This window comes from Mus caroli, unplaced genomic scaffold (genome assembly GCF_978045245.1).
Source record: "Mus caroli unplaced genomic scaffold, Mus_caroli_1 scaffold_16, whole genome shotgun sequence".
Taxonomy (NCBI): Eukaryota; Metazoa; Chordata; class Mammalia; order Rodentia; family Muridae; genus Mus; species Mus caroli.
The window spans coordinates 99,282,928-99,394,038 of NW_028227271.1; the positions used below are offsets into that span (position 1 = coordinate 99,282,928).

The following is a 111,111-nucleotide window of genomic DNA, read 5'->3' on the forward strand; positions in this document are numbered from 1 at the left end:
TAGGCAAAGATATACTGGAGGTAGTATGACTGAAGATGCAACTTTCAACTTTTACTTCCGAAGACTCATTTTAAGTTTTAAGAATGGTGAACCAGAGTAGAAGAGATGGCTCAGTGGCCAAAAGCACTTGCTGTTCTTGTAGAGGATTCGGCTTTGATTCCCAGCATCCACAGAAAAGCCTTCAGCCTTCTTTCTGTGACACCAGGTCCAGGAGATCCAGTGACCTCTTCTAGTCTCTACAGGCAGCAGACACACGTGTGGTGCACAGGCATCCATGCAAGCAAAAGACCCAAATGCACTGAAAATAAATAAATCTTAAGGAGAAAGAGGAGACAACTCCTTACAGTTGCAGTACATAAGAAGGAACATTGTGTTTTTTAAAAATGGTAGACCAAGTGCTGGGTGTGGTGGCGCATGCCTTTAATCCCAGCACTCGGGAGGCAGAGGCAGGCAGATTTCTGAGTTCGAGGTCAGCTTGGTCTACAAAGTGAGTTCCAGGACAGCCAGGGCTATACAGAGAAACCCTGTCTCGCAAAAACCAAAAACCAAAAACCAAAAAAAAAAAAAAAAAAAAAAAAAGCAAAGTGGGCCAAAAGAAGGTATAGATGAGCTTCACTGCATTCTGTTTTAGCTTCGTAAACTGGATTCTTATTTTCTGTCAGCTTAAAGCTATTGTGAAGAAAGTTTAAAAGCTTAGCAAGCAAATGTCTCAGTCGATAACACATCCAATAATAGACACTGATTTTTCTCAATAGTATACTTTAAGACACTTAATAATCGTGTTTTTTAGGTATGTTTTAAATAAGGTCTCATAATACAGCCTAGACTAGCCTTGAACTCAGTCTTCCTATCTCAGGCTTTCAAATGTTGTGAATACAGGTCTGTACTGCTATTCCCACCTTAATATATTCTCTGTCATGAAAAATTAATACCAACAATTTTTAATTAGAAATTTCTCTGAAATGTCATAACTGTTCACAATTCATTCTTACTCTCTTTCCAAACCCTCTCTTACCTCCAAGATCTCTGTTTGTCTCCCTCTCCCTCCTTTCTTCCCTCCCAACCAATCCCTTTCCAAATTTTGTGAGCCTGGGCTTGCTTTATATATAGTTTATCCAAGGCCATCTGTGTAGACTGAAACTATTTCCTGTAGCCTGAACTACACCAGTATTACCTTTTTTCATTTCAGGAACTTAACGAGGAAAGAAACTGGGAAGGAGTTTGTTAGCAGGCTATGAGGAATGTCGTCTCATGGTTTTCTGACAACCAGCTAACGTGAGAACCAATCACACAGTGTGGCCGGTGAGGAATGGGGTGCAGGGTAGTTTCCATCCTTATTTTTCTGGTGTTGATTTGTGTTCTGTGCTGACACCATTCTAGAGATTACTCTCCAAAGGACATGCAGACACCAAAACGACATCAGTGGTAACAGCAGACTCAAAAACTGAACAATCACCACCGATTTTTTTTTATCAGCTAAGAATGCTTTCCCTTCTGATGTTCCTGATGAAAAGGTTGCACACGAAATGTATGTCGATACCCACATGTTCCCGTATACAAGTAAACGCAATTCTGAGTAGTTCTCTAGGCTGAAGTTAGTTGAAATCGTAAACGCTCTTGGTTCTCTCACTACTCGTTTGTTTGTTTCTGAGGCTTGCTGAAGAATCAGATAAATTCTTGGCAGATTTTTTAAAAAAGATTTATTTATATGAGTACACTGTAGCTATCTTCAGACACACCAGAAGAGGGCATCAGATCTTATTACAGATGGTTGTGAGCCACCATGTGGTTGCTGAGAATTGAACTCAGGACCTCTGGAAGAGCAGTCAGTGCTCTTACCTGCTGAGCCATCTCTCCAGCCCCCGTAAGTAACAGTAGAGGCATACCTACTTGTTTCACACAAGATTCAAGCCACCTAGTTACCTGGTTAGATGCTAAGCATGGAGTGAGGTTTTTGTAGGAAGTTGAATTGTTCGGAAAACCATACTACAGTCTCATTGTGTAGTTTTTAAAGGATCTAGTGACAGGGGGTTAATTGCCCCCTGGTGTTTTCCGATCTTAAATTCTGTTTTTTAGGAGAATAGTTGATAATTAAGAAATGAAATTTCCTCATCAAAGAAGAAGCCGAACAAACTATAAACTAAAGAATAGGGAAAGGCAAATAGACCTTTTCCGAGTTAACAAAGAGGCAACGCCTGGAAATTCGTTAATTTGCTTGAGTTTCAAACCCCTTCTCATCCTGCAGGTGAAGACGGCTAGCAGAAACTGAACAGGAAAGCAGAAGCCGCAGTCCACACTTGTTTCAGCCTTCCTGAGGAAGAAAGCTCTCTCTCTACAGTTAAACAGTCCCCCTCAACTAAATCTCAGGTGTGCCACGGGTCTCCAAAGAAAGCCCTAAGACTCTGCCACCTAAGTGAGGAGAAGTTGCAGTTCCGTGTTGCTCGCCTTCCTCCCCGCCTCCGCTTTGGTGCCCTATTGAGCGCAGCTAGGGCACTGCCAAGTAACTCCTTTTATGGTGAGAGGATGGATTCTTAATCGCCTCCCCGCCCAAGCCTGGTACCTACTCACCCGTCCACCCATGCCTCTGCCAAGTCCCACCCGGAGCTCTCGGGCGTACACACCCACGGACAACCACACACCCACTTTTCCTCTCCGCTCTGTGGCTCCCAGGTAGAGCCCTAAAGCAATTGTCCCGACATCTCAAGACCCACATGCTTGATCTGTGGGTGGAAGATGTGAGAATTTAACCACTCTAACCCGCAGAGCAACGTAGACCAGAGACACAGGTCCCAGCATCATTCCCGCTAAATGCCCAGTTTGGGAGTGGCGAAGCTCGAGCTGGCGTTTCCTGGGGACTCGATCTGGGGGATCTCGGTACCTTCGAGGGAGAGAAGGCACTGAAGCTGCACCCGCAGCCCGGTGGCACCCCCGCAGGTCCCTCCAGCCCTCCGCCCTGCCCTCCATCACCGGGCTCCCGGGCGGTGCTAGAGGAGGTCTCGCCCCGCCCCTTTCCAGATCAGCCAATGGAAGCCCGGGCCGCGCTCTGACTGCCTCCGCCCACTCCAGGGAAACTTGCGGGAGAAGAAAAGTTTGTTCAGAGGCTGGAGAAGCCGAAAGCGAAGCTCGAAACCCGACAGCGGGAGAGGAAGATGAACGGCCTCAGGTCAGAGCCCCAGGCCCAGTGGACCCCGTGCCGCCCCCAGAGCCCAAGGAGCGGCCTCAGCGGCAACCGCCTTCTCCGGTAGCTGTCCGTTCAGCCCGCTGCTGGGGAGGAGGGAGCCCGGACCTACGCGCTGTTCCACCTGCACGCGTGGCAGCGACACACCTGGACGCTGACCTCCCGCACTAGACCTGCGCGGGCCCTGCAAAGCTGAGACTCGCCTTTGAAAGGAGGAGGGGTTAGTAAATCAAACAAGAAACCCCAGACTGGTCTTCACCGACCCATCCCTGCTAGCCTCTCTGGCTTTCCAAGCTTTTTTGAAAGCAAGATACTCTGACCTCAGTTCCGGAAAGTTGGCAGCCACCGAGCCCCGGTTCCGAGACGGCAAAACTTGACAAGTTCCGCACTGCGTGGGAAGAGACTGATGGCTGAGGTTGGAGGTAGGTCCTGAACATCTGAGGCCTGAGCCTTGGGGCACACCGGGCTCCTAACCCCACCCTACAGGTAAGTCGGGATGGAGGTCTTTGCGTGGTCAGGCGCTCTTCCGGGAAACCAAAGAACAGAATGTCCCATAGTGTCCCAAAATGTCCATAACTTCTTTCAAAGAGCATTTTATCTATTCTGTGGGGAATATCACTAGGGAGTCACTTTTCCCTTGAGAAGGGTCTTGCTCATCTCGGTGAGGGAATGAGCTGATTATGGAGCGGTGGGGGTGGAGATAGGCGGGAAATGCAGTTACCAGCTTATAAATATATTAATGTCAGCAGAGCGGTGCTCTTGACAGAACGGATCCAGAGCTTGGGAATTTAAGTAGCCACAGTTAATGAGTAGCTACCGATGAGGAAGTTGGATCTGGGTGCTCTCCTTATCTAGGCGACACAGCATTTTGGCCATGGGTCGAACACCTTGCAAGTGGTAAATGGCTTGTTTCTCTTTCTCTCTAGGTACCATTCCTAGATCGAACCGTGAGCTCCAACGCTGTGTATTACTAACCACCACCATCATGTCCATCCCCGGAGTCAACGCGTCCTTCTCCTCCACTCCGGAGAGGCTGAACAGCCCGGTGACCATTCCCGCAGTGATGTTCATCTTCGGGGTGGTGGGCAATCTGGTGGCCATCGTAGTATTGTGCAAGTCGCGCAAGGAGCAGAAAGAGACGACCTTTTACACTCTAGTATGTGGGCTGGCTGTCACTGACCTCCTGGGCACCTTGTTGGTAAGCCCGGTGACCATCGCCACATACATGAAGGGCCAGTGGCCCGGAGACCAGGCACTGTGTGACTATAGCACCTTCATCCTACTTTTCTTCGGTCTGTCGGGTCTCAGCATCATTTGTGCCATGAGCATCGAGCGCTACCTGGCCATCAACCACGCCTACTTCTACAGCCACTACGTGGACAAGCGGCTGGCCGGCCTCACACTCTTCGCCATCTATGCATCTAACGTGCTGTTCTGCGCGCTGCCCAACATGGGCCTGGGCAGATCCAAGCGGCAGTACCCGGGCACCTGGTGCTTCATCGACTGGACCACCAACGTAACGGCCTACGCCGCCTTCTCTTACATGTACGCCGGCTTCAGCTCCTTCCTCATCCTTGCCACCGTGCTCTGCAACGTGCTGGTGTGTGGCGCGCTGCTCCGCATGCACCGCCAGTTCATGCGCCGCACCTCGTTGGGCACGGAGCAGCACCATGCGACTGCCGCCGCCGCGGTAGCTTCGGTGGCCTGTCGGGGCCACGCTGGGGCCTCCCCAGCCCTGCAGCGCCTCAGCGACTTTCGCCGCCGCAGGAGTTTCCGGCGCATCGCCGGTGCGGAGATCCAGATGGTCATCTTACTAATCGCCACCTCTCTGGTGGTGCTCATCTGCTCCATTCCGCTCGTGGTAAGTGTTTGGGGCCTGAGACCCATTGGGCCTCTCTCCTGCCTCCATTCGCCTCCACGCTCCCCTCCTTTTCCCTGATTCCTTGGGGGGCGGGGGGAGAGAGTTTTCTCCAGTTCTGGGCTGGGACCGCTTCAAGGCTTCTCTGAGCAAACCCAGGTTTTCCTTCTAAGTCCAGACCTTAAAAAGACTGAGGAGGTGATCCCCCCCCCAGGTCCCCTGAGGTTCTTTCCCCGAAAGCAAGAGTTCTGAGGTCCCCTGGACAACCCCCTGTGCCCCCTCCCCCGCCAGGTTCCCCTTATTGCCCTGTTTTGCTTTGCATCTTCCCTGAACCTTCAGGCGGGTTCAGTTAGATGGGGGGAGGGGGACAACTCACTAGCGTTACTTACTCTAGCGCTCCACTCTGTGGCCCAGAGTTGGCCAACCCAGGGCGATAAGCTCTGTTGAATTCATTTCTTTGGGGAGAGAGAGTGCAGGTTCAGCCGTTTTGATTTCTTCAGGCCTTGACTTTTTTCTAAATTACGCAGCATTTTAAGGTTAGAATAGTTGAGATGCTTTTCCGCTTAAAAGCCTAAGGACTCGCTTCACGGAGGAGTAAGAGTGCCTTGCTTAGAATAATCTCGCAGACACAGTCACACTGCTCCCTGCCCTCCCCGAAGCCTCCCTTAGCCCCTCCACCGCCTACCACCCAAAACCTTGAACAGACTCCTGAACTGGGTATGGTTCAAATTCAAGTTCCTTATTCTTTTGCAAGCTAAGAAAGCATGACGGACTAGTTGGTGTGCACTGCCCTTTGATTTTTAACGAGCAGGAGCAATGCAGTTTCTCCTTGAGAGAGACTCTAGTCCTCACCACTGTAGTATTAGTCTCTTGCTGGAACACTTCTAATTTGCTCCTTTGCGGAACATCTGTCGATGTCATGATGCACTTCATCTCTGAGGACCAGAGTCTTTAAAGCTGCCATCAGTAATGTCAAAAATATTAAAAGCAGAAAGGGGCAAATGCCTCTTCTGATCTCTGCTTTTACATGTGACACTGACAGAACGCACCAGAAACAAATCATTGGTCCAGCAGAATTCTTCAGCTAGAATGTATCTTGTTTTGAGCTCTATCTCTCAAAAGACTGCATTCCTAGAAATTCTAAACTACCTATTCAAAGACAGATTGCCATCTATGTCCACTGGAGCAAGTAGAAGTGCATGTAACGGGCTACTATTCTTTTCTAGCTCTTACGAATACTACCAGCTATCTTTGATTTGGACATATTTCTATCTCTTACAAAAGTGACTGTAAATGGAAGAAAACTTAGCAGTGTCTGAGAGCCAGCATACAGTAGCTCCTTACCAATGTGTGTAAACAGACATAAATATGACTGGCCGGAAGGGCCTTTAAGCCATCTCAGAACCTAATGCAATTTACAGGGTTAAGTTACACTCAAACCGCATAAATATATTTTACTGTCTGTAATGGCAACTCAAAATAAAGGGAGATCTGGAAGGGAAGAGCTGAGGCCTCTAGTCTCTGCCTTCTATTTTATGGGACAGTAAATGACAAAGTAAGTAGCTGTTATTTACAGGACATCCACTTCACAGAACTGAGGAATCGGAGCTAGGCCATTAGTAACGGTGCACAGGCTTCCTAGATGTTATGGTTAGAAGTGAACATGTGACTCTACAATTCATATGAAGCTACCAATAAAGTAGTCTCCGTTGTCATCTGGAGAGGCACACGAAACCAATACTATGGACTAACCTGGCCCTCGGGTTCAGAGCCGTTTATGACAAAGCCTGCAGTGTGAGAGGATCCAGAACTGTATTCAGAGCTGGCATGTGGGTCACATTTTAGCTAATGAAAACTGCTGTGGAAAGTCAGTCCTGGGTAGAGGATGTTAAGTCATAATCTCTCTCTGAGAGCTGAAATGAACTCAGCTAGGGGGGGAGCATGCTGGTCAGAACGCTCCTTGCTTTCGTGAGAAATAAGTAATCAAATAAAAGAGTAGCTTCTGGTTTACCCTTGAGTTTGGGCTACAAAAATCTACTCTCTCAGAGGCAGTTTAACTAAAGACCAATTGTGACAAGTGATAAGGCGCTATGGAACCCAGTATGGTCACCCACAATGCAATGCTTGCTAAAAGGACCAAAAGAAACTGTCAGAGTTACAGTCTTTTCTTGGCTGTTTTTTACAGCCCCGCCCCCATATTCTGGGAATACTCGAGATTAAAGCTTTGCAAGCTCTCTGACAGTTAAAGCAGTTGGGCGTACATGCTTTCAGTTCAGAGGGAACTGGCAAAGCATCTGCTTTAACATTATGGAATAAAACTGAGTTCTCATACCATTGGACAGGAAGGAAAGTGTCCAGGTCGTTTCCAATGCTTTAGGAAGGCTACTTGGCAGAGCAACTATAGCTGACTTGGACTTTCAGAGAGCTACATACAAGGCAGAGGGAGGACAGGCGGCCACTGAAAAACACACCAGTGTCTGTCTTTTGGACCTGTGGGAAGAAGAGGCTAGATGAGGTCTTACAGAGAGGTTGATAATTTAGTCTGGAAGGTGAACTTTAATTTGTTCTGCAAAACAGAGCCCAGCTTGAAAGCTATAACTGAGAAAGACTGAGAACTGCACTGTGGATATGATGAATGGGACGAATCTGCAAAATTCTCCAAGTGGGTAATAACCAAGGACTAGAGAAAATGGAAGCAGACACGATCACACAAGCAATACTGGGTGGGGGCGTGTTGCTTGTCTTTGTGTCTTTTCTGCTGTTGATAACTGCTCTCGGGGTTGGGTGGCTGCTGTTGTTGAATGCAGGAGATGCTGAAGAAGTGAAAGCTCATGCTTAAGATAAATATTTTGCATTCTTTAGAAATATATGATCAATGGAAACTCCTAAGGTCACCATATTAAATACAGTAGCTAGATCAATTCCTGGTACTTATTTTTGCGGTTATAATACTAATGTTGAGACAACAGTTATAATCAGATCTTTTGCCTCGGGGCTAAAGAACTAGACTGTCAGATTTGGAAAGGTATTTTCTTCCACCTGCAGGGAGCCAGGGACATATTTATTGCTTGTTTATTTTTTATTTTTTATTTTTCTTCTTACTTGGAGCTACCAGTAGTATGGCAAATTAATTAATCTTCCACCTCAGTCAGGAAAAACTTTCATCCTTAGGGAAAGAGTTTCCTGCGTTTCTCTGGTTGCTTACTGGAAAGTCGATCAAGGCATCCCCAGCAGCTTATAAAAGCAGATGAAAACTGTAAACAGGGACACTTTTTGTAGGAGGCAAACTGGAAGTGGGCTCATTAAATGATCGCATGAGCCAAATGCACAGGTAAAAGGGAGGTGATTGATTTAGATGCCACTGTAACAAAACCAATGAGATTGATTGCTTTTCTAAAAAAAAAAAAAAAAAAAGCAACCAAGTTTTAAAAGAACTGCGCTTCCTAGAAGCAATGTTTGAGTCATAATGTGAAACGGAAGGCCTTTAGAAGCCCTGGGAGGACTGCAGAGCAGTACAGAAAAACAGGGTTTTGCCAAACCCAGCAGCTTATTGGAATCAGCTCAGTGGCTCATGTCCCTACCCACTCCACGCCTCGGTTTCCCCAGCTACAGATGAAGAACGGTGTCTAATTGGATGGCTGGGAATGAATCTTTCTTCAGTTCTTCTCATCACCTTTACTGACATCTCAAGCTTTGCTTTTACTGAACATCTATAACAGGACTTTGTCTCCCTTAGAGCTGAAATGTGGAAGCTGTGAATTAGGAATGCAAAACAACTTTTCAAATAGATTCGCAATGTAGATATTAACCAGTAGGGATTAAGCGGCTGGCATGCAATGAATGACCAGCTAGTGGCCTAGAAGTAACAAGAAACACAGGCTCATACCACCACTCAGTTAAGGGCATTTTCCTTGGCCATTTGTTTTCCAGGGGTGTGGTGAGGACTTCTAGTAACAGCTGTGTCAATCCTAGGCTCTTCACAAGGCAACGAGATAACAGAGCACACAGAGATAATTCCTTTCCTGTGCTTGGAACAGAACAAATCCAGTGCTCAAATGCTCAAATCCAGTGACAGAGCCTGCCATAAGTATGTTTTGAACGCCCGCCATCAGCTGTACCCTGAAGCTGTGTTTTACCTGCAGTTATCCGTGTAGTCTGCAGGGGCCAGGTTTCCACACGTGGGTTAATAAGAAAATAGTAAGGTGATGAAATACACGCTGGTCCTAGGTGTTGTTCCAAGCACTATAAGAATGTATGCACAACTCAGAGTGGTGGCTCACACCTTTAAGCCCAGCACTCCTGAGAGAGAGGCAGGGAGTGTTCTGTGGGTTCCAGGCCAGCCAGGGGTACACAGCGAAGCCCTGTCTCGAAACAATAACAACAAAAAGATCCAAACCACTTAAGTATAAATGGTAAACACCTACACATCACAGCCTAACGATGGAGAGGCTTGTCCAGTAACCCGTCTCAGGCCTCTCAACCACACTACCATACACCCTCCCCTCAACTTCCTGCAGCCATGCCTTCTCCCTTTATTGGAGCCCCTCCAAGTGCTATTTCAGTGCTCCTGGGCTTACTGTCTGATCAGTCTTAAGACGTTCGGAACTGTAGAATCGCTGCCAATATGAGGCACAAGTGACAGTCACAAGGCCTGCAGCTGCTCGTGGTCTGAAGTGGAAGGAAGCAGCCTCGTTTGTATCCAGCAAGGTTTTTAGACGTTTCCTCCTTTCCCCCGCCTCCCCGCCCTGACTCAAAGGTTCTGTTTGATCAGCAACACGTGCTTCCACAACTGGGCTTTTGAGAATTTTTTATATGAACTTAGAATTTGGAAGTATTTATTGAATTTATTCTGCACTTTTGGGAATTAAGCTTCAGGATTCGTGCATGCTAGGCCACTGAATCGTATCCTAGCCCAGAATGCTATACTTTATACCCATCCATATGCTACCCCTATGAGCTCTCATTTACTGAAAGACACTACAATATATATATATATATATATATATATATATATATACACATACATATGTGTGTGTGTCTGTGTGTGTGTATGCCTTGTTTTCATTCCCTTTTATAGCCGTCAAATTTAATTATGGCTGAAGATAAAATGAAACAATAAATCATTCATTCATTTTTTTTACAACATTGACTTAATTTGAAAACAAAATGTGAATTCTTCATGCGTTCCTTTAAGTAGCTACAGCTTTTTGTTTTAACCGTTCAGAATTTTCCTCTTTTCAGAGGTAAACCATGTTTCCTTTGAGGTTTTGGTGGAGAAGCAACCAGTATAAAAACATGTTAAGATATATCATTCAAAGTCTAAACTTAACCAAAACTCTGTTTTAAAAGCTTCTTTCAAAAAAACAAAAAACAAAACAAAACAAAAACCATTCCAGGAGATACAGCACTAGCCGCTCCAGAGTAAGGCAACACTGCCCTCTAGAGGCTTATTAGCGTGTCCGTTTCACACAAACCCTGCCTGTACAGACAGGGCTACCAGCCCGTTCCTACCCAACACTTCTTTCATCTTTAGAAACATCCCCTGCTGTTTAATTTCCATCATTTTTACTGATCTGTCCTCAAGAGAACAAGATGAATTTCATCTGAAGTCCACTTGACTCTTTTATTCTACAAGACTTGTAGTTGATAATCCTTTCTCCAAAATCTTTAGATTTCACAATTGCGTGGCTCCTAGAAGAGTAGCTGTTAACATATCGGAACAGATAGAAATTTAGGTTAGGTTTTTACAAGTTTTACAACCAAATATATTTCCAAAGCCAGTGAGGAAAAACAGTGACTACTAAGAACACTGGGGACGTGCGTTTGCCTAACTGGGATCAATGAAGAAACAGAAATAGGCTTGTATCATTGGCTCAGATCATCAAGAAATAAGTTGCATATAAATTGAATTTTACAAATTAATTAAAAAATATACCTTTAAGTTTTTTAAAGCTTTTACCCAATTTGCTATTTTTCTTAACATATCCATGCCTTTTTCTGGTAAGCAATATAGCATGAATCATTAGTTATTACACCAAACACCATGACAGTGAAAGCATCAAGTCTTGTTACAAACGTTTGTTTCTAATGGCTACAGGCTCTTTGTGGGTGTTCATTCGCCCTTTAAAACTGTTATTCCTCTTTCCTGACTACGAGAATAACTTTTTATTTCTTCCTCACCTAAAATAATTCCCACAAGCAGGGCAGTGATTATGATCTCAGAGCTTCATTTTACCTGGGTTACAAGCAAGTTTTACCACAATACATTGGGAGTACACTTGAGAGTAAGGAATGCTAACATTGCCTAGGCTTACGGTGACCTGGCTCATCCCAGTGAAGCATCCGGCTTTCCTAGAGGATGACATAGCATTTCACTCTTCCACGACTCTGCACAGGGAACTTTCTCTCTGCCTGCCGAATCTTATTTCCTTCCGTGGGAAGCTGGCAGACTGCCCCTCCTCCATCAAAGCCCAATGCTACTGCTTCTCCGGAAGGGCTCTTCCCGAGCCTGCCCATGTGCAGTAGCTGAGAGACAGTAACACCATGTAATTATTAGGGAGAGCAGGGAGAGCTAGGACTGACCCAAGCAGACACCATCTCGCTGAAACATAATTCTCCAGTGATTCTGGGTGACAGGAGAGGTTGTCGGTGGGTCAAAACAACAAAGCATTTTCTCTGGTGTAAAGCATAGACAACTCAGCTTTTTGTAACGATTACACCGTTAATTGGCTTACAAAATGAGTCTCCTTTAAAATACAGTGACTAGCTTGTTGTGTCACCTGCTGTAGCAGAGCAGGCATTCCCACATGAGAGCAGCTTACATCACGTCACGTTGCAAAGATAAATGGAGCACTTAAGTATTTTGCCAAATTGCGTACTTATAAAAATTTCAACGTGGGCCTCTCGTTTACACAGGTGCGAGTGTTCATCAACCAGTTATATCAGCCAAACGTGGTGAAAGACATCAGCAGAAACCCAGATTTGCAGGCCATCAGGATTGCTTCTGTGAACCCCATCCTGGACCCCTGGATTTACATCCTTCTTCGGAAGACTGTACTCAGTAAAGCCATAGAGAAGATCAAGTGCCTCTTCTGCCGCATTGGCGGTTCTGGCAGAGACAGCTCGGCCCAGCACTGCTCAGAGAGTCGGAGGACATCTTCCGCCATGTCCGGCCACTCTCGCTCCTTCCTCTCCCGGGAGTTAAAGGAGATCAGCAGCACGTCCCAGACCCTCCTGTACCTGCCAGACCTGACTGAAAGCAGCCTCGGAGGCAGGAATTTGCTTCCAGGTCCTCATGGCATGGGCCTGACCAAAGCAGACACCACCTCGCTGAGAACTTTGCGAATTTCAGAGACCTCAGACTCCTCCCAGGGCCAGGACTCTGAGAGTGTCCTGTTGGTGGGTGAGGTTAGTGGGAGCCACAGAGAGGAGCCTGCCTCTAAAGGAAACTCTCTGCAAGTCACATTCCCCAGTGAAACTCTGAAATTATCTGAAAAATGTATATAGTAGCTAAAGGGGGAGAGAAAGCCCTGTTTTTGGAATCTTATAAAATCCTGTGCAATAGACATACATAGCTGTACTCGGAAGGGCTGTCTTCATCTGGACTCCTACTAGAGAACAGGCGAGCTCCTGAGGGCTCTCCAAGGCTGCAGATCGAGGTCCTTGAGTGCCCAGGCTTGAAGCACACTGGCTGTCATTCTGATGTGACTCAAGATTGCAGTTGCAACTTGGCAGCTTTTTTCTACTGGACAGGAAGATGGCAGAAGCTACGCTATTGTCATAGCAAAAGAGCTCTCTATTTGGCACATACCAGGGGTCCAGCTACTGGAAGGGCTCTACCCCAAACTCTGAGGACAGCTTACTTACAGCTGACTTAAGTGTCTCACTAAAGCATGAAATGTGAATTTTTATTGTTGGAAATATAATTTAAGGTATTTATGTTCTTCTCTGTGAGAAGGTTTATTGTTAATACAAGGTATGAAAATCACATGATATGCCCTCTCCTGCCAATATAACCAGCTAATATTGTCGATGTTATTTTTTTTCCATAAACAATTTCAGGCCAAGGTGTTGAAAACAGAGTGATACTAATATCTATAAAATAGATATAAATTTTTAAAATAGTTTAGTATCATCAAAGAAAAAATAAGTAGTATTTAAGATGTGAAAAATAAACAACCTAAAATATATTTTCCAAGCTATATATAATAATGAAAAATAAAAACATAATATTACATTTATTTATCCAGAAAACTGTGATTTCAGGAGTACCTAACATTGCTGGTAAATATTTTCAGCCTTTGTCCCCACAAATTGGTATTTTTAAAGATGTAACATACTTTTTTTTTTTTAGGTCTCTAGCTACCCACAAGGGAAGTGTATAGCATAAAAAGTCTAAGTAGCATATTCTGTCCTGAAAGTGTGTGTAGTTTTACTTGTTCAACAGAATGTCCGACAGCATCCTTTAAAACTTAAAGAGAAAGACAACTTTGCAGAAAGAGATGCAGTGGTGTCCTCTCTGTTGCGTGTGTCGAGAGACACTGACAGTTTCGCGTAACTCCCAGGAATACTGTACCTGTGTTTGGAGGAGCTTTCTCAGAGGAAAGCAAGCATGTCCTGTTGCTTAACGTGTCCTTGTGAATTGCTTGGTTTTGATTAAAGTCTGAGCCTGATACTGATATGATTTTAAAGAGTAGCTGAACCGACTGAAATTATTATGGAGATTACAATAAATAATTGCATTCAATCTGAGTTCCATAGTCTCAATTTTGGAAAACATGAACAGATTTTTTTTTCTTGCTGTTTTGTTTTGGGACACCTACGTCACTCTAAACTTAAAGGGTTTGTTGGCTGGTTGGTTGGTTTGGTTTGGTTTGAAGCTTGAAGACCCTTTTATTTGATTTTAAAGAAAAAACTCCAAGGCAGCAAGTTGTAAATCTCACCAGCTGACCAGAGAAGGACAGAGGAGAGAGTAAAGGCTGTGCCATTCAGTTAAGAGACATGGAGGTCAGCCACGTGGCAGACAAGCAGCCACATGGTCGGAAGAGGCTTTTTAGAGAATAAGAAAGCCCAGAGTACCAAAAAGAGCACATATAGGCTTTAGCCAGCATCTGAAAAGAATAAAAAGGGAAAAGTCATGCTTTTCTGGGTGAGGACGCCACCAGGTGGGTGGACCCAAAAAAAGTTCATGGCAGCCATGAAGCGACAGCATTAGGGGGCGTGGGGATTGGGAAAATTATCTCTAGGTGGAGAGTGGAGATCCGGTTAATCCTGTTGGCCCAATCAATCACCTGACCAAGGACCATACCCTCAGGAAGTAGGGTCCACCTTAAGCTATGCTAAAGAGATAGGAGGCATTAATTTTCCCCTTAATGAGGTAAATTAGAATTTTTAAACATAATTTTAAAATAATGTTATTATTAAGTTGTCAAGCGTAGTCTAAAGCCTTCGGTCTATTTACTTAGGAACCATGATGTAAGTGACAGACAAACTAGTACTCGATTTCACCAGTTTATGCCACTGGTGGGAGAACCAGTTAGGCTTAACTAGATGCATGTTCAATACCCAAATAATCATCACTAACTATTGGCATTAATACTTCCTACTTGCTTCCTCAGGACCAGTGTTTCTAAGACGTTAGCCTGCATAAGTCATCTATAAAACCTTTTTTTTTTTCTTCCCTTCCTACTCTTCTCTCCTCCCTTCCCCTCCTCTCCATCTCTCCACTCTCCTCTCCTCCCCTCCCCACCCCACCCCTCCATCTCTCCAGACTCCTGCTGTATGGTTCAGGCTGGCCTGTAATTCCGGTGGCGTGCTGAGATTACGGCATTGTACCTGCACCCCCAGCAAGGCTCCGATTCAGTAGTGTGGGTATCTACAGTAGGTGTGGTATCAGTAGTGTGGGTATCCACAATGTTAAAATGTTCTGAGGTGACACTGATGGGGACAAACTTTAGCAACAACCTCTAGGCTTAAACTCACTATTTACTCTTTGCAAATGTTGAATGATATTTTTAGAGAGTGGCAAAAGAACAAGTCACTATCTTTGCAGGCCTCCATGAATATGACCCATAGAGATTATCCATCCCTAGATTTATACATAAATTAATGTGTATATAACTTCATCTATGTCCATGGAGCAAGCAAAAACCTCATTCATGAATTGGTATTACTAATAAGCAAGACATACCTCATTCATGTTTACCTCAGGTTCACTATCCAAAACACTGACGGCTTAATCATGTTTGCTGAAATAGTCACATGACATTTGTTCTTTAAGGTATACATCCTTTGAAATGTTTTAGTATGTTCAACTAAAAAAATGCATCTATCACTGATGTCCAATTCCCAAACATTTTCATCATCCCAAGATGGAATCCTATGCCAGCTGCAATCAATGGCCATTGTTCTCAGCCCCAGCCCTTGAAAAACAGGATATTCCTGTGGATTTCTCTATTGTGAACATCTTATACAAAGAAAGTAATGTAGTAACTGGCATTTTTGTTGTACATCTTTATGGTAGAATACCATTTTCAGGAGTCGCTAATACGACATTAGTCAGTACTTTAGCCCTTTCATGTCTGAAGAACAGCCCATGAAATAGATATACCAATTTTCTAATTAATCAGTCTCCACTGATCTCACTCTTCAGCTACTGTAATTAATGCTGAGAACTTTCTTGTGCATAAATGTTTTTAATCCTTTGGGCTCATAACTGGGAATGAAACTGCTGGTACATACAGTAGTTCTAGGTTCAGTGTTTTGAGGCAATGTTGACCTGTTTTCTACATGACTGTACCATTTTATACTCCCATCAACAACATAAAGACCTTGATTTCTCAATAACCTTGTCAATATTACAAGGTTGTATATATTATAGCCATCTAATGGGTGTGTAATAGCTTAATTTCATGTCCCTATCGACTGATGATTGTTGCAGTCTCCGCAGTCTCCGACCCGCGGCAACACAAATGACACAGACACCAAGTCGGGTTCTAGCAACAACTTTACTCGGGCTTTTTCTTTTACAGCTCTCTTCCCCAGCAGCTTCTTCTTAGGGCAAGGGCTAAACTACTCCTATTCTACTACTGGCTTCTACCTAGGGCAAGGGCTAAAATAAACTCTTACTACTCCCGTCTACTCACCTCCTTCTAGCTCCACCCCACCTCATCCAATCAGAATTCACACACGTTCCAGGCACGCGCTCAGGTCGTTCACAGATAGGCTGACAGGTCCTGATCACCAGGAACAGTCCACCCTGGCAGGCAGCCCACCCATGCAGCCTCACTGCACATGCTTGGGCAAGGCAGTAAACAAGTGGGTTTCACAGGGCTTACGGCCTGCTGCAGATGATGTTTTGAAAGCATACACATATAGAAATTGCTAGTTTTATATTTTAGAGAAATGTCCATTGAAGAAATTTTTTAAAAATTTTAGTGGTTCATTTGAGTACAATATTTGGCCAAGGCTGCCATAATAAATACCCTAGAGTATAGCTTAACCAACGGGAATCTATTTTCTCAGAGTTCTATTCACTGGAAGATGAAGATCAAGGTGTTGGCAGGGTTGGTTTCTCTTGAGGCTTCTCTTGTTGGCTTGACAACTTTCCCAATACATTCCCACATGGCCTTTGTGTGTCTCCGCTAACCCAACCCTACCCCATTCTAAAACACCAGGCATCCTGAAAAGGCCCTCACGTTGATACCCTTCCTGTGAATGCTTTATCTACAAATACTGTCATTAAGGAATTTGAGAGTCAACAAATGAACTTGACAGATACACAATTTCATTTATTGTTGAATCTAGTATATAGTTTAAGGACAGCCAAGGAAAAGAAAGCTACCATTGCTCCATCTTCCGGCCCATGGTGGGTTGTAAGATTTAACATTTCCATGGTAAAGGCTGTTGTGTTGTTCAGTTCCTGGCTGTAGAATACTTGCTCACATCACTTGGTCTCAGATTTTCTATGTAAGAAAATTCTAACTGGCTGGTACAGAGTCCTGTCTTGTCTAGTATGACATGGTGAACAAGCAGGTAAATGCAACCACATGGGTCAAGTTCAAGAAAGAAATGTGACTGCTAAAACTGTTGAAATGCAGTGGATCAGGAGTCGTGCAATCATTGGTATTTTCCCAAATGGCAAATGTTTCTCTCCATGGGTTTCCTCGTGGAGACACCACAAAGGGCCATGGTAAAATCCAGGCACAATAATACTGTTAGCTATGATTTTTAGCCTTGAATATTACATTAGAAAAATTCATGCAATATTAAACACTTATTTTCCATAACCTACTAGAACTAGTTTTAGAACAAAAAATAATGATATGGTCTCTACCATCCCCCTGCCTCATGCCTTCTGACTACCACGTCCAAACCTAAGCCTGACTCTGAAGGTTTGATCACATGATTGCTTTCCACGTCCATGAGAACAGGAACTAGACAACAAAACTTTACAGCAAAAGAGACCATTTAGTCACACTGTACATGAAGCTGCCGTGGGCCACAGTCAGTGCTTTAGAGTCAAGCAAGTATGGCATGGGGTAAAGGAAGAGAGGAAGAGAGCTTGACCTCTAGTTCTCAAATCAGCATCAACATCTCTGCCATTCATTCACCAATTCATTAATTCACTCACTCACTCATTCATTCACTCAATTCCTTGCTGTGGCACTCTCTCCACTTCCACCACGGAAGAAGGGGGCAGAAGAGAATACAGAACTGACCTGTGTCTTAAACAACACATGCTCACAATCTCAATAGTCACGTGAGTTCTTCACTTTCTCGAGAAGCATCAAACAGACTCTAATTCAAATGAGAACAGAATTCCACACATGGTGAGAGCAGTCAGTATCCACTGTGCAGCAGCTCGAGAACAAAGTGAAGCCATACAGAGGGAAGGAACACTAAGCCATTCCAAAATTTCTGTTTTTAAAATAGGTTGCAGCCAGGCGTGGTGGTGCACGCCATTAATCCCAGCACTCGGGAGGCAGAGGCAGGCGGATTTCTGAGTTCGAGGCCAGCCTGGTCTACAAAGTGAGTGCCAGGACAGCCAGGGCTACACAGAGAAACCCTGTCTTGAAAAAAAAAAAAAAAGATTGTTTGCATTACAAAAAGGAGAATTATAAATTCATTAAAGTTGGGGAGGTTTTGTAATATATACACAGAAATCAAAAAGTGCTTACTAACTCCAGGAAAAACAAGAAGTTCTGGAACAAAAGTATAAGTATGCCATACCTCAGTCAACTACATGCAGCAATTATACACACCATCACTAAATAATAGTGAATACAGACGAGCAAATCATAATGAATTCCATGGAGACAGTAGGAAAGAAACATACCACAAGCTAGATGTACAACAGGGCCAATTAATAATGTCTTAACTCAGAAGAAGTGGTGGAAAGACAGTAAAACCACATGAGAACAGCATGTACACTCCAGAAAATTTTCTACACTGTTGGTAGAAGTGCAAAATTAATGCAACCACCTTGAAAATTAACTTGCATGGTAATTTTGGGAACGGAAATATACCAAAATATGTCTTGATGCAGGGCATTATAAGATACAACAAAACTAAACAGTTCGTTGGTCTTCACCGGAGAATGCTAGGAAAGCAACATACTGTTTGTCAAATGTTAAATCACAGCAAGACTTGTTTGTGGGAACATGGACAGAACCAAAGATCACTGCATTAAGTGAGGAAGCCAGACTCAGAAAGACAAATCCTGTTCTTATTTCCTTTAATATGTAGAATCGAGAAAGCAAGCAAACAAGAGAGAGAGAGACAGAGAGAGAGAGAGAGAGAGAGAGAGAGCGAGCAATCTGTGTTGGAGGTATCTGTGTGCAGAAGGTGTGAAATATAAGACTAGCGGACCATGAGAAGGAAGGAGGAGACCTGAGGGAGGCCATGCGTGGCACAACAGATAATGGATTGTATATGACAAGAAAACAGAAGGGGGACTACCTGGGCAGAGGGACAGGGGAAGCAAGGAGGCCCGTGAGGAGGGATGAAGAACAAGAACAAAGTACATCCATATAACAGTGTCATAATTCTACCCATCATTTTGTGTGTTGACTTCACACTGAAAATGAGGCAAAAACAAAAACAAAAAAAAAAAGCAGCAGCAGCAGAAGCAGCAGCAGCAGGAGGTCTTTACTCCTAATGGCTTCAGTATATAAACTGTTCCCCACAGAAAGAAAATACAGTTGTTTTAGAAAGTTTCTCCTCAATTTGGGGGGGGGGGGAACAAAAGACAAACAGAATTATTCGTGTTGTTATGACTTCTAGTGAAATGATGACCTAGATTGGATGGTTACTCTCATCAGCTTGCTATCTGGAGTCACCAAGGACACGGACCTCTGGGAATGTCTACGAGGTGTTTCAAGAAGCAGCATCCACTCTGAATGTAGGTGGCACTGTCTCCTAGGCTGGGGTCCTGGGCTGAATAAAAAGGAGAAAGAGAGCTGAGTGCCAACATCCCGACATTTCTGCTTCCCCACAGCAGATGCAGTGTGGCCTTAAGCTCCTGTCACCGTGCATTCCACTCCTTGGTGGACTGCATCTTCAAACCAGAAGCCAAAGCTAGCCCTGCCTTCAGGTTTCTTTGTGAGGTGTTCCATCTCTGCAACCAGGAAAGTACACCAGAAAAGGGCAATCGGTGCATGCTGGTATGATATTTCACTTCTAGTAGAAGTCCTCCAGCCTGCCACCCTCCTCCCTGACACCTGCTCCCACCAAGAAAATGAATCTGAACAAGCCTCTAAATCTAACAATCACTTTATAAGCAGTATGAACACAGAAGAACATTAATAGTATAAGGTAGAATACAATAAGCAAAATATATAAATATGAAAATACTAAAGAAAAAACCGACTAGTTCCTTTTTAAAGTAATGGGGGTGGCAGGGAGAAGGTAAGTGGTCCCTACTGCTGAAGACACCATGTACCCCAGAAACAATGCCTAGAGGCCCCTGAGGTGGAACGACCTGAGTGCCCCCTCCCTGGCACCAGAAGGCACCATGCAAGCTTCCAAAGGAGGGAGGCAAGAAACAGTCCTAGCCAGCTAGATGACTGTGAACCACATCGATGACCAGCAGGGCATGATAACCCTGAGCATGCAGCCGCGGCACACAGAGCTTGGCAGTAACCAGCAGCTCTCTAATTAAACTTAAGATCCACTCAACAAAAGAGAAATCAGGCCCCGCCCTGGAAACACAGCCAACCACTCAGGAGTCGGGAAGACGTAGCTCTTAAAAGAGAACCACGTACAATCACCACCCTACTCAAGCAGCATGGTCCCTAACTACACTCTAAAGAGCTGTGCTTATACCCAAAGATGAGTGAAGTGTTCACCCCGCCTCCAAGAAACATCTCTCTGCTACAGATGGAGACCACTACAGAAAAGCACAGCCAATTAAAATGCAGAGCTGCGGAGCCCAGTCCCAGTGGCTACGCCTACAAAGCACTACTGCAGCTAAAGCTCAGGGGACACCGCAGACGAGGGGCAGACAGACTGTAAGAATCAGAAGATCATGCTGCAGAGGTGGCTCAGCGGTTAAGAGGACCTGGGTTCAATTCCCAGCATCCATATGGCAGCTCACAACTGCCTATAATTTCATTTCCAGGGGATTGACACCCTCACGGACATTCATGCAAGCAAAACACCAATGCACATAAAATTAAAAGGAAAAAAAAAAAAGCAAAAGATCAAGGGATTAGCTGCAAGATTGTGTCTCAGAAGCTACATCCAAAAAGCCCCACCAACATGACTGACCAAACATAGAACAAACACTGGACAGAGGAAAGCCCACGGGCCTCATGCTACACAAGCAACTACAGGCAACTGAGGAAAGCTCGGAGCAGAAGTGTTCCTCCTCAGGGAAGAACACACAAACTGATTGTCCAGAGCCAACTGGACTAAAAACACACAAGTAATACATAGAAGTAATACTATACAGACGGGACAGATTAAAGAATTTGTGTTTGTGTGTGTGTGTGTGTGTTGTGTGTGTGTGTGTGTTGTGTGTGTGTGTGTGTGTGTGCTTACATACATATACATATACATATACATATACATACATATACATATACATATACATATACATATACATATACATATACATATACATATACATATACATATACATATACAATTAGTGAAAAGAGGCCATGGGTTTGAAGGAGAATGGGGAGGGGTATATGAGAGGGTTTGGAGAGAGGAAGAGAAGGGGAGAAATGATGTTGTATATGATAATCTCAAAATTTAAAGAACAATATCAACTAACCGCCCCCCCCCCCCCCCGGAGCTCTGAGGAACTAAAGCACCAACCAAAGAGTACACATGGAGGGACCCATGGCTCCAGATACATATGTAGCAGAAGATGGCCTTATCTGACTTCAGTGAGAGGAGAGGCCCTTAGTCCTGTGGAGGCTTGATGTCCCAGCTAGAGCCACAGTGAGGTGGGAGTGGGTGAGTGGAGGAGCACCCTCATAGAGGTAAAGGGGAGGGGGGAGAGGGGGTGGAGTGGGTGTGGAGGGGTAACTGGGAAGGGGGATATCATTTGAAATGTAAATGAATAAAATTATTTTTAAAAATTAAGTAAGTAAGAGTTAAAAAAAATATTGGTGGGGGACAGGAAGGAGACGTTCAAGTACTAACAGACTGTAAGACCTATCAACATGGCCGTGAAGCTCTTTCAGAGCTTTCATAGTATCATTTGATGCCGCATAAAACCTGCACTATAGCTATTTTTAAAACAAAATTTGTAATTAAACATCCCCCAAAGAAAAATCTTGGCCTAAGTGACATCATGTGAAATTTCTATTAAGTCTATAGAAAGAACAGTAACACCTATAAAGTGTTCTGAGAAGAGTACACGGGGCTACTTCTCATTTTGGGGTGCTCAGCATAACTGAACACAGACATTCAGTAAAAGACTACAAGCCAATATCCTGTTATGAACAGACACAGAAATCCTTAATATACTATTACCAAATTGAATTGAGCAGTACTTAAAATGGATAATCCATCATGACTCAGAAAAATTTATCCTAGAAATGTAATTGACTTAACATTTGTATAGTAACTGTGTACCTTATCACAAAAAGACATAATTTACTTTTATTTATTTATATATTTATATATGCACTTGCTTATTTTCTGAGGCAGGTCTTGCTCCAGCTGTCTTGGATACCACAATGGCACCTCTGCTCCCAAGCACTAAGACGACAGGCCTAAGCCAGGTAGGAAAGAACTGTTTTACTATGAACGGTGCTAGACATCAAAAACAGAACCTCGGATTTTACTATTATCACATATAAAATGAACTTAGCAAACAACAAAACTAGTCACAAAAAGCTAAAGCAGAAAATATATAGTAGAAAATACAGAAATCCCTTGTGACTTAGGAGTTAAGAATTGATCTCTCAGCACGTAAGTACAACGGAAGAAGAGAAAAAACCCTATATACCGGCCTTCACCAAAGTCTAACATGTCTACTTTCTGAATAGTGTTTGAAGAAAACTACGGTAGAGAAAATATTCACAACAGTAACTCATAAAGAATTCTTATCCAGTGTTAGTTGTAAAATGGAGTAAGGAAATCAAAATTTAAAATGGGGAAATTTGAATCTATACTTCTCCCCAAAAGATAATGTTAGGTACATCCATGAAAAACAGCACCGGGCACTGGGATGCAGGCCAACCAGAAGTGCTTACCTCTCCTGGGCCTCAATCTCCAGCACCATATAAACCCGGTGTGATGGTCCACACCACCTCTGCTGTCACAACTGGAAAGGAAGAGAAAGGCAGATCAGTAGCTCAAGTTCGTCACACCTGGCTGAGCCAGAACACATGACACTGTGTCAGAAAAGAGGAGAAAAAAGGAAGAAATGCAGCCCCACATCACCAGGGAAATATAGACTTAAAATATAACATCCACTAGCCTGTCTAAAATAATAAAGATGAACAATACCAAGATTGACAAAGGTATGAGAAAATGAACACCTCTTCAGCAGCTGCTAGTAAATACAGAATAAGGCAAACTTTGGGAAATAATTTGGGAGATCTTTAAAAGTTTCATGTAAGTTATACAGACAACAGGAGTCGTAACCATTTAAGATAAAGAAAGTAATACATATGTCCATAAACAGAATGAACAATTTGTACATAGCAGCTTTACTCATAATAAAGCAAAACAACCAAAACGTTCATGGTGACCAATAGTAACCTGTTGTACATTCCTACAAGAGAATACTCAGGAACAGAACAGAAGACATTACTGACATGTGCACTAACACGGATCAGTCTGAGCATGGAAGAACTTCACATACACTGTGCTCAGCAAACTATGCCAGGCATAAGAGTGCAACTGTACAGTCTATCTGTTTATAATCCTATAAAAGTAAAGTCTAACTGACAGCACAGAAAGCAGACAGGGTCCTGGGGTGCAGGCGAACTAGAATGCATAAAATGTCGGAGACTTTCTGGGTGGATGGAGAACTACTCGTGATGGCAGTGACGGCAGAGATGCACCATCAGCAAACTTAAAGTGCTTGCTGTTCCCTATATTTAAATTATAGTCACTTAAGAAAAGACAAAGATGGGCACGGGATATTATCACTCACTCCACAGTCCCCCCTTCAGCTTTATGCTTTACTACTATTCCAAGCAGTAGACCTTTTAGTAATGTAAGCAAATCTTTGTGTTGTCTTGTAACAAACATCATTCATTTTCAATAAAACCTCCACAACTTTAAAAAAAAAAAAAAAAAAAGCAGAAATTAGGATTTTTACATTTTGTTTTTACTAAATTTCATGCTTGCTTTGAAATACACTCAATCTTTATTAGTATGTAAGGGGGTCTTAAATGATCCTATGTGAGCCCAAAGTCAACCCTAGTATTTAAAGGAGTCCTCTTGGCCTCTGACCTACCTAAGGGGACAGCTAGGGACATGGAGGTTATGCCAGATGACCTCACAGATGTACTGGCAGTTCTGAAGTGCGGGTGCGGTTCCCCCACTCCCCACCTCCATCCCCGCCCACCCCCTCCTTTTCATTGCTCCCCATCACAATGCAGCTGGAAGGAGCCGTGACCAACCCAGAGAAAACAGGAGAACCGGACCAGTACATCCGGTCCTCCGTCTCCCTGGGAGGTGGGAGGCAGAGCAGGATCCTTTGGTCACTGGCTGGTCTAAGAAGCAAGATGAAAGGAATTCATTCCTACCTAACCTGCTTACCTGCTTGCCCAACGGAGTTGGTTCACATTGGTTAGCTTTCCCACCACCCTCCAAGTACAACATAGGCAGTTCACACATTGATACTCACTAAGGAACTGAATACTAGCCAAAGGGACACCATGGCTCTTGCATTCATTCAACGTAGCCCTAGTCAATTTTGCACGTGGTTAAGGGACACAACTTCAGATAAAAATCTTCATTTCATTTAAACTTACTTCTGTAAAGGGGTAATTTACAAACTGGCGTGCTTTAATACTGGTTTTAGAAGTGAGTTTCTCTAACCTACAATGCCAGCAATCATAAACTCATCTCAGAAAATCCCATTTTAGCACACACGCTGAAGATGATGATTGCGGTTCTTGTGTTAGCTCCTAAATCATTCAGACATACGCTATGCCATGAAACCCCAGCCTAGAATGTTTGTTACAAAGTGGGGTTTGAAGGGTTTCTGACTGAAGGAAATTTAAGAGCTGATTAATAATTAATTCTCTTACTGCTGGGAAAGAGGAGCCAGCCTGTGAGTCACCGTGCAAAGCATAATCTGCAAGCGGACAGGGCTGAGCTGTCCTGATACAATCATGAAAATACCAGTTTTCTAAAACAACTCCTTCACTGGTTTGAGCTAAGAGCAACTTAAAATCGTTGCATGCTTATGCCATCACATCCTGCTTTGTCCAAAGGCTCCGTGCAGTACACATGAGCTCTGACAGGCCTCCTTATAACTTCCCGAGACTGTGAGGTAGTTATGATAGAATGCTTGTACCCTAGGCACTGCATCCTAGCAGGTAACACGAGTCTCAAGTTTACAGGTATGGTCTCGATGTGTAACACTTGAGTAAATATCTAGAGCATATAAATTTTGAAACCAGAACAACACAAATCCATATTCAATATAATTTTAATCACTAACACTGTTGTTTATGATCATTCATTAAATATAATTATATCATTATGAGTATCATCTTCTCCAGATTCATAAAATTCGAGTGTTATTAGAATTAACACCTTTAGTAAACTTTTATATACTGTTGCTCACACCCCAGCAAAATAGTGGATGTATGTTTAGCTTCCTACGCGGAATGATAGCTAAAGTATCTTTTGGGGTCTGGAGAAATGAACCTTTCTTTTTTTTTTTTTTTTCCGTTTTTCGAGACAAGGTTTCTCTGTATAGTCCTGGCTGTCCTGGAACTCACTCTGTAGACCAGGCTAGCCTCGAACTCAGAAATCTGCCTGCCTATGCCTCCTGAGTGCTGGGATTAAAGGCATGCGCCACCACACCCGGCAAAATGAACCTTTCTTTTTTCTTTGTAACTCATTCTCCCCTTCCCCACATCTTACATCTATTTTGTAACTTATACTGGGGTAATAGAAAGACCAGCATGACCCACCAATACCAGGACAGTTGAAACAACAGGTTCAGCAGCAGCAAAGCAGCATGCAGGCCATGTGTGGGCTTGCGTCTTTGGAGGTAGAGGCACAGATTCTACGCCAAGAACAATCTCTAACTGACAACCATCTTTCAGTTTCACAAGCAGTAACTTCATTCAGATAAAAGACTATAAAAGAGAGAGAAGTGAGATGTATTTCCGAACTAAGACAAGTTCTTCCTAGAACTAGCTAGCTAGCATGTGTAAGGGGTCATACCAAGTGACTCACATATACTTCTACACAGGAAAAAAAAGATATACAAATCTAATTGTCAAAATCTAAGAGGAAAATCTCCAAAACACAGAGGGAAAACTATTCACAAATTATATAATAAACAGGTATTTGTATGTAACATATCAAATGTGACATATCAATTCTCTTGGTATCTAGGTACTCTCTGAGAATATCCCTTGTTATTTAACAAAATAATTTTTTTAGTCATTCTAAAACTCTCTTCTATCCAGGGGCTAATTATCTGAAGATATAATTGGGGAGGGCGGTATATAATACTTCTTAAGGAAAGTGCTGATTCTCTAACTCTGAAAAAAAAAAAAAAAACCTAGTGAACATTCCTCTAAAATACTTCAAAAATATCATCCTCATAAAAATACAGACCACATTTATATGTGCCAACAGTTTTTGCTAAGACTACATAATACAACTGAGATAATTTATATCTCTTAAAGAAAAAAGTTTCATCATTAATAGCATCAGAATGAACAGCACCTAACAACTGCATATACTTGCACTATAATACATGCAACAAAAACAGTAACTCAGCAATAATAGTAGTGGTTTGTGACTGTGACTGAGAGTCTCTAATAAACTTCTTCTTGTGTTGTTTTATTTTTCGACCGATTTTGCTTTTTTCTGAGGCAAGGGCTTGCTACGTTGCCCAGGCTGGCCGTGAACTTACAACTCTCCTGCCTTAGCCTCCTGAGTGCTGGGATTACAGCCTTTGCTACCACTCCTGACTCTGATCTGCTTCCTTACCATACCCACCTCGTACTTGTGGGTTACACTATTCATCACATCCCAGCTCCCTGTCAGTCACACACTGACACACTAAGAACTCTGTCTTTTTACTTTTAGAGAGATTTTATACTTAATCGAAATTGTAACTATTTTTTTCATTTCACTGAACAGTTCCCAAAAAAGCTATTTAGAAAGATGTTTGTAAATTGTTCACTGCAAAGTTATAAGCAAGACGTGTTAGTCAGCTATGGTAGATCATACCTGTATTCCCAGCAGTCTAGATGCTGAGGCAGGAAGATAACCCTGAGGCTAGCATGGGCTAAAGACAAGAAATGCTTTCAAGGTTCTTCACACTTTCAAAAATAAGAAAAAGAGGTCTGAGGATGCAGCTCGGGCAGGGAGCTAATCCAGCGCTCTAGGGTAGTTAGCCTCTCCCCTAAAAGAATAAAAGGAAAGAAACTTTTTTGACCAGGATAATGCAGGAATAGACTTTACTGACAATCTGCAAATGCCATTCATCTTGACAAAGGACTGACTTGTGGTAAAGATGACTCAATCTTGACAGTAAAATGAATCCATCTCTGACACACCGGTATCCAGTTATCAAGTACTGAAGAAGACACTTAACACTTTTTAACTTTAAAGTCAAAACAGAAGCACAAATTAGAACATTAGAACAACAACAAGAACAACGAAACCTTCAAAGAAATGTTCAGGACACATACATCTGCATGCATTTTTAGGCAAACTTGAAATATTTCAAATATTCACATATAACAAAGCAATAACTTTGAATCCAAAAGAATGTCAGCAATATTCAATCTTGATGAAAACTTACACTGGTGAAGCAAGAAAAATGGGAGAATGACAACAGCAGATTTACAGGAGGGAAAGAAACCGCACACTTCTTCCTTTATCACAAAGCAAAGTCTCCGTGTCAGCACTGTAGTAACACGCCTGTCAAGACACACTATTCAAGAACACACTTTCCAAACTGTGCCTTTAAGGGTACTTTCCCATACAGTCAAATTAAATGCTTATCAATCAAAACACATTTCACATAAGATGCTAACCTTAAGTATATATATTGAAGTTACAGAAGCACAGTCCACTCACTAAAGAATAATTCCACAACTTGATTTTTGTATGTTTCACCTAAAAAAAATCGTTTTAAAACAGGATTTCTTTTTTCCCCTCTTCCTCCACAGTGCATATCCCTATGTCATCAAAACATTAAGTAGCAAACAAACAAAAAGGAAAAGATTCAAACACCTCTCCATTGTGTATGGCTTCACCGGGCTTTGATAAAGATGGAGCCATCTGGGGTGGAAGAGCCCTCTTCCTTCTCGTTTACGATCTCTACAGTCCCAGACGCCGACACAATAACCATTGTTTTATTTGCAGACACCGACTTCTGTTTTTCTGCCACGGCTGCACAAACAGCAACAATCTCATCGCTTTCAAAGTCATAGTCTGGGATGGACCCTGGAGAGAGGTCTGGGCCTTCCGGGGGCATTTCTTTGTTTTCAATCCTCTGGGCTACTTTCTGCTGTTCTTGGAGCTTTCTGGCCCAAGAAAGGTCTTCCTTCCAGAGTTCAGGGTTCATCGGATATATGTGCAGGGCTACTTGAAAGCTTCGAATTGCCTGGGAGGAAAGATGGTTTTATCTGGGTTATTTCTAAAAGTCTCCAAGTTAGGTACAATTACATACCTACAAGTAAGTATGGGTACATATGTTGGCACACACACACATTTATATAAATATAATTTTTACAATTAATTTTTTAAAAAGACAGGATTCTGCCATAATAATTAGATAATTATGGTAGAGACAAAACACAAGTGTGATGGGGAAGACTGACAAAATTCTGGTTTTAGTTTAAAAGCTACTAAATCAGGGGCACTGCTATGAGGGTTTAAGCATCTTAAAAGAATCATGCTATTCACATATTTCAACATGGGACAACTAGTATACCACATAATAAAAGAAAAAAATCATAGGATTTGTCCCAATAGATGAAGATATATCATTTGACAAATTCTGTATCTCTATGATTAAACACTTAAACACTTAAAGAAAGAGTCAAAGTCCTTAGTCATCAGGGAAATGCAAATAAAAACAAATCTGAAATTCCATCTTATACCTATCAGAATGGCTAAGATCACAAACTCGAGTGATAGCACAAGCTGGTGAGGATGTGGAGCAAGGGGAACATTACTCCACTTCTGGTAGGAGTTCAAAATTGTATAGCCACTTGGGAAATCAATCTGGCAGGTTCTCCGAAAACTGGGACAAGTTCTATCGCAAGACCCAGCTATACTACACCTGGACATATACCCAAAAGATGCCCCACTATACCACAGGGACACTTGTTCAACTATGCTCACAGCAGCTTAATTCATGATAGCCAGAAACTGGAAACAACCTAGATATCCGCCAACTGAAGAATGGATAAAGAAAATGTCCTACATCTACACAATGGAATACACTATTCAGCTATCAAAAATAAACACATCATCAATTTTACAGGCAAATGCATGGAACTTGAGAATATCATCCTGAGAGAGGTAACCTACACCCAAAAGGACATGCATAGTTTGTGCTCACAAATAAGTGGATGTTAGCCATAAAATACAAGATACCCATGCTACACTCCACAGACCCAAATAAGCTGAACAAGAAGGCCCAAGTGAGGAGCTTGAATCTCATTTAGAAGGGGGAATAAAATAGTCATAGGAGGCAGGTGGAGGGAGGGAGCTGGGTAGGAGATGTGACATCGATGTGACATCGAAATGGGGTGTGAGGGGCAGGAGGTGATGCTCAGGACCAGGTGTAGTGTACTGGCTAGTTTTGTGTCAACTTGACACAGCTGGAATTATCACAGAGAAAGGAGCTTCAGTAGAGGAAATGCCTCCATGAGATCCAACTGTAAGGCATTTTCTCAATTGGTGATCAAGGGGGAAAGGCCCCTTGTGGATAGGACCATCTCTGGGCTGGTAGTCTTGGGTTCTATAAGAGAGCAGGCTGAGCAAGCCAGGGGAAGCAAGCCAGTAAAGAACATCCCTCCATGGCCTCTGCATCAGCTCCTGCTTCCTGACCTGCTTGAGTTCCAGTCCTGACTTCTTTCAGTGATGAACAGCAATGTGGAAATGTAAGCTAAATAAACCCTTTCCTCCCCAAGTGCTTCTTGGTCATGATGTTTGTGCAGGAATAGAAACCCTGACTAAGACAAGTAGAGAGGGAGAGACAGGGGAGATGGCCAGGTGGCCATGAGAATGAATGGAAATCTGCATGGCAGTGGGGAGTTGAGGGAAGTATATTAAGGACATAGGAAAGACCTGGGATAGGGGAGGTGCCCAAGAATCAATAGGGGTGACCTTAGCTGTGACTCTCTACATTGGAAATATAGAACCTTAAGAGGCCATCTCCTGTAGCCAGCCAGGAACCCAGGTGGAGCAATAGGGACAGCAACCCATCCACAAAACTTTCGACCCAAAATTTATTCTGTCTACAAGAAATGCAGGCACAGGAGATGGAGCAGAGACCGAGGAAAATAGCTAACCAATAACCGGCCCAACATGAGACCCATCCCATGGGCAAGTACCAACACCTGACACCTGGACCCTTGGGGGCTCTCAGAGACTGAACCATCAACCAAAGAACATATGCAGGCTGGACCTAGGCTCCCCTACACATATGCAGCAGATATACAGCTTGGTCTTCATGTAAGCCATGAACAACTAGAGCGGGGGGCTGGTCCCTGAAGCTGTGGCACATGTGTGAAATCTGTTCCCTTAACTTGGCTGTCCTATTTGTCTTCAGTGGGAGCAGAGCCTAGCCCTACAGAGCCGATGTGGCAGAGTGAGGAAATAGCCAGGGAGGGCCTCCACTCTCTCACATGAGGGAGGGACTGTGGCAGGAGGGAACCAGAAGGGGGGAATGGAGTTAAAGATATAAAATGAACAAAAATAAAATAATAAAAATGAAGAGTTATTGTTCACAAAACAGTAGTACAGTGATGCAAAGAAATACCCAATTATGCAATTGAAACATGTAGCATAAGAATTGTCACTGGGTAAAATGAGACTGGGGAAAGGAGGGAAAACATCAAGGAATGAAGACTTTTAGGCAGTGTGTATCACAAACAGCCACCAAGGAAAACAAAAGGTGATAATGACCTATGCCCAGCTGACAAGGCGGACCCAGCGAATTTCAGCACTGGAGGCTAAGGGCTTCGTAGGGAACAGAACCAGTGTTCACTCCCTACTAGTTTGCCTGCTCTCCTCTCCCTTCCAGCTTCTCCCGGAAATCGTAAATATTCTTCAGCAATCCTCTTCTCTCGTCGCCGTCACTGGTGTTGCTGCTGCTGTTGTTGTTGTCTGCCCTCTTTCTTCCATGTTCTTACTCTCTCAGTCCCTATCACCTAAACTAGAATTCTCCTAACACGCCTCTCCTGCTCTGCACTGCTCTTGCCCTGCTTTCTCAGTCTCCAGCCCACTGGGTGGATGTATTTCCTCTAAGTATTCTCTAGAGAACAAGATACACTGATAGGAAGGGGAATAGGGTTAGGAGGGAGGGGAGAAGGAGGCAGGGAAGACTGCACTAAGGATATTTGAAGGAATGTTCTTGAGGAGTCATTTGATTTTTTTATGTACCTAACATTATAGACAATGCATATTTCTGTATCTGTGTACATGCACATACATGGTTTAAGTGACGCTATGCCACTTGGACGAGTAATGCTCCACTCAAGAGCCATAGACGAGGAAAAACTCTAGTACCAGGCATGAGAAACTCACTTTCAAGGTGTTGATCAGGGTAGTCCAAGAGACTCCAAAACATTTTAGGGTATTGCTACTGCTTTTGGTTGACTCTGAGGTGGAGCGTTAAATCCCTATTGCTGAAGAAATCATACATTTGAGATACAAGACTCAGAAAATCTGAGCAGGATCTGACCGGAGAGCCCCCTCCCTGGGATGAATGCTCATACACTGGAAGATATATATAAACTACCTCAGAGGGGAAGCCACCAAAGGTCCTACTCAGCTGTGACGCCTCTGAAGCACTACAACACTCAGCATGGCAAACTATCCCTAAGGTTGCAATAAGGAGATCTGTATCTTGGTGGGAACCAATGGCTATCTAACGGGATTTAATGCCAGCTCAATGATGCTTGGTACTGGAAACCTAGCCAACCTGCTGAGGCTCCTGAGGTCTCGGACCTCAGAGGAGAACCTTCTACTGCCACTTTGATAAACCAGCACTATATATAACTGCACTGTAAATACTATCCTTACAGCCACGAGTAAGTGTAGCTCTCACCACTCATCAAAGAAACCCCTCTTGGCAACAGATGGAAACCATTACAGAAAAGCACAACTGCCCAAAACATATAAACAACTGATTCAAATCCACAACACAGCTTCTGGACCTAAGGCCAGGGGCCATCAAGGACGACTAAGAAGCAGAGGCCTAGGAAATCTGCTGGGAGACTGTATTTCCCAGAAAAGCCTCACCCATTATACCGCAAGAATCTGCGCGCCTAAACAAGGCCACCTACACCTCCATCAGACATTGTAATGAAGAAGGGGTAAAGCACGCAGGACCCTACCACGAGAAAAAGAACTGCAGACACATAAGGAACCCTGAGAGGAGAGACGGGCATTGCAGGGATGGGCACCCTGACTGTCATCCAACACCATGTGCTCAATCCTGAAACCACACCAATTAACACCAAACTGACCACACAGGTTATACTTATACAGTTGTAGATTTACATATACTATATATGTATGTTATATACAGCTACAATAACAGAAAAGAGACCATGAACTTGAGAAGGAACAAGAAGGAGGACACAGGAAGGGTTGGTGGCAAGAAAGAAAAGGGGGTGACGATAAAACTACATTTTAACTTTTAAAAATGTCAAAATAGAAAAGGATGAAATACAAATGGCCAATAAACATGAAGGAACGTTTATCCTCATTAGCTATTAGAGAACATAAATCAAAACTCAGTAAGATTTCATCATGAAAAGCATGAAGGGCTTTTTAGGAAAAACTGATGTAACACTGACCTAGCTTTGATCCAGCTACAGCACTCCTGGGTATTTACTCAAAGGACTCCAAGGAGACACGACACGGAGGTACTTACACATCGATAGTTAAGCAACAACTACTCACAACAGCTAAGTAAGAAACAACCCAGGTGTCGACATCAGAGCAAGGGATAAGAAAACGGTGGTATGTGTATATATATATATATACAATGCATTTTTTAAGCTATAAAGAAGAATGAACTTATATTGTTCTCAGGAAAATGGATGCAATCATATTAAGTGTATCAAGCCAATCTCAGAAAGACAAACATCATATATTTTCTCTCATCTAATGTTCCTAGATTTTATAGTCACATAAAGTCATCTCTATATACATTAAATGACACAAAAGTAAATTAGTCTAAGGGAACAAAGTGCAGTGACAGGGTGGGGTAGGGGAAAAGGAGGGTAGAGAGAACACAGGAGACCAGGGGCAGGCAGTAAGGAGTAACATGCACCTGTAAAATATCGACTTTGAAGATCAAAATAGACTTCAATTTGAGCATTATAAGAATCTAATTTCCTTACCAGGACTATCTCTCCTAATCCAAGCTGAGCTCGACCTAAAGTTTGCCACGCCTCCCACGAGTGTGGGTTACGCTTGACAGCCATCTCTGCTGCATGGACTGCTGGAAACATTTCATGAAGAGACAGCAGGACCTGTGTGCCAGAAAAAAAAAAAAAAAAAAAAGAAAGAAAAACCTGTCATAAGCATACGTAAAATAAACTGACAAACTACTGGTTGGTAACCATACACAAACAATGATTTTCCTGTAGAAAATATATTTTAATCTGTCACACAGCATTTCCATGACTTTTATTCCCTCCTTTATATTCGTTACCTTTTTTCACTCCCAAATTAAATGAAAATATAAAGCATCCCTATGTCTATGTGGTCAAAACCAAGAGGTTGTAGTCCAGCCACAGTAGCTCGGAGCTACCTGAAGGCCAGCTTCCACTTCTAGTTACTCTATTTACAATGCACTTTTTAGGGAACACTCAAGTCTTGCTGCTAAAACTAGATAAATAAGTTTGTTTAACCAACTACCCTGTCCCAAGCACACATCTACCTGTTAAGAAAATCAAACAGCCTGTGGACCTCAGAACTGGGCTTTTCAAGCCTCACAAACCAGAACAGTCACAGCACGGGAGAACTGAATGCTTAACTTCTTTTTGCATTTATAATCTTTGGGTCTATGAACATTCTGGAGCATTCCTGACACAAGTACCAGTCTTAGGTTCTAAATTAAGTTCTTCGTGTATCTCACTATAAATCTTGCCTCAATTTGCACATATCTTAGCTCTGCACCTGAAAGCATCCAAGTGAAGGGCTTTACAAAGCCTGCTTCAGTGGACTTAACTAATGTGGAGTCCTCCTCAATAAAGTAGCTCAAGTCTGGGAAAGCATGTGACTCTCATCTGAGAGGATTGTGTGGCAATGCCTGTTAACACAGATCAAGGCTTGATTGCAACAGTTGTCAAAAATTACACTTAATGCTCTTCTAGAGACTTTCTTTTGTTATTTTAACTTTTGAGAGTTTCTCTATGGAGCCCAAACTGGCCTTTGTCTTAGTCTTTCTTCTTGTCTCTGTCTAAGCGCTGGGACTTCAGTCACGTGCCACCAATGCCCATCTCTGCTTGAGACTTTTAGTATTTCTTAAATACCTAATTCAGGTGCTCAGAGACTTTCTGTATAGAATTTTTCCACAAAATATTAGCAAAGTAGGCTTACTACATTAGTTTTCTAGCTGGTAGTAACTATGCCAGCCTTCAGTAGGATCTACACATTTGTTTTCTCGCTACCTCGTCTGTATTTACCTTTTGGGCAGATGTGACTTGAGAAGTTCATTTTCATTCTTAAGCCTTACTTAAGCTTACTTAAGTTCCAGTGGCTTTTCCAGACCTAGCGAGGTCTAAAGGTTTGTTCCTCAGTGCTTCTTTTGGGCAGCAAGCGCTGTGGGGAATTCTTTCTATCAGACAGATTCAGTTTACATACTTTTTTCTAAGATTAGCACATGCAGAGATAACTAGAGAGGGTGTAAACTTTGAAAGGAAATCCTAGAAGTTGAACTCAAATTATCTTAACATTTGTTCTTTTAAGCAAGATATATCTCAGAACCGTTCAGTGGCAAGGTCTGGTCCACTAAGAAATCCATCTTGATATCAATCACAAAGTTAACATGGGTTACATAACTTCCTATAGCAAATGTTCTACTAACCTATTCAAGTAAGCCCAGATGAAACCAGAGAAGGCATTTCTAGCTTTTCTTTAATGACTAATAGAAAGAACCATTGTGTAGTGTTTATCACGTCATAAATTCTCTTTCAAATGTTAACAAGAATACACACACACACACACACACACACACACACAAAATCCTGGGAAATACAAGAAATGAAAGTTATCTAGTGAAAATGTTGTGTCCTGGTTCTTCTGAGGAAGCTGCTCTCCTTCCAGGAGCGTCCTCTCCTCAGTCTCAGCAGCAGGGCTATCCCAGGCAGAGACTCCTTCCTCTTCCACAATACTTAGACCAAGCCTGATGACCTGGGTATCCTGTAGGCACGTGTGTGAAGGTCTTCCAGACTGAAGGCAAAAGTTCAGGTTCATGCAGCAAGATGAGCAGGTCCTTCACTGCTGTGGCTGTCATATCCACAGGTGTGTCTTTGCTGCCATGTAACTCGCTGTTGACATCTCTTAAGGCCTGACTCTGTGTTTCCTGTCCATTCATGTGTACTTGTGACAGACAGCCTGGAGAGGTTTCCAGTAAGTTTGGGATGACTACTACCTTTTCCAAGTTTATTTCCAAGGGTTCTTCCTACACTTTTGCAGAAAGTTTGTCTTTTTCTCTTCCTATTTTTTCTCTTCTTTATCTTCTAGATATTCCATGCTCTCCCTGACTGACACTAAAATCCTCTGCTCAAATCCCTTCAGCTGTTGGACACAGTACTCATCAATGGGCTTTACTGTTTTTATCATTTCTAACCATGGTTTTGGAGATGTTCCCCAAAAGCCAAGGTAAGCACAAAGTCCTTGGTGATGGAGTAGATGCTTTCCTTTACTCTAGTACAGCAGTCCGAGACAGCCATCTCACCCCGAGCAGGTGAAGGACTAGAGCAGCCCTGGGAAGTTCCTGCAGTGCAGAGTCTTCAATGACTTCCAAGGTATATTTTTCAAGAACTGCTCATAAAACTTGTCTTTATCTTCTGCCAGTTCAGTGAACAGGTCTAAGCAATTTTTAACCAAATTCATTTTGATAACATTTAAAATATTGCTGTGACAACTTATCCCAGGAACTATTTGGAGGGAGATCCTTGGAATGTGCCTGCCCTGTAATGACAACCATATACTCAGGGATTCACTTCTTACACATACCCATGATACAAACAGTAAGCATGCAACTTAATGTGATCCTTTTCCCTCTGCTTTCAAAGAGATCAAAAGGAACATGTCTTAGGACAAAAACAAACAAATGCCCTGCTTCACTGTCAAGCCTGTTTCCCAGCCACTGGCCACGCCCTTGTCCACATTCGTCATCACTAATGTCCTCAGGGCTTCTGACCCAAACAGAATTGTTTTTGCTGAGTGTTTCTTGACCAATGTACCTTTGCTTAGTCTTGTTTTTCTTTTCACCATTTGTCTTAGTTAAGGCTTCTAGTGCTGTGAGGAGACACCATGATCACAGCAACTCTTGTAAAGGAAAGCATTTAACTGGGGCTAGCTTACAGTTCTGAGATTGAGTCCACTGTTACCATAACAGGAAGCATGACCAAAATGGAAAGGTAGCTTAGGGTTCTACATCTGGATTGATCAGTGGACAGCAAGAAAGGAGTATTACACTTGGCCTGGCCTGAGCACCTGAGACCTCAAAGCCTCCCGACAGAGACACACTTCCTGCAACAAGGCCACACTTCCTAATAGTGCCACTCCTAGGAGCCCATGGGGGCCATTTTCTTTCAAATCACACTATCCTTCTCCCCTCCCTCCTCCTCCCTCCTCCTCCTCTTCCTCTCCCTCCCCTCTCTCCCTCCTCTTCCCTCTCTCTCTCTGAATGAACAGCTGCTATTTAAGGTTTGTTTCCAGACTTCTTCCTTGTCTTCTGCCTCATGACCACTGATTTCTCTATCACACTCCTCCACAAAGGAAGTAATGGGTTAGCCAATAAACTGAGACTTATTAATAATTTACTTTATTATTCTTTCCTCCAAGTCCTCAGTTTGGTCTTCTTTCAGAGATACAATAGCCTTTGTTCCATGGTCCACAGAGCCCCTGTGACAGTCTTCACTGAGAATGATCCCTCTGCTGAGGATTCCCAGGTATGCTGTTCGATCACTATTCTGGGTGCTCACAGTCACCTTCTCAGCAACCAAATATACAGTAAAAAAACAACACCAAACTGGCCAACCACAAAGATATCTGCAGCAACCTGCAAAGCCTCAATGAAGGCTTCATCCCAAACCTGGCACAGTAGCGAAGTTGTTGATCAAGTCATCCCTGGTCGTTCTCATTCCAGCATCCACAATAGATATTTAATCCACAATAGATATTTAATCCTGTTTGCTAGGAGCAGTAACAGCTCCTTCCCAATGTCTTGTTTCTGTTAAGCTCTCACATCTAATTCAGCCAAAGCACCTGAAAATTTTGAAATGAGCCCCCTAAGAAAGGTCTCTCTGAGTAGAAATTATTAATAATCAAGTAACATTAACTGGGCAATTTGTACAGGAGAGGCAGCCTCAACCTCTTCCTCTTCCACAGTCCGGCTCAGGTCTGGGTTTCCTCAAGCATCTTTGCTGAGTGACTAATGCATGCTTTAGCAGCAGCTCTGGGATGCTGAAGCAATAGACCCATAACATTTTTTTTAAGTATCTTCCAAAACACAATACATTTTCATTTTGAAAAAAACAAAAACAGTACTAGTAGACAACTAATTTATAAGCAATGTAGAAACTTTCCATCTATTTAAAAAATTAACTAGTAATTTTATCTATATGTTACATTTTCTTAGAGCTAGGTTGAAATAATAGTTGAGCTCACTGCAAAAGCAAATGCATTTCTAATTTTATACACAAAACAAAGCTATATACAATATGCTAAAAATGTTTAAAAACAATTGTATTAGAAAAGAGGAGAAAGAGCAGACAAATTAGTTCATCACTGCTCAGTGAGCAGCCACAGCATAATTACAGAGTAAAAGTCATATTCCTTATCAATATTACCTGTGATTTCATCTCATAAAGGGTGGCATCATCTGGGGTTAGCTGTAGTGCTTCATCCCACTTCTGAATTGCCTCCTTGTATCTGCAGTTGTTAAAGTTACATTAATATCATATTTTAACTCTTCCAGAGTACATGTTAAATTTAAAAATCAGGAACTTGAAAATAATCCACTAGGAAACTTTTCTATTAAAGATTGCTAATAATGTTTAAAAAGCATGGGTAAATTAAAGAAATTAAAGGAGAAAACAACAAAAGAGAATAGGGCAAAATATACATAAGAGAGCTTACAAATCGCCTTCTACGATTCTGGAGCCTGAGCTAGCACAATGGCTAAGGGGCAAATCCTAATGTCCGAGTCAATCCCTGGATCCCACCTAACGGTTGAAGCAGAGGACTAACTCTATAGGCTTGTCCTCTGACCTCCACACACACCAGAGCACTTACACATTATTATTATTAATTATTATTATTCTTTAAAAGCGATTTGTGGGCTGAGAAATCAAATGTCTTTCTTTTTTAATTAACTTCAATGATGGGATATGTACTCTAAAGGATTTGTCTTGAAAGCTTACAGTCCAGTTCCATGCCTAGGTTCTGCTATAGCAATCTACCTGGCAGAGATGACAGTCGTCCTGACTAGTTTTATGACAACTTGACACATCTAAATTCATCTGAGAGGAAACCCAAATTCAGAAAATGTCTCCATAAGGTCAGATTGTTAGCAGGAAAACCTGTAGGGCATTTTTTAAATTACGGGTTGAGCCTGTTATGAATGGGACCACTGGACTGGCAGTCTTTCTCTACAAGTAGGCCCAGCAAGCCAGTGAGCAGCACTCCTCCACAGCCTCTCTACAGCTCTTGCCCCCAGGCTCTTGTCTTGTTTGAGCTCCTGCCATGACTTCATTCAACGATGAGCAGTGATGTGAAGATGTAAGCAAAATAACCCCTTCCCCCACCCCAATGGTTTTAGTCATGGAAAGGACAAATATCTATTTTTGTTCATAATACAAACACACGCCAAGCTTAAAAGATGGGTAAAATGCACCCAAAATAATAAGCAGATAATGTCTGGTAAGCTATGGTTTGAGTGTGTCATGTCCCTTAAAGGTATATGTATGGACACTTGGTCCAAATGGTGGCACTATTTGGAAAAGTTGTGGAACCTTTAAGAGGTAGTGACTCAGTGGGGAATGGATCACCGGGGTCTGACCTAAAAATTTTAAATACCAGCCCTGCTTCCTTCCTTCCTTCCCCTTTGTCCTGTTCCACCAGGGTGTGAGACATGATAAGTCCCAACAGCACACTCCTGCCAGGGTGGAACTACTGCCATTACGCCTTCTCTGCAATGATGGGCTGCATCCTGTCAGCCTGGGAACTCAAATAAACTCCTCCTTCCTCCCTCGAGTGGCTTCTTGTCAAGTCTTTAGTCATGGCCACAAGACTAATAATCAACGCACACCACCACCTTTTAGTTTACGATTGAGAGCCAGGTATTCAATTAATATCTCAACTGTAGCCACAAGCAGCTAAACTCCCTGAGTAACTGCACAGTTGCCCTTAGCACACTTGCTGCAGTCTTTAGAGGCTGTGCTCCGTTTCAGCTGTAGCCACAGGCAGCTAAACTCCCTGAGTGACTGCACAGCTGCCCTTAGCACACTTGCTGCAGTCTTTAGAGGCTGTGCTCCGTTTCCTGCTCTCTAGGCAATGTGAATGACTGCTCTTCTTTCCAGGTACTTGAGCACGTCTGCAGTCCCAAGGCTGTGAATCACTGACAATCTCTGTCACGTCCCATTGCGTACTATCTTCTCTTAAATCATTTCTTGTTGTTTTCAGGACCCTTCACTTTCTCAGTATGTGTTTTGTATGTACAATGCATAATACCTGGTAATAAACAACTGCTATTCATATTCTCTAATATTCTCTAATATAAATTTTAATCATATAATACATATAATAGTGTGTGTGTGTGCATGTGTGCATGGTGTACACTTGTGCTGATGTGTATGTGCAGGCATTAGGACAGCATCCTCCTTTATTGCTGTCGATGTTATTTTCTTGAGACAGGTCTTTTCTGAGCCTGAAAAATGCAGGTTTTGTAAGGGTAGTTGGCCAGTGAGCTCCTGGGATCCACTATCTCTCAGTCAACAAAGCAGGGATTACAGGCACACATGTGCAGCTTTTAAACGAGTGCTGGAGATTTGGACAAAGGTCCTTACGCTTATTCAGCAAGCATTCTTATCAACTGAGTCATCTCCCCATCTAACTCACAAACTTTTTATTGCTATTTTAGAGTTCATTTCTTATACTTAGGAGAGCAAGTTTACTGTATCTTGCACATACACCAGAAGTGAAACTCCATACATCCTGTTCTTGCTGTCTCACTTAAGCACATCAAAGGCAACTCAAGAGACTGACCTAAACCATCTAGGTTGTTATTTAGTCCAATTATTTTTCTTTATACCACATGCATAATTGCGTGGGCCTTAAACATATTTCTCATTTTTCCATTGCACTTGGACACAGCAAAGAGACTTGTGAGTTATATGAGCAAACGCTAACAGTCACTGAGCGGACTGCAGTGCCAGTTACGTGACCTTCATTACTGTACTGGACCCTCACCAGAACCCCAGGTGGCACTAGTTATTATCTCCACGTCATAAATAAGAGAGCTGAAGATTAAAGAAGCTACCTTCCCGAATGTAGCTAATGCTGCAGCTACAAGGGTCGGGTAGGATTTGAAGGCACCAAGTGTAACATCAGAGCCTCATGCTAAGCCACACTTGGTCCTATTTCCTCACAAGGCGTCCTTTTCAAAAGGCCACGTAAGTTTTTGTGAGTATACTCCATGATGTACTTCAGAGGTTATACATGATATTCATGTACACACATGAAACTGCCTAGTGATCCACATCTCAGAACATGTCCACTACATTACAGAAAATATGCTGTATGTAAAGACCCAGACTCCCTAAAGCCAGGGGTGGGGGTGGGGTGGCTCCATCAGGAGAGTGCTTGCTGCACAAGCCTGAGGGCCTGAGTGCAGTTCCTCTGCACACACATAAACCTCAAGCACAGCACAAGCTTTTGAAATATCACCACTGTGGAGACAGACAGGAGGATCTCTCGGATGGACTGGCCAGCCAAGGCTATCGGCCAACCCCAAATTAAGTCTCATACCATCTTGACAAAGCACAAAGAGTGCATAGTGCGAGTGTGCTTTACAAAGTTTGCTTTTATACTCATTAAAGGCGTGGCGGTCAAACCACAGGTTTGTTTTTTGTTGTTTTTTTTTTTTTTTTTTTTTTTTTTGGTTTTCCGATCAGAGTTTCTCCCTGGAGCCCTGGCTGTCTTGGAACTCACTCTGTAGACCAGGCTGGTCTGTGCTCGAAGCTTAACTACGAGTTAAATGTTCAATTAAAGGAAGGCGGTAACCTCTGATTCCAGCCAAATCATACAGAAATAAGTAAGCCTAGACCACTGTTAGAGCCTTTTTGGGCTTTGAGAGGCCTTTGCAACCAGTTCTTATACAATATAGCCTTGGCTGGCCTGGAACTTACTACATAGACCAGGTTAGCCTCAAAGTCCAATCCACCTGCCTCTGACTCCTGAGTGCTGAGATTACAGGAACCACCGAGACCAGCTCCTTCATAGCCTGCAGCTCACAGAATTCCTCGATGAGAAGACATCTACCTGAGCACTGTTTAATTCTAGGTGAAAGGCTTCTAATAACGTGGGAACCGTGTGGCCACCCTCCCCCTCATTACTCAGACTACCTCCTTGTTCGTCTCAGATTTTTGTCAGTATCGTTTTACCATGTTTTCTATTCTTGAGAGTTTCTTGCATGAAATACAATCCCATCCACCCCATTACCCTCCTGCAGCACCCCTCACCCCCTAACAGGTTCCCTCCCAATTTTTCCTCCCTCCTCTTCTCCACAGCCCAGTAGGTCCAATCAGAGCTGCCCATGTGAGCATGGTTGTTAGACTGCACAGGAGGGTGGGCAACCTGCCAGCTCTACCCCAACTTTATGATGCATCAGCACAATTCTGGGTAGTTTCCCAAGAAATCACAAACCTCGGTTTTTAAATGTATTGTACTTTTTATACACATATGAAACATTCCTTCATTCCTTTAGACCAAAAGATTCTCTCTATAGCATACTTGCTTAAAGACTGAATGTTATACAGTTATAGGAGATATTATAGTTACTCAGTAGCACCTTTATTGGTAGGTATTAGAAACTGGGTTTTAACCAGTCCTTTTTTCCAAGTGAAGGAAGACCACAAGTTCTTTCACCCAGGCCATAGCTACCTGGAACAAAGAAAAATATGCAATCCAAATAAGCCAAGCCATTGTCTAGTTGACTCTGTATAACTTCTATGGCAGGGTCCAACTGGCATAAGCCTATCAGATTCCTCTTTGTAGAATCTGAAAACAGGAAACTCAAGAGTTGAAACTATGTAGAGAAGCAAACTGATAAAATAAGAAAAGTAAGTAGTAATAAGATACAGTAGAGAAACTCACTGCCTGTGGTACTTTGAATAAAAAAGGCCTCCAGCCTCCCCCTTCTCAGAGGAGAAGAGAGGGCATATGTGAAGTGATGTGAGGAGGGGATATAAAGTGATAAATAAATAATTAATGGGAAAAATGGCTCCCAAAAGCTCGTATATTTGAATGCTTAGTCATAAGAGAGTTGCATTATTTGGAAAGATTAGAAGGATTAGAAGGCATAGCCTTGTTGGAGTGGGTGTGGCCTTGCTGAAAGAAGTATGTCATTGGAGGGAGGGCTTTGAAGATTCAAAATCCAAACTAGATCCACTCATTGCATTGGTCGTAACTCTCTAAATGCCTCCAAATGCTGTATACCTGGGACATGCTAGTAAAATATTAATGTATATTAATAAAAATTATAGTATTTATATAAGAAATTATTGAAGATTTCAGGGTTTTTTTTTTCCCTAGGACATTTCTTTTCTTGATTTTTTTTCCTGGTTAGATTCAAATCATAGGTTTTAGATGGTTGGTATATTTCATATTCTCTAACATAAAGGCCATAAAATGTCAATTCATCCCATTATTGTTTGGACTAAGTTAAAGTGTTTATGAAGAATTGAAGTTTATATGATTTATTAAACTAATAATTTTGAAATGAAAAAAAATACCATAGAAAGCACTTCACATACACATTGTGCACTCTCACACGCTTGCACTCACTCTCTCTCTCTCTCTCTCTCTCTCTCTCTCTCTCTCTCTCTCTCTCTCTCTCTCTCCCTCCCTCCCTCCCTCCCTCCCTCCCTCCTTCCTTTCCTCCCTCTCTTTCTCCCCTGCAGCTCCTCCCCTCTTCTTTCTTTGTGCCTATGAATCAGAATGTAGCTCTCAGCTACTGCTCCAGCAACCTGCCTACATGGTACCGTACTCTCTGCCATGATGGTAAAGGACTAAACCTCTGAGATGTAAGTAAGCCCCCAACTAAATGCTTTCTCTTATTAGAGGCACATTGGTCTCTTCACAGCAATAGAGCAGTGACTACAGAGGCCTATAAAGACTGGTTCCCTTTTCTGTCTCTAACCTCCCCTCTGACTTGGCCCCTTTCCATGGTGTGCTTTAATCATATTTTGACCATACTCCTTGCTATTCCTCAGATACACTAGGCATACATCTCTTTAGGGCATTGGTGTTGTTATTTCCTCTGCCTGGACTATTCTTTTCCCAGATAATCATATTATAAATGCCCTATGCTTAAAGGCTCATCTAGATTACTTTCTTTGATTCTAATATATCACAAGATTCCCTTGCTCACATAGCCTAGATATTATTATTATTGTCTAACTATTTCAACAATTCAGTGTACACAAATCTCAGTCACCTTTAGCTTTCTGCCAAGCACATTATTTCTCTAAATTTTTATCAAATCAACTTTCAGATTGCTTTTGTTTCCACCAAACTTTGATAGATCCTTCGAAGAAAATCATCAAAGCAAATTGATATGGCCCACATTCACACAGTCAAATATATAGTGAACACACATTAGCTGCTACAGGTTGTGCATATAGCAATGAAGGACACAAAATGTCTACTTATACAGAACCTACATTCTAATATGAAAAACGACATGAAATGAGTAATTGAATAAACATGATTGCTGTAAAGAAAATGTACAGAATCAGAAGTCTAAAAGTACCAGGGGAATCCGTCTGTCTTAGTAGTTACAAAAGACTTGCCTGAAATGGTATTATTTGGACCATTATGGAAAATAAAAATCAACTTGCCACATGGAAATCTGGAAAAAAAAATATAAGTAGAGAATGCAAGAGCAGAAATGAATAAATTTGATACTATTTATAGGGAAAAATACAGTCCAGCCTGAGTTAAGCACAGCAGTAAAGGGATAAAGTGAAAAGAGACGTCCAGGGCCCTGACATTTAAAAGTAGCACACATATTTAGTCGTAGTGTACTAATACTTTGAAACAATTACAGGCATATTATAACATCAGGATAAATTTGTGAAATCCACTAAGAATCCTTTTAAGAAGAAGGAGAAATAGAAGTATCAAATGCTTAAATTTTAAGATAAGACTAGCTTTGAATAATTTCTCACTAACAAAGTATTTTCTAGAGGTAGGAGATAGCCTGTTTGGTAAGTTACCTGCCACACAAGCGTGAAGACCTGAGTCAGAGCCCCGAAATACTGCTTGCTCTGCCTGCTCTCATCAACCCCTGGCTTCGGTGCTCTCTCCTCGGGCATTGCTTTTAAACCCTCTTAAGTAACAGCATTTTAACACTAGATCTAGGGGTGATTTTAAATAACAAAATCAACAGAAAGCACACAACTATAAAACAGTGTCCAATACCACGAAGAGATTAACAATTATAGTAGTATCAGCTGAAACAATGGTAGACCACACCCTTGTTTGAGATCAGCTGAGAATATACTCATCAGAGGACTCGCTATTCTTGTCCCCCTGTGATTATCCACCAACAAAGGACAGACTGCAGGTAAAATACATTTAGTGAAAGGGATTGGAATTCACATGGGGGCAGAAGTAGTGGATGGTAACTGATCAAAATTTTATAAGTATGCGAAAAATACATTTTACTAAATAGGTAAACTTAATATGCAGATAAGACAAGCACATATAGGAGACAGGAAACTGAATTGGTGATAGTGCTCAGACCGAAAGGTCTAGTATGGTCCTACTAGGCAAAGGAGAAGGTATAAATATGCCCTAAAATAAATCCTAATCTGGTCAGAGTTTCAGCAGTGTAGTAGCATGCTTGGCCCAGGGAGTGGCACTATTTGATGTAGGTGTGGCCTTACTGGAGGAAGTGTGTAACTGTGGGGTGGACAATGGGACCCTCTTTCTAACCACACAGGAGCCAATCTTCAGAACATTCAGCTCCTCCAGCCATGCCTGTCTGGATGCTGCCATGCTTTCCACCACAATGATAATGGATGGAACCTCTGAACCTTTGAAGCAAGTACCAATTAAATGTTGTTCTTTATAAGAGTTGCTGTAGTCGGGGTGTCTCTTCACAGCAATAAAACCCTAACTAAGACAAGCAGATATCACTTACTGAAATTATATAGTTATGGGGATTAAACCACAAATCCACTTCCGGTATTTAAGCTGCTTATTTACACAGAAGCTTCTAATGAAGTCAGAAAGAACCAAACATCTATGTACACAAGACTAACTGGAACAGCAGGAAGGTGCTGACGCTTTGAGATGGTGCACACAACACTGGATAAAGGTCGCTTCCAAAGCAAATTTACACAATGGTGCAGCATCTACTAGTACAAGAAACTTACAGGGTTTTACTGTACCAACTACAGTTACCCACTTCTAGTATCCCCTGTACACCCATAGAACAGTGCTTCTTAACCCCCACCCCCAATGCTGTGACCCTTTATTACACTTCCTCAGGGTGTGGTGACCCCCAACCATAAAATTATTTCATTGCTACTACATATTTTTACTATTGTTGTGAACAGTAATTTAAATATCTGATATGTCATCTCTGTGAAGGGGTCATTCAAACCCCTCAAAGGGGTCATGACCCACAGGTTGAAAACCTGTACTAGAAAGTGAATTTTTCTGAAATATGTACAAAGTCACAGTTTTAATCTTCCAAGTTTGACTTCTGGATAGAGGAATAATTAAATAAATGTACTAACTACATTTTCATTCATTTCACACACGTCAGAAAATTAGAAGTCAACAGAAATTAACATCAATGTCACAGAATAATTTTGACCAAATAAAAGATAAAAAATAAACCTCGTGATCATAGCAAGTTGTCTTGTCTTGGTTTTCATTGATTCTTTGTGAATTTTATATCCTCTCATCTCCCCATCCCTTCATATCTACCCTCCACCATTGCAACCTCCCTGCAAAAGAAAATACGTTAAAATACACACACACACACACACACACATGTTGTCATGGAAGCTGTAGTGTGTCACAGTGTGTCACACAGTATATCCTTTTGTCCATACATCTTTACATGTATGGGTTCATTGCAATGAGTCATTGGTCTGGTTTGAGGCCTCAGGCTTCTGGTACACTATCAATACTGGATCCTCATTGGAACTCCTCTCAGATATCCTGTTGTTGCTCTGTGTCATAGAGGTCCTGGTGCTTTAGATGTGCAGGACAGGCCTCTTCACTTGTTCCAGCAGATCATAGACTGAGTAGATGCTGGGGTAGCCAGCTCAAAGCCCTGGATCTGGACCTTGTGGGGAGCTGAGTTGGTCAGCCCACCAGCTCTCCTGGGCCAGCCTCACCAGGCCAGGCTCTCCAGCACTGCTCTGGCTAGCTCACCCAAGGCCACAGATGACAAGGAGAAGGGTCAGTGTTCCCCACTGTCATGCCCTAAGGGCTGGGGGCTGGCTCACCAGGGCCAGCTCTAATGTGCTGCCCAGGGGAGGGAAGTGAAGATCTGGCTCTCCTGAGTGCTGCAGCCAGTGAGGGGAAGGGTTAGCTTTCCTGCTGTCATGACTCATGCCTCAGGTGGAGAGAAGAGAGGCAGAAGAGGGCAACTCTCCTTCACCCATGCGCCTTGGCTTCTCTTTTTGTCTTTGTTTGTTTGTTTGTTGTTTGTTTTCAAGACAGGGTTTCTCTCTGTAGCCCTGGCTGTCCTGGAACTCACTTTGTAGACCAGGCTGGCCTCGAACTCAGAAATCCGCCTGCCTCTGCCTCCCAAGTGCTGAGATCAAAGGCGTGCGCCACCACTGCCTGGTTCCTTGTCTTCTCTTTAATGATAAATCTGCTTATTTTAATGATAAGTCCACAAAATATGCAAATGGAAAAACATAAATAGAATTCACTCCTTCCCTTGAATTAAACCCAACCCCCTCTCTCATAAGAAAAACCCCCCTTATCAAATTTATTCAAGGAACATGCTAGCAAGATGGCTCTGCAGTAACAGTGCCCCCCCCCCCCGCCCCAAGCCTGATGACCTGACTTTGATCCCTGAAATCTATAGGATGAAAAGAAAAAACAAAATCCCACATGTTGCCCTCTGACATCTACATGTGAACAATGGCATGAATCTGTACAAAATTATCCTGGTAAATATTGGTAATAGCACTCTCTCAGTAACACTTTATAGAATAAATTGAAACTTTGAATCTGCTTCTGTGTCTGTTCCAGGTTCTGTGCATGCAGTGGGATGGGCACTCAGCTCCCCTAACAGGGATCCACATTTCTGGAGGAGTGAGGTAGACACAGAGCAGTCTGGAGTGAAGATATTTATTATATTATGACATGGGATGATGCAGAACAGGCCACGACTAGAAAACTGCTGCCTCTGACTAGTCTGAAGCATTAAATTTCAAAATTAAAATGTAACCTGGGCCTATCTGGAGAATTTAAAAATGTAAGAGAATCCATCCTTGTGATTACTGAAGACTTTCACATCTATCAGATGAATATGCAAACTCTAAGAAGATTAATAAATTACATCCAGAAACTTACAATACAAAATACACATACACTAATGTAACATATATCTCAGCAGAACATTAGAAATATGATTAATGAAATGGAAAATAGAGGGGAAAATGCATGAGCCGCTCAAAAGCCCGAAGCGCTGATTTCTGGTTACGTGCACACGCTTTCTGTGTGACTCTCACCAGTGTGACAGAGCATCAAACAGTCTGTTGCTACTATGCCGCTTATCCACAGGGTAGTAACCATGCATCTCATGAAAAGTAAGTGCTCTGCCTCTTAGGTAGACTGTGAGTGCTTCCAAGCCTCTCTCAACAATGTTCCCAGTGTAACTACTGACAACAGAAAAAGCTGGGAACTGGAAAGTCTATTCCTTCTTTGGAATTCACAATAATCCTTCCATTCACAAATTCCTTACAAATACTATAGCAGTAAATTTTCTAATACAGTGGTAGCAAATTCAAGTTAGCCCTTGCAGGTGTGCCAATCTTTTGTCTACATTGCTCAGCACACCTCTGCTCTGAGCCCAGCCACTTACAATGCCTTTGTTTGAACAGAGCTCCTAGTGAAAACACACCCAGCATCAGGACTGTCTTTTCTACCTTGTCATCTTTTGATCCATAAAGATGTTCTCTGTTAAATTAAAGCACTGTTCTTCCTGCTGCTGGCCTTTGCTGATGGTACCACACACTAGCCACGATACCACCTGACTGACCTCAGAGTAACTCTTTCATTTTTAAGAATATTATGTTTTTTATCTTTTTAATGTATATTCTGTTCTATGACGTTTTGAAAAGGGAGAGAGTTGATACAATTATTTAACATACAATTGTCTTTAGTACTCAAAGTCCTATAAACGTGGTATGACTTGCTCCCCTTAATTTACAGAGCAAAATCTGAGAGAAGCTACAGGACCAGTCCCAAACTTGATGGCAGTAATCCTCCCAAGACAGTACAGTGTGTAACATAGCTCTTCCAAGGCCACAGTGCCTTCTACAACGACCTCAACAATGTCTTACTTAATTTTCCTCTAGTCCTTCTGGGTACTTTTTTCTGAACTCGGAAATCAGAGTAGGGTTTTTTTTTTTTTTTTGGGGGGGGGGGGGGGTTGTTTTGCAACAGGGTCTCACTCTGCCACCCTGGCTGCTTAGAACTCACTATTGTACACCAGCTGGCCTTGAACTCAGAAATCTACGTGCCTCTGCCTCCTGACTATGCCATGACAGCTGGCCTGAGCAGGTGTTTGGATTTTTTTGTATGTATGTGTGTTAATTCTTTTAGGCCCATAGTGTGTGTGTGTGTGTGTGTGTGTGTGTGTGTGTTAATTCTTTTAAGCCCACAGAAAATGGAAAATGTCTGAGCACTTAAAAGACACTAATATCACAGTTTCTATCCACTCCATTTGTCCTACCTGCTCCATAAGACTTCTGAAAACAGAGAGAAGCATAGAAGAAATGCTAAGAGGGACCAGGAAGTAACACCGTGGTGTGCTGGGGCTGTAAAAACAAGCTCTTCCCTCAAACACAAGAAGCAGTCACCATTCTTACTTTAGTCCATCTCATCATTTCAGTAACCAGAATTATAAAACTCTTAAGACAGAAGATTGTGAGTAGGGAGAGAAAGAACAGAGAAAAGAGAAGGGTGGGGGGTGGGGGGAAGAGGAGAGGAGAGGACAGAAGGACAAAGATCCAGGTAGAGCAGAGAGGTCTTAGCTCTGAGATGTTTACCTTGAAGGGTTCTGGTCTCTAGAGCAAAGGATGGCATGTTGTTAGCCAATCTAGTGAGTATTTTAGACTTTGTGAGCAGGATAGTTTCTGTCACACCTACTTAGCTCTACCATTGTGTCACAAATCAGCCACAGACGTGACAGAAGCAGATAAGCATGGCTCTGTCACTATAAAACATTTACTTTCAAACACAAGCAATGGTTTGGTCGCCAATCTCTGCCTGGCCTAGCTACTGATGGGTTAGCCAAATGTCCTCTTAACTTCACATGTTCTTATCTGCCTAAAAAAACTAGAAGCAGTTATTACAATGCAGCATGTATCATTTATGGAAATTCATGGAGGTCTTTTTCAACTGTCACCACATGTGTTTAAGGAATTCGTGGCAGGGGCCACACGGGGTCAGGGATGTTAAGAGCCTATGAGGAAAACAGCTGTCAAAAGGTTACACTGCTCAAAATGTCACTGCCCCAGTGCTGCAAAGGAAGAGGACTTACCATGTCACCACCCAACAAAGCTGCCCATAGACAGAGAACAAGATAAACTAGGAAATTCACCACAACAGTGACTCTAACTCTTTCTATTTCCTCTTTGCATTAGGCAGATATGCATGCATACACACAGAGACACGCACACATGTACAAACACACCTACAGATTTGTATGGAACACAAAAGTAAAGCAAAAAGAAAAGAACGGCTTCTCACCACCACTTCTATTTTGAAAATTCAATCAATGCTTCCAGGTAAGACCTTTCTTGCCTAAATATACAAACATTTAAAAAGCAAAGGAGCTATTTTCCAACAGTTAAGGTGAAGCAAGCAATGAAGAGCTTCAGTCCTAACAGATCCCTCTCGCTCTTGTTCACGCCCTTGTTCATTTCATAGGTGATCCTTCCCACAGCTCAACAATGGCACCACTTAGTTCCTCCATCTGGGGCTCACAGGATGCTTGGCACCCAATAAGTCAGTCTGTGGTCTCTCCCAATTCCTGCAGTCTATCTCCTAATTCAACTTCGGTCTGGAACAGACTGAAAAGACACAGCCCTATTACAGCTGTTGGATAGGAAACAGTAAAAGATAAAAACTTGGTTTAAAGTCACTGTGGTTAATAAATGACCAAAGTCTGATTCAGCCAGTTTAAAGGCAGCCTTAACAACATGGAACTAAACTAGCACAAGGAAGGAAGCAAGGTGAATAGCTCAGGGATTACACAGGGCAGGGTGAGATAATGCCCAACAGTGAGACAAAGAACAGCTGGTGACCAAGCCAAGTAAGTTCGATAACATGCTCACTCACCAGACGAAAGGGCACAATGCTTAGTTACTTTGCTCCCGACTGTATTTCTAATTTACTACAATTCAGTGAGCTATTTAGTTAATGGCATATTTAATAAATATTATAGGTCACTTTTTCTGGGCGAGGATAAAAAAGGTCTCTACTATTCTTCTAGAACTTTCTAAAGTACTTTTTGGGGAAAAGGTCATGAGAAAAAGATTCCAATGTAAATTCCATGGTTTAAAGAGGGATGTGACATGTAATGACCAAGTATCTTCTCAAAATGGGTGATAGGCAAACAGGAGATTCTCCCAAGGAATGTATATAACCTGAGACCTAAACGACAAGACGGGACAAACATGAAAATTTGAAGAAAGTCCATTCCAGACAAAGGCAAAAGCCCAAGGCAAGACTAAGCACGTCATGTTCAGAACATAGAAAGTCAAACCAGTACGGTTACAGTGTAAGGAGAAAGGAAGTAATTATATTAGGGAAGTAGGCCAAATCATGGCCACAGAAAACCTACCAGGCTAGGGTTAGAGGTGTTCATCTAATGTAGTGGTGGTGAAGAATTCATAGCTTTATCAACACTGACATGACTTACATTTCTAAAAGGTGTCCAGTCAAGGGAGCAGAATAAGCTATCAGGATATAAAAACATGCACAATGAGACCAATACAGGTTTCTTAAAAAATCAGGGACGAGATAACTCCCAATAAGACCAGGATAACTGCAGTGAAAACTGAAAGTGGATAAAAGAGTATATATGGTATAAGAAACCCCACTTTGGCTGGGCCTGAGGAGTGAAAGAAAGGCATCTAGAAATGATGTCCAGTGGTTATGTGGACAACAGAGCCGGAGGTGAGAGCTTCCTGGCGAACCCTACTGGGATCTCAAGTAAACAAGACAGGGTCGGGGCAAAGGGGAGAAGGAAAATACAGGCCTATGGGATGCTGCCAACAGCTATGCAAATGAACTTAGATGACCATTATCATGAGAAACTTCTCAGTGATACCGATGAAATCAGTGTGTCTTGGAAAGAGGCCATGATCGGGGGCTTGGGTGAGGGGTGATCCCCAGGCTCTTTCCTATGTGCTATTCTCCCACAAGTCAAAGCATGTTCCACACAGCCTTAACCCTCACCACTTGCTCCAGAATTTCACCAAGTCTCATCTGGTCAATGTCAAGGGGTAAGAGCCTTTCTCTCAGCATTACAAATGGGGCCTCACTAGTCTATTACAACAGTAGCAACCAGAACTGCATGGCTACAGAAACAGAGTGAGCTATCAGACAGGCAGTGACTTATAAGCAAGTGGGGCAGAAAGCTCTGAGAAGGTGAGTAAGCCAGAGAGCTGATTCATGGTTTGAGGCTGAAGTAACTGGGGAAATGGCAGTGCCTTTCACCTATATGGGAAAGCAGCAGATCCCTGCGTAAAACTCCCATGTTCTACTTGGTAAGTTTGATGCTTTTTATGCATCCAAGTAGGTGCGAAGAGACACTTACAGAGCTGGGGTTCAACACGGTATCAGGCATGCCAGCAAGCTAAAAAAGGGACACGTGGAAGGAACGGGTAACACGGACACCAGGAGATAATTAGGGAAAATGTCCCTGAGAACTAAGAAGGGATGAGTCCAGTGCATAAGTGGAGGGGAGAGAGCTTTCATGAGAATTTGGTATTCATTACAACAGCTCAAAGACAAATAATCTACAGATAACATTCCAAGGACATGAGAGTAAGGAATCCACGCACTACACTGATTGCATCCACTCTTTTGTGAGACGTGAGGCAAAACCATTGACTTCAAATGCCCTGAAGCTTGGAGTCAGAGGATGTGCGTCCCACGGTGAAAACATACTCAAGTTCACTTTGGCTGGTATACTTTCCTAACTAACCTTCAGGATAAATTCTAGTTACACTTGGCCTTCACACTCATACAAACCCATGCCACAATAACAAAGCCGCTTAGCTAGCTATGCAAGTGTCACCATCTAGTGGTTGAAACTACATACCAATTTTAAAATGTTGGGAGCGACTATACCCTTTACCCTTTACCTTAGGAAGACAAATCCGAGTTAGAAATAAGTCTACAAAAAAAAAAAATTGAAGAAAGTAACTTCTAAAAAGCTTAGCATTATTATAAACCAATACCATAAAAATCCTAATACATAATATCTCACACACATTTATTTTAGTGCAATATAACTTGTTCTGAAATCTTTCAATAACCTTTAAGATGTATGTCATCATTTATATATGAGGAAACCTGAAATTGGTAGAGAAGTTAATGACCTGCCCAAAATTTATCCAGAGAGAAATGATAATTACAGTAAGATCTGAACAGAGGTAAAATTACTTCAATGTCCACACTTGTAACCATTATAGTCAACTGCCCATCTAAAAAGCATCAGGCATCCTTAGGGCTGGACACAGAAGGAGGCCTTTTGTCATGAAGAATCATTAATACTATGAAGAGAAAATTCAAGTGGCAAAATAAGTCTAAAGCAGTCTTGCCACCATCAAACAGGCAGTAGAAGACGGTATCGAAGAATGAAGCCTTCTCTGGGGGAGAGATGACAGTAACGTATTTGGACAAGACCAGATTAATGTGTTCAAACAATGCTACATGCGCAATAAAGCTCAGTGAGGAAATAGGAATTTAAAAAACAAGAGAAACTCACAGGGACATAAAAACAAGTAACTTAGTATGTAAAGTGACTTGAAGACAGCAGAAATACCAAAAGGAAAAACAAAGGGCTGTGAAAGGGAAAAGAAGGAAGGAGGGAGGGAGGAGGGAGGGAGGGAGGGAGGGAGGAGGGAGGGAGGGCAGGTGGGCCAGCAGGCGGGCAGGCCTCAGAGTGCTGCTGCCCAGCAGCCTGCCTACCAGAGAGAGCGGAGAACAACTGGTGTGCAGAAATCTGAAGGGCAGGAAAACACACTGGACAAGGTCCTCACACAATTATAAAAGAATTACAGGGATGAGAGGCCGGGAGACAGCTCAGTTGGGAAAATGCTTGTTTTGAGTAAGTCTGGTTCCACACTCACACAGACAAATATGCATGCACAGCCACACACAAACATATACACGCATACACATACTGTTGGGGAAAAAAAGGCCAGTGTAGCTCAAGGACATGCTAAGGATAAAGGTGACTGACAGGGAGAAGCTGGGTTGTGTGGCTGCTTCTCACTTCAATTTCACTGCTGCTCCTTACATTGCATATCATTCAACGTAATCCAATTACATTCAATATCTTCAGGCATTTTTCAAACCACTAATTCTACCTTTGTTTGGTTTTAAATAGCCAAATTACTTAATTCTACTAGATCCCTTTAATTCTGTTTACTTTCCAAAAGCTATGTATACATTATTCTGAAACAAATGCTAACAGAAAAGAAAAAACTTCATGATCCTAACGTAAGCCTCTGACGGAGCTGATTTTAGTGGCATGACTCAGGGGTTTACAACACAGGCAGAAACCATGAGCGACTTTGTTATCTCTGAGGTTGTTATCTTTCCTTGACCACAGAGCATCCTAAGGGACTGTCCTGGCAGGAACCAATGGCCTTTTCCTCCTCACACTTGTGCAGTTCTGAGAAAAGGCAACGCAACGGTGTTAATGAACTGTAACAGGAGCTGACGGAGAGCTCTAAAGACAGTTCAGTAGATATTTTAAAAGTAATCTTATAAATGAAAAACTTAACATTGGTTTCTTGTAAAACACAATCTGCAAAATTCTCCAAGAGAAAACCCCCTTTTTTTTAATTTATTTATTTTATGTATGTCAGTACACTGTAGCTATCTTCAGACACACAAGAAGAGGGCATTGGATCCCATTACAGATGTTTGTGGGCTACCATGTGGTTGCTGGGAATTGAACTCAGGACCTCTGGAAGAGCAATCAGTGCTTTTAACCACTGAGCCATCTCTCCAGCCCCAAGAGAAAACCCTTTATGCCTAAAACACCACAAACAACAATACGCACACTAGCATTACACTATTATGATCTTAGCTGATGTTAGTAAGGCACGAGAGCTCATGCCTAGATTCCCAACACTCAGCAGACTGAAGAAGTACTGACCTGAGCTGGAGATCAGGATCCTGGCCATGTGCAACCCAGTCCCTAAAACCAAAAGCTGAGCTTGGTGGCACACACTTTTCCCCCCAGCTCTTGGGACAGAGGCAGGCAGATCTCAATGAGTTTGAGGGCATGTTCTAGGGCAGTTCAAGCTATATATACACAATGAAGCCCTGTCTCAAAGCAAACAAACAAAGTTACACTTCCATAAGGATCTATAAGTAACTAATGCTTGCTAGAAGAGGTAAAGACATTTTCTTTAGTAACATAGCCACTAAAGTAACCCATGTGCCTATAGCCATCCACCCCATGCACCCATGGAAACCCTAATGAAATTCACTGGGTCAGCAAAGGGTGGAGGGAAGAGAGGCCGCAGGAAGGGGACTATGACCACAATACATTACATACACTATTTACACATAGGACAATGAAGACAATGAAACCCATTAGTATGTATAGTTAATACATGATAATAAAAGGTTTAGTCTAGGCATACAGAATACATCAACTTTAATACAGACAGGACATTTGTCAATGTAAAAAGTTACACTAGAATAGTGGATGGTGGCACCTGCCAATGACCACAGCGCTCAGGAGGGACAACCAAGATCACAAGTCCCAACAGCCTGAGCTCCATAAGACCTTGGCACCTTGTCTCAAACACTGAAAAGACAAAAAAATAAAAAATCTTTCCTACTCAAGATTTCTTCTATTAACGTATATTCCATACTTAGACTTTACTAGGCTAGGGGTGTAGCCTGCTTAGGAAAGGGCTTCACCAGCACTGCTGCACCAGATAAAGCTAGACTCAGTGGCTCACACCTGTAATCCTCGTCCTTGGGAGGTAAAGACAGGAGGGCCAAAAGGTTGAGGACAACCTGGGTTGTAGGAGCCGGTTTTCAAGAGACTGTCTCTTACAGGCACCACTAATTAAGTAATTAATTAATTAAGGTCCATTTTTATTGTCCTCTAATCTTGTTTTCCAGCTATGAAACATTTGTCTGTTCTCCATTGACTTGTGAAGACATTTCATTCCCATGGAAATATCTAAACAAGGTAAAGAGAAAGGAACTAGGAAATCAAGGGGAAATAAGGGAAGAAACAGGTCCATTTGTAGAAATTTAGCTAGGGCAGGGCTATGAATAAAAGATGCTATTATCAAGTTCCTGTGTACCCACCACATTTACAAAAGTACTTAAGAATCAACGGTAAGTGGTACAGCAGCATGGCTCTGTAATCCCAGCACTACACAGACTAAGGTGGGGAGGGCAGGTGAGCTCAGCTAAGCTACACAGCAAGACTCTGTCACAAACAGAAGAAAACCCAATGAGAAAGTGAGAGGACAGTGAGTGACAATGTCACCTCCCTAGACGAACATCAGAGAGTAAAATAAAGCACTGTATAGATCTTAATAGAACTATTACAAAATGGCAGTTTTGCAGATGTCTTTTTGACAAATGAAATCAGATATTTAAAACATGAATCTGTGCTGACTAGTTTTATATCAACTTGACACGACAGTAGTTTTCAAAGAGGGAACCTCACTTGAGAACACATACCCACCAGACTGGCCAGTGGGAGAGCCTGTGGTACATATTTTCTTGACTGATGTTTGATGTGGAAGGGCCCAGATCACTATGGGTGGTGCCACCCCTAGGTTGACGATACAAGAGAGCAGGCTGGGCAAGCCAGGAGGAGCAAGCCAGTAAGCAGCACCCTCCATAGTATGGTGTCTGCTTCAGCTCCTGCCTCCAGGTTCCTGTGTGGAGTGGCTGCCCTGACTTTCCTCAATGATGGACTGTTACCTGGAAGAGCAAGAAGAAATAAGCCCATTCCTTCCCAAGTTGCTTTTGGTCATGGCGTTTCATCACAGCAACAGAAACCCTACCTAAGACAACAGATGATTCCATTAGAGATCATGAACCAGAGAAAGTACACTGTCCTCCACTTATAAAAAGAAAAAAGAAAAGAAAAAAATTCTGGGGCTGGAGAGATAGCTCCGCAGTTAAGAGCACTGTCTGAGAGTCCAACTCCCAACAACCACATGCCCTCTTCTGGCATGCAGACATACACGCAGATAGAGCACTCACACATAAAGTAAAGAAAATCTTTTTTAAAAGCCCAAAAGCACACCGTTTGTTTTCAGCCAGCTGAGCCCCTTCATCCTTCAGCTGCTGGCTCCTCTGTTTACAGCCCTCCTGCAGGGTTTCCTTCCTCCGTTTGCTGGCCTGAAGCCAGTTCCCATCCTCGTTCTCAGCTGCATCCTTCTCATCAGCTGCTTCTGCTTCAAACTGCTGGGACGTGGCCTTGGATACCTTCTCGCCAATTCTCCTCTTCCACCCAAAGGAAGCCATTCTGTAAGATTTCAGAAACATAAACTGCAATGAACGTATTCTCATGAGCAGGCGGACGCAGACTACCAGGAGACTCTCAGCGCCTACCTGTGGGCTGAGGTAACAATCACCGAGGACTACTAATTTCAAAGGTGACATCTGGACACTACTGCTAACCTCATCTCCTAATGGGAGTGCTGTGCTCCTGCAGACAAACTCTGAATCCCAACAGGCCCCTGCCAATTCATAAAAACACATGATATGGTGACGCTTGCTCAGAAACACATCAGATGTGGCTGAGAGGAAGCAGACAGTGAAGAAAAACAAGACTGTTTCTTCAAGAATGAACAAATGGGAGAAGGGATGGGACTCGGGGGAAAGAAAGGTGGCAACCCAGACCTTAGGTTAAGAGACTGACAAGACAAAATGGAGCCTAGTGTGCTCTTCTCACTCCTGACTTTAAAACAACACTGAAAGACTACCATATAAAAGACTAAATCACAATACAGACTAGACAGCCAACAGTACAAATAAGCCACTCCTGGATTCTAGTTGTCTTCATAATAGTAGGATTGAACTTCAAAAAACCTTTTCCTTTAAGAACAGCAATGTATTTGCTATGAAACTATATAATACCAACGAATTCTTTCAAAGTCACTAACAATAAGAAGTGGCATGGAGCGGATGACAGAGCTCACTTCAAGTCACTGAGGAAGCTGGGAGACAAGCATGGACAACTCGTTGTGCCTCTTCTCCTTTCACAAACCCTGAAAGCCTCCTTAATAGAAGTTTTTTATGCTTTGAGTGGTTTTTCTTGTCTTTTCGAAACAAGACCTACTATTTATACATACAGCTGTCCTGAAACTCAGAATTATAGCTCAGAGTGGACTCATTATCCTCCTACCTCAGTCTCCCCTATGCTAAAATTACAAGGGTGTGCCACTGCACCTGACTGCAAGAGAGTTTTTAGGAGGTTTAAATACTTAATGACTCAACACAACTATTGGGAAAGTCAAAAAAAAAAAAAACATAAAATGGCTTTGTGGGCCTAGTGTGATAGGTGAACGTTGGAAAAGGAAGAGTAGCCGATAGAACAAGGCAGACACTGGAAGTCTTCAATAGTACTTAGCAATAAGACTAAGAAACCCAGTCATTCATGAACTACACAGCTGGGCTTTAAGATACATGAGAACCCCTACGATTGGGTATAATATCCTAGATGCTGTGTGCATTCAGGAGCATGTAAGGTTTTATCTGTTCTTAAAGGAGTCTGTAACCCTGAAGAGAAAGCAATAAGCTCAGGTCTTTTTGAAATCATCCGACAACAGGCATTATGAGAAGGAGGAAGTAGGGAAGACAGCAGTAAGAGTCAGGCAACACCAAGTTCATCACTCATGCACATGGCTGCAGCGGAGTACAAGTTCCAGGAAGAGAACAGCAACATGTGAGGGTGGCTATCAGTCCCTCCCACAGACAACCCCAAGGTCCTACCATAATTGAGGAATTATAGGTCACAGGCCTGTCACTAAACAAGAGAAAATGTAACAGATCACAGCAATCACAGAGTATCAATCACAGGCTGATATAGGTGAACCATGTGCTCTCCAGAGAGCAGTGAGTTTTGGGAAATCCTGGGTACAAAGTAGAGTATAAATTGTGCTACAGAATGAGGGCTATGGAAGATTCCTCCTTGGCCTCATCATAACACGAGGAAATGTATTTCCTCTGTCTCAAAAATTACTATATACATATGTGTGTATGTGTATGTGTGTGTGTAAACATATAGATACATATATATGTGTGTGTGTATACGTATATATGGATGTATATATACATATATGTGTGTGTTTATATATATACATATATAAATCCATCATCCCAGGGGAAAACAAGGAGGTAAAATGACAGTATGGCTACTATGGACCACAAATCCAGAGGCATAGAGTGAAGACAGTCTGGGAAAATGGATGCTCAGAATGCCTTCAAAGGATACTAGGATACAAGAGGAGGAGGAAGAAGAGGAAAGAAGAGGTGGCAGCTCTCTTGTACTTATGTCCCTAAAGGCAGTGAGAACGTGGGACTTGCATTCTACATGACTAACGTGGGGCATCAGACAATGTAGCAGATCTATTAATAACAGAAAACCTGGTTTGCTTACTGACGGCAAGTTCATTTTAAATCACTGGAAAAATCCGTCAGTCATGGGGAAAGGATAAGCTGAGAACAATAAGGCAATGGAAGTTAACAAACCGCTGAGATCCCCACCACTCCCCACCTCCCAAGCTGAGCCACGGCTGTCTAGTGCTGAGGACACATAAGGAAGGGTTAAGTCTGAGATGGTGGCCTCTGCCTCACACCGCTGCCCTCTGAAGCTTGTGTCCTTGTCCTCCACATTTCTAAAGTTTCTGAGCAGAGTCCAAACAAAACTAGGGATTTCATGTTCCCAAATTTCACATTAGTAGGAAAAGTAGGTTATAGCCATCTACTCAACATAAAGGAAAAAAATAAATAAATGTATGCATCTGAGAAAGATGAAAAAAATCTAACAAGTCTTTGTGGAGATTAGAAACGACATAATAATGAAGAAACAGCAAGCAGTATCAAGGGCCTACTAAAGTGAAAAAGCAGGAATTTGTTACCAGTTTATAATACCAAGTTTATATTTTCTCCCAAACTGCCTGTGGACAAGGAGACTGAACTCAGTTACAATACCGGTAAGTGCTATCAAGCGTGATCCAATGACCTGTCAGACAAATGCACACTAGTGTCTTCATGAAAGTGAGCTTTAGAGAATAGAAGTTGGCCAGGATTAAAAGAGGGAAGACTCCTGGCATGTGTGAACATCTTCCCCAGGGAAAATGTAATGCTCTGATCTGATTCGGAATCTGAAATGCTACTGGGGAGAAAATACAGACAATAGTCAATTAATGATTCTGGACTCCCCTTTTCGGTGATTAAAATGTCCTAAAATAAATTGGTATGATGGCACGATTTTGTGAACATCAATAACGGTTACTGAGTCATACAATCTATTAGGAGGAGTTGTATAACACGCCACTTACATCTCAACTGAACTGTTTTCATCTTACGCTATGAGTTCTTGTGCCTCTAGGTTGTGCTTGTAATTAGTACTCACTAAAACCGCTTGCAGAAGGAGCTTTCGTTGATCTGTACTTGGATGGATAAGGCGCCAAGCTTCTTTCCAACCGGGTAACATATCAAGTGGGTAAATCACAATTGTAAAGGTTTCGTGCTAACTCTCATCTGGAGTTAAAAGTCTACATGCTCTACAGAATTGATGAGTGGCATTAAGATTCTAAACATGTGCGATGCTCTCCACCGCAACCGCTCGACTTGACACTTTACCGGGCCATAAATAAGCTGGGTGCTTGCCACAGAGTTTAAAACGTCCTCTTGAACTGACTGCGTGAGAGGATGCGGCCACCCAAGATGGAAAAACACCGGCAGGAGGTAGGAGAGATGAATCCGCAGGTGAAGAACGAGAGAAACGGATTCCCTTAAAATGCTACCCGAGGAGAATACAGGATTCAAAACTGGCCCCTGCCTCGGCTGCAATAAAAATGAGCTCCGGCCATAGCAGCTCCTCCGGCGGCCGGGCCGGCAGCCAGAACCCTGCCAGCGCGCCCCGTGCCCAGGACGGAGGCACGCCCCAGGGCTCTGTGGACCTCACCGGGCCACCCTCGGCCCTCTCTCCCGCACGCAGCAACCCTCAGCCCTGTCTACCGCCTACCCGCAGCCAGTTACCTGAAAACACTCCGTGGTGCCGTGTTTACATTCCACGTGCCCTTTGACACCGGAAACGGAAACTATTCTGTCGGGATTCTAATCTGCCTTGCCTGCCTGCGCTTCCCGATTCTTTATTTAAAAAAAAAAGCATGAAATCATCCTGGGACGTTCTAAAGTCCAGCAAAGCGGACAGAAGAAAAGAAGACTTTCTTACCCGCCAGCGCCCTTCTGCAAGACCACTAATCCCAGAAGTCACTGCGGCGCCCTAGGGACTATGGGATTTGTAATAAAGGCACCAGACGAAGCGCCCTCTAACTGCAGCCGGGAATGGAGTCCCGGGCTTGAGGTTGTGCTTTGCAATACACACAGTCCTCGGGTAAATAAATGGCTTACCGCCTAGTCTGACAGGCCTAGCCCTGAAGGTCTGTTAGATGCAGAAGAGGCGGGGAGAAAACTGAGCTGAAATAAGTGCAAAGGGGAGCTGTGCTGGCTTGTTTTTGTCAACTTGACACAAACATATTCTTAGCTATAAAACAGGGAATCTTAACTGAGAAAATGCCTGTAGGGAAATCTATGCGGGCATTGTCTTGATGAATGATTGATGTGGGAGAACCCAACCCATTAGAGGCGGTGCCACACCCTAGGCAGGTGGTCTGGCCCAAAGAGAAGCTAACTGAACAAGCCTTAAAAAGGACCAATTACTGCCCTGCTTGAGTTTCTACCTTGATTTCCTTCTATAAAGTGGAACTAGACGCTGATATAAACCCTTTCCTCCCCGAGTTGACTTTGGTCATGGTGTTTTATCCCAGCAACAGAAACCTTAAGCAAGAGCCGATCAGGGAGGATTGGGCTGAACTGCAAGCTTCCTGTGATCCACCGCAGAGCCTGAAAGTAGCACCTGTCACTTCTTACAAGTAAATTAGCAGGCTGATGTTAACACTGGGACACACTGAGGGAACTGAAAACTCCTTAAATTTATCCACATAGCTGTGCTACACAAAGCCAAGATCGATTTATGGAGACCACGCATGTCTTACTGGCTAGTTATTTGTTGAGGTAAACTGATAAATTATTTCTCCACTGGTAAAATGAGCCAATTCAAGCCAGATTAAAATATATACAATTGCAGGTTTATTAAGAAGCTGCTCTCCGGCAGGTGAGTTCAATGGCCCCAAGGAAGGAGGCCAGAAAAGGGAGAGAAGAGGAAGAGAAAGAGAGCCCTCAGGCTAAGACAAGGGGGCAGGGGAGATGGGGAGGGAGAAAACAAAATGGGTTATATAGCAAAGATCCTCTGGGGGAAGGGAGTCCAGGCCCTGTGCTGAAAATTCAGGATGGGGGGGGGCAGTTATACTAGGGGCCGAGGGATGCTGGGAGAACCTGGAGGCAAGGTCTGCTTTGGTATGTAAAATATACACCTGAGTTGTTTGTTCCTGGGTCTGAAACCAAACAGAAACATGGTAGGATGCTGAGATACCATTAGTAATACTCCCCTCCCCACCTCCCCCACCCCACCCCACCCCCCACCACACACACACACACACACATAACGTCACCAAAAGGACTACTAACTTCTTTCTCTCCAAAATGTCAAATAGTCCCTGAAGGGAAACTCTTACCCAACGCTGACATTAAAATCACTGATGCTGATCCCGAGCGATGGCTTACTGCTCTTGTAGAGGACCTGGGTTCAGGTCCAACACTCAACGTAGAGACTCAAAACATCTGTGACTCCAGTTACAGGAGAACTGCTGCCCTCTTCTGACACCCACAGATACCAAGTGTGAAAGGCCCTTCCATACCCAAAACTCGTACATATTGCCATTTTTCACAAAAGTGAACATTGGTGCTGGCTGTTAAAACGCCACAGTGATAGAGCGGCTACGTGGATTTGAAGTAATGATGGCAAACTCTAATGGTAGTGATGTAGTCCTCTGTCACACCATTACAGTGAAACTCTGGAACACAAGTTTCTCCCGAGGTGAGACCTGGCTATGTCACCTAGCAAGAGTCCCAATTTCCAGACTCACTTTAATAAGCCAAGTATCACTGCTTCATCAAGGGCATTTCTAAACGATGGCATTCATATTTCTATGATACCAAGTGCTTTTACTGCTACGGAAGTGTGATGCCTCTCAAAAGTGAGTGAAGATTCCACGATGAGGGCTGGACAGAGAGTCCAGAAGTTAAGTGCACAGGCTCCTGCTCTTCCAGAGGACCAAAGTTCAGTTCCCAACACCAGCATCTGGCAGCTCACAGCCTCTGTGTAATTACAGCTCTGGGAGTTTCCAGCCCCACGATCTGGCCTCTGCAAGTGCCTGCACATACACATACAGAAGAATAAAATCAATTATTCTCTCTCTCTCTCTCTCTCTCTCTCTCTCTCTCTCTCTCTCTCTCTCTCTGTGTGTGTGTGTGTGTGAGTACACTGTAGCTGTCTTCAGACACACCAGAAAAGAGCATCGGATCCCTTTACAAATGGCTGTATGCTACCAAGTGGTTGCTGGGAATTGAACTCAGGACCTCTGGAAGAACAGTCAGTGCCATCTCTCCAGACCCAATAAACCCAGGTCTTTAAGGCTATTATAAAGTTCCACTGTCCTGTGGAACACAACTGTTTTTTTTTTTTTTTTTGAACCACTGTCAAACTGATTATATTCATATTTAGGTCTTTGACCGTTTCTTGAAATGAACAAAGCAAGGGGCTTGTGAAATGGCTCAGCAAATAAGGATGCTTGCTGCTCAGCCTTGTGACATGAGTTATGTCTCCAGAACTTACTCGTTGGAAAGACAGTTGTCATCTGGGCTCCATACATGTGCTATGACATGCAAACACACACACACACAAATTTTCTCACTTAAAGAAAAAGTTGACAATGTCTGTTCCAATGACAAAATTGTACTCCTTATATAATAATCTTGACAGCTTCCCAGTGTGTCTAGACTTTGAGATCAATGGTGACTTCAGATACAACTTTTATTTATAATTTGATTATATTCATTAATGTTAATAAGTTGTCAAGTAAGTTGGTATATTCACTATAACCAATGTATTACTGTGGTAGTCAGCCTATAAATGAACTTCAGTGTTTCCTGCTCTTGGTGCTCACACTTCTGTGAAGGTCTTTCCATGTCAGAGTTGGTCTGTGGCACCTCAGGCTCATATTAATCATAACAGACACTCTGGTGGATGCGCTGTTCCTCAATCTGGATGGAGGTTCGTGTGGTCACATTCACAACAACTCAGTCCATTCTTACATGTTTGTACTTTAGTGTCTATATGTATCTCCATCCATCCCTAATAAGATGATTGAAGCAGGACCTGTATCTTGCTGTCCTGGTGACATCTGTCATGAATGGTTCACAGTGGCCATATGGATGAATACACAGTGCTTGAGGCTCTGTTCCTCTTCCCAGTCTCTCAGGGTAGCTTAACCATGATGCCCTCAACTCTGGCAAAGACTTGGCCATGTCTTCCAAGTCAGTGAACAGCCTCTAAATATTTAGCACTATTGATTGGCATTTACAACAACCTGAAGCTTACTCATTCAGAACAGGACAGTGTAATGGATGCAAGTTTTCACATTCCAGTTTCTTGTGTAAACTTGTAATGAAGATCTAGAAAAATTAGCTCTCCAAAAGAACTTCTCATGCTGTTCATAACATCTCTAATGAAGTTTTTCTGATTATTTAGAAAGCTAGCAATCCTGCAAAAGCCTCAAGAACACTGAGTTTCTAGATTGAATAGTAACTGAATTCTAGCAAGGATGGAATTCAAGGCCTCTGTTTGTGATTGGTCTGTGACAGCTGCTTCAGCACTTACTGTCTGCATCTTAATTTCAGTACCTGAACGAGCCCAGATACTCAGCGATGAACAAGTGCACCCCACCCCAAACCTTGATGAAATAAGAAAGACTGTGTAACAGGTGAAAAACGAACTTTTTTCTTTATTATGCCATGTTTCTAAATCAGGTTACTCTGGGCAAACATACATAAGCCACAGTGGTTGACTCCTCCCGACAACGGCTTACAGTCAGGCTGTGTGTGGCATTTCACTCATCATGTCAGAGCCCACAATGAACAGGCGGACGGGAGGAGTTAAGAAGAAGAATTTATGGGTTTCTTTCCCAAGATGCCCCTTGGGATACATATCTTTATACACCCAGCCGCATGAGTTTATTTGTGAATGGTATCAAAGATCCAAAGGATGGGGCAAGGTAGGGAGAGAATCCATATAAAATTATCTAAAATTCCCAAACACTACAAAAGCTCTTAAGAAAAAAATAGAATCAAAGTAAAAGCAATGGTGTTTTATTTCAGTGAAATTATTTTAAATTAGATATATTAAGCTCTTGCGTCTCCCGACTTGGTAGAAAAGTTCCTTTCATGAGAAATCAAACTTTAATGGCAAAATTTTTACATATCAGCAAAATCTGTTATATTTAAAACTATGTATACAGTACTTTTCTGTCAAAAACATCACACAGCTTTCAGTTGTCAAGACGAAGTAAAAATATGGTTGCATAAAATCACAAAAAAATATAAATTGCTGAAAAGATAATAAAAAAAGATTACAAATCATTTGCATTAACTCTCTTTACATTTCAGTGTGAGGATCTGCAAACTACAACACATTTGTGAGCAGTCTGTCCTGGGCGTGACATACCGAACTGAAAGCTGTCATTTCAGATATCCTAGCTTTAAAAAAAATTGACTGCAATAGTCTGCATTTATCATACTATTTATACAAGTGCAATATTTAAATGTCTTCAAAATAAAACTCGGTAACTAAAAGGAATCACAGAATAACTTATAAAAGAAGCAAAGATTACAAAATTAACAAATTTTAGAAGGTCCTATTTAGTTGGCTCCTCTTTTTGTGCCCCGTCCCCCCAACAGTTTATAGAGATATTCCTCAGTTCTATTTACAAATCTATAACTTTACAAATGCAGCCTTCTGTTCTACACAGTGGGAATACAGCGCTGCATTCAGACAGCATAAGTGACATCAGGGAGCCCCACACAGAGGGCACAAACACACAGGTATAAATACAGTCGGGAACTCAGGGAAATGGAGTCTCCATTCCTGTATACAGCATTCAATTCAGAGTTGAATAAAACAAGCCCCGAACAAAAAGAAGCGTCATTTTTGTCCGGAAATCAGTGCATAAACTATAGCGTCATCTTTTATGCAAGCTATCATGTCCTCCAAATGCATTCTTACATAAGTGCTGGACAGGTTTGGGGATGGGGCAAATATTTTTAAATGAGTGCAGTGGGGGGAAAAGTCTCTTACAAAGGGGGATGGGAACGGTTAATGTTTAAAGAAAATGCATTTTCTTTCACATCACTGGAGATGACTCAGCCTCACCACTGAGCTAGAGCCTCTGACCAATTTCCTAAACTTAAAGGGAACCAAACATGGCCAATATGAAATTAATTATTAGCTCACACAATACCGGCTTTGTCTAGCATGACTTTAAATCTTCACTTACACCTATTATGCTATGCTACCACTAAAAGGAGAGAGGCAGATAAATCAGACATTGAAGAAAAATCACACTTCTTTAGCCACTCATTATTTTGAATTAAAACCTGAAATAAACTTGGCCAGTTTGAAGAAAGGATTTCTTCTATATCTTTTCAAAATAGTGTTATTAACCTGATTAAAGAACTACAAGTAAAATCAGGCTGTAACTTAAATGGAATTCTGGGCAGTTACAGCTAATCTGGAAAACCAGGCACTATCTGGAAATTATTGATTTTATAATGGTTTCAGAAGGTTTTTAAAGGACATTATTATTATTTTTAGGAAGTGCTGAAGTATTCAGGGCTGGTATATATACCTTAACATCTCAGTGGTTCAGAATAAAAGCAAACATATACTCGAATATATGTGCATATCTGTATATTATACATGTGTGGATCTAGAGAGCAAATATGGCCAAACAGTAGTTGTAGGAGCTAAGTAGTAGATACACATGCAGTCACTATATTCTTGCAACTTTTCTTTCTTTAAAAATTTTCCAGAATAAAATCAGGGGTTAAAACCCCAATCCTAGCATTCAGAGCATATAAACACTGTCCTTTCTATGCACTGGATTGGCTTAGAAAATACCAATCAAAGAAATTCAACACTGGCTGACATGATAGCGTCTCTGTGCACTGACAGAAGCAACACGATTCACTACAGTGTGAGCAACTCGGCTCTTGGATCAAAAGCAGCACTTCATATACAAAACATAAGGGCAAACCTGAAAAAGTAAATTCAGGGCTCGGAAGGTCTGAACATATAAATTCTGGGGGCTTGGGGGCTCACAAGCCAAAGAAAAATGTTAAATCCAGACTGCTCTCTGAAATGTATTTTACTACACAAAAATAGCATTTTAAGAGGAATATGGAAATAGTTCACAATGTAACCAAAAATGGGAACTAGTAGCTATTTTGGAAGTTAAGGAGCCCAGAAAACAGCATTATCTAATAAGGTCTGTGAGGATTCTAGGCAAACTCAATAAATTCATGAAGCTAATATAAAATACATCAACATGTACTAATATGTGAAGGCTTTATGGTAAATTAATGGTTGACAGAGACCTGTTACAGCAAATTCAAATGGCCAAAAGTCAAGTAAGCCTGAGACCTACAGTCCATTGTGTGTATGTTATGCTGTGTGTACCTACTGAATACGGGATAACAGAGTGATCCTGATTCAATTCTGCACATTAGGCTTTTAACATCAATCATTTTCCAGTCCCTGTGCAAACTGCATTCCAAAAGGCCAATCCTCGGTTATATATACACACATATATATAACTTGGTAAGTGGAAGTATTTGGCTATTATTTATTATGCATGCTTATTGCATCAAAGAAATAAGCAAAATTTTAGGTTTACTGTGCAAGAATTTTAATTAGATTTGCACACATTTCAAAAAATTCTATTGTATGACTTCCTGGTCTTGGAGCTACGTCGACGGGGGAGGAGTCGAGGGAGGTCACAGATGAGGTAAGGGAGACGTCTGAGGGCTTTCCTTGAGCTTCGGCATCAGAGTCACTCCTTTGGCAAGATCGATAGTTGCTGATGGATCCCGATCTCTGTGGAGTAGCAGTCCCTGATTTGGCTTCTGTAATCTCATCTGGGTGAAAAGAATTTCAATGTTTTATTATCTATTTCTCCCTCAAGTGTTTAAGCAGCACCTAAGTGAGACTACTAACCAGTTCCCCAAAGCACATTGGTTTTACATACATCTCCAATAGAGCAAGCGTGCCTTTGTTAAGCACCTTACCACTTCTACACACAGCACAGAAAATACATACAATGGCCAGTCAGCATGGGGTATGTAGTATAGCACTCTTGACTTCCACACCAACTATGAAACAGTAAACTAATAACCTGTAAATTAATATCACTGCTAGGAGATATTTATTAAAACCACAGACTCACTGGGTAGTGGCAAGCACACCTTTAGTCCCATCAATTAGGAGGCAAAGGCAACTCTGGGAGTTCGAGGCCAGCCTGGTCTACACAGTGAGTTCCAGGACAGCCAGGGCTGCACAGAGAAACCCTGTCTCAAAAACAAAACAAAAAATACAGAATCGATCACTTGCAATATGAAAGGTATCTTGGAACTTGTCTCACCTAGGAATCATTTTACAGGTATAAAAAAGCCAGAGAAGTCGAGGGACTTGTCCAAGGAACCAAATGGACAGTAAGTTCCCACCACTCAAGAGCTCTACCCTCCCCACCTCAGATCAGTGCTCTTACCCTGCAGCTTCTCAAATATCACTTAGAGCATAAGCAAAACAAACAAACAAACAAAAACAAAAAAAAAACTGTATATTTTTAAAGATTTTACAGAACAATAGTCAGGTGATGGTGATTGAAGCCAGTGAAGCAAGAACTTCAATACTGAACTAAATCCCTAGCCCCAATAATCTATAAATCAATATGCTACATGGAGCAACAGGTTTCACAAACATCAGTCTTGCAGAACATAGGAAGTCATGTTTCCTACTGATTTAGCAGGAAAAGGCCAGGAAGCTTCCTAAGACATAGCTGAGGTAGAGGGCAGTGAGGAAGATGACAAGGACGTAGGACATTTATGACAGCGTGCACTGGGGGGCTGGGGAGAAGGCTCAGTAGATAAGGAGACCCTGCCGCTGACCCCCAGACCCATGTCAAAGCCAGGCCAGCAAGGGCACGCCCATTACGCCAAAGCTGGAAGTCAGAAATGAAATGATCCTTGGAGCTTGCTGGCCCGTGAGTGTACCCTGAAGGGCACCCACCCGTGTGCCAAGAGACCTTGTCTCCAAAGCAAGATGGAAGGCGAAGGGGGAAGGTACCGGACATTGGCTTCTGCAGCCCGTCTCATGTGTTCTGAGACAGATGCAGAGGGAGGGAGCGAGGGAGGGAGGGAGGGAAGAGATAGAAAAGCTAGAGAGAGAGAAGGGAGGAAGGTGCCATACTGAAGCTTACTACTTTGCCTGCTTAGTTTTTATTCAAAAAAAAAAAAAAGAAAACAAAGACTATAAAGCAAATTAGGTAACCAGGCCCACTATACCACCTGCAGGGCTCTGTGTGTACATACCATCAATACTGCGGAAATCCAACAAGTAAGTCCTGCTATCCACTTGGTATAGCTGTAGACTCATTTTGGAAAATGTGCTTGTCACAGGATTCTTCCTTCGTACACGCAAATAATAGGGGTTTACAACCTAGCATTGGATATGGACAAAAACAAAGGCACATCACATCAGTTCTCCTACAAAGGCCTTTTGGCTCCAGGCTCACCAAACAAATGAGAGCGCTTGCCTTCTTACCTTCCATTCATAATCCAACTGCTTGATTGCTCTACATACTTCTGCCATGATATCATTGGGTCGGCTCTGACTTCGAATTCCCAGATGCCATTTTGCCTTCCGTACACCTTGGTGTTTGGATTTCTGTGGGTTTAATTCATCCAGGGTGTGCCGGGCCCGTGGTGTCTCGGCAACCAAGAACGGTACTCTTTCAGGGTGAGGCCGAGTTAAATGGTGGTCATCCAGGAAAGAGTCAGGTGGGCTGCTCGCCAGGTAGAAATCTTTGGCTTCATTCATTATTCTCCTGTTGTCTATTATGAGGTGGTAGGCGACGGCTAGCGGGTCCTGGTGGTTTCTGTTGTACAGGCAGCTGAGGACCTCCTCCTCTGAGCACTCAAACTTCTCACACACTTCTTTCAAGGCTTCGTCATCAATCATGGTGGAACTATAAGATGGGTCCTCAGGAAAGAGATACTTCGGAAGGTCCTGTTTAAACCACTCGTGTTCCCTAAGAGAGACAGCAATGGTGGAAGAAGGGTTTTCAGTTAAACCAAGAATAAAAGTAATAATTTCCAGAGTTTAGGATATGAATGAGTTCATATTCATGCTACATTATTACAGTTGTTCTCTTTAAACTGGTTTCCTTCTTCTAGCTCATACTTCATTGAATATGCTGAGAAAAACATTATACTCTGCCACCTATTTTTTATTTATATACTTTTATGTGTATGGGTGTTCTGTCTGTATGTACAATTTGCACACCAGAAGAAGGCATTGGAACCTACCACAGATGGGTGTGAGCCACCATGTGGTTGCTGGGAATTGAACTCAGGACCTCTGGAAGAGCAGCAGGTGCTCTTAACAGCTGAGCCATCTCTCTAGTCCCCTGCCACTAATTTTTGAAGATCAAGGCAGCCAAATTTGGTATGTCTACCCAAAGGACAATGACTGGGTACAGTCTTTTTCCAGCCCAGAAAGAAACTGTGTTGTGTGGCTTCACTGTTTACACTATTTCATGTTATAGGAAAAGAGCTTACTAACAAAAACAGTGTGCAATATCATCCTATGCATTCTTACTGCATGCTGAGTTTCACAATAAACAATTCATTTAAAATCTACCCTTGTCCTTACAACCCAGTTCTATGATTCAAAAGACCATCCTCTGAACTATTTCATATTGTATTCATTAATTCTATATATAAAAGGACATGGAACCATAACAAGAACTATACTAAAACTTAAAAACAAACAAACAAACAAAGCAAACACTGAAAAGAATAATGGTTTTTAAGGGCATCTGTTTGTTTTCACTTGGTGACTGGTTTTGAGGTGGAATCTTCACTCTGTAGCCCAGGCTGGACCCCACTCACTGTCATACTCTTTCAGCTTCTCACGTCCTGGGATCATGGGTGTGCGCCACCAGATCCAGCATTTGCTATCACATTTCAATTATGAAAAACATCTAAAACATGTGCGAATATAGGCCCCACTTACATATTTTATAATATCCATTTAATTAACTGAGTTTGCCTCCCCATCTGCCATGCCCAGCTACATGGAGTCTTCTTTTCAGCAGGTCTTTTTGTTTGTTATTGTTTCTGAATCAGGGTCTCTCTACAGAGCTGACTGTCCTGAAAGCACTCTGTAGACCAGGTTGGCTTTGAACTAACAGGTTCTCCCTGGCTCCACTTTCCAAGTGCTGGGATTAAAGGCGTGGACCACCACACCCAGCTTCAACAGGACTTCTAGCATAAGGAGTCAGCGGCAAGGAATCCAGCTCAAAGTCCCATGTGCCCTAATGTTTTCTACTTATTATTCATCTTTAGTTCCTTCTACTTCCAGTATCAGAAAAATGTGTAGTCTAGCCATCAGAAGATCAAAGAACTAAGGAAAACAAAAATAAAGAAACACTGATGACAGACTACGTGGCCAGGGAGTACTGAGTGTTCATGAGACATGACTTACCTCAACCCGGGAAGCACAGCTGCCACTATCAGTCATGCCTCATTTAAACTATCAGGTTAAACCATGATACACAATGCAGCAATTTCTCAATACTCAATTGAGCACAATAATCAATTCCCTATGACTCAAAGTATATTGCTACAAGAAAAGTGTGTCATTAATAAAATGAAATTTCTCTGGTATCTTGAGACTCGAAAAGGTAGAAAAATACATTGGTTTAAAATGACCTAATATTGCTGTGCAATGGTAATACCACATGCCTTTAATCCCAGCACTCAGGTGGCAGAGGCAGGCAGGGCCAGCCTTGTCTTTAGAGTGAGTTCCAGACAGCCAAGACTACACAGTCCAGACAGGCAGGCAGACAGACAGACAGATGGTTTGCTGGCTGGTTGGTCAAGCAGGCAGATAAAGTGAGTTACCTGATATCTTTGATTGTGGCCCTCTTCATGGGATCCACCTGCAGCATATGTTTCAAGAGGCTGATTACTGAAGGGTTTAAATACTGAGGGGTGTAGAAGATGCCATCACATATCTTCTTAAAAAGGGTTGGCACATGGTCATCATCAAAAGGGAGGGTCCCACACAGCAGCGCATAGAGAATGACCCCGCTGCTCCAGATGTCCACCTCGGGGCCTGCGTACAGTCTGCACAGAGAATGCTAACTGTATTAATCACAATCTCACAAAGCACCAGTCAACATTCTTCAAATACAAATACTTTAGGAAGAATATACGAAAATAATTTTTAAAGAAATCAGTGGTCAGAATATGGTATCTATAGCGGTTGTTGCACATCACACATACAGATACTAGTCTTATCAGTATTACCTTTTTAAAAATAAGCTATTTTGGGCTGGAGAGATGGCTCAGCAGTTAAGAGCACTGACTGCTCTTCCAGAGGTTCTGAGTTCAATTCCCAGCAACCACTTGGTGGCTCACAACCATCTGTAATGAGATCTGATGCCCTCTGCTGGTGTGTCTGAAGATAGCTGCAGCATATTCATATACATAAATAAATAAATCTTAAAAAAAAAAAAAAGCTATTTTGTAACTTGTGATCCATGGGTCAAATTGTACTACCTCACTATGACCCTCAGACTTCCTACCAATAAGGTCAACCCTTGAGCCATCATGATCAATGTTGATTTGAGCTACCAAGATAGTTTTTTTAAGTACCTTTTTTGTTCCCCCACCCTCACCTTTAAGTAACTTTTATTGTGTGTGTGTGTGTGTATGAGTGTGTGTGCATGGGTGGTGTGTGTGTGTGTGTGTGCAAATGCATGTGTGTGTGCATGGTGTGCATATGCCACAGTGGGTGTGGAGCTGAGATGACAGCTTTGTGGAGTCAGTTCTCTCCTACCTTTACCCAGGATTCAAGGCTCAGACTCTAGTCACTTGGCAGCAAATATTTTACCAGCTGAGCCAACTCAACTGGGCCCAAGATTCAAGTCTGTAGTGACAGACTCGGAACCCATTTCTCCTAAAACCCTCACATCAAAGTTCAGGAAGCTTGAGCTGCAGAAGCAAGCCAAGGGCAGTGGAGCTCACAGCACACTCTCCCTCTTCGTGCGTGAGTGCTTCCACGTGAAGCACTGGAGACACGGATTCTAATGAGCGGCAAGCCAGCTGAATCATCCGAGTCTGCCTTCAGGGGGAAAACGAACCCTCAGAGTGACGAAAGTGCTTCCTATAGACAGCAGGAAACACTGTTCTCAAAATGAGTGCTCCTATTCACACAGACCTCAAGGAAAGACATCCAAACTGAACGAATTACATTTCCCCAAGAGCCCATTTTATGCATGCTTGAACATGATGAATGCCTTTTTTCTTTAGTTATATTCCCTATAACATCTAGATTTTGAATTTTTCTCAAATCAAAGGAATTAAGATAGAAAACACAAATGAATCTTCTTAATTCACCTCATTACCTTTTCTTTGAGCAGTCAAAAAAAATAAGCACATGAACATAGAAAGCACAGGGATTTTTTTTTTATTAGTTCCATCACCATTTGAAACATTTAAACAAGGAAATGGTTGGGGTGGACAGGATTGTGGACACTGGCGAGCAACAGGCTTCCCCTACCTCGTTAGTGTTTCAGCAGCAGTGAGAAAGCTATGTCTTTTGTTTGCTTTGATTTTTGCTTGTTTTTTCTTTCTTTCTTTCTTTGCTTGCTTGTTTTTGCAACAGCATTTTATTTATTCCCAAACTGGCCCTGTCTCACTAAGGAGCCTGAGCTGGAGACAAACTGCTGTCTAACCTCCTGGGTAAGGTGCACCACCAAGCCTACCCAAAGCGTTGATGTTAAAATAAATTCTCTACACCAGCAAGATTTTGCTGAAAGGGCCCTGATATAGCTGTCTCTTATGAGACTAGGCCGGTGCCTGGCAAACACAGAAGTGGATCCTCATAGTCAGCTATGGGATGGATCACAGGGCCACCAATGGAGGAGCCAGTGAAAGTACCCAAGGAGCCGAAGGGGTCTGCAACCCTATAGGTGGAACAACAATATGAACTAACCAGTACCCCCTGGAGCTCGTGTCTCTAGCTGCATATGTAGCAGAAGATGGCGTAGTCGGCCATCATTGGGAAGAGAGGCCCCTTGGTCTTGCAAACTTTATATGCCTAAGTACAGGGGTACGCCAGGGCCAAGAAGTGGAAGTGAGTAAGTAGGGGAGCAGGTTGGGGGAGGGTATAGGGGACTTTCAGGATAGCATTTGAAATGTAAATGAAGTAAATACCTAATAAAAAAATTGGAAAAAAAAATAAATTCTCTGGGCTGGAGGGATGTCTCAGCCATTGAGAGCCTGCTACGTGTTTACCGAGGCCCCTGGTCTAGTTCTCACCCCCCACACAGGGCAGCTTACAACTGCCGGTAGCAATAGCTGAAGGGTGGGGGTGGGGGCTCTGACCTCTGTCAGCACCTACACTAATGTACACATACCCTCACACAAACACACATACATATATGGTTTAAAATAAAGTCTGTCTTTTAAATTAAATTTTACAACTTCTGAGCAAATATCTTTTCCCAGACCACTACCCCACTTCCAAATTTAGGCGTGCCTTCTCTTTGTGTCTCTATCGAGGAGGAGGAGGAGGAGCAGAAGGAAGAGGAAGAAGAAGATGAGGAGGAGGAGGAGGAGGAAGAGGGGGAGGATGAGGAGGAAGAGGAGGAGGAGGAGGAAGAGGAGGAGGAGGAAGAGGAGGAAGAGGAGGAGGAAGAAGAGGAAGAAGAAGAGGAGGGGGAAGAGGAGGAGGAAGAAGAAGAAGAGGAGGAGGAAGAGGAACTTGAACCTTGAACAAAACAAGAAAATAAAACACAAATTAAATTTTGTTTTCACACTATTTAAAAAGTACCTAATGAAAATATACCCGTATTTTAGTGCTAGCTAGCAGTTCCGAGGTCAGCAGTCTTACACTGCAGTCTCCAGCAGATCCAGATCAAGACTGAACATAAGTGAGTCTCTCTCCTTCCTCCTCCCTTTTTATAACCCTCTTGCCCCTCCCCCTCACCTCGCTTTTCCTTGATACCAGGCCTATATAGCCCTGTCTTGGCATCCATGTGCAACACTCAGGCTATAGATGCAATACATTCAGCTTGTCTATTTTTTTAAAGGACCACTTCTTTAGTTTCCTTCCTCATAAAACATGAAGCTACTACATGAATGCCATCTATTTGAATACTTATAAAACTACATGTGACGTTACACTTGTGACTCTGTTCTGCTCTCTGTGCGGTCTAGTTTGGTTTGGTTTTCTTGAGATGGTGTCGTGAGATAGCAAAGAGTGACCTCAACCTCTCAAGGTGTAGAATTACCAGCAATCCCGATGGCCTATCATGTTACATCTTTAAATGTTTGCCTAAGTAAAGCATTCCTCGGGAGTGAGTACTTCAGTAGGCAGGCTCTCAGTGACTCATCCACCTTTACAACTGATTGCTTTCGATTCGCCCACCAGAGACAAAATTAAAGCACCTCATTCTAACTGCTTTACTGTGACTTGCAAACCAACACTCTCCTCCAAACATGGACTTGTTTTTCCACTTGTTTATATATTACTATTATTATTATTATTATTATTATTATTATTATTATTATTATTATTATTATTAGTGTGTGTGTGTGTGTATGTGTTGAGGTGCATCCATGTATGTAACTGCTTGCAAAAACCAAGAGTGTGTTGGGTCTCCTGGAGACAAAGTTATAGACAACTGTGAGCCACCCAGATTGCGGTTGCCGGGTCCCAAATTCCAGTCCTCTAGAAGAGCAGCAAGTCCTCTTAACCAATAAGCCATCTCTCCAGCTCCTTGTGTATTATTCATAAAATAGAAAATCTGCAAGTGCAGAAATATATTCCCTTCTTTCTGTTGCAGGATATCTTATCATATCGTAAAACCTCAAGATTGTGTTATACTAAAAAAGCTGCTTCTAGTTGTGATGTGCCTCGGCCTCAGCCCACACCTTTAATCCCTGTGGCAAAGTTAGTTCATAGAAGAAAGCACCCATGTTTGAAAGTAACTTCTAATTGAGTGGCAGAGAAAGACCTGACAGAATAGGATATGCCCAGCCTCTCCCAGGAAGAGAGAGGGAGTACTTAAGGGTCAGTGCAGGGAGAGGAGGTCATCTTACCAGGACAGATGGACAGAGACAGGTTGCAGAGGAAGGACAAGCCAGACACAGGTGAAGACAGAACAAGCCAGAGACTGAGAAGGAGCCAGATTAGAACGGATGACAGAGATCGTTGGAGGTCAAGCAGAGCAAATTCAGGAGAAGCCCAGAGAAGCCAGATTGAATCAGTTATCATGAGAGGAGTTTGAGAGCCAAAACATATGAGTTGAATCAGCCATAGATCAGAAAGAACAAGGAAGGGGCGAGTTTACCCAGCAGCAAGTCTCAGAAGCTGAAGTCTTTCTAGGCCTAGATTAGATTGTACACAAGCTAGAAGCTTCCAGGACTAGACCTACGCTAGCAGACTGAGGCAGCGAGCCTCAGAGATGACAGTTACCGCAGGCAGATGTGTTACTTCTACGTCCTCGTTAGTGACATCACATCCTCAAAGCGACAGTACAGACTAGCAAACTTAAGAGAAATAAGCAACTACAGACATAGCAAAAGTAGCCTAATGGCAGCAATACCTTCCTGAAATGACTTCTGGTGCGGCATAATTGGGTGAGCCACAGCTTGTTCTTAAAAATTCACCATCTGACATCATGTTTGAAAGACCTGAAACGACAAAAAGTGGCCACTCAAGAGTTCCCAAGGACAAAAAGCAAGTAAAACAGAAAAAACAAACAAACAAACTTTTAACTTGATTATAGTCTTTATTTCCTAAATATTCTGACCTTAGACAAAAAATGTACAATGGATTTCAATATCTAGAGTTTAATGTGTACATACTAAACTAGTGGTGGTTTTGAATACTAGAATATCCTTGAAATGTTTACCTTTTAATATGGATATTGCTAGGTGAAATAGACTCAGCTGAACAGAAAGATTTCTGCCAGCCTCCATCTCTGGAATTCTTAGATTGAAGGCACGTACCACTACATCTGAAAACCAACTTTACAGCATTTAAATATTAACTTTTTAAAAGAAGTTTCCTCATATAATTCATCTTTCTAGATTCCAATGTTATGTCAATAATTCCATCCCACTTTTCATTTTCTCCATATTTGACCAAAAAGAAATATTAGAAATTAAGTTGCTAACTTCTTGACAAATAATAGTCTTTTCTTTTCAAATGATCTCTCTAATGTTAAGAAGTTGAAATATTTACGATCACAAAACTGAATTTCAGGGCTGGCAGGTAGGCTCAGCAGGTAAAAGTGCTTACCACCGTGTCTGACAACCTAAATCCACCCTCTAAAACCCATGTGGTGGAAGAATAGAAACATCCCGTGTGTGTGTGTGTGTGTGCGTGTGTGTGTGTGTGTGCGTGTGTGTGTGTGTGTGTGTGTGTGTGTGCGTGTGTGTGTGTGTGTGTGCGTGCGTGCGGGATTCTAGTATACCCCATAAACACTACCAGAAGAACGATACTTATCACCATTAAACAGTTACAACCAGCCGGGCGTGGTAGCGCACGCCTTTAATCCCAGCACTCGGGAGGCAGAGGCAGGTGAATCTCTGAGTTTGAGGCCAGCCTGGTCTACAGAGTGAGTTCCAGGACAGCCAGGGCTACACAGAGAAACCCTGTCTCAAAAATTCAAAAAAACAAACATACAAACAGTTACAACCGTCCTTACCAAAGTCGGCTATCTTTGCATTCATGTGTGCATCAAGCAGGACGTTTTCAGGTTTCAAATCTCTGTGGACCACCATATGCCTGTGACAATAATCCACACCAGAAAGGATCTGCTGGAACAGACGTCGACTTTCCTTTTCGTCCAACTAGGAAAAGAAGAAAAGCATTTTAAGCTGTGCCTCTCAATGAAAACATTCTTAAAATTCTTCAGCCTATGGATTGGCAAAGCCTGAAAGCTTCCAGGTGAACTTCACCCATGAGGTACTTTGAAATGGACAAGTAAGGCCTGCAGCCCTACACTGAAATGCCAAGGGCTTACGGGGACCAAATCAGCAACTCAACTCTCTGACCCTATCACATACAGAAACTACACTTAAAAACACATCTTCTTCTGTAGCTCATGGGCTATTTCTAGTACTTTCAACTTCTACCTGAAACTGGGAATGTTTTCCAATTAGTGGTCTTTAATCCTTCCCTCCTTCAATAAATATTTATTGAGCACATTCAATATGCTGTACTGGTTAGATATCCATAGTACAGAAATGAGTGAAAGAAAGGCCCTACTCTAGTAGACAAAAATAAGGCCAAAAACAAAACAAAACAAAACAAAACATGAGCGTAACAGTGGGGAAAAAAGGGTCACAGAGTGAGCGAGAAAGCGTTCCAATGAGCAGATCCAAACCCATGGGAAAACAGATGCTCCTAAAGTCAGTGGTTCCCAGAACAAAACAAAGTCATGCGGGTAAACCAGGGACCTGCAGGGAGGAGGGGAAGGCAGGAGTGGGAGAGAAGGGGGTCAGGGAAGGAGAGTACACAGAGGGCGCAGAACACGTGGATGCAACTGTCAAAGAGCAAATCTAATCGAAGAAAAGGGAAAGAAAAGGAGAATACACCAAGTGATGCTTGCATAGGGGACAATTACAGACGACAAAGAAGTGACAGGTAAGTATTGGAATTGAGCCACAACGCAACGATAGCCTGTACTCTGAAATGTAAGCTATTTTTTAAGTTTTGTGTGTGTGTGTGTGTGTGTGTGTGTGTGTGTGTGCATCTGCCTACAGGTGCCTACAGAGACAAGAATGCTAAGAATGTTGGGTCCTCTGGACCCGGAGTTACAATCGAGAGCCACCTGACATGGGTGCCATCTACTGAGCCATCTCTTCCGGTCTAAGATGTTTTCATTTAACCAAAAGAAAATCCTTAGCACATTTACCTTTTGCATGCTTCCTGAAAGAAAACGCTTACACTACGATTAAAATTGTTAAGTACAATCTTTTAAAAATCATCTTCAAATCTCTGCATTTTCTGATGTTTCCTCAACAGGGGATAAGCCGCACTGCCTTACCCAGGCTCCAGGACAGAGGATTTAGTAAGTAAGCTACTGCCCCCCAGGCAAGGATGCTCACATGAGATCCTCTGGCAGGGCATGAGTGAACATTCTAAATCCAGAATCCTACACCTTCACCACATGGATAACATGGGTACAAAGAGAAACCAGGCATTGCTTTGAATACAAAATGAAAACTGCTACTGAAGTGTAGCGTACCCTTACCCTGAAATGTAAGGTCCTCCCCCTTAAGAAAAAGACATTAATACTGTTGCAATCTCACGCCTTTCTTCAAGTAGATGTTTATTTTTTAAAAAAAAATTATGCAAGAGGAAAAGAAAACTTAACAAAAGATAAGTAACAGAAAGGCTGCAAAGGTGAAAAGAATTTTATTTATAAAAATACAGTACAAAGAATGGCAGCGACTAAAGGAAGATGAGCCAGGTGAAAGCACACTCCCAGCTGATAAACATCACACAATGAGTCTTTTGTGTCACTCCCTGTTGAGTCGCCCCAGGGTGCTGTCAGCAACACACAAGGCCCATAAAACAAAAAGATGGAGAGACAGCAGCCATCTAGAGGAATGTATGGACAGCAGATGAAAACTCAGCAAAAGAGAGAAAAGCAAAACCAAATCCTAGAGGAAAAAATGAACGGAAGTGCGCGGTGGAAGCCTGGGAACGCCGAGCAGTGGGCGCGCCATGACTTTCTGAAGCAATGAGGGGCAGAAACAAGACAGCAGCAGGCCTCTACAGAAAGCTGTAGGTACCACCAAGGGGGAGTAAGACCTCTAGCTCCTCCGGTGGGCCAGGCAAAGCCAGGCCGTTCTCACGGCTCTGAGGCAGGAATAAGGCACCGTAAGGAAGATGTAGATTATGTGCATACTAACAGGAAAGACCTGACCCCATCTCCCGACTCAGTTCCAACTGCTAAACCAATACCTTCAAGAAAATAGGAAAAAGCAGATACCAAATCAAATGATGAAGAAAAACACTTGTGCTTGTGAGCAAAGAATTTACCCTACCAAAATTAATGTCTCCAACAACACAACCTGAGGGAAAACCGTAAACGGCACACATCTACAGGCTTGGCATGTGGTGTAACTTTGTTCTGAAATTTAAGTGGACAGCTAAGAATGACCAGATATCTGATTAAGAGTATTGGGGGGTGGGGGGTAGGAGACAAAATGAGCAGAAGGAAAAAAAAAAGGAGGCGAGCGGAAAGCACGGAAAACGGAGCGGTGCAGTGGCCAAAAGACATTTAAAACCAAAATGTCATTCTCAAACAGGTAAAGCTGTGTCTGTGAAGCCAAACAGGCAGCTATCCAAAGGGAATTTCAGAAAATAAGGCAGAGATCTGAAATACAAACATGCGACAGCTGGAAGTTTGGCATTCAAAAGGTAACACTAAAGACATCCCCACAATGTATAACAAAATGACTAGAAATGACAAATGGGAGAAAAAAAGAGAGAGAGATGAGAAATGCAGGCATTGATTAATTCAGAAGAATTCCTCCAGTGCACAGGAATGGGGCCTTGAAGGATGAGAAAGGGAAAACTTTAGGTAGAAATTAACCACATTGAGAAAAAACAGACTAGAGTGCTTAATGAGTTTGATCCTGATTAAAGAGATACAGTACGTAACAGGAAAGAATGAAGAATGCAAATAGCTTCCGACTGAAGGGGAGCAAGGCTCTCTTCTCTGCTAGATGTGGGGTCTTTCAGAAGGGCGCTGTGCCAGTCAGATAACATGAGAGTAAGGGCAGGGGACGGTGCTCAGTATTTGTGCTTAGAACTAAATGTCTTCAAGGTTCCTTCAAACACTAACCTCTGTAAGTCTACTTCCTAGCTCCTTCAAAATCCCTATTCCGCAACTTAAATGTGGCCAGAGTTGAAGAGCAAGGCCTACATCGTTTAAGTATTTAATAAGCTATTCTGGGAGGCCCACGTAGGAAATCGTGTTAGGAAAGGACATTACCAGGCAAACCTTCAATCCCAGCACTTGGGAGACAGAGACAGGGTCATCTCTATGCACTAGAGGCCAGCCTGATCTACGTGGCAGCCACAGTGGCATAGTGTGACCCTGTCTCCAAAAAAATAAATAAATAAAAGTTTGTATTGCTAAAAACCTTAAATCTGGGGCTGGCAAGATGTCTCAGTGGGTAAGAGCACTGACTGCTCTTCTGAAGGTCCTGAGTTCAAATTCCAGCAACCACATGGTGGCTCACAACCATCTGTAACGAGATCTGGTGCCCTCTTCTGGAGTGTCTTAAGACAGCTACAGTGTACTTACATATAATTAATAAATAAATCTTTAAAAAAAAAAACCTTAAATCTGAGGATTATAAATTTTAGGGATTTAAATGAATTCTGTATAGCACTAGTAAATCACGTGACCTTGAACAAATACTCAACAAGTAGTCTTTATATCCATGTCAATTAAATGGGCTCAGGGATCATCTTTGAGGTCCTTTCCCTCTAAATTGCTTATGATTCTACACAAATTCATGCTTAGGGAACATATTACTAAACAGACCTCTGAAAATTGCTTGCTGACACTGTAATACAATAAGGGGGACAGAGGAGTTACCAAAATATGTACAGGATTAAATGAGAACTGCTTACCCTTCCATTTTTACAGATATAATCAAATAGCTCTCCTCCAGAGACATATTCCATCACCATGAAAATATCAGATGGTGTACTGATGACCTGGTACCTGGTGAGAGAAAACATTATCTACTAATATTAAAACACGTGTATTCATCCATTCAGTAAAGATTTACTAAGCACCTATAAGATACCAGGTACTGTGCTAGCTGCTAGAAGTCTGTGGGGGAGCAAAGCCAATCTCCTGTCTTTGTTATGGTCCTGATGCAGGTGCCAGGACACAAGACAGTAAGCAAGTTTGTTATGGTCCTGATGCAGGGGCCAGGAGACAGACAGTAATTAAGTAAGAGGCAGAGCCTGCCGGAAGGTCACAGAGTGCACCAGAGCAGAGCCCCAAGGAAGGGAGGAGCGGACTGCCTTGGCCAGGAGGAAGGTGAAGTGGGCAGAGGGAAGGGACAGCCAGGGCCAGGGCCCAGTTGGGAGCCTGCTTGGCACACTCATGGTAAGGTAAGAGCAAAACAAGCCAGGAGAGAAAACAGGACATGAAGCTAGTAGTTGGAGACCAAAGATGCAGAGCTCCACAAGCCGGGAGCGAAGAAACCTTTGGCTTTTATTTAAAGGAATGTGGAAAGCCATGGGATGTTTTTATGCTGGCAGTCATGTCAAAAGAGTAAGCAGTGGCGGTATGAAGACCGGAGAGAACGCTCAGAAGATGCCCATGAGCGGTGAGGTAGCACAGGCCAGTGTGATGGCATTAAAAGACGGTGAAAAAGGTCAGAGATACATTCTGGAGGAAGAGATGGTGGGGAGAGGGATAAACAGGATTGTTAACGATGCTCCTACATCGTCTTTGTCATTGTCCCCCCCACCCCCCCCACCCCCCGGGGTAAGTGACGATTAACTGCGATGATGGTGAGAGCAGTGTAGGAAGAAGAGCTGAGGAGATGATGGGGAGATGAGACCTGTACCAGGTTCTTTGAAAGACCTCGTGGACACCCCAATGAGTGAGGAGCAGGCACAGGGCCTGGACTTCAGAGAATGGGTCTCAAAGCAAGGACTGTACAGTTGGGGGCCATCAGGACACATGATAGAGCCAAACACTTTAATAAATGAGAGCTAAAAGCAAAACAACTGTGGAGCCAGCTCTACAATTCCAGTTCAATGGAGACACATGGGGAGCGTTAAAGTATAGCCCCCAAGGTAACACCGGAGGTAAGAAGTACGCTACCTGTAAGCCTCACTGGGGCTTCCTCAAAACAACCATTAGGATTACTGTCCTTCTGCAATTCCAGATCCTCAAAGCCCGTGTGTATGGTCAAGTACAAGCAGGGTACGGGAAAAAGATTTCTAGTACACAGTCTCTCCTGAGCCTGATTCCCAGCATGTAAAAAAATTGAAATTTGAAGCTCAAGAACTTCTCGCCTCTTCCCCGCCCCCCCCCCCCCCCTTTCAGGTGGTACAGGAGACCAAACAGGGCCTGGCACCTGCTACAGAAACTTTTAGTAGCAACCCAACAGTTGGTACTACCTGTAAAAACAGTAGCACAGAGTACTGTCAAACGGGCCTCTTTAGAGACAACAGGAAGAACAGGAATACAGTGGATATGAGCCATGCTAAAACCCGAGGGTGGGCTCTGTGACTGGCAGTGAACCAGGGTCAGAGACAAGAGCAGGAAGACACCTCCAGCCTCGGAAACAGGAAGAGGCCAGGCTTGCCAGGTCAGGCGGGCTAACTACAGGGATGAGAGGACCAGGTTAATGAGCTGGGCTTACAGTTTGATGATGTGAGGGTGCCTGAACAGCTTCAGGTTCTGAATCTCCCGGCGGATTTTTCCCACCACGTCAAGGCTCCGAATCTTCTGCCGGTTAAGTATCTTCACAGCAACTTTATGTCCGGTCAACTCGTGCTTGCCCACTGCAGAAGGAATCATTTTTAATGTGTTAGCACTGGTTCTGATGGATAATATACTCTGGTGTGTTATACTAGAAAGCTAAACACTCAGACGATAATGGAGCATCTTTGCCCCTCTCCTCCCCAGTTATACACGTGAAAGTTTAGCCTTAAGTCAGGAGGACACACACAAGGAACTGCTCACCACGAGTGGATTTTGGGAAAAGGGAATTTGGACCAGTCATAAGAGAGAAAGAGGAAAAATTCTTCCTGTATGCCTTCAGGTACTCAAATCCCTTTAGCTCACTATTCATTTCTCAACTACTGTACATAGAAAATGAAACTCTTTTATTGGAAAACCTTCTGTAGATGATGTTCACACACAGAGAAGCTGGTCTACCACCATTAAAATCATGTGGCAAGGATCCAGACATGGTAGCCTATGCCTGCAATCGTCAGACGCACCGTCGGGGGACTGAGAACTAAGGGAAGGCCCAGGCTATGTGGTAACACTGGATCTCAAAACAAGAAAATCAAACAAAAGCCATAACATAGAATAGCTGTATCTTCCCCTCAGAAAACTGCCCTGCAGGGCCGGAGAGATGATGGCTCACCAAGAAAGAGCTGTATACGCAGGAGGCTCTAAATTCAAATTCCCACAACACACTTTTAAAAAGAAAAAGAGAAGAACCTAGCATGATCCCTGCCTATAACCCCAACACTGGGAGAAAGAGGACAGGTTGGCAGAGACAGGGGGATTACTGGTGTTACTGGCTAACTACCTAGCTCTAGTTTCAATAAGAGATCTTGTCTCAAGGAAACAAAAGCAGAGAATGGTAAAGCAAGCCATGTCCTCTGGCCTGACATATACACATACAGCACACATAAGCCCAAAACTACATACACGAACTCCCCTGGGACACTGACATGATCCCCCTTCATTAACAGCCCCCGTGATTGGCTACTGCTGTTGTTGTTGTTTTGTTCTGTTTTCAGTTTTGGCTCAATGGCATGTAGTTTCCATTTTCAAATAGAAAATTTAAAAATACATGGATTTTAGGCTAAAGAGACGGTTCAGTGGCACGAGTTGCACTTCTAGAGAGTCCAGGTCAGACTCTCGGCACTCATGTGCGACCTGCAACCATCTATAACTCCAGTTCCAGGGGATACAAGGACCTCTTCTAGCCTTCTTGGGCACTAAGTACAGACATGGTGCACGGATATATATGTAGACAAAACATCTATGCAAATAAAAGTAGATAAATCATGTTTAAAGAGATTCCATCTTGCCCACACCCACCCAGACAGTCAGTCTATGTGCACATAAGAATTCAGAAACTGCTGCTGAGGCGAAGTCCCTGAAAGTCTGGCGTCTGTGTGCCCTTTCTCAGGAACCTAAGGAAAACATAGATACTATCAAAGTCAGAAGAGAAACAAAAATGTCAGCAAGAAGGCAGCACATCTAGTGAAGAGAGTGCCAGCTCAGGCCAGCAAGGGTTGCAGCACAGGATAGGGCCGCCGCCTGGAAAAGCAAACAAAGCCAGCTGTGGTAGTACATGCCTGAATTGCCAGCATGTGAGAAGAGACAGGGAGTTTAAGGTCACTTTGGCTCCAAATATAGCTCAAGACCAGCCTTGGTAACTTAGATTCTGTCCCCAAAAGAGCAGGAATCCGATGCAGGAGGCAAATTGAGAAACCTCCAAATGGCGACAGCTGTGCTGGTCTGCACAGCAGCAAAGCCAGGCAAGGCGACCCGCAGAGGAGCCAGCGTCGCTATTTTGAGGGAACAGAGATAATCCCATACCTTTGAAAGTATGGGGTCCACATAATAGAAGGAGAGAAATAACTTCCTAAGGCCATCCTCTCACAAGCACACTGGCACACACGCCCCTACATGTACATACACACATACACACACACATTAATAAATGTTTCTCAAAAACACTTGAGGTTTATCCAAAACTGTAGATATAGTTTCTTTCATCAAGTAAGAAACTAGGGTAGGAAGCTCTGAACATTCTTTGACTCATTTGGGATTATATACTTTGCGTTTAATGTAAACCAACCAATCTAGCCTAGTCCATGAGTTCCGGGCCAGTGAGAAACCCTGTCTCAAAAAACTTAAGTGGACATCTTTAATCCCAGCAACTCAGAGAGAGAGGCGGGCCAGCCTGGGCCTCTCCATAGTGAGTTCTAGGCTAGCCCAGGCTACAGACACATTTCTTGGCTATTGTCCTCCCTTCTACCTCTTTGGAGTCCCAGGCTGTTTGTATCTGTCAGCCTGGATTCACAGACAGGAAGGAGCCTGGCATAACTGTCCTCTGAGAGGCTCACAAAGACCCACACCCAAGCATTACACCAAGTTTGGGAAGTCTGGTGGAAGAGTTAGGGGAAGAACTGAGGTACTCGGAGGACAAACAGACTCCACAAGAAGACCAACAGAGTCAACTAACCTGGACTCACGGGGGCTTCCAGAGAATCAACCACCAACCAAGGAGCAAACAAGGGCTGGACCTAGAGACCCTGGACATGTGTAGCAGACAGCTTGGTCTTCAAGCAGGTCCCCCCAAAACTGGGGGAGGGGCTTAACCAGTGGATCTGGTTTCCCTAACTAGGCTGCCTTGTCTGGCCTCAGTGGGCGAAGATGTAACTAGTTTTGCATAAACTTGAGGTGCCAAGGTGGGTTTGGTTGGTTCCCCAGGAAGGACTTCCGCCTTCTCAGAGATGAAGTGTCGGGGAGCTGAGAGGAGAGGCAGTGTGAGGAGGGGCTGGGAGAAGAGAGGATGCTGTGATAGAGATGTAAAGTGGATAAATTAATTAATTAGTGGGGAGAAAAAAAAAAACAATCTGAGTGTTGGCAGACAGCTGTCCTCCTAGAAGAGGAAGCTGAGGCAAAAAGAACGCCAAGAACGTGAGACTACTCTACGCTCCAGAGCAAGCCCGCCTCGCAATAACCAAGCGGGGTTGCACATGGAGCTCAGTTGGTAAAGTACTTGCACAGCACACGTAACAGGCACTGGGTTTGAACCCCTGTACTGTGTAACTGGGTGTGATGGTGCCAGCCCACAGGAGGGAGGCAGGAGGATCACAAGTTCTGGGTCATCCTCCAATATACAGCCAAGTTCAAGGTCAGCCTGGGATACATAAGACTGACATTTTAAAGAAAAGGTAGGTATGGTGGCTCATGCCTATGATTTGAACACTTAGAAGTCCGAGACAGGAGGATTGCCATGAGTTTAAGGCCAATAGAAGTTAGCACATAAGACCCTTTCTCAGAAAGAGAGAGAGAGAGAGGGAGGGAGGGAGGGAGGGAGGGAGGGAGGGAGAGATTGATTGGTTGATTGATTTTAGCTTGACTCAGCCTGATGACCTAAGTTCAGTTCCTGGGACCAACAAAGTGGAAGGAAAAACCAACTCCTCAAAGTTCTCCTCGGACCTCCACTAACACAACAAGGAAGGGTAAGTAATTCTCATTTAGTTCTGTACACAGTTTGGTAACTCCTCTGTACTCCTTATTGTATTACAGTGTCAGTAAGCAATTTTCAGAGGTCTGTTTAGTAATATGTCCCCTTAGCATGAATTTGTAGGCTATTGAGAGGGAAAGGACCTCAAAAGTGATCCCTGATCCCATTTAATTGACATGGATATAAAGCCTACACACATCCATACACACACACAGACATGCACACATCCATACATTCACACACATGTGCACACCCATATACACACATACACATGCACATGTCCATACACACACAATGTGCACCCCCATATACACACATACATATGCACATGTCCATACATACACAATGTGCACCCCCATATACACACATATACATAATACTTCCATACATACACACACATGTGCACCCCCATATACACACATACATATGCACATGTCCATACATACACAATGTGCACCCCCATATACACACATATACATAATACTTCCATACATACACACACATGTGCACACCCATATACACACATACACATGCACACATCCATCCATACACACACACGTGCACACCCATATACACACATACACACATCCATACACACACACGTGCACACCCATATACACACATACACACATCCATACATACACACACACACATATACACAAACATACACTATTTTTTAAGAGTACAGAGATAGAAAGGGAACAATGAAAATTCTACAACAGAACAGTTCGTGTCACTTAGTAGTTAGTATGACTCAGCAATAATGTGGCACATTCTATGACCTATGGTCGGATACTAAGAACTGAGAGAATTTAACAAGGATAAAGGTTGCCAAGGGATAGGAATCAAGTCTACCATTTCAAGTATATAATCAAGTATATAGTTTCAGCAAGGGGCATCTCAGTATTTCACCTGCAAACACGACGTCCCCCTGTTTAAAAGGCAAAACGAAGAACAGATGCCAATATCCATCCAAGCATACCACAGCTTGTTCTCATACTTGAGTGTTTCACCAAACTACAAAGTAATTAGGAGCACTTAGACATACGTCCTCGCTTTCAAAACAACTCCAGAGAGCCGTAGTGGGTAAACTGCAGGCCTCCAAGCACGGGGGCCTTCCTTCAACCCCTATTCTCTCACTCGCTGCAGGGGAGGAAAGACTTATGCAGTGTACACACACACATATATAAATGAAAACAGGGATGGGTCTACTGACTGAAGTGCAAGAAAAAAAAAAATCACATTAAGTAAAACTGTGTTCAAACAAAAACTGAGAAAGTTGACTGGGAGGCGAAGGAGCACGGCAGCCATCATAAAGCAAGCGGCCGGCCATTCGACCTCCTGGCACACAGAAGGAAACAGAAAGTGGGAGCACTGGCTTTCCGCCTGCTTAACAGAAAGTCACCATAGTAATTCCTTTTGCTGTTGTTTTTGAGGGGGATGGCTGAAGGAACCAATGGAACACTTTAGGGAACCACATTTATATATAAAAAAAAAATTCTTGAGAATTAAAGGTGGCACTGTATTTAAAAAGAAAAAGCATACGTATTCTCCAAATTGAACTACGAAGTAAGCTGAAAACATGCATAAATATGTCTCAGTTTATTACAGCTTATTATGTAAGAACAAAAGACTGCAGATCTCCTAATGACTAATTTCAGAAAACAGCTTAATCCACTGTATTGTTTCAATGCAGCAGACTCTTGTAGGAGACTATGAGAAATGTTCCTTCCTATCGCCATGGATCATCAAGTTTCACAGGCTTCCACAGTTGCCTGCTACAGAAGAAATAAGAAAGGTATTCTGTAGCCACCGTCTTTCAAATTGTATTGTTTTATTTTTATTTTTTCAGTTAAAAGGAAGAAGAAAAGGAAAGAAAGCTCGCCCACCCAAGGGGAGGGCATCAACGCTACGCATTGGCAGATCCAGCCCTTCACAGGAACAGACTGAATAGAAGGTGTCCTTCTAACCCAGAAGGCAGTGTGTGTGCACTCTGTAGCCTCAGGTCTTGTTCCTCTTTGAAGGTACTTAACAGACTTCTGACTTACACATATAAACCCTTGGTAAATGTGATCTCCTGCTCTACAAGGATGGCCACATGACACATGAAACCGTGTTTGTAAAGGACGTTCCCCCCTACCAGCACATCATAAGTGAACAGACAACTGTAGCTATTAGTACTGAGGGATAAGTTTCCACTATTCCCAAACCAGTCCCCCGTTCCTATTTAATCATCCCTGAACTATCCATTTGGATGTGGGAATAGGTGCTTTGGATCTTAGCTCTTCCAATAGTGCCTTCTGTTCATTTGTATTCAACAGCCTGCCCTTATCAAGAGCCTCGGGGGCCACCCTCTCTCGGCAGCTTAAATCCCACCACTCCAAGCACCGAGCCTGAGATTTTTGGATTCCAAAGTTCAGCCCATTTCCTCAACAGTTAATATTCAACAGGTCGCTCATACACACAGCACCAGTCCTTTACAATGAGGTTGCTGTCTATCTAAAATTTTTCAAGAACATTTCTATGGCCACGGACGGGAACAGTCCATCTCTGTGTTTCTCAGCACAGATGGGAAGATACAGGCTCATTTGACTATAGTTTAAATCACGTAAGTTCTTCTAAACTACCGTTTGTTATAAAATGAATCTAATTGATTTGTATTGTGTAAGTCAACAGCACATTCACTTTGTACACAAACACACCTAACTCTCACCAACCTTGGAAGGCTGGCATTATGAATATCATTCTACGGGGCACTGAGGCACCCACAGACACAACATGTCCTAAGTACACAGCTGGTGCGTGGCACAGCCCAAAGCTCTAACTCAGACTGGGTTCAACACTGGAAGCTCCCTCCAGGAGAGGAAACATGACAGCACTCTTTAGACAGTTTTAAATTCTTTATTTTAGGTATTATTACTGAATGCATGGTATCCACGTATGAGTGTGGGGAGCCTCGTGCCACAGCGCACATGCAGAGAGGGCAGAAGCTAAGCTTCAGGAGTCAGGACTCTCGCTCCTTCCAGGCTCCAGGGATAGAACTCGGGATCCGTGAGCTTGCATTGCACACCTACACTGGGCTGCGTCACTACCAGTAACTCCAGTCCAGAGAGACCCAAGACTTCTGGCCTTGGTAGGCACCAGCACTCACAAGTACAACCCACACACATGTACATGAATTTAAAATAATGAAATAGCCAGACATGTAATACCTACCACTCAGAAAGCAGGGGCACGTGAATCTCTGAGTTCAAGGCCTCCTGGTCTAAAGAATGAAATCCTACCTAAAATAATGCCAATGATAATAAAATTAGCCTTTAAAAAAAGATAAATCGCTGGAGAGATGGCTCAGTGGGTAAGAGCACCCGACTGCTCTTCTGAAGGTCCGGAGTTCAGATCCCAGCAGCCACATGGTGGCTCACAACCATCCGTAACGAGATCTGACTCCCTCTGGAGTGTCTGAAGACAGCTACAGCGTACTTACATACATATAAATAAATAAATCTTTAAAAAAAAAAAAAAAAAGAAAAGAAAAGAAAAGATAAATCACCGGGCGTGGTGGCACAAGCCTTTGATCCCAGCACTCGGGAGGCAGAGGCAGGAGGATTTCTGAGTTCGAGGCCAGCCTGGTCTACAAAGTGAGTTCCAGGACAGCCAGGCCTATACAGAGAAACCCTATCTCGAAAAACCAAAAAAAAAAAAAAAAAGAAAGAAAGAAAGATAAATCAAAACAGAAGTTGCACAGTCTAATGCATATATATGCATCCTTCTAATAAAACATATAAAAGTTGCACATATCAGAAACATCTTCTGATGCCTTATAGTGAAAATTTGAAAATAGATTGAATTTTCCTTACTTAAAAAAAAAAAATCACTCTAAAATTTCACTCTTTCATTTGATCTTTTTCCTATATTAGAACATAAGCCTTGTCTGCTGAAAACCTACCTATCAATTTCAAAATCCTTTTAAGCCGGGCAGTGGTGGCGCACGCCTTTGATCCCAGCCCTTGGGAGGCAGAGACAGGTGGATTTGATTTCTGAGTTTGAGGCCAGCCTGGTCTACAAAGTGAGTTCCAGGACAGCCAGGGCTACACAGAGAAACCCTGTCTTGAAAAACAAAAAAAATCAAAATCCTTTTATTCTAGTTTTTTAAATTTAAAAATCTCAAGAGATATTATAGAGACATTGGCATTTGATTAAAACATTCTCTCAAATCAAGTTAAAAGTTAACCCCTGGGGGAAGAGGACATCTGGGGAGAGGGGAGATAAGGAGGAGAGGGGAGATAAGGAAGAGAGGGGCAGGCTGGGAAGAGGGAAGGGTATATGAGAGAAGAATAAATATTTAAAATTATCATTAATTAAATAAATAATGATAATAAATGTTAAAAAAAAATTACCCTAAAATCAAGAAAAGGGGCATGATGTCACACAATTTTAATTTCAGAATTCAGGATTAAAGGTAGCCGATCTCTGAGTTTAAGGCCAATCTGATCTTAATAGAATAAATTCCAGGACATCCAGATCTGCGTAGAAAAACCTTGCTCAAAAAAAAAAAAAAAAAAAAAAAAAGTCAACACAATAAATTTACTAAGTCCTTTAAAGAATCTTTTGAAAAAGCATACAACTTTAACCTTGAGAGACCTTCCTAATAAGCAAGGAAGAGACCCTGAGTTCAATGTTTCAGCTCCCATGCCTATAACCTCAGCACCTAGAGGGCAGAGGCAGGCAGATCCCAGAATGCCAATCAGCCTAGCTGAAAAGGTGAGTAAGCTTCAGGTTCAGTGGGGACCTTGAAAAACAGAGACCAACACAAGTAAACACCTGACACCAGGATCTGGGTCCACAAATAAATAACAAAACATGAAAGAGTACAGGGAGTCTGGCGAGCTGAAATCCACGTCAACCTGGAACCAGAATGTTATCTTACTTACAAGCAGTTCTGTAAAATCTTTAAAATTAGTAGGGGCTGAAAAGATGGTTCAGTGATTTAGAACACTGACTGCTCTTCCAGAGGTCCTGAGTTTCAATTCCCAGCAACCACATGGTGGCTCACAACCATTTGTAATGGGATCCAATGCCCTCTTCTGGTGTGTCTGAAGACAGCTACAGTATACTCATATACACTAAATAAATAATTTTAAAAAGAGAATTTAGAAAAGGCTCTCAAAATGGTATGATGCTAGATTCAGAATGAGCACAATTATCTAAGGACTTGCTCTCTTATGATGAGCACAGAAACAGGAGACTAGCCATACGGTGGTGGCAGCAGCAGAGAGTGGAGTTATGCTACCACAGGCCAGGAGAAACCAGGAATAACAGAGGCTAAGAGGTAAGGCACACATTCGCCACTGACCTTCAGGAGCACAGCCCTTGAGACTCCCAGTTTCACTCCTCTGACCTTCAGACTGTAAGAGAATAATTTTCTCTAGTTTTAAGCCACCACTCTTTAGTATTGCTATTGCAGCCCTAGCAAGGTGATATGCTTATTGATGTAAAGAGTGGCCAGTGAGCTGGAGAGACGGCTCAGCAGTTAAGAGCACTGACTGAGTTCAAATCCCAGCTCACAGCCATCTGTAATGAGATCTGACGCCTTCTTCTGGTGTGTCTGAAGACAGCTACAGTGTACTCACATATAATTAATAAATAAATAAATCTTTAAGAAAATAGAAATAAATAAAAAATAAAAAGTGGCCAGCACTCTGGAGGAGTAGGCAGGAGAATTGGGAGATCAGGCCAGAACAAGCTATAGGACTCAAGGGTGATAGATAGATGGCTCAGCAGTTCAGAACACAAACTTCTCCTCCATAGGACCACCAACAACAGGAGGCATACAACCATCTGTTACTCCAGCTTCAGCTGGCTCCAACACCTTTGACCTCCACACCCGCCTTCAATCAAAAGCATATATATAAACACACACAAACATAAAAAATAAGCTTTAAAAACAAGAGTTGAATAAAAAAGGCTTTCTATACTGGATTATATACTTCCAAAGTTTCAAAAATACAGCATTCATGAAGACAGGGACACAAATGTTCATCTTAAGTAAACACACACAACATGCCTTCATACGATTCTTCGCTGGGAGTTGTTCAGCTCAGAGGACTTCCCACGACTAGCGGATGCTCCTATGGGATTTTGCTATCGAAGTTAAGTTGCATCCTGCGCAGCCTATCAAGAGTCAGCTTCCACAGCCCCGTCTCCATGCTCTAAGTACTTCCTATTAGCTGGAAAAGTCATACAGCTAAAAGTCCTGGAACTGAGTTTCTTAAAGTACACTGTTCAAACATAAAGTATACTGTACTTAAATATGGTATTTCTTGGTGATGGCTTGAATGTTTGGTTCTTGGTGGACGATTTGGGAACGATTAGTAGATATGGCTTTGTTAGTGAAGGTGAGTCACTGGGGTGGACTTTAAGGTTTCAAAAGCCCATACCAGGTTCAGTGTGTGCTTGTCTGTTTGTCTGTCTGTCTGTCTTTGTCTCTGGCCCCATTCCTCACCTCCTGCTTCTGAATTAGCTGTAAGCTCTAAGCTATTGCTCCAGTGCCATGCCGTGCCTGCCTGCCTGCCTGCCTGTCTGCTGCCATGCTCCCCACCATGAAGAGGGGATGTAGACCCATCCTCTGAAACTCAATTAAAAAAAAATTGGGGGGGGGGTTCGAAACAGGGTTTCTCTGTGTAGCCCTGGCTGTCCTAGAACTCACTCTGTAGACCAGGCTGGCCTCAAACTCAGAGATCCACCTGCTTCTGCCTCCCAAGTGCTGGGCTTAAAGGTGTGTGCCACCACTGCCTGGCAAAATTCTTTCTTTTATTAGCTGCCTTGGTCTTGGTATCTCTGCAGAGCGACTGGACAGTAACTAAGCCGCTCCAACTTCCCCATCCCTGCCACTAAGGCACTTGATCTGGGAGCATCGTGGCCCTGGAAAGGAGAATTGCAACATTTTCCCTCCAATTTGTTCTCATTTTAAACCTTCCTGGTTCATTCTTGAGAACTAAACCAGACTAACAGGAAGGCTACAGATTATTCTGCCATATGCTACATCTCAACTCACACATTGGTTAGCTAAGTGTGGAGTAGGTCCTGCTACACTTGTTTCAACTGCCTTTGATCCCCTAGAGCAGGCTGGTTAGCTACAGTAGCCAAAGGTGTGAGCTCTGACTTAAGGTGACAGACCCTGGGGGAAAAAGGGGCACTAACACACAGACTCATAAATAAATAAATAAATAAATAAATCAAAGTAATACAAACTTCGCTTTCCAAAGTTTTCTAAAAATGTCTCGACCCTGATGATCATAAAATATTTTGTCACCATAGGCCTTATCTCAGCTGGGCATGGTGGTGCATACCTTTAATCACAGCACTCAGAGGCAGATGTATATACTGCAGAGTTCAAGGCTAGCATTGTCTGCAGAGAATTCCTGGACAGCCAGCCCTACACCACCAAGAAATCCTGTCTAAACAAACAAGCACGCCTAGGTATTATCTCCTTCCTTTTATCCATCCTTCCCACCCTCCTTCTTCCCAGTTAAGTCAGTCATTTAAAGCTATGGCACTACAATGTTGCCAATGTTGATCTATAGGAACACAGAAACCTTTGCTTTGAACAAATGATTGGCAACATTAACATTTCGGCAGTGTAACACTTTTAAAACATAGTATCTCAGGCCTAATGATATGTGTTCAAAGCCTGTTATTTTAAGGATGAAGAAATTGAGGACTCTCAGGGTCCATAGTTTGCCAGGGTATAGACAGCTATTCTGATCAAGTTCTACTGTTCTTCTGACTCTTTAGTCTTTCAACCTATCCACTCTGTCCTACCAACCATATGCAGTGAGAAGCGGGGAGGGATTGGCATCATGTGAGAATCAGAACTGTTTTTCTCAAAACTGGGCTAAAGAGTCTCTATTGAGTAAACTTAGGCGGAGTCAAAGTAATTGCTGCTCCCCAGAATTGCTGCTCCCATCAATCAGTGAATGTAATAAAAGGACTTTGCCAAGAGTATATATTCCCTGAGGGGCCGGCCCTGCCTGCCCTTTATTGAAGCTTAAGTGGTATTTTTCAGACTGTTACTTTGTTTTCAACAGTGCTAAAACTGTTGCTTTTAAGCAAACTGCAACACCCGCATTTGCCACATCTACAAGGTTCACCTCCCAAGAGCAACAGCTTAATCAACTAACGATGAGCTAACCACAAACTCATTGTTCTCTCAACCTTGGACTTTTTTTTGGTTTTTCGAGACAGGGTTTCTCTGTGTAGCTCTGGCTGTCCTGGAACTCACTTTGTAGACCAGGCTGGCCTCGAACTCAGAAATCCGCCTGCCTCTACCTCCCAAGTGCTGGGATTAAAGGCGTGCGCCACCACGCCCGGTCAAGATCCTATTTTTAAAAGAAAGAATTTTAACAGGCTAGAGATGCCACCAAGATAGAAAGATCCCCTGAAAGCATTCTAGCCACCTAACCATTTCCGTTTCCTTTCTAAAATTAGAAGAAAATTCCACTAATAAAACTGTAAGGAAATAGTTTAATCCTATTGAGAGGGGAGCTTAGAGGATTTCTTTTAGGAACATGGGAACATACAAGGGCCAGTGAGGGAACACCGGATTGCTCTGTTAGGCAGCAGACTGTCTGATAACCCGAGTTCACACCCCAGGACCCACATGGTGGACGCACAGAAAGAACCACCTCCAACACCACCCCCTCCCCCACCACACACACACTAAATAAAAAGAGAAAGTTTTTATTTTTAAATCATACAAAATTTCAAATACCAGCAGCTTAAGCAACACATTACAGACATCTGTGAAGTCCCAGAGCCTCTCCTCATCTCTCCCCAGAGGTGACCACTAACTCTGAATTCAGTGTCCCTCTCCCACACACCAACCTACTTTATTACATATAAATCCATAAAAAACATAGCAACACCTTATCCTTTTCATAAAATTTAGGTACTAAAAAATGACTATGGCAGGCTGGAGAGATGGCTCAGTGGTTAGGAGCACTAGATGATCTTCCAGAAATCCTGAGTTCAATTCCCAGCAACCACATACATGGTGGCTCACAACCATCTGTAATGGGATCTGATGCCCTCTTCTGGTGTGCAGTCATGCATAAATAGTAATTTTCTAAACGTTTTTAAAAAATGACCATGGTACATGCACAAAAGAACTAAGCACGCACAGCAGTACAGCATCCTTGGCTACTATCTAGTCTGTGGAGCCACGATCACAGCAGTTTCATGACCTCTACATAGAGCCATGCTGTACAGGGAGGGGCAAGAATGTACACATTTGCCTCTGCCTTTCATACAGAAATGGCTGGTAGCTAGACATGACATTTTGCTTTTAAGCGTACCTATGGAAAACTCTTCTCTGAATTACATAACGTTCCTTACTTCTCCCCCTGAACATCTGTAAGATAATTTCACTGTATAGAGAAACCAATTTAAACTATTCACCTACCAGAAAAGTTAGTTTCCGGGAGACGGCTTAGTGTGTAACAGCTCTCACAGACCTGACTCTGAGCCCTGGGACCATGTGGTGGAAAGAATAACTCTAGAAAGAAAGGATTCACTCCTAAGTTTTCCTGACCTCCACATACGCACCATGGTGTGTGTGTGTGTGTGTGTGTGTGTGTGTGTGTGTGTGTGTGTGCATACGCACATACATGTGTGTATAAAGTTACTTCTACACTTTTTGTTGTAACTGTTGTTCTGTTTTATGAGGCAAGATAAGATCTCACGCAGCCCAGGCCCGCCTTCAACTTGTAATGCGGCATAGGCTACATTTTAACTCCTAATCTTCCTGCCTGCCTCTATCTCCGGAATACTGGGTTTATAGGTGTGTGCTACCACACTCAGCTAATTCTAAGCTTCTATGTTACATATGTGGTATGGAATAATACAGTGTTTCAAGCCCATGCATATTTACAGAATAAATTCCTACAAATTCAATTGTTAGACTAACTTTCGTATATACGCCCACTGTAGATAGTATTAATTTATACTGGTATTAGACAAGTGTCTTGTAATCCATATAAATATCAGACCATACATACTCTCCTACAATATGAACTTGTAATTTTGTCTTTGGCACCAGGGTCTCATATAGCCCCAGCCGGAGGCGAACTCACTACCTCCTCAAGAATGGCCTTACGTTCTAATCCTCCTGCCTGCCTCTCTCCAGTGATGCGATTCCATGTTGCACTACCATGCCTATTCCTGATTTTAGTATTTTGACACAGTCTTATTACGTAGCTCCGGCTGGCCTGGAAATCCTAATGCAGCCCAGGTTGGCCTCAAACTTTCAACATTCCTGTCTTGGCCTCCTGAGTGCTGAGATTACAAATATGTCCCACCATGCCTTGCTCTACAACCTACGTTTGATGCCTAACTTTCTTTTCTTTTCTTTTTTTTTTTTTTTATTTTCTTATTTTTAATGGTTTTTCGAGACAGGGTTTCTCTGTATAGCTCTGGCTGTCCTGGAACTCACTTTGTAGACCAGGCTGGCCTCGAACTCAGAAATCCGCCCACCTCTGCCTCCCGACTGCTGGGATTAAAGGCATGCGCCACCACACCCAGCCTAACTTTATTTTCTAAAGAGTCACACATGCCATATATATGACATATGTATATGTACATATTACATGTAGGGTTTTTGATATTTGTTTATTGTGTGTGTGTGCATGTGTGTGTGTGTGCACGCTCTATCTTCACAAACAGCAGAAAGGGGGATAATATCCCATTATAGACACTTGTGAGCCACCATGTGGTTGCTAGGAATTGAACTCAGGACCTCTGGAAAAGCAGTCGGTGATCTTAACTGTTAAGCCATCTCTCCAGCCCATATGTACATTTTTTGTTTTTTACTTAAGGAAATTTTCCTTATTCATTCAAAGAGAAGGGTATCTATTTACCTGAAGTATGGCTTAATGTGGAATACTCACCAACTTAACAGGTTATATGTACAAGTGACTTATTTGCTTTGTGAAGACACAACCCATAAAAACTGTCAAGAACGGCCATTTGACTGTACGTGACTATTTGTCTGTGTGTGTATGACTGTTTTATGGGAGGTAGGAGACAGCAAGCAAAGGAGTAGAGACTGACACCTTGACAAACAAGAGGGAGGCCAGGCAGTGGTGGCACACACCTTTAGTCCCAGCACTTGGCAGGCTGAGGCAGGCAGATTTCTGAGTTTGAGGCCAGAGTCTACAGTGAGTTCCAGGACAGCCAGAGCTATACGCAGAAACCCTGTCTCAAACTCCCCGCCTCAAAAAAAAAAAAGACAGGACGGGAAAAAAAGAATACCTTGAAAATAATAATTCAAGCACAACCCCAACCCCCTGTTTTCTGCCCAAACTTTCCCCTCCAAATGCTATCATTAAGTAACCCAATTATTTTCATTACTATTTACTTCATAACATGACAGCCACTACCAATTTAGCCCCAAAATTCAATTTCTAGGACTAGGGATGTGGCTCACTTGGTAGAGCATTTAGCATGAAGCCCTGGGTTCACTCCTCAACACTCTATATAAACAGGCATGGTGGTACACAGGCCTCTAATCCCAGCACTAGGGAGGCAGAAACCCAAGGATCAGAAATCCAAACCTGTCCTCATTCACATAGTGAGTTTGTGAACAACCAGCCTGGCTAAATGAGACCCTATCTCAAAAAAAAAGGGGGGGGGCAAACAACAACACAAGCCAACAACAACAACAACAACAACAACAACAAAAAAAATAATAGAAAAAAGAAAACCAAAACACACTTAAATTCCCTGGAAGGACTAAATAGCATACGGGTGATTTATTCACTATCACAATCACAGATTCTGTTAGAATCTCTTATGTTAAATTTACCAACACGCATAACACTTGAAAAATGTACTCTACATTTTTCAATTAGAATTTAAGGCTAGGGTGGTGGTGGCGTACCCCTTTAGACCCAGACAGAGGAAGGTGGATCTTTGAGTACAAGTCCAGCCTGATCTACAGAGTGAGTTCCAGGATAGAAGGGCTCCCCAGAGAAACCTCTCTCAAAAACCGATGGATAGATAGATACATAGATACATAGATAGATAGATATAGATAGATGCATAGATACATAGATAGATCGGTATGTACATACATACACAGATATATAGAAACAAAAAAATTATGGATGATGTTATTATCTCTAAGAATTCTTATATACATACATACACAGATATATAGAAACAAAGAATTTATGGATGATGCTATTATCTCTAAGAATTCTTAGAGATGGAGGCTGGAGAGGTGGCTCAGTGGTTAAGAGTACTGGCTGTTTTTCCAGAGGACCCAGGTACAATTCCTAGCACCCAAATGGCAGCTCACAACTGTGTGTGACTCTAGTTCCAGGGTATCCAACATCTTTACACAGGCACACACGCAGGCAAATACCAATGCACATAAAAATAAAAGTAATTTAAAAAAAAAAAAAAGAGTTCTTGTCAAACTAAGCCTGGGGTTAATTTCCAATATGACCAGACACAGCGGTTATTTTGGCCCACTCTCTGTGCATTCCTGCCTCCCACTTTCTCGCCTACCTAACAATACTCACTCTTTATAGTATCCCTGCAGCAAAAGCAAGCACACACATAACTATGCACTGTAGCCAGGTTAAAAAAAAAAAAAAAGAAAAGAAAGACACCCCCCATCCCCCACGAATATCCAAACCTGGGTCACATTCCTCCTATGGCCAGTATGATGGTTTGTATATGCTTGGTCCAGGGAGTGGCACTATTAGAAAGTGTGGCCCTGTTGGAGTAGGTGTGTCACTGTGGGAATGGGCTGTGAGAAGACATTCATCCTAGCTGCCTGGAAGTGAGTTTTTTGTTAGTAGCCTTCAGATGAAGATGTTGAACTCTCAGCTCCTCCTGCACCATGCCTGCCTGGATGCTGCCATGCTCCCACCTTGATGACAATGGACTGAACCTCTGAACCTGTAAGCCAGCCCCAACTAAATGTTGTCCTCATAAAAGTTGCCTTGGTCATGGTGTTTGTTCACAGCAGTAAAACCCTAAGACAGTCATGCTATCCCCACTCTGATACATAAACCAAATGACATATGGCAGTTCAGCCCTTGGAGAGGATCATAGCAAATCCTGTAGTTACTAATCTGACATTATTACTAATGTCAAAAAAAAAAAAACCATCCCAACCATTTAACAGTTTTAAAATGAACTGGCTGAATATTTAGACCCACATCAACTAACAAGTTCAAGGACAAGTTTAATTATAACCACAAAGCCTAGGATCCTCTGACTCACACTGGCCCTCTGTATTGGAGGAGGCTTATGACTGACGGTATAGGATTTCGAGAGAAGACTGTGTGGGTGGGTGGAGAAGTGAAGGTTAAGGAAAGCAGAGTCACTGGGAGGGAGGTTCGAGGCACTGCTACTTCCCAGGTCAAATCCCAGAACGGGAAAACAATCTCTTCTTCCTTTCCTGTCTGCTTAATCCGCTCCGGTCTGTGTCAAAGGAATGGCGGACCAGATGCCACATTCATTCCAAGCAGGGCCTTCAGAAGGAGCCTTCTGAGTTCAAGTCTGCCTTATCACTTCCATCAGAGCCTTAATAAGCATTTCTTACCACCTCAGTGATGGCAAACGAGGATGCCTAGCTAAAGGTAAAGAAAACACTGGAAGAGCGAGCTGCCTGTTAATGCCAACTACTCAGGAAGCTGAAGCACGAAGAATGACAAGTTCAAAGCCAGCCTGGACAGTATTGTAACACTCTCTCGAAATAAAGAAATGCATGCATATAAAGAGACAAAGCAAAACCCTGAGAGTGGTCACGAACAGCTCACTGGCTTAACCATGATCAGTGCTACGGCCCTAGACCACACCTACTCCTCCTTCACACTGTCTGGCTTTCTGATTTTCCTAGGCAGGTTTAGGCATTTGCTCCCCTGAGGGTTACACAGCAACTTTCCGTTTAGGACTGGGAAAGGGCAAGAGATGGAAAGGGCTCCTTCTGCTCCTCCTGGGAGAACGGAGCTCAGTTAGCTTGCTGGGTAATTTGACAAACTTTTTCATTTCAATCAAATATCTACTAAGGAGCTTACTATATATGCAGGCCATAGTCTATTATTTCTCCAAAAACCAATGTATGAATTATTTCTTATCAGCTCCAAACTTCCTTCCTCTAAATACTTAATAGCAGGCTTAAATATTTTAAAGGGGAAAAAAAGTCCACCTCACAAAGGTTGTAATCAGAATTTTCCTTGTCACAGGTGGTGGGCTAGAGGGCAAGTTAGTTGAAGACAGATGCTTATGCTTTTGCTAAGGCGGTAACAGGGGATTCTACCAAAACGAACAAAAAGTCCAAATGATGAGCACTGAATTACTAAAATATAAATATACTGTGAGAATAAACGGAAACTATACCTATAAGCTAATAAATACCATCTGGAGTTAACATATGCCCTACCTACCAGGTATAGCTCTCAGAAACCGCAAAACTTCCGAAAACGGAAACACTTAAAAGCAGCATCTGCATCCAACTGTAAACCACGCATAGGAAACACCGCGCCAGTTCACAGGCATTTGCATCAAAAGTCCTGACGGAGATCAATAGTCCTAACAAGGGCATTACTATTTCTGAAAGGTATCTCCACAGCTACCTTGCTTTTGGAAGAACACATTTCGATTCAGGAAACCGAAGAAGCACTTTAGTCCACAACCTCCTAAAAGCGAGGCAGCGACAACTCGGAGGACCGCCAGAGCGCGATGGGCTGGCTCTGCGCCAAGGGCACACGGGATCAGAAGACCACAAGAGACCCCCTCGTCCGCGCCCGGCGCCCCCGCGCGCTCAGTGCCCAACTCCCTCGCTTGGGAAAGTTGCACCCAGAGCCATCCCCGCCCCTCCGGCGCCGCGCCGTCGCCATGGCGACCGCCCCCACCCCACCGCGGCGGACCCCACAGCTCTGCAGCCCGCGGCAGCCTCGGGCTCCGCTCCCAGCGCCGCCCGGACCGGGGATACTGAGCCCAGACACCCGGAAGGCGGGCGCGGGGGAGGATGCGGAGTGCGAAAGGCGCCGTCGCTCGCCGTTCGCCGGGTCCGCGCTGGCCCGGGCGTCCTCACCCTTCACTTTCCCGAAGGTGCCGACGCCCAGCGTGTCCCCCAGGATGTAGTGGCCGATCTTCACCCGCCCGTCGTGCTTCTGCTTCTCGGCCGTCGCCATCTTTCTCCAGGAACTGAGTCTGCGCATGGCGCCGCGGGAGGGGGCGGAGGGGGCTGGCAGGGCCGCGCCGGGGGCGGGCGGGCGCCGAGGGGGTGGGGACCGGGTGCGCCGCGGTGGGGCGCAGTCGCCGGCCGCCGCCCGCGCAGGCCCCGCAGTCCCCGCAGCCGGCCGCCGAGCGCACTCGCTCCCCCTGGCGGGCTAGGCGGCGGGAGCGGCGCCGGTACTCGCCTCGGCGCCCCGCATCCTTCTGCGCGCGCCCGCCCATCTGCGCGCGGGAGGCTTCCCCTGCAGCGGAGCCGACCGCGGCCACCCGAGTCTGTGGGTGCGGTACAGCACCCCACCCCCGTAATTCCCAGGAGGACGATGCTTGCTTACACGTTGCCGGGGGATAGCGCGGCGTGCTTTGAAACAAGACAGGGGACACCGCCCTACCACTGACTTGAAATCTTGATTTTCATCTCATCTCCGTGTCATCTGGAAGCCAAGGGTGTTTTCACTTGTACTTTTCATACTTACCACTGCTTTAAACAAAAAAACTCTGAGCCAGTAAATTACTATGGGACACCGCACAGCCTGGAGAGACTTCCTAGAAAATTTGCTACCGTCACCAAATTTCCCCTGTGGAATGTGTGTGAGCTATGTGAATTCCAGAAGAGGTGTTATCCCGAACTTATGGTATTTAGAAACTAATATTTTTACATTTTCAATAAAATGTACATTTTCAGTCCACTTGAAAAAGTGTGTTGTTTGTATAAATGGAGCCATAACGTGTCACCAAAGAAGTGTGTTTATTTGTAACAGGATTTTGAAGTGAATCTGTTACTCAGTTCTAACAATAGGTAAAAATATATATGCCATCCTTCGATTTTGCAATTTGAATTTCTATCAATGTCGATGGAGAAAAAGGACGGAGTGTTTTTTTAGGAGACGAAAAATGTCATTTTTCTTTGGGATGAAAATTACCAACTCTCCTAGTTTTCCCATATTCTGGCTTATGACATCAAACGCTTTTGTCCCAAGAGAAACTATGGGGGGGGGGGCGGGAGGAAGCTGCTTTAAGTTTAGAGCAATGGTTCACAACCTTCCTAATGCTATGACCCTTAATACAGTTCCCCATGTTGTGGTGACCCCTCTCCCACATGCTATTTTCATAGCTTTTTTTCCCCTACTTTTATGAATCGCAATGTAAATATCATTGTTTTCTGATGATCTAAGGAGGTTGATCCCGTCGTGGGTCGTGACCCACGGGTTGAGAAACACCTGCTTCTTTTACGCCGAGAACAATAACTGGGAGCAGTCTTCGTTAATCAACTCTCTATTTTACAAGGATTACTATAAGGCAGAAATAGCTCTGGATTCTCTCAAGGAGGGGGAAACCTTTTCAATTCTCCCACCCCCTGATCTGGCATTTTAAGTTACTTCACATTTGCCCAGGAAGGTTCTACTGTTTAATCTACAAGAAATCAGTGGTCTCAGGCTGTAGCTCGTTTGGTTGAGTGCTGGCCTAACATGCTGGGTTTGATCCCCAGTAGCCTATAAAAGTGAGAATGGTGACTCATGCCTGCCATCCCAGCACTCTGGAGATTATCGCTAGGGAGATCACATGTTCAAGGCCATCCTCTCCACCTAGGGACACTAAGGCTGATTTGAATTACCTGAGATTCTCAAAACTAACATGAACTAAAGTGGGATAAATGGCTCGACAGTTACAGGCACACACTGTCAAGCCTGAAGACCTGAATTTGAACCCCAGGACCCACATGGCCGAAGGTGAAAGAGAACTCCCAGAAGTTATCCTCTGATCTCCACACGCCTACCTACAGTACACACATGCACACATTAAATAAATGCTTTAAAAGGGGAAAAACAAATAATCACAAAACAGTCCGGTTCCGTCAACAGGATGTTGCCAAGGAGCGAAAGGAAGCTGAGTTTTGTGAAACCACTTGCCAGTTTTTCCTGAAACTGTGAAGCCTTGAGACCCTACTACAGCATCAAGCACGGAGATACACTTGTTTAAATCTTGCACTCCTGGACAGAGGCAGATGTATCCCTATGAGGTTTGGGGCTACATGGAGAGCTCAGAATAGCAGGACTGAAACTGTCTCAGAGGAAAAACAATCTTCAAAATCTAAAGATCATACACAGAACTGGGGAGTTTTGAGTTTAGGTTTTGGTTTTTGGTTTGGTTGTTTGCAAAATGTTATTGTCAGACACAATTATACTTAACACATAAAGTGCAAAGTCTCAAAAATCCTAGGACCAAAATAAAATACTCTGAGAAAGTATGAGAACAAATGTTTATCACACATCATTCACTCTCCTTTGAAACATATATTAGTTTTTGGGTTTTTTTGTTTGTTTGTTTTTGGTTTTGGTTTTGGTTTTTTGAGACAGGGTTACTCTGCATAGCCCTGGCTATCCTGGAACTCACTTTGTAGACCAGGCTGGCCTCGAACTCAGAAATCTGCCTGCCTCTGCCTCCCGAGTGCTGGGATCAAAGGTGTGCACCTCCACGCCCGGCTCGAAACATATTTTAAATCAACTTAACACATTGAAATGCCTTTCCATAGTCTCAGTTAGAAAGTGAATATAGCCGGGCGTGGTGGTGCACGCCTTTAATCCCAGCACTCGGGAGGCAGAGGCAGGCGGATTTCTGAGTTCGAGGCCAGCCTGGTCTACAAAGTGAGTTCCAGGACAGCCAGGGCTACACAGAGAAACCCTGTCTCGAAAAACCAAAAAAAAAAAAAAAAAAAAAAGAAAGTGAATATAATAAATCATATATTTTAAATTTTGTACTTCAATAACGTTTTGTTGTTAAACGTGTTTAAGTAAAAGATACTTAATTTAAAGTAAATTAATAAATGTATCCTGGTATTATTTTCACTTTGGGACTATTGCTTTTATTGCTGAAACACAGTCTTTTTTTTTTTTCATTTTTTTTTATTTTACTCTAATTTTATGTACATTCTTACTTTGGGTTTTTAAGATTTATTTTATGTGCATTTTTATTTTGTGTGCATTAGTGTTTTGCCTGTATGTATGTCAATGAGAGGGTGCCAGGTCCTCTGGAACTGGAGTTACAGACAGTTGTGAGCTGCCATGTAGTTGCTGGAGAGTGAGCATAGGCTCTCTGGAAAAGCAGCCAGTCCTCTTAACCCCTGAGCCATCTCTCCAGCCCCTACTTCTACATTTTCTAAGTGTGCAGAAAGTCTGAAATAGTAAGTCAAACTGTTGGCCGGAACTTAGAGATTGTCTTATCTATTGACCACAGCTCAGGCTTAAGCAGTTGTACATGCTCAGGGTTTGGAAGGTTTTGTTTGGAGGGACTTTGTTGTCGTTAGGGGTGTGTGTTGTTGCTGTTGTTGTTGTTGTTTTATTTTTATTTTGAGTTAAAACTTGCATCCAACTAAGTGTGTGAAGTAGTAAAGAATAAGCCTTCTATGACTCCTTGCTTCTTCTCTTTCCTTCCTGGTTAAGACACGTTACTGACACTGTCATCTACCTTCTTCCCATTCACTCTCTCACGGATCCATCTCCAAACCTTCACTTTCTTTAAATGCTTTGTAATTCAGTCACTACGAAAACTGACATTTTTCAATGATATGAAAAATCATGGTCCCTACAGTTGAAGAAGGTGGACAGTATGATATCTACTGAGAGAGTTCTTTGTCTTCCCCTGCCTTCAACAGTGATGGAGTGTGCTACACAGCTCAACAGTCTTCCAGCTTGGAGGCAAAGATAAGTTAGTCTGTGGCTAACACCCAGCTACTGACCTATCATACTGACTCCAGCCCATTTCCACAAAGCATATTGGAGTATAAGCAGGCGGGAATTACATAGAAGTGGCTCGAAGAATCCACTCTAGCTCAATAGAAGATGCTATAAATTGTAAGCCTGCTTTAGTACTATGGCATTTATTAACTCAAATGAGACAGGTCCTGATGAAAACACACAGGGATGACCCACCCCTGGTGAGCATAGTGGAGGACCAGAGAGACGGACAGTGTACTCCTCTCTAACTCATTGGTGCTTCTAAAACATCCTGTCTCTTCCTGGTCTTTTCTTAAGCTCTCTATAGTTAATAAACTTATTGCTAATAACTTAATAAATATTAGGACACTATAGTATGGCACTTTTCTTATCACCTCAGAGCTGTTAGTAATTGTGGTAGCTGGGACAGGATAGTAAGATAGGAAAAGGGACCATGGAGATGGCTTGGTGGATAAGGGCATTAGGGACCCAAGCCTGATAACCCAAGTTTGACAAAAAGCAGGATGCGTCTGGGAGATGGCTCCTTCCCTGTTAAAAGTACTTACCTTCTGTCAGAGTAGAGAGCCAGCTGACCACCAGCATCTATCCCGCTCTGCTAATTGTGGACACAGTGTAACCAGCTACTTGGTGTCCCTGCTAATAAGCTGTACTTCCAACACAGGAACCTTTCATTGTCGTCAGATAAGCCCTAGGATGTTAGATGTTAGTGACTAAATGTGTGTATGCCCAAATTTTATCTGTTGAAATTCTACCTTTACTGTGATTATACTTTGAGGGGCAATTAGGTAAATACCACAGTAACAAGATCCATGCCCATAAAGATCACAGAGGACTCTCATTCCATCATGTAGGATGGCTACGCAGCCTAACAGTCTACTTTTTAGCAGTGATTCCTTCCCAGAACTTGGATCTCAGACCTCTACCCTCCTGGGCAGTGAAAGATAAATTTCTGTTGTTTATAAGTAACCTGACCTAGTGATATTTGCTTATAAAAGATGAATTTCGTAAAAAAAAAAAAAAACAAACCTTGTTTTGCTCCCTGAAACAAACATTTTTTAACCAGATTCTCCAGCATAATCCAACTATTTAATTCAATTTTTCACAATTTCTTTTTTAAAATGGTGTCAGATCCCATAAGTTAAAAGCTCTTATTGGACCACCTCCCTTATCAGTTGCCAACCATGCGCCTTAGGCTATGACTTGGGTTCTAAACACTAGGATCATGACCTTGCTCTACTTGTTAGTTTTCTACAGCAGTTCACAGAACCTTAGAAAACAGTGTACTTACCAGTTAGTTATAAATGATATCACAAAGACCCATTCAGATGCAAGAGACAGATCAGGCAGCGGATTCAGGAAGAGGTACCCAAGCCTGCTCCTGGCACACTGCCAACAGGGAAACCATGAATGTTCAGCAATCCAAACCATGTGTTTTTTTTTTAATTTTTTGTGTAATAAAATTACTCCCTAGTCACTCCCTAGCAGCAGCATTTATCCTGTTGACGTTGACCTTGGCTGCCTGGCCTTGTCACATTCCTTCTTATAAAATTACTCGGTTTCCTCTTTCCAATATCTGGAAGGAAATCATTCATTAAAGTCCATACTTAAGAACTGGAATTATGCCGGGCGTGGTGGTGCACACCTTTAATCCCAGCACTTGGGAGGCAGAGGCAGGCGGATTTCTGAGTTCGAGGCCAGCCTGGTCTACAAAGTGAGTTCCAGGACAGCCAGAGCTATACAGAGAAACCCTGTCTCGAAAAACCAAAAAAAAAAAAAAAAAAAAAAGAACTGGAAACATAGGGCTGGAGAAATGGTTCAGCGAATAATTGGATAAAAGGATAAAAAAACATAAAAACATACTGGTCTTCCATAGGATCAATTGCCAACCCCCATAGCAGGGCGGCTGCTCAGTGATTTAGAGCATTTGCTGCTCTTCCAGGTGACATGAATCCAGGACCCAGCTCCCTCATCAGCTTGCTCAGATCTGTTTCAAGCATCTGATGTCCTCTTTTGGACTCTGAGACAACCTGCACACACATGGCACATACATGACACACACACACATATACACAAAGTATCAAAAAACTGGAAATTTGTAATCTTTCTGGCTTAGCTTGTAGTGTCCACTGAGCATTCAGGAGGCTGAATTAGAAAGAGCACAAGCAGGATCCAGACCAGTTGAATTACATAGGAGATGGTGTCTTAAAAAAGAAAAGTGAAATGTCATCACATACACTGTTTTGGAATTCCTTGTCTCCTCTCCCCCATTTACTCGTCTACTCAGGCAAGCACTCTCCCACCCCATTGTTGGAGCGGAGTCCCGCTATGTGACCTTGGCTGGCCGAGAATCTGAACCCAGTTTGTAGCCCAGCATAGTGGTTTAAATGGAACTGGCCCCCAGAAGCTCATGAATTTGAATACTTGTTGCCCAGATGGGGGAACTGTTTGGAACGGATTAGGAGGTGTGGCCTTGTTGGAGTAGCTATGTCACTGAGAGTGGGCTTCAAGATTTCAAAAGCCCACATAATTCCTGGTCAGTGCCTCTTCCTACAGACCTTGTGGGGTATGGATCCATTGTAAGCTCTCAGTTACTGCTCTAGCACCATGCTTGCCTGCTTCCGTGCTCCCCAACACAATGGTCATGAACCCCAACCCGCTGGAGCCATGGGCCCTAAATTAAATGCTGTCTTGTATCAGTTGCTATGGTCATGGTGTTTTGTCACAGCAATAGAGAAGTAACTAATACAGCCAAGCTGGCCTTGATGTGGCGTGGTCCTCCTGCCTCCGCTCCTCGTCCCAGGATGACTCTCGCACATCACCATGCCTGTCTACTTATCTATTAACAGCAATGTGAGCCAATGGCTATTTTAAATCCAACATTTTTTTTCTTTTTTTTTTTTTTTTTTTTGGTTTTTCGAGACAGGGTTTCTCTGTGTAGCCCTGGCTGTCCTGGCACTCACTTTGTAGACCAGGCTGGCCTCGAACTCAGAAATCCGCCTGCCTCTGCCTCCCGAGTGCTGGGATTAAAGGCGTGCGCCACCACGCCCGGCTGTTTTTGTTTTTTGTTTTTTTCCGAGACAGGGTTTCTCTGTGTAGCCCTGGCTGTCCTGGAACTCACTCTGTAGACCAGGCTGGCCTCAAACTCAGAAATCCACCTGCCTCTGCCTTAAAGGCATGCACCACCACTGCCCAGCTCCAACATTATTTCTTGTTGTTGTTGCTCAAATTGTTTCAGCTTTCATTGGAGACTTCTGTATCTTTTTGATCTTCACCAATGTAGTTTAATAGTTTCACCCTTTTTAACTTTCTGCTGTTCCAGGATGCTTCAGACTCATCTGGTTTACTCATCTCATTCTTGCTATTGGCTTAGATCATTTATTTCTTGGAGAGTCTAAGTCACTTCTTTTGTAGATTAGTATTTGGTACTGAGCATGCTCATTGCCACTAGACCCTCTCAGCTAAAAGATCACGGAAATAGGCATATAATGGGTATATTAACTGATAAATCTATCCATATCTCAAAATAGTCTATGCAGGGAACCATTGTCTTCAGACATGAAGCCAGCTTGCTGTTACCAAAACATTATAAACTAGGTGACTTACAAGCATCAAAAGTTCATTGTTCATGGTCTAGAGAATGTGAAGTCCATGATCAAAATGCCAGCGCATTCACTGTGTGGCAAGAGCCCATTTCCTGATTCCTAGTTGATGACTTACTGCTGTTGTTTCACATGGTGGAAATGGCGAGAGCTCTCTGGAACTTCCATAGAGGCAGGGGTTCCGTTCTTAAGGGCTTCATTCTCAGGACCCAACCACTCCCTTCAAGTGTCCAGGTCACTGGAGCACTGGTAATTAGACTTCAACATGTAAGTTTTAGAGAGACCCAAATATTCAGCTTATACTACATGGTTGCATTGGTTATTTTTCTTTTGTTGTAATAAAATACCCCAAGAAGTAACTTAGGGAAGAAAAGGGTCTTTTTGGTTTACGGTTCCAGGGAATAGAGCATTCTACGGCAGAGAAGACAGCAATAAGCAAGGAAGTCATGGCAATGGGAACAGAAAGATCTGTTTCATCATCTGCACATAAGAAGCAAAACAGAATAGAGAGTGGGGCCAGGCTAAAGAGAAACCTCAAGGTCTGCCTCAAATCATATACTCCCCCTAGCTAGGCTCCAGCTCCTAATGGCTCCCTAGCCTTCTCAAACAGTGGCACTAATGGGAATCAAGTGTTCAGACCTAGGAACCTATGAAGGACATTTCTCACTCAAAGACCACAATCCTTATCTGTAGGGTTTGGTCTGTTGCTACATATTCAAATGCTAAATTCTGGATCTTAAGATCTTGTTACCTCAAGCTGAGCAATTCTCAGGACACCGGCCTTTGTTGTGTAAATGTTGCCCCCTCCTCCAAGTTATCCCTGATTGGTTAGTAAAAGTTGCTGACAGCCTGTAGCTGAGCAGATAAGTGGTAAGTGGTGCAAAAGTTCCCAGGCTTAGGGTCTCAGGTAGGGACCATGAGGGAGAGGGAGAGGGAGAAGAAGGAGAAGGAAGTCAGTCACCATGAGGTAATATGACCATGAGGGCTGGCCTGATGAAGCAGGGCCTGTGCAAATGAAATGTATGGGGTCGGGTGTGGTGGCACACGCCTTTAATCCCAGCACTCGGGAGGCAGAGGCAGGCGGATTTCTGAGTTCAAGGCCGACCTGATCTACAGAGTGAGTTCCAGGACAGCCAGGGATACAAAGAGAAA

At 43.0% G+C, this 111,111-nt stretch overlaps 3 protein-coding genes across 8 annotated transcripts; 1 reads left to right on the top strand and 2 right to left on the bottom strand.

Annotated features, from left to right (window-relative positions):
* The first annotated feature begins 3,112 nt into the window (after positions 1 to 3,112).
* Positions 3,113 to 13,810, top strand: Ptger4 (prostaglandin E receptor 4). Of its 2 annotated transcripts, none has more exons than XM_021184123.3 (3): positions 3,113 to 3,600; positions 4,105 to 5,039; positions 11,952 to 13,810. In XM_021184123.3, exons 1-3 carry the CDS (start codon positions 3,585 to 3,587, stop codon positions 12,540 to 12,542), a joined length of 1,542 nt encoding a protein of 513 aa, XP_021039782.1. In that variant the 5' UTR covers positions 3,113 to 3,584; the 3' UTR covers positions 12,543 to 13,810. The 2 variants fall into 2 exon arrangements, with proteins under 2 accessions (XP_021039782.1, XP_021039783.1); XM_021184124.2 differs by having other exon boundaries at positions 3,113 to 3,664; positions 11,952 to 13,809.
* A 10,287-nt stretch (positions 13,811 to 24,097) lies between these two features.
* Positions 24,098 to 61,341, bottom strand: Ttc33 (tetratricopeptide repeat domain 33). 4 transcript variants are annotated; one of them, XM_021183158.3, is made up of 5 exons: positions 61,306 to 61,341; positions 57,145 to 57,366; positions 37,982 to 38,063; positions 33,296 to 33,427; positions 24,098 to 28,314 (listed from the first exon to the last, which is right to left on the bottom strand). In XM_021183158.3, exons 2-5 carry the CDS (start codon positions 57,363 to 57,365, stop codon positions 27,961 to 27,963), a joined length of 789 nt encoding a protein of 262 aa, XP_021038817.1. In that variant the 5' UTR covers position 57,366; positions 61,306 to 61,341; the 3' UTR covers positions 24,098 to 27,960. The 4 variants fall into 4 exon arrangements, with proteins under 4 accessions (XP_021038817.1, XP_021038816.1, XP_021038818.1 ...); XM_021183157.3 differs by lacking the exon at positions 61,306 to 61,341 and adding an exon at positions 61,110 to 61,229; XM_021183159.3 differs by lacking the exon at positions 61,306 to 61,341 and adding an exon at positions 60,481 to 61,093.
* Positions 61,342 to 65,008: 3,667 nt separating this feature from the next.
* On the bottom strand, positions 65,009 to 102,628 carry Prkaa1 (protein kinase AMP-activated catalytic subunit alpha 1). 2 transcript variants are annotated; one of them, XM_021183155.2, is made up of 9 exons: positions 102,487 to 102,628; positions 83,799 to 83,940; positions 82,042 to 82,135; positions 78,092 to 78,236; positions 76,985 to 77,072; positions 72,270 to 72,494; positions 69,907 to 70,393; positions 69,675 to 69,801; positions 65,009 to 68,222 (listed from the first exon to the last, which is right to left on the bottom strand). In XM_021183155.2, exons 1-9 carry the CDS (start codon positions 102,611 to 102,613, stop codon positions 67,978 to 67,980), a joined length of 1,680 nt encoding a protein of 559 aa, XP_021038814.1. In that variant the 5' UTR covers positions 102,614 to 102,628; the 3' UTR covers positions 65,009 to 67,977. The 2 variants fall into 2 exon arrangements, with proteins under 2 accessions (XP_021038814.1, XP_085687604.1); XM_085831478.1 differs by lacking the exons at positions 82,042 to 82,135; positions 102,487 to 102,628 and having other exon boundaries at positions 83,799 to 83,922.
* Positions 102,629 to 111,111: the final 8,483 nt, after the last annotated feature.

What these genes read in the sequence shown, in the direction of transcription:
- Ptger4 (XM_021184123.3), top strand. An exon ending in TCTGCTCCATTCCGCTCGTG is followed by an intron (nt 5,040 to 11,951) that starts GTAAGTGTTTGG and finishes TCGTTTACACAG; the next exon opens with GTGCGAGTGTTCATCAACCA.
- Prkaa1 (XM_021183155.2), bottom strand. Translation starts at nt 102,613, where the DNA reads ATGCGCAGACTCAGTTCCTGGAGAAAGATGGCGACGGCCGAGAAGCAG. An exon ending in GCCACAATCAAAGATATCAG is followed by an intron (nt 70,394 to 72,269) that starts GTAACTCACTTT and finishes TGTCTCTCTTAG; the next exon opens with GGAACACGAGTGGTTTAAAC. An exon ending in AGTTGGATTATGAATGGAAG is followed by an intron (nt 69,802 to 69,906) that starts GTAAGAAGGCAA and finishes ATCCAATGCTAG; the next exon opens with GTTGTAAACCCCTATTATTT.
- Ttc33 (XM_021183158.3), bottom strand. Translation starts at nt 57,365, where the DNA reads ATGGCTTCCTTTGGGTGGAAGAGGAGAATTGGCGAGAAGGTATCCAAG. An exon ending in TTTATGAGATGAAATCACAG is followed by an intron (nt 33,428 to 37,981) that starts GTAATATTGATA and finishes TCTGGCACACAG; the next exon opens with GTCCTGCTGTCTCTTCATGA. An exon ending in GATTAGGAGAGATAGTCCTG is followed by an intron (nt 28,315 to 33,295) that starts GTAAGGAAATTA and finishes CTTTCCTCCCAG; the next exon opens with GCAATTCGAAGCTTTCAAGT.